Below are 121,896 nucleotides of genomic sequence, written 5' to 3' on the forward strand. Positions count from 1 at the left end.
GGTGAGTTCTTTGGAAGGAACACACAACACTATGTGTGGAGAAAAAAAGGCACAGCACACCAACATCAAAACCTCATCCCAACTGTGAAGTATGGTGGAGGGGGCATCGTGGTTTGGGGCTGCTTTGCTGCATCAGGGCCTGGACAGATTGCTATCATCGACGGAAAAATGAATTCCCAAGTTTATCAAGACATTTTGCAGGAAAACTTAAGGCCATCTGTCCACCAATTGAAGCTCAACAGAAGATGGGTGATGCAACAGGACAACGACCCAAAGCACAGAAGTAAACAACAGAATGGCTTCAACAGAAGAAAATTCGCCTTCTGGAGTGGCCCAGTCAGAGTCCTGACCTCAACCCGATAGAGATGCTGTGGCATGACCTCAAGAGAGCGATTCACACCAGACATCCCAAGAATATTGCTGAAATGAAAAAGTTTTGGAAAGAGGAATGGTCCAAAATTCCTCCTGACCGTTGTGCAGGTCTGATCTGCAACTACAGGAAACGTTTGGTTGAGGTTATTGCTGCCAAATGAGGGCCAACCAGTTATTAAATCCAAGGGTTCACATACTTTTTCCACCCTGTACTGTGACTGTTTACATGTTGTGTTCAACAAAAACATGAAAACATATAATTGTTTGTGTGGTATTAGTTTAAGCGGACTGTGTTTGTCTATTGTTGAGACTTAGATGAAGATCAGAACACATTTTATGACCAATTTAATCAGAAAACTAGGAAATTCCAAAGGGTTCACATACAAAGGGTTATTCCTGCAACTGTATGTTCCTAAGCTAGTGACTGACCGTGTCTAGTGTACTGTCTACTACTGTTTTTAGCAGGACAGATGGTCGCATATATACTGTTTGTTTTTTCGGCCTCTTCACTACAGAAACAGTTGGCTGCTGCTGGAAGCGATGCTTAATCTGGCAACACACTAGACAATTTTAAGCTTGATTTTAGGCCACTTTCAAGGCTTGTCGCAATTGATTATTTGCCCAAATAACCCTCAAGTGTGTGGTATCAATACGATTATTTTATCGTTCCCGATCAAGTCTGAGCCTCCCCAGCCTGGAATCATAAATATTGAACATGTTTGATGTTTATAATTCCAGATCGGGCCGCCTCTGACCAAATACCCGCAATAGCCAATGAGAGTGAGCAGATTGGGAAGCATCATCAACCGGATGCTGTATACTTTTACAGCTCGCAAACAAGCTCACAATGGAATCGAACATAAACACAACTGTGCCCTGTGCCAATGTGGGATATTATATGAAAAAAAACCCACAGCTTGTGGAGTTATGGCAACAACAACAGCTGACGTCCTCCATAACTGTTTTCTTCTGAAGTCACGTGTGATCATGCAAGTTTCTGTGAGCTCTCATGTCTGTGGATACGCTTCTGTGAAATCGTTCTACAAATGTCAGGTGTGTGGTCTCGCATTCTAGTTGAATTGTCTATAGTGTGTGCATTTGGAATATTACGTTAAAAATGTGTTGAAACTGTCCGTATGTCTGGTCTCACGTTTTTAAAAGGGGTTAAAATTTGTAAATGGTCTAGTGTGTGGTCAGCCTTATGCTGAATAGTGTACTTAAAGTGAACCATAAGAGTAAAGCTGCAGTATGTAACACAAAAACAAAAACAAGTGCATAGTATAATACACTTTATTTCCTGTCCAGCTGCTAACAGCTTCTTAAAGGTAAAAATTATTTGTAAGTTTGACACATCAACTTCTTTCACTACATGAAGTCCTTCATTTGGTGCGAAACATTGCAATATTGAATTTTCAGTTCAGTAGTGTAGCAGAACAACAAAAGCATAGATTCTGGGTTATTTACGGCTACAAAGACACATCATATATTCAATTCAAATCCAATATACGAGCTATGTGTAAGCAGACATTTATATTTGTAGTCAACCTTTTTAAGCTCAGAGAAATTACAACTAATCATTCTCAAACAACAGCTTCAAATAAAGCACTATGAGGCTCAGACTTTTTTTCGCCCACACCTCAATGTCCCTTTCCTCAGCCTAAATGCCACACAATTATGAGCGACTCCAGGTCGGGCAGGCCAAGATGGCTGGAGGTTGTTGAGGAGTGAGATTGCATGCGTGAGAGCATAAAGCGTGTGTGTATTTGTGCATGTGTACATTGTGTGAACAGAGAAGTCATCTTATTTACCCACCTTGGTGTTAGGGGTGGCCATCACCCGCCCAGCTAAATGCCATGCAAATGCTGCTGCTGCCGTCAAGCTGCCAATCACGCCAGTGTTGGCATTCACGGCATGCCGCTGGAGCATTTACAGCGTCTGTGATCTTTACTAAATGAGAAATAACCCTAGCCTGTTCAAGCCGGTCGGGACGTTTAAACAACGCTATCCCCAAATTCCCATTGGAAAAATGCTGTGAAGTGAAGACATTGCATTGTGTCAGAGGAATGATAAAGAAAACAAAGCCGGTGGAGGGGAGGAAGATGTGTGGGTGGTAAGGGAGGTGTCTTACTCCCATAGTACAGCCTCATTATGATGATGTGATTTGCTGGAATGGCAGCAGTGGTTCTCGTCACTAATACCAGCTCCCCTGAGCCACGAAACAGCGCTTTATTAAACTTTATGAAAGGCTTAGCTGTCCAATTTATGAGCCTGCCTGCTGAGGACATGAGCGTGCAGAGACAGGGGAAACACTGCAGCACTACATCAGATGAGATTACACAGAGCAAAAAAGTTTTACCCCTGACAGCACTTTTTCTCTCCCAATATGCAGAAATGCAAACACAAGACATTGAGTTAAAATGTTCCTACAAGAAGTAATGGAATTGGATCAGGCCAAAAACAAGAAGGCATTTCAATCATCATACATTCACGAAAACATTCTAAAACAAAGCTTTTAAGTTCTACAAAATATATCCATTTAAATGAAAGGCTAGATTTGCATACTAAAACTGTGCAAATCCCTCAAAAATGTGTGCCATGTAATGCGAAGGTAACAATGCCTTTTTGTCACTTGTCTTCAGGGGAACCGGAAACAGACATTACAGGAAGGATACGAGCAATCTGTTACCATGATTTTATATTGTCTATCTGCTTTCATCAGCATAACAATTAAATTGAAAGGGGCCAAATAAAGAACCTTGAGGAGCCTCATATTTTACTTTGTTAGTGGGAAGGTGAATGGGATTTATGAAATTGACTTTAAATTTAAGGTCTGGTATGATTTTTCAGAATCTATTAGTGAGGTTGGAGATTGCAATTAACATGCCTCCTTCCCTCCCACATGTATTAAAACCTATGAAGGTTACTTAACTCACAAACCAAGTGGAAAACCCTCTTAAGTGCTAGTGTTCGGTGATAAAATGTCTTATTCTAAGGAACAGAAAACACACTTATTTTTGGGTAATTACACAATGAACACATATTAAAATTGCTTCCACTTTCTTCCTGTCCATCGATAAATCTAAGCCATTTGTCCTTTTGGATTCCACCATCCAACCATTTTGTTTCATATTGTCAGTGGCATTGTTTCATCAAATCCCAAAAAATATATAAAACCAATTAACTCATGAAAAAGTCACGCTGCACTCTGAAACAACCATAAAACGTTTTTTTCCCCACTTCACACACCTGACTGCATTCACCCAGAGCTCAGATTATGCACACTTAAAACCAAGGTTCAACCCTCTGTTCTCAGTCAAATGTATATCCATATAGGCTACATTCTCTATAACTCTGCGATAAATAGTAAATACCTCAGCAAAAATAACAACAGAACAACATTTTTAGTTACATAGTGGATTGCTTCTTATGATGTATTTTCCTTTCTGTTCTCATACCATACATCACAGTTTCCCAGATTACTCACAGTCTTACCATATCTGCGTGCACCTTGCTCAATCCACACCTGGTTGCAAAAACAGCCTCATTAACTTTTGTGTCTTTGCTGACATACTGTTATCACACACTGACAGACAAACGCAGATAAACACTTGAAATATTCACAAACGTGTTTATTTGGCAGAACGCAAGACAGACAAACACACACTTGCACATACTCTGATGTGCACACACTCACATACTGTAAGAACACTGATCCCCAGGCAGCAATTAGTGTAGCCCCATAAGAGTTCCCTCCCTCATCTTGCTAAACTGTAGGTGCAAATTAAATATTCTTAATGCACCAACAGGGGTCTCTCACCACACATGAGCCTGTCAAGGCTGCTCAGAGGCTAACACAGGTGCGCTAATAACTCACAGCAGAATTTCTACAATGCAGTGTCACAAGGAAGCTAGTTTTGGAAGGGTTCTGGATAGTCAATGGCATGTTTATGCCATGACTTTGGATGTGCTGATCAACAATGAATAGCATGACTGCAGATATGAGATTCTGATGAAATTAGATTTTTGTCAACTTTAAATATGGAGTCTAAATGCGTAATGAAGTGAACAACACAAGCATTATCAAGTCCATACATATGGACATAATAATGAACAAATTAAATGCAGTCAAAAGGTTTGCAACAATTACAACCAATCATAATCCAGGTCATTTTCACCACAAAAAAGCTGTGGACTGCAGATGTGAGCAAAACCTGTGAAAACTAGCTAGAAGTAGATACTGCTATGATTAACCTATGATCATTATATCACTATAAGCACGTTCATCTCAAGTAACTATGGAAACAGCTGCTCCTGCTAGCTAGTACAAAGAACACAACACCTGACAAAACTAGCTTAACCTCAACACACAACTCTTACATTTTTATGGCTGTAGCCTCATTTTACCGACTGGTTTCTTCACCCTGGTTATCCTCTATGTTTGGCACAAGATGCTCTCCCGAAGTTAGCATTTTCATTGTATTTGATTTGTCACCGTACAGAATGCTGTACATTAAGGTAAGTAGTGAGTGACAATGTTTGTATTGCAAATAAATAAATAATTGTAATACCTCTTTTTGTAGTCGGATAAAGCTCAGCCCTGTTTTCTTCTTTCCTTTTGTTAAACTTTGATCAGGGGAAAGCCTTGTTATTATTTATTTACTAATAGATTAATTAGTTGTATGCATTTTTGCAAAAACAAAATATATAGACTAGCCTATGAGGAGTCTTGGAGATTCAACCCAATCTTGACATCAAATTGTGTTTATTTAATTTACTGGTTACCACAGGTACATTTCTCTACGGGTCAGGGGTGGACCATGTAAAACTCAGGTCAGGTGTTTTCATAAACATATTTTAGCAGGCTACGTCAAACATCAATTTTTTGTGTCCTGGCCCTTACATTGCTTCGGATTACTCAATAGCTGACAATTAAAAACTAAATATAGGTATAGCCTATAGAAATGCATATACAAATAGCCTACACAATACAGACACATTCAATTTTGATAATTCCTCACACTAAAATTGTTTATGTATCCTTTTCCTTAGTGTCTCCCAAATATAACCAAACTCTGAAGCTTTCTCCCTCGCGTAGGCCTAAGTTTTTAATTAATTTTAAGAGCCAAACTTGCTGTTAATTCAACCAATGGCCCGGAGAGGGGTCGAACACATTTTTCCAACAGAATGCAACTGAACCTCACTCATAAACATAGGTCAACAATTACTTTCTCTTGTAATCCTCTCACAAACATACCCAACAAGCAAAGCCTATCTTTATATAATTGAGGATGAGGAGATATGAGAAACGAAACATAACACCGACCTCTACATTTTTGGATACAAACCAGTCTAACAAGTAGGGATACAAAGTGCCACGGTGTAGTCTACTGCACTTAAAACAGAGTTCAAGAATATTAGGATCAAACTTGTCCACTTCACAGAGGTGATACAAGTTGTCATTACCCAAGTTTTCCTTGCTGCTAAAATATTCTGATGTATTTGGGACTTAAATAGTGGGGCTAGAACCATGTATGGATTAGCATTGCAAAAGCTTGGATAGGAAGTGTTCCTAATAGCATGAACAATGGGGCATTGGAAATCATTAAAGCCAGCAATTATAAAATAAATAAATGTGGGATGCCAGATCCTGTCCTGTTAATAAAGGAACAGAAAAAAGCCTGAAAATACATAAATGCAAAACATAGCTTGTTTGCTGCATTTCATCCCATATGCTTTTAATGTATTCAGCAAAACAATATAAAACAGATGTGCAGTGTTTCGATGACACGATTTTACCACATGGATAAGTTAAGCACACTTGTACCACAGTGGTTCTGATTGAATGAAAGAACGAGTGTTAGAGATGGCAAAACTGAACATTTAAATCAATGGCACTCTGCTGCTAATGAATGACAAGGCTAATTGCGGGAACGGCTTGTTGCTCTTTGGTTTAGATAAATACTCCGACAAGTGAAGTGCTTTAATTATCCCCCGTGTGTTTGTGCCTGAGTGGCGTCGCCACCGCTTCACTCGAGAACCCTGCCGAATGAGACAAGCTAATTAAGAGTGATTTCCCCGCTCCCCTCTCATTAATAACACAACAGCAATTAAGAGGACCTAGCGGAACATGGTGCATTTGGTGCTAACAAGATTAGCCTCATGGAGCAATGAGTTTACGAGAGACACAAACAGAAAAGGAGAGCTGGGAAGATTCAATTAAGAGAGAAAGATATTTGAAGGTGCTGGCAGGAAGGAAGGAGATAGGAAGTGAAAAAAAGTAAAGAGAAATTAGTCTAAAGGAGGAGGAAAGGAAACAGAGAAAAGATCTGGTGGTAGGGAAAAGATAGGGAAGTTTAAAGAGGAAGGTGAAGAAAAGACCTGGAAATTGCTGTCTTCGGATTCAAACAGAGCCTTTGTTCATTTTTCTTGTGTAAATCACCAGTGTGGCCTTTAAATGAGCTGTTGCATAAACGACATTGAGTTTATGAGTTCACTGAATAATAACAAAGGAGGGACGAGAGTGTGCACCTCTGAGAAAGAAAGCGTTTCATTACCAATAATACAACAGCCTGTGTGAGAGAGGAATTATACAAAGAGTTAATAACTACATTCAGAAAAAAATGCAGTTTTGTTGTTGATGATTTTTTTTATTCCGGTATCAATTTGTTACATGTACTGTAGATACAACAAGCGTTATGAAATTAAATGACCCCTGCAGTCCATGTGCTGTGGTTTGCTATGAAAGGGAGGTTGACTGGAGCATTTAACTACTAAATGGAACGACAGGACAAACTAAAATAGGGATGTATGTGTGCAGAACACAACCGTCAGTGTTTGGTAGTTGAATTGAGTCCTTGGCTTGCAAAACAGCAGACAGACAAATAACCTTTTTACACATGAACGAAATTCCGACAAGTTTCCTGACATTTTTGGGATGGGCTGCATGAGTAAATGCAGAAAAGACACAATACATTTTTGCACAGCTAATATTCAGGAATGCTTCGCACTCTACTGCTTGCCATTATGTTCTTTTTCACTCTTTTGTTTACATGCAATTACACGTAGTATTGATAGAAAGGCAGAAACTGTCAGCATAGCGTCTGCCTCGTTGCTTTATACGCCATCTTGGATTTGTCGTAAACATTACTGAGGCTTCCGAGGCATCCTTTTTATGACGTGTCTTGTCTCCCGGGACCCCACTCTCCTTTCGTCAGACAGGAAAAATGTTTCGCTGTGAGGGACGGGTTTAAAAAGCAACTCAGGAAGATTTCAGATGCAAGCTTTATAGACATTTTATAGAAATGTTCAGAAGTTCAAGTGTAGAAAGAGGTCAAGTAAGGGACGAGCTGATGCACATTGTAGAGTATTCAAGCCAAATATTTTCCTTGAGAATATGTGAAGTCCAAAACAGAAATAAGACAATAAGAGGACATAGGCAACAGATTGTGTAGTGGCGATTCTAGAGTCTGGTGTGACCCTAGGCAAGACTTCACAAGCGGGCCCTCCAACCAGCATCTATCTCTATCATAAATAATCATATTCAACATTCTCTAAATTTTCCTTCAGTGACTTTCATTGAAAAACTTTTTTTTACAACAATAATGCACACAATGCTTTGTAGTGCTAGAGTGTTGTCAGGTTTCCTACTGTCGATGCAAACTTTGCACATTTCAGCCACTGCTGCAGTTTATAAAGTTTTTTTAGCCCTCAGCAGGCTTTTTACTGGCCTGGGGGTTCCAATCAGTTGCCTGCCTTGCCTGTTGACAAGCAATACCTCTGAGTTTGTGAACACATTCACATCTTAAAATGCAAAGGTTGTCATTTCTGCCACTAAGTTTTTCTCAGTCAAAGCTCTAAACATCCAAAGAGTGATTAAAAGTAGTGCGGGATCATGGGAGTTATTTTCTTACTGTAAGGCAGGAAGCCTTGCAGATGGACATCATGGTCAAAGGCAAGACTCATTGGCATGTATTGAAATGTATTTCTAATGTTCAGTGTAAATTCATATAATGTCTATCATTCTAATGAAATAGCAACAAGAAATGAAAACTAACATAAAACTTTCTACTTCTTTCATTTGGTGTTCACTTGTTTCCTCAGCTTTTGGACAATGTAGAAAAGATTTTGGAAAATGTAGGTACACAACTTTAAAAATATATGTAAATACTGTATGAATAGCCATTGTATACCCAATACAAAATAGGTTTATGAACCAGAGATTAAAAGAAGATCGGGGGTTGTGTGTTGGCCCAAAGTGTCTAACCACCACAACAAGGAGACAGGTATGTGTAAAACATTGTTAGCATTGTTTCATGATAAAAGTTAACAGAAATACAAAAGCACACACAGGCATTTTTATCTGGAATTTGTTGCCCGTCTTTATGTGAAGTTGTTAAATAGTATACTTACTGCATTATTGTACCAGTTAAAAGGCCACACAAGAAACATACAAGAAACTGAAACAGCTTAGCAACATATAAAGGGGCAAAGAAAACACACTTTTTTCTTCAGGGTGGGCGGTACATTTGTTATTTTGTGTCTTTAAATGTTGAATAGTTATGTATCTTTATTTTATTTGTAGGCTATGTGTGGCTGTTTGTTGTTTGTCTGAAAATCTGTTGATTGTGCCGCTGACTGTCTCGGCCAGGACACTCTGGAAGAACAGATTTTTAATCTCAACAATTCTTTTTTCCTAGTTATATAAAGATTACATTAAATAAATAAATAAATACACACTAGGCAATTTCAGGAAAGAGGAGGAAACTAGTTCAAAGATAAATGTGACGTACTCTGAGCAGACAGTGTATACATTATCTATAGAAAACAGATACTGAGGCAATGCATGTGAGTGTGTGTGTGAGTGTGAGTGTGTGTGTGTGTGTGTGTGTGTGTGTGTGTGTGTGTGTGTGTGTGTGTGTGTGTGTGTGTGTGTGTGTGCGTGTGTGTGTGTGTGTGTGTGTGTGTGTGTGTGTGTGTGTGTGTGTGTGTGTGTGTGTGTGTGTAAAATAGACTGTATAAAGGATGTCAGTCACAGTAACTTTTCATGCTGCAAGCATGGAGCTCTTGACAAGAGACTCAATCAGCAGCACTAAAGCCTTCCTCTGCCTCCTCTGCCTCTGCCATCCTACTTTTGTGTCGACTAATCTCCACTGTAGGATGTAGAGGAGCCGTTTGATATTGTCTTCCCCGGTGTTTTTCATTATCACCGTCTTACCGCAGCCTGCCAGTGGCATTACCTCGACATTAGTGGGCTTGACAGGCCGAGAATCACCACACAATCCTGTCACAACCTCCCATCTCTGCTGTATCCCTACTCACATTTCAAAGCCCCTCGCTCTCTTCTTATCTTTCACCCTTTTTTTCTGCTCTGAGGTGGATCCGCAGCACGGTCATGGACAATGTTTTTGGGAAAATTACTGAGCGGTTGGGCAGTTTCCCAAAATCCAATTTGCATTGTATCAAAAATAAAGTATAGAAATAATTACATAAATGAAAACATTAAAAAACACAATGCATAAAGCTGCATTTGTTCCCCCAAACCTCCATTAAAAATATATTTTTCACCTAATTAAATTAAGAATCTTTACTTATTCTAACAAGGGTTCTTTCCCCAAACATTGTCCGTCCTGTAAAGTCTTTTTCCTGCTTGTTATTTCCTGACTGATATTTCTCTGCACGGTCCATTTCACCGCCACAAACACAAACAGCATGGTTTGTTCAACACAGTCAGGCTTTTGAAAACATGCACAAATTGTTGAAAGGCCTATTCTAACTAATTGGATTACTGCTATCAATTGTTGCACCCTCCAGTGGCTGCTATAGACCACAGCAGACAGCAGACTTCTTTTTTTCCTACTGCTTCCTCGTCAGCTCTTCTAATGAGGAATCTGAAATATGTGAATATCAGAGGGGTGGATTATAATTTTCTTCCTTACCCTCTTTGCATATGAACTACTTCCTTCTCTTTATTTTAGCCTTTTAACTTAGACCGTACTATAAGAGCCTCATTCAGTATATCCTTAAACAAAATTAATCTTACTGTATTCATTTCAACCTCTGCTGTCTAACTTACAACTCTTTCTGTCTAGCGGTTTATCGGATTCTATGGGCTGATACAGCTGTCTTCCCTGCAGGAGAAAGCCAACTACTATCCTGGCTTTTACGTTTGAAAAGTGCTGAATGAGCTAACAAGCCAGGTATGGTGAGCAGAGACAATGAGGCCTGCTAATTAGTGCCTGAATATAAATTCAGTAATGCTACAATTCCACATGAACAAAGAATTCTTGAAAGGTCTGTTAGTACATAAAACTGCACAGCAAGCTCTATTTCCAATAATTGTGTGGAACCAACAACACAAGCAATGCCAAAAGTTCAGTGACACCTGTTGGAGGACAGTAAGCATTACACACCTGTCACTCAAAAGTGGCCACGCCCCTAATCCTACACTACTTTCCAACTATATTATCATTTAAATGTTAATGTTAGTTTTTGTATTTTGACAATCGTTTTTTAATTTGTTACTATCTCTACCTTGGTTTCACAGGACATGACCATCAGTTCGTTTCTGAAGAGGCCTAATGAACATTGGTTGCCATATTGGAAATGCTGACTCCAACTTACTTCTGGCCAATCAAGAATCAGGTAGAGAGATGGAATTTAGGCATGTCGAATAAGTATCTTGTTTGCTGAAACACATCCATCTAGCTCGTTTCATCATCCAGAAAGCAAATTAGAAACAATGAAAACCACATGAACAAAGCCGACAGTTTACAGTCAGTAACAGGGTGAGGCCTAGCCTCCTAGCAAACAATGTAGCCACCTTAAAATAATCAAAACAGAGGAATTAAATAAATAATTATACTACAATAAAGAAATGAGCAATGGGTAATAAAGGGCATTTTACTTTATAGGCTCAAATAGGGTTTCCTTCATTTGGAGCCAGCCTCACTGTAGCCTCACTGTAGTTTTTTGCACTATGGCATTGTGTTTCTTTAACAGCAAAGGTTGCCTTTATTTTGAGAAGCATGGGTCATGAAGTTCCATGTTAATCAGACATCATGTCGCTACAAGAGTAGTTGCCCCCTGCTGGCAATCAAGAAAAACGCAGGTTTAAGGCACTCATGCAATCTTCACTTTTGAAATGAAGGGACTGCATCCACCATCTATGGTAAAGACAGCACATACTCAAATGGTTACTTATGCCCCTGTGGCTCGTAATAAGACCTTAAAAAGAAGGGTTAATTGACCAGTAGGCTTCTATTAGCACAATGTCAAAGTTCCGGCAGCTGATTGGTGCATTACGGCTTCCAAAACCACTGTTTAAGATCACCATCAGCTAAGACAAACTGTGCAGACTTCAGCTTCAGACAGCTGCAGATATTAATGTATAGAGTATAATGAGGCTTTGTCTTATCCTACTGACACAAAACTCCTCTGTCCTATAGCAATACCTTGCTCTGGCAGAACATTTTTACCCTTCTGCACACAAACCTTCGCAGCAGGTCCAACGTCTCCAGCTCGGGGGATCCACAGTCAACAGCAGCACTCGCACTCTCTCCCCGGCTCTTGGTATTGATATTTGCTAACAGCCAAAATTACTTTTTGGAAAGAATCATCTGGGATGTTATATAAAATAATAAGTCCTGGATCAACTTTACCTTGTGTTTCATTACATCTCAAAATGAAAGTAAGAAAAATAGCACAGTGTGTTTTTTTTTCTTCCTGGGTTCACCAGCTGAACACAGAAAGAGTTGCACTTTAGTCACACAATATCTAGTTTTTAAGAGGTGTATTAAGAGGAGAAAGTAAGATGATGAGAAATACCACTTAAAGTGTGCTGCAGTGTAATACAAATGCTCAGTCTGAAAACCTGTTGAGAGGCTTCAAGGTCAATAGTTTAATTAGTTTAATTTCCACCCATTCACGCATTGATCGAGATAAAAGCAGCGACAAAACGCTGCATCTTACTCTATTAACATCATGCCCACTTGACAAGTCAGTAATCAATGAAGGAGTTCTTCCTGTTTGTCACATTGAATCTCCAGCTCCTGGTAAGTGAATCGATCGTGTCTCTTACAACAAAAACATGCTTTACAGTGTCTTATGTGGATTTATTTTCAGTGGAATAAGTGTTGTGTGTGTGACAGAGAGTAGCAGTCTATGGTCAAAACATTAGGATGCAGAGATGCGTGTTTCTTGGAAGATTTGGTTCTTTAGTTGAGGACTTACTTCCCTGTGGTGATGAGTTGACCTTATCAGAGGAATCCACGGGAACCAACATTTGTGCTTGGGTTTTTTTTTTAGTTGTGAGCATTCAGGCGTGAATGTGAGGAAACAATACACGAAGTTTGCATCTTTATTTCAGTCAGTAGTTGTTTTAATCCACGTTTATGTTAGGCATCAGTTATGATATCTATGTGTAATTGGAGAATATTTAATCATTATCATTTTTTACCACATGCTTTAAATATAATTCTCTTATTTGCTTTTTGATGTGACTCTCTCAAAGCATGTGCCAATAAAGCTTCTTTGGTTGGTTAAGTCAAGACCTCACTATTAAAGCAGTCAGACCCCGGTGTGATCACCGCTTCATTTTGCAAACATGACTTTCTTGATGAACACTCCCACCTAGAGGTCACTTGCAACTAAACATCTTTTACACAAAGTTGGAATGATAGAGGAGATCATGACTTCCTGCATGGGTTTCTTTATTTCTTCATTCTGAAATAACTAGATATTTTAGTTTTTAATTCTGGTGCGAGTGATATATTGAGGTATTTATGGGTTCTTGATTTGATCTTATTTGATAGAGTTTCATTTTCTAATTGTTGGGTTTTTTTTTGTAAAATTACATCCCTATAATGGAATTATCATCTGTTTTAACATTATCATTTGTAGTTTTTCAGAAGTTAGGCAGTTTAAACTGACTGTGACTGTCAAACACTTTGAATATACACATGAAATCTGCAGTTTGGGTGCTGGAGCCTCACTCTTTAATCTAAGTTACATCATTCCATGTTGTTTGTATCCGTACCAGACAGAAGTTTCAAATATGAATCAGCTTCAAATAATTTAACTTCACTGCAGTGTTTGGCTTGTTCACATCTTCTTTAACAGCATAGTCACTAATAGAGGGAAATAAATGGGCAAATGCTTTTGATTTTTTTCCTAAATAAATGATTATTGTTCACATACACAGTTATACAAAGTACATTGTTAAGTGTAATGGTTTTGGTACCGAAAACTACCAATTTTTCCAATTTCATTCTTTTCAAATTGTTTCTTTTTATTTATGTACTTTTTTTTACGTTCTCCATCAACCTTTCTATCTGTGTTTTGACCCACACTACCACCTCACAGTCTATGAAAACCTCAAGAAATCTTTCAGTGATTGTGAACCAAACTTACACTTTTGTTATGTATTTTGGGCAGCCTGGACGTCTACTGTACACTGATCTCTATATTGATATTCTTACTTTGCCTCTGCCTGTCTGTGCTGCTTCCCCTCGAGGGAGGTTAAAGGTCAGGGTTAGATACTATCAGCCTCAGCGGGGGTGAATGCAGCAGGGAAGCAGCCTCTAGACATCCAGATGGAGGAACGTCTCTCCCACCATGAAGCCGTCCTGCCGCCCTGCTGGTGTTACGCGGACCTGTTCACTCCTACATACTGAGCTGTGTCTGCTGTCAGCGACAGTGAAGAGGTAGGACGTGACTGTTTAAACTCACACTGTTCTTGTGAAGTAGATGTGCTGCATATTATTAAGATGTACCATTTAAGAGAAAAGGCTATGAAGCTTATTTTTCACTGCCCATCCTGATGGAAAGTTTAGTATTACAGACACAGTCAGGTATACAGTAAGACACCCCTGCAGTGAGAATTAAGTTATCAAAAACCAGACTCATTTTAAATACTGGTGGACCTGAAATTAGTATATGTAGCCATCCATAGGTTGATACAGTAGTTCATCTAAAGCCTAATGCATGTTTGTAGTCAACAACTGCATACACACATTAAATAGCTGACGCTCTGTAGTGCAGAGCATCTTGCCAAAATAAATGTAAGAAATACAAATATTTTGGTTCAACAGTTTACTCTCTTCGGGTATTTATGATGTTCAAAGGAATCAAGGTGATGCTGAATTCTCAGTTGGTCTGCAGCACTGGATCGTGTTTAGTTGGAGATAGAACAAGACAAAAGCAGTCTGTACACATAAATACTAAGAAAGAAACCGTTTCAACACGTTGGTCAGGAGGAGCACCTTTAAGGTAGTATTATTAACCAATTAAAACAACAGTCCATCATGAAGACTGAGCTAATCAGACTTATTATAGACGCTCTCACAGAAATATTCTTATTTAATGAAAATCTCAACAGCTCTGGTTTAGTAATGAAGCATTACTCCCGTGTTCCTAAAAGTGAGAATTTTTCACACCAGGATATGAGTCGTTAACGGTTGTGTTACCAAAAACTTTCAAAACAAGAAACCACACTGTAAAATTTAAATATTGGCACGTTAGTTTTATTGGAATATACATGTATTTAGTACACAAATTAAGAAATAACTACAATATATACATATCCTGTTAGTGAACAAATACATTAAAATATTAAGATTTTTAGGAGCAGTGGTTAAGATTATCAGGAACAATGAGAGGTTGTTTAAAAAAAAAAACACACCGCCAACATCAAGCACAGAAGTCAACGAAAGTATTTTTAACTGTATTGTAGTTATGATCTGACACTATGTGACACCAGCTGACTTTAAAGAGTCCATATTCTGCCCTTTTTGGGGTTCGTATATTTAATCTATGTACTTACTTTTGTATGTTCACAATAGCTAAAGTCCGAAAAAACTGTCTGTTTTCATGTACTGCTCCTCCTTGCTCCCTCTACGCTCTGAGTCCATCAGCTACGCTCTGCTGAGCCCACACTGTTAGACTCCACGTGCGCCAAGTCTGCTCTGACTGGTCTGCCGATCCGCTCTGTCGTTATTGGTCAGTTGCTCAGCACAGTTCTCGGAAATGTCCCGCCTCTTTTACCATATTGGGAATGCAGCCACTGGCTCCGTCCGAGGGGAGCATAAACATTAGCACCTTAGCACTACTGTGCTACCGCAGGCTACGGCATATCGTGGGCGTGCGACAGAAGTTAACGGGCGTGCAACATGAGCTGCAGGGCTTGCCACAACGAGCCAATGGGCTTAGATCAGTGATATCACACTGACAATGACGTCGGACTGACACATTTTTATTGAGGGGGGCTAGAACCGAGCGTTACATGCAGCTAATGCTACAGCTAACAGGAGGACGTAGGAGAAGCCGCGTTTCCGCGGACTTTGAATTTTTGCAAATAGATGTGCCTAAACATGCACAGGACACTTGGAAAACACACTAAAGGGCATATAAAACCAGAAAAACCATAATATGGGCTCTTTAAGGAAGGCCTCTTTCATTGGTGTTTTGGGGTTTGACCATTTTTGCCTTTATTGTATCTGACAGCTGAAGAGAGACAGGAAACGTTGAGAGGAGTGAGGGATTATATGCAGCAAAAGGGCCATCGTCGGATTCGAACCCATGGCTGCTGCAAAGAGGACTACAGCCTCTGTACATGGGGCACTTGTCAGAAGCGCTAGGCTCCCCAGCACCCCTTACTGGTGCTCTTTAAGGAATTCTCTCATGTAGGCTACCAGGGCCTCAGTGTCTTCCAAAGTTACAGCGTTGTAAAGAGATGCACGAATTCCTCCGACTGACCTGCAGGGGGAGACAAACCGTTTTAGGTGAAAATAATGGAAGCTCGGCGCTGTAAGGTAAACATGTGTCTCTTTACATATACCAATTTATTACAATATTCTGAATCCAGTACTCATCAAATAACCCATTCGACATGTCAATAAGTATTAAAGTAACAAACAGGAGATGTGTTGGACTTCTCTAACCTGTGTCCTTTCAGTGAAATCATTCCACGTTTGGCTGCACCGTCCAGAAACTGCTTTTCCAAGGCGTCATCTCCTTCTTTCTTCCCCACACGAAATGGGACATTCATCCGACTCTGACAAGCAGCTTCTACAGGACACCTGGACAGGTAGGCACAGATTTAAAGAGACATTTAAAAAAAAAAAGCAAAGAACTCCTCCCTGTTGTTTCTTGATCGTTATTGTCCTAGTTCAGTATAAAATCTGTGCAGATATGGTTCAATTAAAAGATTGATCTTTTAGTTATAAAGGAAAAGAGACATTCAAAGACGAGAAGTGAATGTCAGCACAGTGTAAGTTTTCTTTTCAAACTCGATAAGGGAACAAGTTTTCTCAGTTACCTACATTTTTTTTAAAAAGAGCGCAAGAAAGTTTCCTTGACATTTCATCATAAATGTCCTGCATGTTTATATCCACTGCTGAAGTTTGGAGAAACTTACACATAGAATCCATTAGACGCACTAATGATGTCATAAATCATGGAGGACTTCTGCTTGTTGAGCCTCTCCATGGCGGCGCTGCCACCATTGTTCTTGATCCAATCCAAAACCAGAGCCATGATGTAGATACTGCACAGACAAAACACATGATGTTAAATATCTCCAGCTCCATTCAGCAAGTACTGTTTGATTTCTAACCACAATATTGTGAAAAAAATAAATAAATTAAAAAAAAGTATTGCATCTTGTATCAATCAGTAGTCTGGACTGGCAAAAAAGCGCATTTCACTTCATTAAGAATTGTTAAACATTTAGATTTCCAAAATGTAACCTAGCATGAGATACACTGATAGCTACTGAGGTGAGTCTGTACCTGAAACATGGAGGTGTGTTGTAGAGGGAGTTATTTTCAGCCTGCACCTTGTAGTCCAGGACGATGGGACACTCTTTCAGGGCGTGGCCTATCAAGTCCTCTCTCACGATGACCACGGTAACACCAGCACAGCCAACATTCTTCTGAGCCCCGGCGAAAATCAAACCAAACTACACAAAGCAAGAAGACACATCAAGCGGAGGTTTTGTTTTTAGAACTATGCTCTCGTATTTGTAGGTTAAGAACTGAGCGATTAGATGGTTAACCTCTGCGTGGTGTCTTTGTACTTTGTCAGGTTTAAATGCTGATAAGAGCTTCATGGCAACATAAACACACTAGTATGCTTGTTTGCATGATAAGATCACCATGTTTTCATGCAGGCAGTTTATTCATGATAACATGTAAAAGTTTAGTGTATAAAAACGTATGTCCACTACTTAGCATGCTAACGATGCTTCCAACAGGTCTTCATCAGTTTTGTTCTTTTATTCCGTCATGTTTCTCTAAATATTTTTTCTTAGTTTATATAATAATATTATACCTTTGTTGACTCTAGCTTGTAAACATATTGATTTTTGTTTTGATTTGAATCACACATGGGAGCTAACAAGTTCTGTCGCCTGATACATTGGCTCATTTCAGGGTTTATGAAAAAGATCTCCAGATTGCTTATGTGATGGAAAATTGGAGAAAAGAAGCCCTGAAGGGACACCGCTGAATATTTGATTCTTGCATCATTCCTGTCCTCACCTTGGACACGTCCACAGGTCGAGAGAGGAAGTTGGAGGACATGTCGCTGACGAGGACCAAGCCGTTTGTCTCAGGCGTGAAGTTGTATTCGACACCATGAACCGTCTCGTTGCAGCAGTAGTACACGTACGAGGCTGAGGGGTTCAGGGTCCAGCTGCTGGGGTCGGGGATTTCTAGAACAACAACAGAACTTTTTTTATTTATTTATTTATTTATTTTTTTAAACCAGACACAACAAAGTTAACATCTGAGTTTATTGAGAAAGACTGAGGCCTCTCAGATAACGGCTCCAAATGTAAACAAAACCAGCAGCTTCAAGATATTTCACATACAAATCATTAACTTGCTTAATATATTTGTATCCTAATCTGGTCCAAGAAACTACTTTTTTACATTTACTACATTTAATTTCAATGTGTAAAAAAAAAAAACCTGCCTGAGTATGAAGAAAAGTGTAAACCCCCGATCAGACACAAGCATGTGGAAGAGGCTGCTCGCATACCACAGCTTCTAATTGGTTGTCAGGTCTTTTGTTTTCTTATGCAACAGCCTGGACACACAGGCACATTATTCAGATGGCCAGCTCTAACGCAGCGTGAATGACAACGACCAGCTTCTACGAGATGAAGCTATCTTTAGCATTGAATGCTGTTAAATGATAAAACTCTTACTTCTAAACCTCCTCACAGAGATTGAACATTCTCTGTCTTGTATTAAACATAAAAAATGAACATTAACATCCTGCTTGTTTACACATTTCCTCATCGACACACTTACTTGTGTAACTGTCCAGCTTGGGGTGAACAATGTTGACTTTCCCGTATTTTTCCGCTTCTTTCGCTGCCTTTGCCGACCACGTGCCGGTCACGAGGTAATCAGCACACCTGTCCTCTTTGAGACCAATCAGGTTTAGAGCTACGGCACTGAACTGGCCAGACCCGCCGCCTTGAAGGAACATCACCTTGTAGTTGTCTGGGATGTTCCTATGAAGACAAAAGGCGTCGTGTTAAACACTGCAGACGTAAAAACATGAGCTTTGAACAACCTAACCATCAACAAGAAGTAGCCTGCAGCCACAACCAGTCTGACATCAAGAGAGGCCATGAGAGGCAGGCGAAGGGAACACAGGTCTAAGGACTGGTCATTTGGTAAAGATGAAATATCTATACAGATGTAGCTATAGCACCGTTTCAAATATTTGACTTAAGTCATATTTTAACATGTGTTCCTGTCTCTAAAGGAAAGAGGAGTGAAGAAAGAGAATAATACATCAATGGGTCATGTGTAAAAAAAACAAAAAAACAAAGGCAGGACTTACAACAACTCTCTTAGGAGACTCTCGGTTTTGTTGAGGATTTTGTTGAAGTCTGATGACCTGTGGCTCATCTCTGGTTTGAACAGAATCACAAACATTGGAACATTGGTAATGCAGAAGATCAGCATTCATCAGGACAGTTATTGCACTAATCTAAGAAACATTTCTGTGAACACACCAACATCCAGGTGAAGATATGACACAATGTTACGTGATGATCGTGAGGATGCAGAAGTTTTATCTAATAAAACATCATGGAGGTCTGCTCACCAAGAACACTGATGCCGGTGCCGCTGTAGTTGAGAAGCTCCTTCTGTGCTTGAAGCAGTACCTGCAACATATCACAAATTCTTTCAGAAACTACAAAAACATTCAAGTGTTGACCTCAGCCTTCAGATCCATGGAGAGACATGGAGCAGAAACTGAAGCTCAAAGACTACAGGATCTTGCTTTTCCAGGTATCAATTTAAAAGAAGTGTATGTTAACCCATGGTCCTAGACTTACTTATACAATAGCCAATCTTAGACAAGTGGGGGGGCATTTAAGTTATACCAATGAGTGGGATCTTCACACCCCAATGTGGCACCATTGGTTTCTCTGTATAAATATTGTACCTTAATATTGAATGAATGGTGTCAATAACAACTTGATCACAAAAAAAAACGTCTTTGATTTTTTTTTTTTTTTTGGGGGGGGGGGGGTACTCTGGTCACCAAAGAGTTGATCCTGTATTGATGATACACAAAACCTATACAAAATAATAAAAATATGCTAAAATAAGACACTTTTTGCAAGAGAACAAAACGCACATGGGCGCAGCCGTCTCCTGATCCAACAGCAACGACCTGCAAGTTACTGAATATAGCAAAAGTAGAAAAGCAGACTGGAAACAATAGGGTTTTTTTTAACCATAAAATGTGTATCTTAGTAAGTTTTTTTTTAAGTGATAGCTGTGATTTATTTCTCTGTCATGCATTGAGTAGTTCTGCCCTCTAGAGGCAGGGTGTGTGCTGCTGCCAGTGAGGCACAAAGCAGGTTTCCACATGAATGAATGAGGCTGATGCAACTCAACACTCAGTTTTCAGCCTGTTGGAGCTGCAGACAAATGGCAAGCCGACATCACTACACTCATTAACCCACTTACAACTGCAGGCCTGTCTTTTTCTCTGTGAAGAGAGCATGTGGTCAAAATGTGTAAAAACCGAGGTAGGATGTGGTTGAACTCAAAAGATAAACTATGACTCTCGACATTACATAACACTACTGAAGTGTGAGTTTGCAGCAGGCACGTCTCCATCACGAGAAACGGATTGTATCACTTGTGTGAAATGTATTCGTGCAGCTTGTCTTTTACAACCTTTCCTCATTTTATAAACGCTACATGAGCATATACTTGCATAGGTGTCTAAAAAGGATACTTACGGTTTGGGGGAGTTTTGCAGGTCCAGCACCAAAGTTTAAGGTCTGTTTTTGATCCATTGTGCAAAATAGTTTCCTCTGTTTAGTTATTAGATGTTTTTTTTAAGGTTGAAATAAGCGATGTGGATGATTTTCTTTCGCCTCGACTCTGCTGCTGTTGCTGCTGCTCTCCTCCTGCACTCTTCGGCGTGGATGCTAGTGATCGAGCTAGGTGAACGATGTTGTGTTCACGATCTCCTCGTACATTTTGAAATATCTGCTAAAAAAAACAAAAAACATAAATATAATTGATGGCTTAGCCCATAATATGAACTACTGTGAATTATTGTCCACCAGTTAAAGAAAACACCAGAAACTAAACTTCTGAGTAATTGTCAAAGTGATTCACACATTAAAATCAACATTAAGCATTGCTATATAGACAACAAGCTTTACACAAAACCGTGTGTGCTCTGTAAAATCTTTAACTCATGTTAGAAAAACTTTTTTTTTTTTTTTAAGAAAATAAATATATAGTGACAGTTGACTTTAGGGATCCAATGCCGTGCTGACACTGATTGTGTTGTTAATCTGGAAGATTCCTACATTTTTGGTGTGACTCGAAGGCAGCATATCACTGAAATTCCCAGTCATCCATTTCATTGGCTGATGTCACATGTCTGTTTCGTAAACTGCTGTGATTGGTGGATATGGACTCAGATCTGATCTGATTGGTTCCACGGTCATATTAGTTAAATGGAGCGCACGATCAGACGGAAACTTCTACACAAACTGCCTTTGATTTTGCGTTTACGTTTTAGTAATAAATGTAGTATCATAACGCTGTTCGTGCTGAATGTAACCTTTCTACAAGTCGATGAAAACTATTACCAGTATTGAAGTAAATGGGTGAAACTCTGCAGTAGATTCAGAAGCTACAGTATGAATAACTTGTTATTTAGGCTGTTAGTTTCCCACACCCTTCTGTTGTGTTACATGAATACTTGCGTCCTCTTACAAGCAATTTGAGAAATGAAGCGTTACCTGTTTTCTTTTTACACATTGTCACACACAGTTATTCATCAGTAGGCTATATCAAACGTTGCATGGAGTTGAATTTCATAATCATGCACACAAATTATACAATTAGATTACCTATATATAAAAAAGTACACATTGCATCTTTAAATGACAAAGTTCACAGAAAAAAAAAACCCTTTGTGCATTTAAAGTCAGTTGTGATAAAATTATTTCCTATGTATTTTATTTAAAGCTGCATAACCCAAAGTGACACCTTAAAACTATTTATTTTTGCACATTTATCATCACAATTGATTGGCCTAAAGCATAAAAGTCCATATGTTATGGATTAAAAAGTGCCATTCCTGCCAAATAATTTTCTGTGGATCTTTTAGCTATTAACCATTACAGATCAGTAGACAAATAAGTGAAAAGTGAGTCGTTGAGTGCTACGAAAAGACACAAAGTGGACACCACTGGACCAAAAACATTTAGTGACATTTTTTTTGTTTTTTAGCTGGTCAAAGAGGTTTTCTGTTTTTTTTTACATTAAACAATAAAGGATGCAGTTGCTTATTTGCTTTAACAAGAAAACCAGGAGCTCAAACATTTTTACATTCAGTGAACCGATGCCGGTTAACAGAAAAAATGTGACAAAGATAATTGTGTTTGAGAAGCTTGTGGATGTCACAAGAGGCACCTGGCTGGTTTGTCCTTTTTAAGAGATCACATGATCATCAGTGTGTGTGTGTGTGTGTGTGTGTGTGTGTGTGTGTGTGTGTGTGTGTGTTTATATGTTCCATGCACATACACTGGGTGTGACTCTCTCATCTCCAGAACAAACAGACTATAAATAAATGAACAACGTGCACAGTGTCCAAATGCAGAGCATGACCTTTAGGACTCAGATGAAAGAAAGTGCATCTCTGCTTCTCCTTTGGGTGCCTGGTGATCGATCTCTCCTCCGTCCTCTGTGTCCATGTTTCCCACCCTCACGCGTCCTCTTGAGCGCCACAGAAACACAGCGGGAAAGGCTTGCTTGAAGGCCTTTCTGAAGTTGTTTCCCATGAAGGCATAAACCACAGGGTTGACGGAGGAGTTGGAGTAAGACATGCAGTGACCCCAAATCTTCAACTGTAGAAAAATGAAGACCTAGTCAGTATAAAGCGATGATGTGTATCTAAGTTTATGAGAAATCAAGTTTTGTGTGTTGTTTTTAAATCACAATTCAACTAAACTCTGACCCCCAACACTGATCAAAGAATCAAAGGGTTAGCCATTTCAAAGCTTTTTTGTTGTCGCTGAATTTGTGAGCAAAAAAACGGTGCCATAGTTTCCAAATTCATCCAAACTTAATCTATTTTAAAACAGATCTGACATGATATTTGACCAGCTGTATAAGTTCTGTGATTTGACCTTGACAGACATTTATGGTGAAAATAGAATAATCCGTTTGTTGGCAAATACAAGAGTTGGACCATCATTTATTTAAATAAAAGAACAATCTGAAATATTTCAAGAGCTTGCTTGGACTTTTCGATTCACTTATGAGATGCTCCCTTATTTCCCCTCCTCAGTTTCCACCCTCTGCCATGTTGCCCACAAGAGGACACCTCCAGGACTGGAAAAGACCAAATCCAGAAGTGCCCAAAACTGCAGTTCTATATCTGGCCACTTGAGGGTGTCTCCAAAAGTAAATAAATCTCAACAGATACCATATTAAAACACCCTAGTTTACAGCAGAACTGAATATGTTTTAAAAAAAAAAAGTTTTAATCTGAATTAACTTGATTTTTGTAGCATGTGTTAAGTATATGGTATTGAATCAAGTGGGTGACATTTCTAGGGAGTGTTCAAGGTCCAAATATTTCAGAAAATGTTGAATTATCAGTAAATATCCAATCATGTACTAAAAGTCAGTTACACCCCTCCAACCAGCACAGTGAGTCTCATCTTATTAAACACTGAGAGTAGGTCACCTTGTATAAAACGTAGCTGCGGAGGCCAAAAGCTTGCAGGAGGATGCAGATCTGGATTGGCCCCCAGCAGATGAGGAACAGGGCCACCATCACCACCACCATCCTGGAGACCCTTGCCCTCACTGCTGCTGCTCGCTCTGCCTGAGCCTGCAGCTGGAGTAAGGTTACACTTTGTTATGTTCCATAAATTAAAGCGGTAACGATTTACTGAGTGGAAAAAGAAAGTGACAGCAACTCTTTTTCTTTCTCTTACTTGGTAGCTGCTGTCGATGGGATTGACGCTTGGCTGCCCCATGCGCTTCAACATGAAGGCATAGCAGGCGGTGATGGTGAGCAGGGGCAGCAGGTACACAGCGAGGAAGCTGTAGATGATGAAGGCTCTCTGGAGATGAGCGGAGGGGAAGACCTCACTGCAATAAGTCTGAGGACCGAACCAGTATCCGTCCTCCAGACGCTGGTACACAGCAACAGGGATGGACAGCAGCAAGGCTCCTGGAGAGGACAGGGGACAATACAGTCTGACTCTGAGCATTATGCTCTTATCTCACAGCATGTTGGGGTTTGATATGTAGTTCAACTTAAAACGTTTTAGGGTCAAATTCAGCAGGATAAGGGGGAAACATGGTGGTTGTTGGTCGCTATATGAATGTCCGAGCTAGATCCAGAGTCAATCTGTTCCCAAAATTTAAGTCACATGACTCCAGCTAACTCACAGATGGTGACAATGATTGAAAGCAAATTCAAAACTAAGGCATTACAGTTTCTTCAAACAGTGAGGCAAAAAACACCCCCAAAAAGTTGTTGAGAAAAAGAAGGACACGTAGAAAGAGAGCAGACAATTCTGAAATGTGTTATTTCATTCTCTGTGCCAATGGGCTTGATACAAAAAAAATGAAGAGTATGTTCTGTTGAAATTAAGTAAAAACGATTGCCGTAAAGTGCAGAAAGAAAGGCTAGTTTGAGCATCTTACATAAACAAATAAAGCACATTTTCAAAACCAGCAGCGTCAAGTTTCAAAGAGTTTCAAATAGTGATTCATGAAAGGAGGGATGTTGGAAAGTAAACAAAAGCAATATGTTGTTTTCTCTGCTTTCATTGCCAGTTTGCATGTCAGGTTTCACATGAGTGTGTTGTGTATTTGTGTGTTACCTATCCAGATAGACACAGAGATGGCCAAAGCCATGCGTGGGGTTCTGTGTCGTAGTGACTGCAGGGGATAGAGGGTCACGTAGCAGCGATCCACACTCATGGCTGAAAGAGTGATACACGTTGCCTGAGCTGTCACCTGAAACATACAGACACACACACACACACACACACACACATTTGTTTGTGAGTTACAGTTAGTCACTATTACACCTCTCTGATTTGTTTTATCTGATATATATATTTTTTTTAACTAAAGACCTGTAGTTTTATATGCCTTTACCACTCTGTGATTGTCATTTCTGTTTGAGATAACTTTCTGTTAAATTCAGTTTGATGTGAGAAATCACTGCAGTGCACAATTCTGCTGACTGATTACATTGTAATCCTGCCTCACTGTATTGAATATGCATACGCTACTCTCTGTGTACATATGGCAAACTTGCAGAGGAAGGGTTAGGGTTAGGTTAATACCAGAGGCATTCAATAACTGGTAATTACAAATAATGGGGGGGGGGGGGGGGTAACTTCTGCTCATACTGTGATTATGCTCGTTATGCCAACATTATTGATATCAGATCGGAAACTAAAAGTAGCTGTTTTCAATTTTGATCACTTGGTGTCTGTATTATTTTGCTTATTTATTTTTTTGCATTATTTGGTATTTTGATTATTTTGGTAGCTGATACTTATAGTAGTTATTCTGCTCATAGCATGATACTCATATTGTTACAATTACATGGTGTGTGTGTGTGTCCACTTACTTGCTGAAGGTAGTTCACCAGTCGGCACATAAACTCCCCAAAGATCCAGCTGGGCAGCGGGTACAGGGTGGCAGTGAAGGGCACACAGCAGACCAGGAACAAAATATCAGTCGTTGCCAAATTCACTGAAAGTGAATGTCAGGTGAAGAATCAGGTAAACGGGAAAATAGACCCTGAATGGCTGCATTAGTACCAATTATATTGATTGCTACAATTTACCAACTTGAATTGACTTTGTAAATATTTTCTCATAAAGGAATGCTATCAGCAGCTTTGTTAAACCTCAATGATACATTCAAAGCTTTTTGTTCAGTCCCCTTAAATGTTAAAAAAACATTGTTTTTTTTATTTAAAACTGTCACAGGGTTGCTGTTATTGTTTTTAATATCTGTCTTGCAGATAGAATCCCCTCATCTAAGCTTTACTTTAAAAAGTCACAATATCCTCAATAATCTCTTTTCTGGACCCCTCAAAATCCAGTTTTTAGCATCCCATTTCCAACGCTACTAATCTGTGTGGCTAAAAAAAAAAACAGATTTTCTTGCACACTGAAAAAGATACAACTGAACCTAAGAGATGTAAACGTTACCGATGTAAAAGTTGGTGACGGTCTTCATCTGCTGGTGTTTGGTGACCACATGGATGACCAGAGAGTTCCCGACCAGGCCGACCAGCATGATGAGGCCGAAGAAAGTGGGGACCAGCCAGGCATCGACTAACACCGGTGGCCCCTGGCCCCCGAGAACGGTGGACTTGTTGCACAAAGAGCCACAGTCTGGACCAAGATCAGCTGCTGATTCCATGATCATCACCACAAATCAAAGCTGGAAACATAAGGTAGTAGCAGTAGTACAAAGTAGTTGTAACTCAGCTAATTTCATTGCAGTCTTTTTATAATAAAAGATCTGAAGAAACATTTTAAAATTTTTGAATGCGTGCATAATTTAACATTTTCTATCAAGTATTTGATTGCAGCCTTTGTTCTTTGATACATAAAGGACAAATCAAGACTGAAAAGTAACAGAAAAGCTAATACCTGTATAAAAAGCTTCTCCTACCTGTGTTGTGCTCTTTGCTTTGTAAAGTAGAGTTTAAAAGGTTTAGTCCCTGTTGATCAGTGACCAGCAACTGTTCTGTTCTCTGCAGGTCTGAGATGAAAGCACAGTTATAGACCACCATTACTGGGGATGGTGGGGGCATTGTGAGGTGAGGGGACAGTGGTTGGTTTGCTTTTTGAAATGGAGAGAGAGAGAGAGAGAGAGAGTGAGTGAAAGGGTAGGAGCCTTAAAACAAAATCTTCTTCTTCACATGTAATTACAGAGGGCTGTGTGCCCTGCAAAAATGACTGCAGGTAGTTCTTTATAATGAAACATCTATAAAGACGTTTTAGCCAATTTAAGCCTCAGCTAAAACTGCAGATAAGTGTAAGTACAGCTGAGACCTGTCTGAAAGAATAAAGCTGAGCAGAGTCTGACATTTAGCCAAACAGATGTAAAGAAAAAAAAAGTTTACTATTTCATCAGCCATGGCTTGAACAAAGAAATCATACTAACTGACACCTTACATACACAAAATAAATGAACCGTGCAGACAGCTGGGGGTCGTGGTGACAGTACAGCTTGATCTCTCGTCCCCTTCAGCATGACAGTTTTAAACTGTCATTACGTCCATCATGGCATAGGCTGAGCGGCACAAAGTGACTCATCTTCACAATAGCGCAGTATGTCCAGATGAGGCGTTTAGGGACTAGGTGACGCTAGAAATAAAAAAAAAAGGATGATTGTTTGTGCAACAGACAATTTAATGATATTTTAGCATGACTGGCTGAGATATTTATTTATTTTGGGGCTTTTTTTTTGCCTTTATTTAGGTAGTTCTGTGGATAGGAAATCGGAAGAACGGCATGTGAGAAAGGAGCCACTGATCAGACTTGATTCGGGCCCCAGATTGGAGGACTGTATCTTGAGCCTGAGGGTTATATCGCTGTTATATACATTTGACCAGAATTAAAATAGAAAAGAAGAGATTAAAAACATACTCCTGTGCTCTTACTATTTTGTCGGTGTCCATGTCTCATTTTATTTACATTTATTTGTGTGCTTTAATTTCTTGTGCAGTGAGTTTAAGAGTGTGTTCTGTGATTCAGAAGTACCAGCTTAATCACATGAACTGTCTGCTGTAATGCTCATTTACAGCATTCAAAGCATCTGGCTTAGGCTGAGTGATACACATTGTGAAAAGTCTCTTTAACAGCGCTGACGGAACACCTCTTGTCCAATCAGAATACTCCGTTTGGAACTATGTCGTATAATTTTAGATAACACGGCTCGGTTTAAAAGATAACAAATAAGCATGTTGAAAAAGGAGAGAAATAAGAGATCTGCTTTTTTGAATGTAAGGACTGATTGTTTATTCACTCACTGGACTTGTGTTTGGTCCAAGTCTGCACACCCAATATGTATGGACATATGTAATGTTTCTGAAGCTGATCTTGAATAGAGGAAACAGACTGTGAGGAGGGCAGCATATTGGACTTCTTAACCAGGTGTGCAAGGAAGACAGTATTTGAGGATGGAGAGGATGCAGGATCAGGTGGAGAGGCAGGAACACGTTCTCTCAGGCGATCCAACCTCTGGGACTTGGACAACTGGCTGATGTTAACAGAAAGCATGGCTCGAGATCGAAAAGCCCCACGTTTGTTCTTTAAGGTGGAGAGGGTGGCAGAGATGTTTCGAGGGTCAATTTGTGTAACATCAGAAGGATGTCGTTTCCTCTCAGCCAAAGCCTTCAATAACTCGGAAATCTGAGAGAGGCAGCAGAGACAGAAAGCTGAGGGGGAGATTACTGACAACTAATGCAAGGATGAAACACTGAGACATTGTTCCAAGGATTCATAAATGATGACATAAACAGTTCAAGTCCCAGTTGAGAGGGTTTTCCGGCAAACAAGTGGCCTGAGTCTGCACAGCATAAACAGTAAAATAATATCAAATGGAGCTGCATCTAATTCAGTAAGTACTTGTACAGGGAGAAACATATTAGCTCTGCAGGCAAAACATCAACATTCAAGTCAGCAGCGCTCCTTTTGAAATGCATCCATTTTGGATTACAAAGGTAACTTTAACAACTACAATCCATGTCATGTTGGGCCTATTAACATTTTTAAAATTAGAAAAGGAACAAATAATGTGTGGTGTTAAAGAGCTGCACATATTGGCCAACCCACTGAGAATCACCAGCTAACTAATCAATTATGCCCAACAAAGATTTTCAGCCTCTTAGCTCTTTTCCCCAAATACTTCCTTACTTTGGAAATGTTTCTTCGTTGCTACAATAGGTGGTATTTTTTATTGTGTATTATATATTTTTTTCCCCAAGTCCAAAAGTGCTATAACAAAAATATTTTTCACTTTTCTGCCTTTGCCTCGAGGATTACAGACTGCAACATTCAAAAAAATGGTTTGTCAAATTTAAATGTTTTTCCAAGAACCATGACAATGGGCCTATTGGTTCTAAACAACAAACCATAAGTCAATCTAACAATAACTTTGAATATCTTTCTTTTAGCTACCTTAAGCCCATAAGACTCTCTGCTGTCAGAACCTCCATCCTTGTTGTTTTCATCTTCCATGACCCCAAAGCACCTCAAAGGAATCAAGCAAAACACCCATTGTTACTTCAGTAATGTCAAAATCCTAAAAACAAAACAGATCATTAAAATTAAACTTTCAAGACGGCCGCACCTCCTTCCACCTCTTCCTGAGTGCAAACAAATCAACCAAAAACAGCTGATGACAGGCTATCAGCTTGCCTTTGGCTGATTTAACAGTGGCACATGAAAACATCTTGTGATCACCATGACAACTGAAGTAATTTTCCAAATGACAACAGGTCAAAGTCTGTCATGTCAAACTGCTTATTGTTCAACAACAGCCACCAGGGTGCTGATGGCCTAGTGGTTAGGTTGCACCCCATGTATGGAGGCTATGGTCCTCTTGGCGAGCAGCCAGGGTTCGGGTCCGGCTTGTGGCTTCTTTCCCCGCATGCCATTCCCCACTCTCTCTCCCTGGTTTCCTACTCTACACACTGTCCAACCCAAAACTAAATCTTAAAAAAACAAAACAAAAAAAAAACATCCACACAATGAATATTACTTGTCTATTTATTATCTCATATGTACATGGACATATTGCACAGTAACAGATTTTAAGAGCACGCAGTCTATCATACAAAGATCTGGCTTTGACCAAGCAAAATAGGAGCCAACATAAACTTCTTGTACTCTTATGTGAGTGATACATGTCTGTTGCATTTCGTTTTTTTTTTTTTTTTGTGCGCTTCTGTGGTTCAAGGTAGATTTACATTCTTCATATTTACACACAAAGATAAATATATACTTTACAAACTAAGGAAGCAAGACACTCAAACTCTTCCATTTTAGATACTGCTGAAACGTAACTGGATGATAGTATATACTGTCTAGCAGCTGATCAGTCACTCCCCTCCTGCATTCAAGTCATTGTGAAACCTGACCAAACGTCTGAAAATGATGTTCATAAACACTGTAGGCAGCTAGCATCTACATTGTAAAATCATGGCAATACACTTACTGTAATTAACCTTCCTCTAAGCACATAGATATTTGATTTTAACCAGTGTGTGTATGTATAAACTAGTGGTCCAAGGAAGAGCAGTGGCAGGAAAACAGGCACATCCACATCTCAAAAGATTTCCTCATATCTGCCTTTCTCAGTCTTCATAGATGTGACGGGGTCTGTAGCAGGGCGGGTGCAGGGAGAACACAGGTTCCATGACGCTCAGATGTTGAAGCTTTCTCCACAGCCACATGTGCCCTTAATGTTTGGATTGTTGAAAACAAATTCACTTGACAGCTTCGACTCCACAAAGTCCATCTCTGTTCCCAGAAGGGTGAGCTGAGCCTTTTTCGCGATAAAAACCCTCACACCTGCAACAGAGTCAAGGTAGAGCTGTCACTACTTAATAGTTCCAACAGGCATCAATAGGCAACTTAGGTTTCGATAAATGTTGTTCACAGCACAACAGACCTATGAACTACTTTGACTATACAGAAGAATGTTTCATTAGTCATAATGAAGAACATTTAAGAGTTTAAAAGTCAACTAGGGTAAAGAAGAATACAACATTGAGCCATAGTTTACCATCCTGCAGTACTTCCTCATCAGATTTCTCTCTGTCCTTGGTGTAGTCCAGTGTGTAAGTCAGTCCATTACAGCCACGTGTTCTCACTCCCACTTTCAGGCCAATCTGGAAAAATGCCACACAGTCATGATCATACAGGGAAATCTCAGTCAAATTTGACTGAAATCGTGGCTCCAATTATTCAGGGAGCAGGGACTGATCTACTACATGATTGGCTGGTTGCAAAGAGTGCAGCTGACAACTTTTCAACTCAAAGTGCTCAAAATTGGAGTGCTTAGGGGAAAAAAAGACACTGGGTGCTGTGCTTTTTTTCCAGGCGACCTCCTGCTGCGTTCATTTGGAACATAATTTAAAAAAAAAAGCTGGCACTCAGAAAAAACACCAGGTGGACACAGGCACCAAGAGGTTGAAATAGTTAACTTCTTTTTAACAACCAAAAGCGGATGATACATTCAACCAAGACAGAACACGTTATTGAAATTTCAGAATGTAAACAAAACAGCACTCTGATGTAAATACAAAAGCTGTATAAAAGGAAGCCTGTGCTTCATAAGATCATGTTATAGTAAATGTTTTTTCATCCATCACTTACATACTCCGGCTTGTCCTGCAACAAGATTCGGATCTTATTCACAGCTGACGGAGTCTGAATAAAAAGAACGGAAGAAAAAAAGGTTACTAAATAGATACATTACATTATATTATACACACAGACTGCAAGTGGAAGCAACAACAAGTACCTACAGTACAATCATGAAGTAACCATCCCTCCTGTCACTCCAGCTGTTAGCACATTCAAGTGGAGACCTTAAGGAAACTGAGGTTCACTAAATCAGCTACATTCCGCTAATCTCTTAAAGCTGATGTGTATCTGTGTGTGCAACTTTGCTGTTGATGCCAAGTGAATTAGACATCGTAGCTGTGTCACAGCCTAGATTCATTTCCCAAAAAAAACTGTCGAATAAGTGTGACGGTAACTCACACAACTCAACTCAAGTGCTAACCCCTTTAGTTAACAGTAATACACTTGTTTTTAGCTGGACTAAAAATTATATTTCTCGATTTAACTTAACTTATAAAAGGGAAGAGGCTAAGTGCACTAATTATACATCCTAATATAAGTTATTTTATTGAGTTATTTTATGTGTAATGCACAACTTTGGTAGCATTGACATTCAGTCTCTTCTTAAAACACACTTTTATAGTCTAGCCTTCCTGTGAGCCGTCTTGTTTTTATTATTATGTTTTATGTTTTATTGTTGTTTTATTGATGGAGATGTCTGTCCTATGATTAACACTTCAGATTCTGTAGTTTTATCCTGTAAAGCACTAAAACTTGTTTTGGAAAGGTGCTATATAAATAAAGTGTATTATTATTATTATTATTATTATTTTATGCTCTTGACAGGTAAAGAAAATAACTTAATAAGAAAACCTCTCATGACACACTATCTCCAGCTGCCTCTGTGTTGAGGGACATCTCATTACTTAACGAATAATTTAGCAAGTTACCTTTATCAGCTCTGAACACCATACGCCCACATTATCTTGTAACAGCACTGTAAACAAACTGCAACAGGCTGATATCCACCATCAGACGTTCAACCTCACAAGGTTTTTAATCACACCCTTAATTTAAAAAAAAAGAAAAGAAAAACATGGCCCTGCAGTGACAGCTGGCCACAATGATGAGAGTCAAAGTAAATCACATTGAGTAGTTTTCAAATTATATTTCATCATTTTCTTCCTAGTATGCTTATGCTATGGGACAGCTACAGTAATGACTGAACGCTGAATTAATTGAGGAACTGAAAGGGTGGAATGAAAAAAAATGTTGGAGGTCAACAAAATAAATGATGTCATAGCAACGTATGGGATTTAACTGAAAGGAAAAATCAACTTAAGAGTAATTTAGCGAGGTGTTTGGATACTAGAAGCCTTCATAATAGTCAGCTGGTCTTAAACTGGGATGAGATCAAGAACTATACTGATCCATCGCATCTTTGTTCGTCTATGTTTTTCTACTCATGTAATTAATTTGTCATAGGATGATACTGTATGGACCAGGGGATGGGCAACTTTGTGTCACAGCAAGGGCCACATTAATTTAATTCTCACCGCCAGAGGGGCCAAATTGTAGGATACAAAAAGACGATTACAGTCAATGTTGTCTCCAATTTAACTCAACATACACCAGTGATCAAACATTATCATGGACATATTTCTGGTTTTCATGATTTCATGGCACATTTTGTCATGTTTTCTTCATGTTTCCTATTAATTGACATGTAAAAGTTGACCTGAGGGCCACCTTGAGGGGTTGATTGGGGCCGTCAATATCAATGACGTCACAGCGATGCACTGTGTAATGTCAGTCAGGTGGTGACAAATGACTACTTTCTTCACTTTAACACAAATAATTGGAATAAGGGAAATGTGCACGTCAATGTCTGACGTGGAGAAGAGACCTAAATGATTTTAGTGTTTTCTTGTTGTCGTGCAGCTTGATCAATGCGCCGTGTTGTGCTCAGGTTATGAAACGCTTAAGCAGGATCATTACGTTCCTACGACCGAGCATTACACTTACATAACCAATCGTGTGTTGTTGTGTCATCTAAAAAGGGTGTGTGTGTGTCTTTACAACGGGATGGCAAAGTATAAAAGCAGAAGTCGTCGTGCTGCGTTGAAGTCGCAGATGGTTAGCTGGCGAAGCTAACTGTGGATCACGTAACGTTTGGGCTACAGAACGGAAGTCGCGGTAAACGTAATAAACTCTCGGTAACTGCACACGTAACGATCAAGGGGGTTATTTTTTTTTACACGAGTTTACAACCAAAGGTTAACACTTACCAGGGTCAGTGCGGCTCTTGTGGGCAATATCTTTCTTTTGCTGACCGCTCGGACGGTCGCTCGCACCATGGAGGCAGACATGTTTCTAACTGTTAAAAATCACAACATTGAACTGCGCAAGCGCCTAAAAAAAAAAAAAAAAAAAAAAAAAAAAAAAATGGTAACCGCCCTAAATAAAAAGACCAGTCAATGATTGGCTAATATCATGACGGATAGGGGCAGGAGCCAATGGGCTTACAGATAAAGGTCTGCGCAGATGAAAACAAGCTTCTTTTGCGTAACCTACATGCAATATTAGAGGTTCTGGAAAGTTTTCAGTAACGTAATGAGTATATAAAAATATATATTTTTTCTTAATTTATTACTACAACTGTATTAAAAGATGTTAACTCACTATCAACTTACAACAAGCCTTTTCCAGATATGATAAACTCATTCTTTTATATTTTCTGTGGCATAAAGGTTTGATGGAAACACACTGAACTTACTATTATATCCGTAACACAATAAACTCATGAAGTTGCACACTTAGGTCTAGTTTCTTGTAAAAATACGTTACTTTAAAAAAAATAATGGAACAGTAACAATTCTCAAGTAATTAAATACAGCAAAAAATGTGTTAATAAAACAAAGAGAACCTCAAAGTTTACTCTCAGTTCATTATTTAGCTTAATCAGTGTTATTTCTGAGGATGCCCAGTTTTTGAGCTTCTCTTGTCGTGTGTAATGTACCACGGTCAAAATTAAACAATTTGAGAGATTGCAACCTTTTCATGTTCTATGAACGCGCACAGAATATATTATATACTAATGATGCTTTAAAATAAATCGAACACACTGGGATTTGGTTTCAGTTTAATGGATTCTTTGAGACACAAAATGGATTGCAAGCCAACCTTTTCTGGCAGGATGGGGGGTTCAATATTAACAAATTAAACCTTCAATTTGAGTCCAACAAAAGAAATGCAAATAATTGGCATAAAAACAAAGCTACATTAAAATGAGAAGTTTGATTATAATATCAACATTTCCTTTTTTTTTTAAATTTTATAAAAGTCAGCCATATTAGGACAACAATAAAGCCAGACAGTCCATATTCAAAGTTAATGATAAGCAGGTCTTAGAGACATAAACTAGCAGCAACATAAATTAAGGGCATGGACCCTCACAGTGCAGCTACCAATCTGTGGCACCATTACAACAAATGAAGCCTTTGTGGCAAATAAATACATTTATCTCTCCACTGAACATTAAACTAGCTCTAGTTTAAGATTATTGGAACAGTGTTTGTAGCAGTGTAAGCAATCAGCTTGACCAGTTCATTGGATTTAGATTTTTTTTTTTTTACTGTTGGAAAAATGTTTCTTCTTTATGTCCAAACTGTCTTATGTGCACAAAAGTTACACTTGCTAGTATTTGTATGGGAACAGACACATGGCAGGATTAACAGAGTAAGAACAGTCCTACCATTAAAACTTAAAGGCGGATGAGGGGCAGCATGTGTCATTTCCATGAATTAAGCAGTGGATTAGCAGTTTGAAAAACAGAAAACATTGACCCTGAAAAAAAAGAGAAAATCCACAGGGATATTCCTGGAACTCAGAGACACACGAACACAGAGATATATTGTAAGTAGAGCTGCTTTATAGGCTGAAGGTGAGATGGTCTGATGGACATCAGTGCAGAGGACAAATCAAACTGAATTTTAAAGAAGATCCAGGTCATTGTGAAAGGTACACCGTCATTCAAAACTTCCAATGGTTATATAAGAAATGTATCTCATTAAGTAAAATCTCTACACACATAAGATGACATTTGTCGTAAAACCATGTAACTCTAAAATAAGAACTTAGTGAGCTGAAAAGTGACTGTATTTAAAATGGGTGATGAATTGAATGGACTTTGAACTATAAATAGCAGACAGCATGCCGTGGATATTGCAACGTCTATTTGTCTTATGTATAGCTGAGTTTAAAACACAAGAGTGAGTCTATCAAAGAGTTGTAGACTCAGGTTTAAGACGAATATGGCTTTTGTTGTCTGCTGAAACAAAAAAAACTCATCATTGGATCTAAGATGATTTACTATCAGTCACTTAACAGACACTTCTCAATTACTTACAAGTTAAGAGATTTCAAACTGAATCTGCAAAGAGATTGCTTGAAAAAGAAATGAGTTTAAAAAAAAAAAAAAACCTGACTGGCAGTGTAGGAAAACAAAGGTGTGAGGTGCATGCACAATGGCTCATAGTGTTAAAAAGAAAGCTTTAAAAAGCTCCTCTGAAGAGGAGAGCTTTGGGGGGGAGAAAAGAAAAACACATAAAAAAGGCCCTATTTGGCTTCAAGTCAAGGCGTCCTGGCTTTGGCTTTTTTTTTTTTTTTTTTTTTTTTTTGACGGGCTCACACTGGCCCCGACAGTCCCGTTCAGATTCAAGGATCTCTGGATTTTTGGTTGCTCTCTGCCTGGACAGGAGTGGAACCTCATGGTCAATGTAGCCACAGCTGCTGCTCATTCCACTGGGCTCTTCCTGTGAGCAGAGCGACCCAAATTTCGGCAGGCTAAACTTCCTGAAACAAACCAGGGTGTAATTGTCAAAACATATTTTAAAACCTGCACCAAACCTCACTTTTTGTCCTGCAATATCTACTGCTCCTCTTAGCCGGCTAAATAAAAAAAAAGGACAGACTGCCCTGATAAACTGACTGCTGTATTGGTTTTATTTGCTGCTTTATTAAGAAAAGAACAACAGAACTCACAGAAACTGTCCTTGGAGGGTAAAGTAAAGGACAGAAACAAAAGCAAAATGCTAAACTTAAGCCAAAATAGCAGCAATTGTGATCTCCAGAGAACGATGGATCAATCTGAACCTGCTGCAAACATTTCTCGCTCTCATTGTCTGTCCTCACCAACCCTAAAACAAGACAGTCGAGCCAAAGTACAACAAACTGTCAGCTGAGACTAAAGACCGTTAACTAGATACAAACTTAATAGAGCCACTTCACTTTGTAAATTATACAAGTTGTTTTTTTGTACAAACAAGGAATGCTTCAGGGAAAGCAAGTCCTTTTTAAAATTGTCTGACTCATATTCCAGCAATCATTTCTCACTTAAAATAAACACAGTTTAGACCCATAAGCTATACAATGACTGACACTCAGGTGATACACCTGACAGTACTAAGGGATTTTAACGTTAGGCAAATATACATACCTGCTTGTGGACTTAATATCACATTTTGTTGCTTTCTCTTCTTGTCTTCTTGTATCGGTGAACCCTTTAAAAAAACAAAGAAAAGATAATAGAGGTATATGTGAAGAAGTGTACACAGCTCATTACATTGAATAGACGTTTTTAATCAACCTTCACAAACTTGAGCTCATACCTGCTTCTCTTTTTCTCTTAAATTCCTCAAGTGGGCTGACGAGGGTGAGGAAAAGCTTTCTGTCCTCATGTTACCTGCAAAATTAAAAATTAGAGTTTAAAAGGAGGCAACTTACCTTTTACTTCAGGTCAAAAAAAACAAAAACAAAAAAAAAACACCCCCTCATAATAACTCCCCGAACTTTGCATCCTATTGCGTAAAAACTAAGGACAAAGAATACTTCCAGTTCTATTTAAGGGTTAATAACCTTTGGAAACAATGCATTAGGATAGACAAATCACATAGGAAACTTTGTTTGAACCTGCAGGGCTTCTGTACAGCTGACAGTCCTTCTTGATGTGGGCACTTGATCCACACAGGAAGCAGCAGCGCATCTCCAGTGCATCTCTTTTCCTCCAGTGATCACTCTTGTGTCGGATCTGATCTTTGCCGTCTTCTCCATCGATTCTGTCTCGAAGATGTTCTGGCCTTTTGTCAGAGTCCCTTCTATGCCTTGCTCTACTGTATATTACAAAACACAGTTTCAGACATGGTGCAGATGGGGTTTTTGTATCTTTAAGTTAACGCTGTGGCATATTCAGACAGGTTTTGGAGTTCACCTACTTCTTACGCATAGGGCAGTCCTTCATGAAGTGACCAATCTTGCCACAGATGCGGCAGCAGCGGTCATTCGGAGCCACTTCTCCCTCAGTTAGGACTTCAGGATCAAAGAAATACTCCTGGGACAAATTAAGTCAAACCACAAGTCTTAGATTATACCACCACAACATGCAAATGTGAAGTTGAGAGAGCAAATACTGACCATGTGACTGGGGTACACAGGAGGAAAGGCTCTGACTGGTGTTCCAAACACCGTTCGGCCATTGATGAAAGCCTTCATAATGAAGTTTGTCACTGTTTGGATGGTAAAAAAAATAAAATAATTTAGATGTGAAAGACAAAAGACAAGACAATGTGAAAAGGAAAACAAGACAGATGAAAACTGACAGAACAGACAGAAAAGTCTTACTTTTCCTGGACAGACCAGCACCGAGATTATGATTCAGGTCAAATGGATCTGTAATAGAATAGAGAAGAGAAGGCAATGCAATTTAGCGGTTTCCTATTTTTCTAAGCTGCCACACAAAGTTTAAGTTATTGTTACTCATAGTTGTGTGCATTTCTAAAGCAGCAAGTAATGATTCCAAAAGTAACAAAAACAATCCATCAACCAGCCTGCTATTTGGAGAATCTTAAAACAAGTTTAAAATTACTTTCCAAATCCAGATTCTAAAAAACAATGAATCCAACATTCGGTTACCTCTTTAACGCTTCTACACGAGGCAGGACTGAGTGTGTTGTGCACGACTGACCTTCGATGACAATGTATTTGGACGTCCATTGTTTGTTGAAGGTGGTGAGGCGGCCGTGCTGACGGATGCAGACTACATGCTCTCTGAAGTCGAAGTCCTCGGTATAAAAGCGCAGCAGGCCGAGCCACAGCTCCCCCACCGTCTCTGTGTTCGTCTTGTGCTGAGGCCAGCGAGTGGGCTGCAGCGGGAAGGAGGAAACAATTGAGGTATTGGCGAGACACTCAGTGATACCCATTACTATTTACTAAGAGGTATACATGAGCACACCCGAAATATTTAAATCAAATTCTTACTAGTGTTTTCAAATCATCAAAGAAGTACACGTTCCAGCCATCAACTAGATTCTCCGGCTTCTGTTTTCCATCATAAATCTGAAAAATAGAGAAGTCGTTTATGTTCATTTTGACACATTAATGGCTCATATTTGTGTTTGTAGGCTCCAGGCTGTTTGTAGTTTTTCCAGATTCTTCAATTGTGGACTTTCACTTTGATTGAATGCTGCACAACGGCAGCATATGAAAATAATGAGTAAAGTTTCGATCTAGTCTAAAAGTTCATTTATTAATAAATAGGAACGGGAAGGGTTATTTGTGCAGCACATTTCATACAGAGGCAAGTCAAAGTGCTTTTTGTGCATTTGGAAGCAATAAAATGGTGACATAACTTTCCCCTCTCTGTGCCTCATTCGATCATTCTTTTAAATGAGCAATTCATTCGGGCTTCTTATAAACCCCAGGTGCGTGCACAAAGCGAGGCCATGCAGACTTTCTTGAGTCAGCCTTGAGTAGATAAGGCTTGCGTTGAACAACTCCAGGCTTAATTGGGAGATGGCGCTAGTTTCAGCCTTGTTTTTTTTTTTTTTTTAAAGGTGAGCTTGGCTTTCTTGATGGAACATTGATTGAACACCCCCAGGACCCGTTTGTCAAATTTCAAGTCAATCCAATTTGCGGAATGAGGGGCATGGTCTTTCCAAAAGTTTACTTGTTTAGAACCCTTAATTACAACACCATCATCTGGCCGATTGGGTTCATATTTCTTGGGAAGCTAATCATTTACAAGTTTCTTGGTCGGAGCTAGAACCCGTATTACATGAAATATTAAGCTGAACCTTTTTCACCCAACATGCCCTAAGTACCTCTTGCAGCACGGGGATAACTGGTGGGTTTCTCTGCTGGAGAAAGAACAGCACCATCAGGGTGTAAGCGTAGGACGAGAGGCTGCCACGTGAAGCATCACCGATGTCACACATCTGTGATGAGATTAAAAAAAACAAAAAAACTGATGGTGATACAGCTGAGTGATATAATCTGCAGTGTAATTATGATACATTACATTTGGCTTTAAGTATTCAGAGCACACTCACCTTGGCAAAAACCTTCATAACGTAACAGAGGACTTTCACTCTCCAGTCGATAGCAGCATAAGAAGCCAGCAGGTGTGTGTTGTGCAGAGCCTAAAAAAAAACAAGTTTCAATTAAAGCTTGGCTGATTTGAGACAATATGATGTTTGAAGACAAAACAAAGAAAGAGCTTTACCAGAGTGTTGTAGAGGCTGATGTCTCCCTCCAGGCCCGTGCGAACATGGTAGAACTTCACGATGGGAACTTTGGCTGTGGTGATGGGCAGGATGTTCTTCAGACCTGGAGACAGGGTGCAGATTTAGAAGCGGAAGACACACAGGCACTGATGTAATCATTTGATCAATAAAGAGTTCATTAATGCCAAATTTCCTGTTTAGCCGTCCACTTAAATTTTTTTTTTTAACAACAGAAGTTGAAAGATTTTTTTATCCCCCGAGGGAATGTAAGGGAGGTGGTGTCATGTACCGCTAAGGTTGCTCAGTCCTTTAAGGGCCGCTGATTCAGATTGTTAGAACATTGGTCAGTAAGATACAAGAGATCCAAATAAATCAAGATAAATCATATTTGTTGTTTCGGGCTACATGAATGGAATTGCCACAACTCACCTGGGTGTTTCTTCAACATTCTTGCCAAGCCCTCAATTATGTGAATGCAATCAACATCCTGTGGGAGAAACACATTAGATAGATTGAGGCTGGAATGAAACACAAATAATTACAAAGGACCAATGAAAGACTTTATACCATTGTTCTATCCAATCATTTGTTTTATTGTGCAGTTTCTGAACTAGAAATCCGGTCAAGTAGCAACGTGCATCGCTTATGAAAACTAAATCTCCAATAAACGCAAATTTGGAATTTCTTGTACAAAGAAAGCTAGGTTTGAACAAGAGCTTACATGACAACATAAACAGATGAAAGTCTGCTCAGGTGACTGCATACTAAAGATAAACAGATAACAGCAAAAACTAACCCCTATGGTTTGCTGCCCCTCCAGCACCATACAGATGTCTAGATCACTCTGTCTGAAGCCAAAGCCATTTTTGGAGGATCCAAAAAGTTTTAGCCGAGCTCCTGTTCATAAAAAAAAAAAAAAACAGAAGTTCCATCAGTTTTGTCATCAAAGCACTCTGTTCTCAGCACAACGGTTAATGTGCAAGTCAATCAAAATGAAAGTATGCAGAATCCTGTTTGAAACTTAAGATGGGGGGGGGGGGGGTTCCTTTACCAGCAAACTGTCTTCTGACGAAGGTCTCCAGGTCCTGAAGGATGTGCTCTCTTACATCAACTTCCAGTTCATCTGGGGCAAAGTCAGCTGGAAAGAAGAAAAAAAAAAAAAACAGACCCGATTCTTTAGTTTGATAAATTACAATGAACGGCATGACTTTAAACAAATAAAACAAAGAAGAATTGCAGTTTTGTTAAAGAGTTAACTCAACAAGAGATTCACAGGAAGGATTTCATAGGTTAAAAAAGTGGACCAATTTGAATACAGTATTCATATTTGGGCCCAATTCAAATACAACTCCCACTGCGTCCCCTTAGCTTCCTTCAAAATAACATAACTAAAGTTTATTTCCATCTTATTAATCATTCGTCACAGGATTGCTCTGCACTAACACATCTTTTAAATATTCAATAAAATATTTTTTCAGACATCCCAACATCTTTCTGACAGCGAGACTTGAAGCTTTCCTCTATGCTCATTTTTTCTGCCTTATAGAGACATACGTGGACGTTGCTTATGGTAATGATTGCTGCTTCATGAACAGGTGACATTCATCAGGTTAACACAAGCAGTTTACAACAAAGTGATGAAAGCTTTACTGAAGCCAACATGACGCACTACATCAAGTAAACCTCAAACAACAGTTGTTATTGTAGCCAATATCATCATCGACCCAAAATATTTAATGTAGTCACATAATACTCACTGAAGCACTGCTCGCAAACTTTGTTTAGGACATTGAGAAACTCAGGAGTGATGAGTGGCAAAGGGTCCAGTTGTACTTTCTTGAAATCTTCCGGACAGTCTTTCTTCAGGTGTCCGTCACGCTTGCACAAGCTGCACACGACCATGTGGGACTACGAGAGATTAAACTCCATTAAGTTTGTTTGCAATCATTTCTTGCAAAGGCTAACTTCCAGTTGAGGAAGAGATTTCCACGTCACTTTGAAATATTCATTTAGGATTAAGACTGTTTTTTTTTTTTTTTTTAATAGAGGAGGGTTTCATTCACACAGCATGTCAAGTGAAAACAATCATGAGGCTTTACTTACCTTTCCTTTAGTGAAAGCTTGCCTTTTGAATTCATAAGATTTTTTCTTCTGTTTTGGGGTTTTACTCCCAGTGCTCTCATCTTTACTTGTACTCTCTGAAGGTGGAGGTGAGACACTGTCAAGTGCCAGTTCTGCCTCCTCTTCCTCCTCCCCCTCTTCCTCATCCATTGAACCAGGTGTGTCCAAATCTGGACCCTCCTCATCAGACAAAAGCTCCTCCCCTGAGATCTCATCCACTGGGAAAATCTCCTCATCCTCTGTTGTGAGGCTGTCCAAGTGATGTCTGTTATGTGCGTCTACATCCTCGTCATCGTCATCCTCGGACAAACTGCTTTTACCCAGGTCCGCTTTTTCCTTCTCTCTCTCCTCGTCCGAGTCACTGTATTCTTCCACTTCCTCCTCTTCCTCAATAATGCAATCAGAGTCGTCAGGACCATTTCCTACTGCTTTAGGTTCATGTTGGGACTGAACACTGAGCTGACTGAAATCTGAGGAGAGGACGTCTTCATTTGAAACCTGGGCGTTGGCCCCTTTAACGGCTCCATGCTGTGCCTGTGTCTTCTGACCGGCAGCTTGTGCGTTGAGCGGCAGTGCAAAGTATTTGTACGTAGTTTTGAGGCAGTGGACCATGTACTCGAACATTTGCTGGCTGTTCACTGTGCGGGCCACATTTCTCTTCACAGCAAAGGGATCTGGATAAAGGAACAGTGACAACAGTTAGTGTTTAACAAGGTAACAGGAATCAGCTAATTATTTAATACAACAAACAAACATGATGTTCTGAAGCTAATGAATGACTACAAATGGTAACCATACTCAAAAGCAGAAAACTGGTTTACAAGCCTGACAACTACATTAAAAGCTAGTACTGAGCCCTGTCAGAACACTGAAGCTTTTGAATGTTTTTTTTCCCAGTTCCCTTAATTAAAAAGTTTTTAAATCGTAAAAAAAGAAAAAAAAAAAAAAAAAAAAAAAAAGGGAGATTTTCTGACCCTCCACAGCGATGCGTTTCTTCGGCCAGTCTTTCAGTTCTCTGGAGAGGATGGCGTTGGTCCGCACGCTGATCACATTGTCAGCAATGATGAACTCCAGAGAGTAGAAGCGAAGCATTTCAACCCACAGAAGCCCAACTTCCACAGGCGGGTGAGGACTCGGAAACACCAGTGGAACCTGTGAGGAAACAAAAAGATACTGCTCATACTTTTTCAAAACGTTTTTTTTTTTTTTCTTAACCACACTCACACTGCACTTAAGTCTGGCTCACACTGTAGGATAATCGGGCCGATAATCTTGAAATTTAAATTTTTTATTTGTTTTAACGTGGCCCTAATCCTCCGTCATAGAAAACACATCAGTCTATGGCAAAATAAAATCTAGTTGTATATTATGTACAAAAATGAGCCTTCACACTCGTCTTCTATCAAAACACAATTATTGTCTGCATTTTACCTTTCCCTTTATACAGGAGCCCTCTGCAGGCTGTAAGGAGTCTTTTGAGCAAGGAGAGTAGGACCAGTGTAAATGTCCGTCCTCTACATGTGTGAGATTGAAGTCCTTCAGTCTGCTGAGTGAAAACACCTTGATCTAAAATAAGAAATGAGATGACTAATTAGCTTCAGCAGAACACAACTGCCAGAGCAACACAATGAACTTAGTACTGCAGATCTTGTTTTTCAAGAAGAACATGAAACGCAACACACCTCTTGTTTCAGGTAGCAGGGCAAGAGAGGCTCTCTGCGCTGCTGTAAGAAGAAGATCACCATGAGGGCAAAGACGTAGGGTGGCAGGCCACCTTCCTCTGCACAGTCCAGCTCACAGATCTGAGCCAAAAAGGAGGAACAACAGTGTGACAAACTTAATGAGATGACTGAAATAAATGTACCCACCAAGCCCCTTGTGCTTGTAAGCTGGCTAATGTGGAGGGGGGAGAAAAAGATCTCAACTCTGAACATACCCGAGCCCAGCGCCTCAGTGCCAAAACCAGAGGGAGGATGAGATGCTCCTGACTGGACAGAGCAGCCAGATAGGAGGTGGTTTGGAAGGCGTTGTCATTACCTGCGCTGACTTTGCAGATCAGTCCGCTGGTGAAAATCAACAGTTATAGTTTTCATTAGAGGCTTGTTCATCAGGCTAAGTAACCCTGAAACGAGCACTTAATCTTTTGGTATTTTCAGAATGTTTTAATCAACGATTAACTGTTTTAAGATCACTTCTGTAAATAATACAGTTTGAGTCAGAAATCTAACCTACAAATATGTTAATAACACTGATCAACTGGGGTAGAAACTAACCTCTTTTTGTCTTTGCAGATGACCACAGGCACCCTGGCATGAAAATCAGCTTCCAGATCAACAAACAGAGCTGAGGACACAACAAAACAAAACACGTGAACTGGTCAGACTTCCATGACAATCAAGCACATGACTGAGTTTCCCTGAGTGGAACAGGGAAAAATCTTGCTGTTAGATGAAAAAGAGGTGACTCACGGCTCACAGAGAGAGTCTCCTTGACCGACATCAAGACGTCTGGCTGATGCATCTGTGGATACAATCAATGTGAAAGATTTAGAAGATTACTACAGTATAACATGGCGTTTACCTCTGGAATGTAAATGTAATGCAATAAAAAGATATTAGCTTTGGCAAACTATTACAGCATGACTGTATCCCTCTCCATCACAAAAGATGCTGTTCAGTCATATCAGATGTGGATTCATTATCTTTAACCTGAAAGTCATTTGACATGATTTCTTATCAACTTGAACTGCATCCTGTGGTATGAAACTTGAAAGTTACACCTTGTAACAGTACCCCTTGTCAGTCTTCTTTGATATAATATTTGTATGTTGAATGTTTGTTTTCTTAAGAGGCGTGCAAGGGTTTTCGTAGAAGTGACAAAAAAAGAAAGAAAGAAACAGTATCATACCATCACACTCACACTGGGCTACTCACGTGAGGTGGATACTGAATGTCAATGTTGACATCCGAATCCTTAAATCCAAACTTAGTGCAAGATGATCCATAAAGCCGGAGTTTGATCTCTACAGTCGAGAGAGAGAGAGCGAGAAACAGAGAGAGGAAATAATACTGTTAAAATTAAATCATGACTCTCAGAATAATTAACTGATAAAAAGCAGAAGCGACCTGTTTGCTGGAAAAGCAACATCACCATCGGAATGAATTCAGGGGCACACACTACGAAGTGAACTCAAAATGTGACCCCAATATGTGGCGTGTCTGACAGTTTAGGACACAATGTTTTATCTGCAGCCCTGATGTACACAGAGTAGTATGGGCATCATAAAAATGATTATAAAAACTCAATTTAAAGTGGTAGGTATGCTTAATTGTAGCCAAAAGTAGCGACTTCAGTACTTTGGTTTGGACTGTTGTATGATGATAACTGTTAAGTATTAAACATCACACAGGAAAGGCAAAGTGTTCACCGGTCTATCTCTCCTCCTTCCCCTAACACGATTCTCACAGAGCTGTGTAAAAGAGATCCGTTTGGTCAGTAAGCAGGTTGATCTCTTGTTATGGCTAACTACTCAGGAGTTTTGTATTCAGCATGAATAATTATTGTGATCTACTCTGGTAAGAAGTGAACTATCTAAGTAGTCCTAAAAAAACAAACAAAACAAAAAACAGCGTTAACCCCAAAGTCACCCCAATGAACGCAATTAATGCTTTGCCGTGCACTCCCCTGGTCATGCCCCCTCGAGGTACCAACTTACCAGGCAGGACGGACAGAAGGAGGTCTTGCATGTAGGAGACAACACACTGTCTGTCTTCAACATCCTGGTCGTTCAGCCCATGATCTCGGACCACAGCCTCAAGTGCAGCATTCACGGCACTGATCTGCTCCAGACCAGGAGGAAGAATCTCCGTCAGCATTACCTGCTCCTGCCGCTCCTAGAAACACGCACCCAAGATAATTCGTTTTTTTTAATGCATAAAGACTTTTACTGCAAAATGACAAGACAGTAGCAAGTATCTGAATAAAAATTAACTGGGATCATTCAAAAACAGATTTTCATGATTAACACCAGTTCTCACCTTGGCCCTCTTCTTGTGCCGTTTGTCTCGAATATGCCTGTAAGCATCAGACACAGATTCCAGGAGAATGTCGCACAGAGCGCAGGTGTACAATGCAGCAGGGTTGCTGTGGGATCTCTGAATCAATTTTTTTTTTTTTTTTTTTTTTTTTTTTTAAAAAGGATGAGAGTACAGAAATCAGACAACAGCTCCATTTCTAACACTTCACACGTGTTCTAAGAAAGCTGTACGTTAACTTAAATATTGTATTGCTGACTTACTCTCAGAGAAAGTACAACTTATGAGGTTAAGCAGTTATAAAATGATCTTATCACAGCAAATAGATATTTATATCAAAAGTCTGTCAATTTTTTTTTCTGTGTACCAAAAACATTGTCCCACATCCTGAGATGTCCTGTTTTTCTATCCAACAGTCCAAAGATTCAATAATAAACATTTACTGTAAACTTTTATCGAGAAAAATGACTTTTAAAAAGTGAGTTATTTGTTTCCATCAACTAATGAGTGTTTATAGCATCTCTGAAGTTACACAAAACTGATGTATTTGGGGTATGATGCTGCCCTCAGTGTGCTGTACCTTCTTTAGAGGGTAGATCTCTTCTTTGTTGAGACGCCTCTCTGCTTGCTGAAGGCTGCGCAGTTCTGTGGCTGAGAGTGTGGACTCTTCAAGGCCCCTATTCTCTTCAGCGAATGTTTTCTTCTTGTTTCTGTTTCTCCGTCTCCTCCCTTCGAAACGAAGACATACATGTGTCAGAAATATGCTCACAGTGTCTCACTGAAGAAACCGTTCGTCAATATTGTGTAAATGTCCTGGATGGTGGAGTATAGCTAGTTGTTACTGTCAGACTCAAGCTCGATTTGAAAATGCAGCATCACACATCCCTGTGATCAAGATCCAATTTGTCACTGTAGACAGACTGCTTCTCAATAGTCCTAAAGGTTGGGACAGTCTTAGAAGCGTAGAATCCTTACCTGATTTATTAGGTCCACCATCATTGTCCTCTCTCCTCCCCTGCTCCCTGTCCTCCCTTGGACCTTCCCCCTGGGTACTCCTTCCCCAGTGCTGCTGTGAACGCTCCCTCCAGTTATCCTCTCGACCTCCACCACTGCTCTCAGGACCAGAGTACCACCGCGGGTCATCTTTCTGCGAGGGGCTGTGACCTCCCCTGAATCCACCAGGGGAGAAACTCATGGGCCCCAGCCCTCCCTTCTTGGGACTGGCCCGGTACGGCCCGCCATGATTCCTGCCCTGCTGACCTCCATCTGATCTGAAGCCTTGTCCTCTACCTTGGTCCTGGATCCTCCAGCTTTCTGCTTTCTCTGCACCGGCTCCCCTCTCCCAGCCGCCTTGCCTGGCCCGGTAAGGCCTGCCCGAGTTTTCCATAATTCACTTATGCTAAAACTGAAAAAAAACAAAAAAAAACATCCCTTAATATGAAACTTGCAGAATGTATGATATAGCTCAGTATTTTAAGCAGTGTGCAAACTTGATTAGCTGCAGATATACTGTCTTTGGAGGAGGAAACTACAGAAAGTTGCCTCTGAATATTTTTTTTACTGAACTTTTAAAAGAGTCAACTTCAGCTCAAAGCATTTACAACTTACAGCTGCAGAACTTTTGCAGCTTAATAAAAAGACAGCCATGATCTAAATCTGTCTGCTTAAGTTAGGCCTGCTGTACAGTTCAAATAAAGCACATAATAGTGTTTTATAGTGATTATGGCTTCAGCAAACACTGGTCTTTTATTAGTTATGAACCTTGACAGCTCAACATCTGACCACTTGGATTAAACACCATTAACCCTGGCTTCATGTTACCACACCTATCACTAAAACAACATCACAGCCAAGACACACACGGGGACTGTTTGCGTTGAAATGACTGAAGTTATCTCTCTTACTCCCAAACATATTAGCAAAACAACTTGGCAGACTTCTGGGAGCTTGTGATGGCATGGTATTAGCATCAGTTAGCAGGCTAGCTTCTGCAGAATGATTTGCCTCTTAACATCAGAGCTTCTTCTTCCTCTTCCTCGGTATTGAAACTCTACCTAACATGTAGCTAACACGCCTTCAAGACGTGCAAGTTCCTCACCGAAGTTTACCATTCGTCAACAAGTCAGATACAGATACGTTTCTGTTAGCTACTGCTATGTAGCCTGCCGTCTGTGACAGCTAACAGCGAGCTAACTGATTAGCTAACAACGACCAGCGTTACTGTTTATTTTACATGTTTATCTTAAATCTGCAGCTGTGGTGAAGCCTGCAATCCGTCTTATCGGCTATTATATCCCGTATCGGTTCTAAAAACAAAAACAAAATACCTTTTAGTATGTTTACAGAGGGCATACTTGAAGCCTTGCTCAGGTCTGACTTGGCATGATCGCTGGTCTCGTACTGGAGTTTGAAAGGTTACGTACAGGCTGCTGTTTTGTAGCCGCCAGCGTTTTTAGTCCCGCCCACTGCAAAAACACAGCACAGAGAAAAACACAGGTCTGGTGTTTTTTTTTTTTTTTGTTGTTGTTGTTTTTTTTACCAAAACATTTTCTTCTTTAAATTTGTAAAATGAAAACTGCATTAAGAGGGTTTTTGGACAGTTGTTAGTTATTAAAAAATAAAAATAAAAAAAGACAAAGACCAGTTGGAGCTATGAGTAAACTATGACATAACCTTCAGTCTCCACCCATCTGTTTACTAAGGGTTACTATTTTTAGTGCTTTAATTGTGCGTGATCAAAACAGCATAGGGCCAACTTCATATAAAAAAAAATTCTAGTTTCAAAGAATGACACATTTTAACTCATGATATGCATATTATGTGTGATTTTCATGGTGTCACATAGGGACATCTCATGTGAAGACATTGGCTACAGATTTCTATTCTGCTAAATTAATCCCCAGTTTTTCTGGTAGGATTAACATGTTTATTAAAAATTAAGAACAAAAATAGGCCTAACTATGAGATTTCAGCTGGTAAAAAATAATGACGCTTGGACCCTATACCCTAGTCTCTTCCTTTTGGACTTCTTTAGCAATTTTTTTTTTTTTTTTTACCAAAACATTTTCTAGGGCCAACTTCATATAAAAACATTCTATTTTCAACACATTTTAACTCATAATATGCATATTATGTGTGATTTTCATGGAGGACATTTGAACATTTGACTGTTGAACATTATGGACAATAACATGCATCCCTTACACAATCTCGTGTGTGAACAAAAGAGCGTTTTTAGTGGGAGGTTACAGCAGCTAATCTGCAAAAAGGACAGATTTAAAAATACTTTTTTACCTACTGCAATTGCACTTTACAACGACTCCCCTTTAAGTAAGGACAGAAGACATTTAACCTTTTAAACTTTAGCCTGAGTTGCACATATCATATATCAAACTGTATTGTGGGCTCATGTTTTTTGTATGGGTGGGATATGTATGCATATATGTGTTGTGTTGTGTGTTTGTATGTATGCTGGCTGCTGGAACACCCAAATTTCCCTGCTGGGATGAATAAAGTATATCTTATCTTATCTTATTTCGTGTCACATAGGGACATCTCATGTGAAGACATTGGCTACAGATTTCCATTCTGCTAAATGAATCCCCAATTTTTCTGGTAGGATTAACATGTTTATTAAAAATTAAGAACAAAAGGTCATAGGCCTAACTATGAGATTTCAGCTGGTAAAAAATAATGATGCTCGGACCCTATACCCCAGTCTCTTCCTTTTGGACTTCTTTAGCAATTTTTTCTTTTTTTTACCAAAACATTTTCTTCTTTAAATTTGTAAAATGAAAACTGCATTAAGAGGGGTTTTGAACAGTTGTTAGTTATATAAAAAAAAGACAAAGACTTGCAGTTGGCGCTATGAGTAAACTATGACATAACCTCAGTCTCCACCCATCTGTTTTCCAAGGGTTACTATTTTTAGTGTCTTAATTGTGTGTGATCAAAACAGCATAGGGCCATCTTCATATAAAAACATTCTATTTTCAACACATTTTAACTCATAATATGCATATTATGTGTGATTTTCATGGAGGACATTTGAACATTTGACTGTTGAACATTATGGACAATAACATGCATCCCTTACACAATCTTGCACAAAAGAGTGTTTTTAGTGGGAGGTTACAGCAGCTAAGCTGCAAAAAGGACAGATTTAAAAATACTTTTTTACCTACTGCAATTGCACTTTACAACGACTCCCCTTTAAGTAAGGACAGAAGACATTTAACCTTTTAAACTTTAGCCTGAGTTGCATATATCATATATCAAACTGTATTGTGGGCTCATGTTTTTTGTATGGGTGGGATATGTATGCATATATGTGTTGTGTTGTGTGTTTGTATGAATGCTGGCTGCTGGAACACCTAAATTTCCCTGCTGGGATGAATAAAGTATATCTTATCTTATCTTATTTCGTGTCACATAGGGACATCTCATGTGAAGACATTGGCTACAGATTTCTATTCTGCTAAATTAATCCCCAATTTTTCTGGTAGGATTAACATGTTTATTAAAAATTAAGAACAAAAAGTCACAGGCCTAACTATGAGATTTCAGCTGGTAAAAAATAATGATGCTCGGACCCTATACCCCAGTCTCTTCCTTTTGGACTTCTTTAGCAATGTTTGACACTTAATTGTTTTTAAATATATAGAAGGTCATTCAGGAAAATGTAAATTAAATGACTTCACTTATGTGTTTTTCGCACGTTTAACACATTAATTCAGCACAATTAAATATTATCATCATCTTCTAGGTAAACATTTCCCTGTGTGAACATTTTTTTTTCACTATCTTAAGGAAACGATAATTTGGTGCTATTAGATCAAGCACTCAAACAGCACATAGTGTGGCATATGGTTCAAGGTTTGGGGTAATCAATTCCTACATGGGACAAATTGTGTTTCGCCTCGGTTGCCGGGGCGACGGGAGAAAGGTGCGCTGCACGAGCGGGGTAGACCCCGGGAAACTGACGTAAGCATATGGAACTCCCCTCACCAGCTCTCTCAACCAACATCCAGTATAGACAAGAGTTCAGTAGACTAATGAATAGGTGTGCGAACAGGCTCCAGTGAAAGATACCGGAGATGGTGTCATTTGAGGACGGTGAGAATGTTTACAAAAGGAGAAGAACGACCCCAGCAGTAGTGCTCACACCGGTCCAGCGGCGCCACACTAGCCGGCACAGAAAGCAGAAACTAATGGCAAAGATGAGTGACTCCGGTTTCGAGGAAGAATTGGAATCCTCGCCGACTTCTTCCCCCGTTCGGATAGACGTGTCGCCGCTCCGTTCAGACGAGCCTCCTGCAGGAGAGCTGTCCACCTGGTACCTGCAGTATGGAGACATCGGTTACATGATCCAGAGGGCCAGGGAGGAGAAGTTTCATCCATGCAAGAGCCTTGCACGCCAACCACAAGTAGGCTATACGATTCTTTAAATACAGTGCTAGGTCAGAGATATTAGTCAATTAATGTTGAATGTTTCCAGTTATTCAATGAGATACAGTCATGATGTGTTAAAATATTTAATTGTTGATCTTCTAAATCTTCTTGTTTTTTTTTTTAATGAATAAGGACACTTTTTAACTGTCAACACCACCATGTGCTTATTATTCCCATTTTGCTTACCTAAACCCTCTTTTTTTAAATACTTACGGTTGTTCTGTTTCACTTGCAGCTGACTGCAGAGGCTCGGTGTAAACTGGTCAGCTGGCTCATCCCTGTACACAAACATTTCCGTCTATCTTTTGAATGCTGCTGCCTGTCAGTGAACATCATGGATCGGTTCCTGGCATCCACACCGGTGGCTGCTGACTGCTTCCAGCTACTTGGGGTCACTGCACTACTCCTGGCCAGTAAACAGGTTTGTAAATGTTTAAGGATCAAATACTTTGCCTCTTTGGATTAGCCTACATTAATAATACTTACTATCTTGATGTATGTTCTCAGGTGGAGATGGGCTCACCACGGATCTGCCATCTCTTGTCTTTCTGCTGTGACGCTTTCACTAAAGAGCAGCTCTGCAACCTGGAGTGTCTCATCCTCCTGCGTCTTAACTTCTGTCTCTCTGCACCCACCCTGGCCTTTTTCCTGGACTATTTTACCAACTGCATTGATGCTGCCCAGCTTTCATCTGCAGGCGGTGACAAGTTTGCAAGAACGACTCAGGACACTAAAATACTCAGGCAGTGCAGCAACCTTGCACAAAAAGTGTGTGAGTTGAGTCTTGCAGACTACGCTTTCAACAACTATCCCCCATCTCTGACTGCTTGCTGCGCACTGAGTCTAGCCAGTGAGTTACTGAAAACTGAACAAGGGCATGTTGTGCATGCAAACATGCAGTCACAGGAAGACCAGTGGGGAAGTATTATGGATGAACTATGTACCCAATCTACGACAGCAAAACACAATCTGGTCCAGGAATGCAAAGACAATCTAAGGCTGTTGGTGTCATTAAACCAAGAGGCATTAGATGTGATGTAGCACAATTGTGCCCCAATTCAAAATGCCAAATCTCCCTCTTTTCTATGTGTTACATTCTATGGGTTGAGTTAATAAATTCATCCTGGTGTTCATGCAATTTTAACCTGATGTATACCTCATAAACAATCACTGGATTGCGATCACTGAATGTTTTACATTAAGGTATAGATGCTATATATTTATTAGTAGTTTACTGTTTACTATACTTTATTTATTTATTCTGTTTATTTTTATCATTTTGTCTGTTTATTTTTGTCTCAAAGTCATTATTTACTTCATATGTTCTGACTTGCTGCAGGTTTATGTCACTTTTTTTACTTTTAATGAAGGACCCTGAAAATGTGCTATATTGAATTGATTTTTGTATTGTGAAATAAATGATCATAAAATATTTTTGTGTTGGTGTTTGAATGGGTGATTAAATGCGAAGACAAAATTTGAACATTTGTGATGCTTTTTTGATTAAATAAAACCTCTCATGTAAAATAAATCTGTCAAAATGTTATTATTATTATTATTATTATTATTATTATTATCACATATTAACATTTAATAGAAACCATGTCTGCATTATCTTCCAGAATCAGAATCAACTTTATTAGCCATGTATGCTTACACACACAAGGGATTTGTCTTTGGGGAACTGTGCTCTCAATGTACAAAAGTATAACATTAAATATAAACATAAATAAACAAAAACAAAAAAACAAGGCTAAATAAGACAAAAGTCCAATGATGAGTAGTGCAAAAAAAAAAGTTTGATTGTATAATATTGCATAACAGAGATTTTTACTTTCACTGCAGTATTTATGATTCTATTTAACTATATGACTACACTGTTAGATTGCTAAAAAAAAAGAAAGAAGCTGGATCCAATGTCAAAGAAAGCATTATAAGACTGGCATGCATTTATTCTGTGACGTTATAAGGACCTCTTAGAGTTGATAGCATGAATACATCTACTTTTTAGACTAAGTATGTGATTTTTGAGGCTTATAAGCTATTGTAGCTGTTTGCCTGGAGGTCAGTACCCACACCATCTATCTGTTACTTTGTGCAACTCAACTGTGCCAACACAGCCTGGTCGAATTAGGGGCTTTCTCTGATAATCCATTACGCGTGGCATCTCGACCTTCTGACACGGTGTCGACCACACAGGTGCATTCAGCCATTCAGCGTTAAGGGCCAACAAGGCTTAGTCATGTTTGTTTACTAATCGAGGCATTTGTCACCAGTGTTTACTGAGCTGTCTGCTCTAATTACCCTTTTCCTTTTCCATTCGATAAATGTGGCAACAGGCCTTGGCCTAATATGGGGAGATATTTTACGCACAGTTGGGAAGAAATTACGCACTGGGTAATATAGCTGTATTAAGCATTACTGGTAGTAATAAAGACCTCGATAATCCGTCATGATTGTGCTCATGTCTCTGTCAAAAAACAAACTAAGGTGATACATTTTGTAAAAGAGACACGGTGCGGAATAACCATGCCAGGTTTCGCATGTGTCTCTGACAATGTGCAGGAAATATTTGGCTGCAGGCGGAGGGAGGGCACCTGCTGTACTGGCGCCGTTATTGCGCGGTAGCACTTTACACTTCAGACCAGGAAAACCGTTAAGTCTGCACCAATTTAATCTCCGAGGACGCTGTCACTCCCTGGAGACTAAGGAAGTGCATTTGATTGGGCCAAAACTATGAAGCCGCGGCACAGAGAAACACAAACCGGGAGAATTTGGGCTATATCAGCTCTAAATCAAAACAAGATAGTTCAGTTCTGCAGCCAGAGCTCAGCTGATGAAGATGCAAAGAGACAGAAAGATGTTTGGTGCTGTTGGCCCCAATCAAAGAGCTGCCGGAAACAAAAAGGTTTGACATTTTTTGTTCTTTATATTCACACAATGCCGGTCTGTATAGAAGACGTTTATTTACTTTCTACCTTCAGGATAAAGTGCTGGTTCCGAGAAGCAGCAGCCCTGTCACTGTGTACGTGGAGCTCCCCTGCATCATTGAGCAAGGTATGCATCTCTGGCATCATTGTTGGCGAACTGCCATCACGTGTGTAAATATGAATCCAGCACACAAATGGCTACATGTCGACGGTTTAATCATGCAGACGCCTTCTTCTTGTTTTGCAGCTTTTTCAACAATTGCGTGGGACGATTTGGAAGACTGTGCGTCTATGGTGAGACCGAAGAGCAATTCCCTCGACTCTCAGGTGAGAAAAAAACTCCAAATGTATTATCCTTATAAAGACATTTTAAGTTTAAATCCATCCATTCATTTACAATAACTTAAATCCATCTCAGAGGGATAAGCAGCTCCCTATCACTACCACAGGCTGTTAATGTTTGACACGCTGTGCTGGAATTCTGCACAAATGAGACTGTTGTTTACTCATGACACGCAGGTTACCGCTAATTGGCTAGAACTCACAAGTTTTTGTCCACAAGCTGCCTCTTTGGCACAGCTCACCGTGCGCAATAACGCATTACGAGACGGCACACTTGCAGAAATGACCACCTCGACATGTTCTGCCATAAATCCACATTACCCTGCGTGTTCTTTGTGGGGTTTCCAGGTCTGGAGCAGCTATACATTGTTTTTTTCGTTTAATGATTTTGTTATGGATTTATTTATTTATGCATTTTTTTAACCATTCCATTTTATGCACACAGGTAATTGAATCTGAAGCAGATGATCAAGACTTTGGAGATTATGCGCTGGATTTCATGGCAGGTGAGTGAAGCAAACCAAATCTTCCACTGTGGAAATGCATAATATTATACACAAGCATGAAAGGTTGGTGATTGGATGATAATCATCAGGAAAAAAAATAATCTGAATGTTTATATAATCTTCTTTGCATCACAGAAATGTAGTCTCAGACCTGTAAACTGACCTGGGTGTTTGTCTCCGCTGTCAGATTCTCCTTCCACTCTGGAGAGCAGTCTGTCTCCAGCTGAACTGGTACCATTTCAGGGATGTGTTATACCTCCACTCACCCCTCAGAGGTACCTCTCCACAGAGGAAAGTCTGGTGCACTCCTCCACAGAAGGAGGAATCCAGGATGGAGCTCTCTGGAAGGGAATAGCACAGTGGCAAGAGAGGGCTTGTGGAGAGTCCATGGAGGTTAACAATCAGGTAAATCCTTACTGTGAGATTTAAGAGCAAAGTACAGTTTGCTTTTTAACTTTATATGATGCACAGGATTAGGCAACATCTATTTGTGGTATAATTGATCCAAATCATGCATTAATATAACTGATATATTGGAAGAAAAAAAACAAAGCACTTAATTAAATTAAATTAAAGTGAGGGTTGAATACTTCGTTTAAAAGCATTTATATATTATTATATATATATTAGAAAGATTGAAAACCTTATTTGAACACGGTTATTCAGAAAGCGATGCACTTTGCCCCTCTAGGAACACTCTTTCTTAACGTATCCTGCACCTTAAGCAAGGCATGATAGATAAATTTTTTGGAGGTGTAGCTTTGACCGTTTTTAGTAGGATACTTATAAAGTTTTGTTTGCCCATGTTTTTCTCTGAAGTCTCCTACACCAGCTGTAACTCCCACCTATGGGTGCGCACTGATTATGTTTTTTTTTTTTTTTTTAAAGCTATTGTGTGATTTTATGTTTTCAAAAATATGCTTAGAAAAATGATCTGGAGTTTTCTTTTCTTTGATCCAGTTTGTTTTTAAAAAGAATGTGTCCTGCAAGATTTGTTTAAACAAATACAATTATTCAATTCTTGTGCTTAAAACATACAGCTAGAAGGCTGCTTAGACAGCGAGAGATGGTACACTATTCGTAGTTGAATTCAAAAATAAAGTTTTTTAGGTCACCCTGCAAATGAACAGACAAACAAAAGAGGTAGAAAATGGTAAAAGCAAATGAAAGGGAAGTTTGTGGTTGTCATGAGTTGGGTTTAATGGTTCTACATTTGAAGTATGCATATTCTAACAGTATCTAAACACACTGTTTTACATAAATTGGTCATGCCAAGGTAAATGAAAGTGCAATCTGTCCTCTGTTAGAGTAACAGAACATATTTCTCTTTGTGTGTCTGCAGCTCCAGGAGACTCTGCATAGAAAACAGGAAGAGATCGACTCACTTCAGAACAGAAATCTTCACCTCAGACAGCTGGCCAGTCGTGCAAAGCACCTTGCCTCAGTGCTCGAAGTGAGTGAATGCAAACATGGTTTCATCCTGGATACAATATATAACTGTATGAGCCTGCAATGTCATAATCCACATCTAACCCTTTATTTCTGTTTGTTTTTCTACCTTTTTTTTATTCCAGAAACTGTTGACAGTCAGGGACAACAATATAATTGAGTCAGTGATGCCTCGTGGGGACAGTACTTCCCTCAGTCCCTGTAAGAGGCAGCGTCTCGACGAGGGATACGAAACTGAGTCCACTGGCTCAGTTGAGGACATGCTGAGAGACATTAGCACACGTTGCAACGCTGTGCTGCACAGCTCTGCCAAAGGAACAGAACCACATGAGGAATCAAAGACCATTCGCATGTACGGTGCATTCTCAGGTCTACAGACTTTTTTTTCCAAAGAATGCAGTCTGAAGGAGGACGGAGCAGAGCATGAAGAGAGCGTCTCATCTTTCAGGACTTCTATCAGAGAACACAGCACCATCAGGACTCAGGTGCTTCCTCATGGACGAGCCTTCACCTCGACGACACAGCAAGGGGGATATCGCTTCCGCTGGGTTCCCAACCTCAGCTGAAACCAGGAGTAACACATGAAGAACTGGTTCTCTAATTAGGGATATAAAAGTGCCATACGTTTTTTTTTTACAGACTGAAAGTGTGGGTGGCCCCTGTGACTGTTAATGCTTAACTGATAATCTATAGTGATATCTGTGAATGATTAAATGATGTCTTCCTCAGGTAGCATGTAAGCTAATCAGTCAATGGTGGTGCCTAACAAAGGAAATAACACTGCCTGAGCTTTTGTTTTCTTTGTGTTTCTGTTTACATGCCTCTATATGTAATGATCCAGCCATGATAAAAAGAAATGTCATGCCTGTTTTTACACTTCTTTGTTTTGTCTCAGAGAAGTGAAAAATTATTTAAATTTTGTGAATAAACGTTTTAAAAACAAAAGCTGTCTCTGATCGATTTCTATTATGAGAAGAGGACATAAGTCAGAGTTAAACAAATGGAAAGAAACTGTTTTCAACGTGAACTTTCCTTGTTTGAGTAGTGAAACAGATTTGACCTCACGACCTCTTAAAGAGGCAGGGACTTCCTTCCCTTTTGTCTCCTGCCTGAGTGACTGTGTGGCCTGAAAAAGTGCCTATCGATCATGATGCTTTGCAGCCAACATCCTAGTTTATATCCTTGTTTTTGACATTGAAATTTAGATTTTTTTTTTCCTCACAAATAGTGATTTATTGGTAGAAAAAAACCTGCTGGTTTTCTGCAGCCACAACAATCCAGGTGTTTAAAACATCTGTCTCAAAAAGCTTTGTAACACTCATAATATGGTGTAATTTTGCAGTATAAATCAATGACTATAATGGAATTAAAAAAATAGTCCTAAAAGGTAGGTGAATCTCACATAGATAGGCTACTGTATATTATTTTATTATGACGCTAGTAATAATTTTAAATCTCTTTACACAGTTAGAATAAAGTATTAGGCAGAAAGTAATTTAAAAAATCTTGATTATTCAGCTTTTAGATACGCATGGACATTTTTTTTTACGTGAGCTTCATATAAACTGTTGACGGCTCTAATATTTGAACTCTTTTTCCAATGTGTCAGTTTCATCTTCCAGTAACATATTCTATATAAATAAATGTAGAAAATACTTCTATTTTATAATCATTACTTATTCTTGCTTCTTGCTTCTGCATTGTACCTTTATTTCAATGTGTGAACTGCCATCCTGTAATGTATGCAACAAATTACAACACGAATAGAGTTTCATTTTTTTTTAAACTTTCATTTAAAAAAAAAAAAGTGGAGGAAACATGAGAAGAAGAAGAACTTATCGCAAGAGGATATGGCCTCTTATCTTTGTGTATCTATGATGTACTCTTTCTACAGCCTCTCTGTATGATGCTTCAGCTGTGGGTTTGTGTGAGGCAGACTGGTGCAGAGGACATTGTCTCAGGTCAAACACCTGTTTACACTTCCCAAACCTGGCCCTTTTTGCTTTAGAACAGTGGAGGCATCAGGGGAGACAGTTTACAGGACTGCTGCTGCTGCCATCAGCAACACAGAGGAAGATAAGAAGATCCTGATTGATGGATGGAGGACTGTTAAAGTTTTTAGTTGTTATATGAATTCATTAAACAGCATTAATATCAACTCATTTGTTGTTTAACCACCAATGTCTAGTGGGCCGCTATACCTTGAGTATAACCTTTATTGCAATTTCAAACCTGAACTCCTCGACATCCAAGAGTGAGGAGCTACATGTTCACTGTAGCCTACATTTGGTGATTCTGAATTTGTTTTGTTTTTGTTTTGTTTTTTCCTCCCAAGATATGCGAGTGTTCTTATAGGCTCTTGAGAATAGTAGGCTATATATCTCAGAAAAGTGGGACAGGAACAAGTTCTTACAGTATGAACACTTTAGAGGCATGGTATTTATAATAGGCTATTAACATACATTTCCTCTCAATGCAGAACTTTAAAATAGCTGAGTATTAGTTATGCAATCTATCTATGTTATCTATCTATCTATCTAGACTAATATGCATCATTTCATGTGAAATTATCCTACTGATAATCAGGGACAAAAAAGTGTCCTGTATCTGCAGAAATGTTACACATTCACACTGAATCTGCTACCTGAATGGTCCTGACCCCTCAGGTTGACCACAGCCCAGATCACCGTTAACCCTTTAAATTCCTGCTGACAACGTAAATCAAACAGGACGCTTGTCTTCAGCCTCTTGTGGACTGCAGCGAGCACACACGTTCACGTCAGCTTAGCTCGACACCAGACTCGGCTTTATCCACTTTAACTGAAAACAAACACTCCGTTTGTCATTGAGCAGCAGCAGCAGCAGCAGCAGCGCCGTGGAGAGACGCACGGAGGGTCGAGCTGTGTTTAAGCTGCTTGTGACACATTTGACCGGTTAAGCTACCGCCAAACTGCGAGGGGCGATGCGGGAGGGGAAAGTATAATACAGACACAATGAGTTTCTAAGGTGACAGAAGCCAAACCTGCAGGGGAGGCTGCAAACCAGAACACAGTCCCGCGGGAAAGAGGTGGTGAACAAAAAAAAAAAATATATATATATATATTAAGAAACAAACAAAAAAAACATTAACAGGCAATACTCTGGAGGGATGCTGGTGTAGCATGTTGTGGTTATTTTCATGAAGCTATAAAAGCAAGCTACAAGCCTACATGTATTTAAGTCGGGAAAAACACAAGACTTGGGAACAATGTCCAACAAAACACATGTAGGCCTAGTTCCTATATCTGCATATAAACTATAGGGCTAAATATATAGACTATCGCTATAGTTTTACAACATCTTACAACGAAAAGCCTACTTGAATAGAATCTCAACATAACATAAACAATTTTTAAATAGTATATATTGGAGTGAGCAGAATTGAACCTTAATATTTTTAGAACCATGTATTCATAAAGTGAAATATAGACTCTCAGGATGTATCGGATTCGGGATATGACCTAGTTTATTTAGATTTTATTTGGATGTGGATAAGAGTATTCGTCTTCGTGGCTTCCTGTTGCTCCATCAGGCTGCTGCGTGTGTTAGACTAAAGCACCTGTCTGTTGTTCCAGGCTGGAGCTCGCGGACGGAGCACATATGGAGGTGGCAGGTGGCGAGAACGTGCGCCGCTCTCGCGCCGTTCAGCCCACTTAGCGCCACAGCAGCTCGTCATAAGACCCGCTCGTGAGGCCCGCGGAGACACGGCCTCTTCCCGCAAAACTGCGTGACTGTTGAACACAGGAACTGTTAGACCACCAATGCGTCTGTTGCTATAAAATACATGAGTGCTGACGCATTTGTTGACTGTTACTGTGACACTTCGGTTTAAAGTAGCCTATTATCTAAAGATGAAGACCAGCCTATAACTCAGTGACTACAGTGAAATACAAATATTTGCAAATGCTTCATTGTCATTCCATTCATTATTTGTTGTAGCTGTTAATATGCCTATTGTTGTCTTTACTTAAACCAAAATATATATATTTTTTTGCCCAGCTGTTGAATTTCTTACTGCTATAAGGGTCGAGACAATATGTTGAAATATTTTATTTAATAAGTAGACTTACTTTGAAGCACATCCACCTTTTATCATTTCTGATCAATCAATCAATCAATCAATCAATTTTTATTTGTATAGCGTCAACTCATAACAAGTGTTATCTCGAGACACTTTACAAAAAGCAGGTAAAATACCTTACTCTTTGTCTGTTAACATTACAAAAGAGCAGGTAAAAAGACCTTACTCATTGGTGACCTAGTTTTTTTTTGTAAATTTTAATACCAACTAGCCTATTAAAACATAGGCTAATCTTTCTTTAAAGTGTAGCCTATACATAAAGGCTGTTAATTGTTTTCCTTTACATTATTTTACAAGCCTAAATCACTTTTTTTTTTCCATTCGCAATAACGATCATGAAAATGTTTAAACCAGCCTACTTTTCTTCACCTATAGTCTATAGGTGACAAAGGTCGGAGAAAAGGCTGATAGACACATGATAAACTTGGTAAATTGACACCTCAAAGACATTAAAGTCTGTCCTTGTCTGGGGTTTATTAGCCTACCTGATTACAGCGTTGTTCTTTTGACTGTTTCTATTTGTCTCCCGTAGAAACAGGGACGCGCAGGGAATCCCTGGACACGAGGACTCAATTGAAAAAACAAACAAACAAAAAAAAAAACCCTCCTCTTCCGCCAATAGCAGATGAGAGGACAGTGCTTCCCGCTCCTCCGTCCGCCCGGGGAGACTATTTAGTGGAGCAGCTCGTGCAGGAGAGCAGACGACAGGTGCACAAGGCATGGCATGCTCCTCAACCCGACTGAGAGAAAAGAGACGTCATGGAGAGCAAAGATGCGCCTATATGATGACTGGGTGAGTAGTCTACATTTTTAAAATAATATAGAAACAGTAGACTAGCAGGTGTATTAGGTCTATTACTTTAATATCACTTAATGGCATGTTGCTGTTGGTAGGCTACCAGGCAACCACTTCAACCTCTAAACACGTGGATGTTACACTAATGCAACTCTTTCACTATAAAATGCTGATAAAATTAAATCTACTGATACTGCAGCCTATATCATTTAAATAAACTAACACCAACCTTTCTGAATGATTCATTTAAAATAAGTTTGCAGCTTTATTTTGTATTTTTGTGAGTGTCTTAGTTACCTGGCTTTTGTTTTTCATAATCAGGAAAGCGTGAAGAGAATGCAGAGACATTTTGCAGGGAAGAGAAGACGCTTTCACTATAAGGTAAAAGGAAAATTAAAAAAAAAAAAAAAAAAAAAAAAGACAAATTAAACTTGTTCTTGGCTGGCAGCATCCTCCCCTGCAGCTTCTGGTCCAGGCTGTGACAGTATGGCAGTGCACTGCTGCTGGCTGTGTGCTATTGATTGACAGCTGTCAGCTGCACTGTTTACTGCAACCGACCTCAAACATCCTGCACACTAACACATTCACCCCTGACAATAGAAAGTAGAATGAGGTCAGGAGGGGAATGTGTGAAAGATAATAAACTTTACATTTAGTAGATTAACATTCGGCTAAGCTTATAGTCAAATCAGTGTATTTGCATACAAAGGCTGAGGAGTTGTGTCTGGTTGGGAGGCAGTGTAATGTTAGCTGACGTTTCTGTGGCCAGCTCACACTGCTCTGCTACCTTAACAGTCACGTTTGCATATGCTTATAATTTACTCATTTATTGGATGCATTGAGATATGGTGAAAAAGTTGGTTCATCAGAAAACATGGGCATCCTCTAGACTCAAATAAATGGGGTATATTTTGAAAAGCAGGTGCACATATAACAGTTCAAAAAGATAACGCTGACGTTTCTCAGTCCATGGCTGGCTGGTAGGCAGTGTCTTGTTAGCTGGTTGATTTTGTGTGTGCCAGCTTACCTGCTTCTGCCCTCCAACTGACCATTTAAATCAACACCACAGGCTTTTGCAGTTAACATCTACCGGTTCAGAAAGGATGATTGGGTTTCAGGAGTCTTCATTTCTGCAGCAGTTTGTACATATTCAAAGAAGATTTACTTAATTGATCCCTGCAAGGGGAAATTTCCATTTTTAAACATTCAGACTTAAAGCTGAAACAGCTTATTGAGTAGTTGTCAGCTGTTTAATTGCTCCCGACAGGTTTTGATAATCAATTAATTCATTTAAGTAATTTATTACAGAAAAGAAAACAGTATAAATCAACAAACTTGTTTTAATGTAGGATGGAAAGTTTCCTGGGCTCAAATCAGTGAAAACAGGACAAAATCTAATACTACTCCTTAAGAAATATTTGTGATGTAAACATTATAAAGAGTTGGTATGAAGGAGAGACTCAATTCTAACTGAACATTTATAAAAATCCACTTCGATGGCTTAACAATCCTTCAGCTGCAGCAGTGGTCTTTGTCAGGAATGTTCATCAATGATTGTCAACCTCAGGATGATCCCCTTTCACATGCAAACACAGACTCACACATGGTGACTAGCTGTGAGTGACTGTTCATTGACTTGAAGGCTAAAACTACTGGATCTTTTTTTTATTTTTTTTTAATCCTGCCTGTTCCTGGAGCGAGACATCTCCTGACCACACTCACTGTAACAGTTCAGAGTTCAGTCAGTCCTCTGCTGGAAACACGGACACCACATAGATTTGTGTTCAGTATGTGTTGATGTAAGCTTTCCATCAAAGCTCCTGCCGCTTCTTCAGGATGATTTCTCGCACCAACGTCGCCACCTCTTGCCTGACGCTCTCCATGGACTCATCTGTTCGCCAGAAGTGGACCACTTTCCCTTCTGGGTTCACCAGAAACTTCCAGAAGTTCCACTTGGGGAGTTTCTGCACAGAATCTGAAACACAGGACATCAGATACTAATTAATTACTCTGCTTACAAACTGATTGTAGCAATGCAGAAACTTTGGCAGAGGTATCATAAGTAACATTGTAAACACAGATATAAACAATCTTTTATGTCTAACTTTCTGATATATTCAATAAAAGCAAACCTGAACATTGTAGCAGGGGATGTCAATTTATGATCAGGGCAGACAAAACCCCTCATTAAGTTGATACAGGGTATCAATATAGGCTATCATTACATAACTCCAATGGAGTTGCCAGAGTTTAAAACAATATCCGGCTGCTTCTTCTTCATTCAATGCTTCATTTTTTAACACTCATGTTCTGAAGTATCAAACACAAAATCTGGACAACTCATTTAGTGAATCACAAACATAACAACATGTTTACAGATGCATTTTGAGGGGATTATTTGGGACATGGGATGTTTCTTTTTTAGAGAGGGAAGGTTATAGAACAAACTCTAGGCCTAAATAGTTTTATCAAACAAAAACTGTAAAAAGAAGAAAAGAAAAAGAAAAAAAGGCTGTCACAGTAGGACTTGCTAATTATATCCCAAATGATAGAAAAAAAAAAAGTAGGCGACAACTGGGCATCTGTGTTTAATACACAAAATGAATAATTTAATCATATAACTAAATCAACATTTACTGGCCTAAAGGAAATTCAAAGTTTGTTGAGGAAAGTACCAACGGTGCTGTTCTGTCATTGTAAAAATATACATTTCTTAAAGTCATCCTTTTAAATAAATTGAACCACATACAGATCCCAATCACAATGAGACGATGTAGCTACTTGTCATTTCTACAACAGTGTTTATGAAATAGAGCGCACAGCAGACGGATAGAGTTCTTTTGCCCACCTGTGAGGAACCTGAAGGCAGGGTCTGCCTCTGAGCCCATTATTTTGATCCTGCTGAAGAAAGGGAAAGTAACGCCGTAGGTGGACTTGGCGAAAGCCTCGATGTCTCGGCTGGTCCCGGTCTCCGTGTCCCCGAACTGACCGCAGGGAAAGGCCAGAACGTTAAAGTGAGAGGTGCCCAGTTCCCTGTGGAGCTCCTGCAGAGACCTGTAGTTCGTCTCCGTGTGCTCGCAGTGACTCGCCACGTTTACAACCAAAGACGCCTGGACAAGAGGGGGGGGAAACAGAGCTTAAATGAGTTCACATGAATGCTGGAAGAAAAAAAACTTCTGCAGGCTACGAAACGTGCCCTCAGATGACACTTGGATAATTTGCGCAAGGTTTTGCGCAGATATCTTCACAAACTTAGCAGGCTGGTGATGATGTGTACGTACTTTTCCTCGGTACTTCCCCAAAGGAACCGTTCTCCCCTTCGCGTCTTTGACCTCGAACGAATAAAAATCCTGAGGTTTTCTGGGCTTCACCAGCTGCGTCTGCAGGAGGAACAAACAACCCACGCCGACTGTCATGCTGAGCAGGACCGTCAACTTCTTCGCTTTTGGGTTAGAGGACTTGGCCGGGTAGCCCCCTAAGGCCTCCATCTTGGAGGGGGAAGAACGAAGAACGGAGGCTCCAGCCAAGACGTTTTTCGGGGCGGATCAGAAGAAATGAGTCAAGTTAGATACAAAACACAGCGAGAATGCCGGTATCAACGTACTAATGGTTCTGACACAATAAAAGCAATGCTGCTCCTCAATATCACATGAGAAAATAGTAACCTACACATAGCCTATAATAAAAAAAAAATAGAAAAAAACAAAGGGCTATTGACCGTGCAGAATGGACCCTTTAAGAAAAACAAAATTAGACTTTTAAGATTCTGATTAATCTATACTGCCTGAGAGCTTCATCTCTAAAACAATGTCGTAGTTGAGTTTAAATGCACAACATAGGTATAGTAACTATTCGAGTGTATTATTTAGTCTGTCTGTCCATCATAAAAGATAACTTGCACATTATTAGTATAACATTTTACTGCTTATGCAAGGCTGACATTAATCAAGCAAACATTTGAACACTACATAGATCAATTGCTTTGGGAAATCCTTCAAATAGGTTATGTACTGAAAGTGGTCAGTAGAGCCACATCTTTTTTCAGCCTTTCTTTGAAAGTGAACACAGGAAGTTTTACATCTTCATTTGCTTGCTTGACACTGTGAAGTTACGTTTGAAGTTTGAAGATGTATTATGTAGAGCATTATGGGATAAACCAGAATTATGTTTATATTTTTTTTTGCTGAAACTATTCAATATATGATATATTATAATCAGTATTCCGTCCTCGCAGGAACAAAACAACAGCCATCGTGTTTCATACCAGCGTTTCAGGAGGAGGATTACCCGAAGGAGCAGCAGTGAGTGTCCCGCTGCCAGTACACCACTGACCACTGGGGGGCAGTGTGAGCCCAGCTTTGAGTTTGATACAGTCTGTCAGAGGCTGGTGTTGGACTCTCCTCAACCACAACACAAAGTCCTCCGGGGAAACCTTCAAGGTATTTAAACCAAACACACCACAGAGAATGTAAAGGAGGCCGTGTCTGTGATAGTGAGCTCACCGACATAAAAGAAACATCATTGTAATCTCATCCAAACATGGGCGGTTCTAGGCAGGGGCCAACAGGGGCCAGTGCCCCTGTAACACTGAGCTTGGTTCCCCCTTTGGCCACCACGGACACCACGCTTTTAAAGCGATCGTCTTTGTCTATTTTTCACCTTGGTTTAATGTTCCCCTCTGACAAAACAACTGGCCCCAGTTTGGCCCCCTCAGTAAAAGTGGTCTAGAACCACCACTGCATCCAAACTTTGCTGATTAAGGAATTACCCAAACTCTGCTAAATGCAGGACACTAAATTTCACGACAAAACTGTGAATCTTACCAAGTCTAACGATCTTATTTTTTAGACTAAAACCTCCAAATTTTGTATTAAGTTTATATGGATTAACAAGTGTTGTAATTTAGGTTATTTTGTTCTATTTTTTATTATTAGTTGTTTTTACCTAGCTATAATACGTGTCTGTAAAACCTGTTCTAACAATGCACTGTAACAACACACTTTATAAACACAGTGTAACAACTCACTGTTACAACGCATTGCAGCAACAGTGTGACAACACACATGTTCTTCAGTATTTTCATTATAGATGACTGATGCTCCCACTTCCCTAGAATTCAAGGTGAAATATTTTAATTTAAATATATGCACGTTCTTCAACATTTTACTGAATTTCAGGTTAAAATGTGACACATGATAAAATAATAGATTACAATAAATGTGTTGCATTTACGATTAAACATTTAAACTGCCCATGCAAAAAAAACAAAAACAGATTAACCCCATATAATGGTCGTAACATTTATTCGTGCATGTTTGAGAAGTGATTGGTATAAGGTATAAATGAACATGTCATACATTACCAGAGGAATGAGTCTAATCTCCATAAGGGTACCAGCAACATCCCACATTTTTGTTGTATAGTAGACAGAACTATTATCTTACTCCGTTACTAAACAGCTGTATGAAAGATTCCCTTATCCTCAGATCTTCATGTCTATATTCCCTTATGTTACCTATACTATATCGGTCTGTCACTAAGTCACTGATTTGTAAACGTGATGTCATATGTGATATTATCCTGTCCCTATCAGAGACAGCAAAAACAGATGTGTCCACCTGCATCGCTGCTGCACCCACAGTACGCACTGTCACTTCTCATCTTGCCAAGGAAAATGCCCCACAACAGGTTTGTTTAAGGGACTTACCTTAAATTATGGTGCAAAGATTTTTTTGTGGGTATGTCATCTTCCATTCAAGACAATAAAGAAAGAGGCTCTGCAAAGAGATTAGAAAAATTATTCAGGCCACTTTTTTGATAACACACAGTGTGAAAGAATGAATGTCCAAAAGAATGATTATTATCTGCAGGGTTGGGTGTGGAGAGATGCAGTTAAAGAACATGGGATCTCTCAACAGGCTGGTAAAGGTAAAGAATGACTTTGTTTCTTTCTATAGAAGCACTCCTAATGCTTCAAGACACACACACACACACATACACACACACACACACACACACACATACACACACACACACACACACACACACACACACACACACACACACACACACACACACACACACACACACATATGTAGAGCTGTACTGCATGATGTCATTCCAGGAAGTGAGAGTGTGACATATCATCAGAATGAAAAAAAATGTATGGCTTGATTGTGAGACTTTGTGTTTGTAATTTGTTTGAGTGTGTTTGAAATATATGTTTCATTTTTAGCCTCTGATGACAAACTACATGACTTGCAGCCGTTTGCTGTTCTGGAGAAAGCTTCTGTGACTCTGCAAGTAAAGGCTGTGATAAAGATGGCAGCACCAACGCTGATGAATGACTATTGTAAGAATGGATTCAAATCTGCATTATTCTCGTCCAAAAAGTTATTTTTATCCTTCAGCGTTTTAAGGATGTTGCTTAATTTGATGCAAAGACAAACACAACAGAAGGGCCGGACAGTTTCTTTAGCCTTTGTGTTAAATTATGTTGTCTGTGACACTGTCTCATTTACAAAATATAGTTGTATGTAATAAAACAGATGGACTCTGCAGCTTTCAGTTACTGCTAGTTAAACAGAAAGAGATCATGTATTTTAATGGGGGACTATTTGATGCAGATTGAGACGTGTTATGTGCTCTGGTGAGTTTTAAATAGCAGCAGAGCATCCATTGAAGGACAAAGTGTGTATCGGTTTAAAGCAAGTATCAATGAAAGTTACATTTTTGACTCATCAATTCCAACCAAGTGGTCATGCTGCACGATAGAGAATGACTCATGGCTACTCTAAAGATCTACCACTGAAGTCATGTTCTCAGTTTTGGGGGAAAGTATAAATTCTCTATTGTGGGTGTTTATGAACTAATTTTCTATGTTTAAACGTCAATCTATTACGTTCACAACTTTAAGGCCAATACAATAATACAAAATAAATTCACCAGTATTTAAATGCTCTGAGGAGAGTGCTTCAAATGGGATTGAAAGTTTCATGCTGGAAACATACGTTTGATTAAATGGTAATCTGATTTTACTTGTTGGCTTTGTAAAATCTTTGTAGATGGTTTTATGTTTTTAATACATTCTCAGTTTCTTGATGTTGCCTGATGAAGTCAAGTATTAATGTATTTATTATTCATGGTGTTTGTTGTTTCTATTGTCTGACTCTATGTGTCTGTGTGTCTTTTTGTTTCCTGTTTTCACCTGGCTACAAAACACATTTCCACTAGGGGACAATAAAGTTGAAGTTGAATCAGTCAGAAACCCCCTCCAACGATCCTGTTGTTTAAAAAAAATGAATGGAAACAGCTCATACTTCGGTTTTGAAGAGCGACCACAGCTTTGCTCTCAGTTCAGACTCATCCTGATTGACGCTGCTTGACTCATCAGGCACAGTATGGCTTGTAGTCCTTCTCTCTCTCTTCTATCTCTTCTCTTCAGACTCAAATGTACTCGACTGCAGTTGTAATGGTGTGATTGCATTAGCACTGGGCTCTTCTGTTTACCTTTGGAACTCAGAAACTCAGGCTCTGTTGGGATGTTTGTGCCCGAGTCCACAACCAGGACCTCTGCACCTTCAGACTCAGTCTGTCTCGTCTCTGTGCTGGAGCAGAGACGGCAAATCTCTGTGCATCGGGACCAGGCGAGGGGAGATACAGGTAAACACTGTGGAGATTAAATGAGCAAAAAGAGAATGGAAACTGATTCATGGAAACTGAAGTTGGGGGGGGGGGGGGGGGGTTGTTCTAAGGAAGTGTATCACCTGTGGTTGAATCAGCAGGCTGATAGTTTGCGGTCTCTCTCTTTGACTCTTTAGTTGTGGGATGTTGAACAGAACCGAAGGGTGAGGTGTCTTCCTTCACACCTGTCTGTGGTCAGAGCTCTTTCCTGGAAGCAGCAGTTACTCAGCAGGTATGTGCTCTCACAAGAAAAAAAGCTTGTGCAGATTTTAGGTATAATTCATAGACCTATATTTAGCCATAGGGGTGTATCTCAGCCTCAGTGGGAAATGAAAATGCTGAAATTCAAAAGATGTACACAATTTAGACAACATAGTTTCAAGCTAATGGGGTAAACACAGGGCCAAACACTTGATGATTGAGGAACAATGCTAGATATGTTGTCGAAATCCTTTGAAATATACGCAAAACCACATTACTGGCTTCTTGAATGAATTGAAATAAGTATTTCATCCCTGGAAGAGACTACGGACAATCTGCAGACAAAGGTCAGATATTTGGAAGCAAGATTAAATCTCCATAGAGAAACTTTCCAAAAGGGGTCGGGCGCTTTAAAGTTCATTTTAATCTGTTAACTCAAGTCTCAAGACAATAGAGATCTTGCAGCTTATATAGACCGCCAATAGGGAAGATGTGATTGTCCGGTGATTGTGGAGAATGATACATGTCAAGTTGCCTTCCTGAACAAACTGGCAGGCGTTGCAACATTTGTGTCCTAAAGCGTTGTCCTACAGTGCAGGAACAGACGTAGTGACTTCAGAATCTAGACGGGTTAAATTCTTTAGCAAAAGGAAATATAACAGGTATGATAAAGGGAATGACTGTATCAATATGTAGTGTGCAGTGTTTATACTGGTTGCTGACAGTTTACGAATTCTTCTAGCGGCTCTATTCTTGGACGTATCCATCACTTTGACCCTCGGGTTCCTGCACCTCTGGTTGGTGCAGCTGTGCAGCAGGACGGGATCTGCAGCCTGCAGTGGTCACCAGGAGACAACATGCTGGCCAGTGGCTCCACAGAGGGCCTTCTCTGTATATGGGATAGTGACGTCGCAGGGTTCACAAGGTCACGTCGGCCAATAACTACAATGAAACATCCCTGCGCTGTAAAGGTCAGTGATTGATTCCAGATGAGTCCTTTAGGGATATAAACTGCAGCTACTTGAATTTGCACTCTATATCTATGGGTACTTTGGAAAGTTTGGAGAAAGTGAGTTAAGGGTCACTGACATAATTGTAGTGTATAGTGTACCTATGGTCATTCAGTGGGATAAGTTCTACCAAAAAAAAAGGGAGGGACAAGGGGCACTGAAGTGAACTCACAACTCTGCTTGTCAAATGCATTTTACTCTGTTGTTGACAAAGGGTGTTGACCTTTGACATGCTTAAAACTGCTTTTTTTGGTGAGGAAACAATTGGCAGCATACAGTATCATCCATTTTTCTGTTAAAATGAGCTGGCTCGTGTGTATTTGAATGACCTGTTACTGGTTGGTATGTCTAAGGGTTTTAGCTATATTTACACAGAGGTTTAAAATATAGTAAGTTGGGGCTCCAGTGGCCTCGAGGTTACTGTAGTTTACGCATCCCATGTTTAGAGGCTATAGTCCTCAATTTGAATATGAGCTGTAGCTCCTTGCCGCATGTCATTCCCACTCTCTCTCTCTCTCTCTCTGGTTTTTGACTCTATTCACTTTCCTGTCTCTCAAAGGTATAAAAAAGCCCAACAATATATCTTTAAAAAGAGTAAGTTAAGTTGATTCTGACACTGTTCACGATGAGTTTTACTTTAATAATCAGCCATCTTATAGTTCATTGTGTTTGTGTGTGTAGGCGATGGGATGGTGTCCATGGCAGAGGAAGATGATTGCTACAGGAGGAGGATGGAAAGATGGAGAGTTAAGGATCTGGGACGCAGATTCTGCATCTTGTATTAGTTCTGTAAACACTAACTCACAGGTGCTAAAGGCTCACAAAGTTATAGTGTTGTTGTTTTTTTTTTTACTGTTAATAAATATCTAATGTTTTTCTTTATGATTACAACTGCAGATCTGTTCTCTTAAATGGGCTGAGAAGAAGAGATCTCTGGTCACAGGTCACGGCCTTCCTCATCACCAAGTCACCTGCTGGACCTGGGAGTTTCCCTCCCTCAGACCGACCTTCCAGCTCACAGGTTAGAGAACCTGGAACACATTTATGTGCCACTACAGGCCTTAATCATCTCTGTGAATCACCTTCACTACAGCCTAGGGTTGTCCCGAAACCAGCATTTTTTACTTCAATAAAATATTTGTAAAGATCTAAATAATAAAAATATTGACTAAAGTTTCAGTAGCACCCAATATGGGGTAATTCTTTTTAATTTTTTTTCAACCAAAACTGTCAAGCAAACTTTTTCACATGTTTAAGTTTCAAAAATGTATTGGCCAATTTTCTGATCCAGAACACATTTGCCATTGAGACAGTTCTTGCTCTCTTTCATTTAAGGGACAAAAATATGAAACTTAAAATTGTGACAACCTCACTACAGCCTCATGGCACAAAATGGATTGCATCATTGTTCATATAGCAGAATAAGTGTGTCAGTTGGACCACAGCTACAGCTCTGCCTTCGTTTATGACAAGGGTGTAAACCATGACTGTGTGATTACTCATTTATGTCCAGGCTTCAAAGTAAATGTGAAACTATGAGTTGAAACAAAACACAAGTCAAACATTTGAAATCAGACTTCTCAGTTTCCTGGTGTATTGGGAATTGCTGTAGGCATAAATAACCAATATGTAAAAATAAATGTGTTCTGAAACCCTTTTAAGATTATTTACAAAAATGTTTGAGTTCATAAATCTTTGTCATTTCTTATGTATTCAGTTATATATTGCAGTTACTGTTATGTTGATTTGAGCTGAAAGATCAGGATGACTTAGTATTTAGATTCACTTCATCACATTTTGTATATTTATATTTGTAAATGTTGTTGATATTCAATGCTTCTACATAGCTTATTATTTCTTTAGATACTCTGCCCTTTGGTACTTATCACTTATATGTATTCTATATTTCCTACTTCTATCCTATTGTTTTTAAGAGCAACTAACGACCAACCAATAATTTCAAATGTATAAACTCCTAAAACCTTTCTTTACAGTTGAGTGAATGAGCAATATTGCATTCAAATTGAAATTTAACAGTAAAAACAAAGAAAAACACCTTATAGTCAGCTAAAGCAAGTCTTTCAAGGTAAGCACTAATGTAATAATGAATTGAAGTTGGTAAAACATTAATGCACTGAAAAATATCAAAAAGGTATTGTTCAAACTTGATTTTGTTTTTCTGTTTAGGGCATTCTCAGCGGGTCCTGCACTTGGCCTCAAATCCCGATAGTTCTCAGATTTTCTCTGCAGGAGCAGACCAACGCTTTCACATCTGGGACCTTTAATGATCAACATCACTCATTATCATGCTCTGTCAATGTTTAGTAGCTCAGTCTCTCAGTAATGTTGTTTTCAGAGGTTGCACATTTCCTGTCCCATTTTCTGAACTAACCACGGTGTGTCCTCGTCAAACAGAGTCAGAAACACACTTTTAGTTCCTTATTCATTCATTCAGTCCATATCATATGCGTGTTTGTTTTATTCTAGCTACTTTACAGAATTACTTTTTTATCAAACACGGCATGTCCTCTTGTCGAGGGGCCCTACAGATGACGAACGGATGAAGGGGCTACTTCAGGCTATAATAGAATTAGCCTACATTTACATCAGGAGAAGAGTTTAGACCCCCTAGATTAACATTTTCACATGACATTTGAGCATTAACAGTTTTTCTTCACACTGAATAATCTTACAAAGCCTCACATCACCAACACCACCCAGAGCAGTCAAATTATTATTTGATTTACATCCTACAAAGATAAAAGCAATCATTATTTTTTTTTCATATTGTTCCAATAAGTAGAATAGAATAGAATTACTTTATTGATCCCAAACTGGGAAATTGTGGCGTTACAGCAGCAGGTTATCCAACACACAATATGAGTAAAAAACACAATGTTAGCAAATCTAAACATAATATAATATTAAATACAAAGTAAATAAGTACTAAAAATATCAAAACTAAGAATGTGAATATATACAACCAGGGTTTAATTTAGCATTACTAGTCTTAAATAGGAAGATTAAATATGGAAGATTAAATGTAAATGTGCTAAAACAGAGTAGTAAATGGACAGTATTGACATAAGTTAAAGTGCATGAGTGTAGACATATAATAAGCAGAAACTATACAATATAACGGCGAGTAGACAGCCAAATGAAGTGAACATGAGTGCAGGGATAATTTGTAAATTTAACATGTGCAGAACAGATTACAGTATGGAGAGACGGATATTATCATGAAGACAGTTCTCTGCTCGCATGAGGTGAGCTGTTGTACAGAGTTATGGCCTTCAATAAGAAAGATTTCTTGTATCTGTCCTTGTGACAGCAGAGTTGTATCAGTCTGTTGAAGAAGCTGCTCCGCTGTTTGTCCAGTAGGGTGTGCAGAGGGTGCTCAGGATTATCCATAATAGAGAGTCCTCCTCTCTGTCACCGCTACAAAAGAGTCCAGCTTGCAGCCTGTCACAGAGCAGGCCTTCTCAATGAGTTTGTCCAGTCTCTTAGTGTCACCAGCTCCAATGCTGCTCCCCCAGCAGACCACAGCAGAGAACAGTGCACTGGCCACAACAGACTGATAGAAGATCTCCAACATCTTGCTGCACACGTTGAAGGATCTCAGCTTCCTCAGAAAGTACAGTCGGCTCATAACCTTCTTGTACACAGCCTGAGTGCTGGCCTTCCAGTTCAGTTTGTTGTCTATGTTGGCACCCAAGTATTACATTTCACCCAAATAAAGCTAATGGACATTGAAATAGCCTCTGAATTATATTTACTTTATAAAATATGTCAAATTTGATTTAAGTAAGGTACCAGTGAGTCCAGTTTGAACTCTGTTCTTATATATTTCCTCTTCAGCTGCTTCCGAGTCGCTTTTCTCCCACTGGATTGCACCTTGAATTAAAATACATTTTTGGTTCAATACCATTCCAGTTTTTCACCTGCAATCTGATAAGTGTGTTCAAATATTGAATGAAAAGATAAATATAAAAACCTATGCTTTGTGTCAAGCAGCAATTTTCTCCCACACCACTTATTTTTTCATACTCGTCAAATGTCAGCATGAGGATTTCCAGTTCGAGAGGGGTAAAGCACGAGGACCTTTTTTTGTCCTGTTGCAATGATGAATTGTAGTAGAGGGGCTCCATTTATTTAGCTTTTCATAGTCTTTAACACGCTGAACTCTGAGTCATCCTACTCCTAGTTGATTGAAATACCGGAAGTCAAAAAATCAGCTGTTCTGTAACCAGAAACTCAGAGTTTCACATCTGAAGGTAAATCAACTCAGAGTTCAGGGTCAGACTCAGAATTTGTTGAACCTCCTTTCTGGTTGTTTTATATTCCTGGAATGTGCCCAGACTTTATTTTCAAAAGCTAAACACTGAATGTAGGACTATCACGAGTTTATCTTTGGGGAATTTAGTGAAAGCTCACATCAATGTACCACATCGATAGACAGAAGAGTAAAGTCCTTCTGATCTACAATTGTATCTACTTTTCTATATCCTACAACAACTTTCACTTCCTTCTCTTTCACCAACCGCCGTCCGTTGGAGTTTTCAAATGAAACTTTGTTAACAATTGTCTACGCTCCGTCCCGATTTCACTCTTACAGTGTGAGCTCATAAAGCTCAAGGTCTGGTTACAGGCCTTAAACCAGACTACAGGTTAAGCACACATGCAACTGAAGACAACAACAAAACAGGTTACCATAACTACGCCGGTGACACACAGATCTTCATTACCGTGTCACCAGGGGACTGTGACTTTTATTCCTGCTCTGAGTAGATGCATTGAATAAATTAATGAGTGGCCTTGCCATCATTTTCTTCAGAGACAAAACTAAGGTAGGTCTAGATGTTTTTGGAGCCAAGGAGCAATTAAAAGTCAGCACACAGCTTCAAAGCATTAACATTAAAAACAGCTGACTAAGCCAGAAATCTGGGTGTACTCACTGATTCAGACATAGCCGACTAGATGACTATAACGTGTCTTTACAGGTCTCCCTAAAAATCTGTCAGACAACTGCAGATGATTCAGAATGATGCTAGTCACTCCAGTTCTGATGTCCTTACACTGCTACCTGTCAGAGAATAGATTTTAAAATACTTATTGGCTAAAATAAATGTGTGCCCTTCTAATAAAGAAAATGCACCATCCAGACAACTAAGGTCCTCTAGGACGCAGGTCTGCGGTTTGTCCCCAGAGACAGAACAAAACATGGAGAAGCAGCATTTACGTATATCTAGAACAACTTTCCAGAAAACTTTAGGTACGGTGAAACTCTGCGTTCCTTTATATCAAGGTTAAAGACTCACCTGTAAACAGTTGCCTTTTATTGAATGATTTGACTTTTAATAAATTATCTTTAGGCTATACATATTTTAACTAGCCTATATGACACGGCACTTTAACTATCATACTTGTATTTTAAAACTGTCTTACTAGATTTTAGTTTCTATTTCTGTTCTTATTTTATCTTCTCTTTGGGTTGTAATAGTTCGCTTTAATGATTTTTAAATATCCTGTTTCTTCTGCCCTTTCGTTTCGTTAAGCACTTTGAATTACATTGTTGCTGAAATTAGCTCTATAAATAAACTTGACTTGCCTTTTCTTGTGTTACGAGCTAGCACCTACTACACATAAAAGTAAGACCTAACCTGAAGTATGAAAGAAGAGAGACGGACATTGAGAGAAAGGACTGCTTCTCATGACTGGAAAACAAGGCTGCAATCGGCCTTGCTTGTACTGGACTGCGCTTTGGGGAGTGACGGACGAGTCCTGGCTTCATCTATCTTAAGTTTTTATTTAGTAGGACCTCGAAGAATAGAACAAGGCTGGTTTCATTCAGGTTCATGTGTGGGTCGGCTGTCGAGTGATGGTAGCTCCTTCAAGTCTGCGTCCACACAGGTCTCAGCTGCAAGCGTCACCTGAGTCTTATTGCGTCATTTAAAGGAGACACAGCACCTGCTCTGTGCTCACCTTAGGAATGGTGACAAACCAGTTCAACTCAGCTTAAACCTCGACTGTATGTCCCCCCAGAAAACCAGTCCAAAGTGGTGAAAACAGATTGACAACTCACACAAATGACTTAAACTATTAACAGCTGTTGGGCCACGCAGGCTTAGGACAGTCAAACAATGGACTTGGGCCTGCACCCTTGTGGGAAGTCTCATTTGAGTGATTCACTGAAATCACAAGGAAGCCTAAAAGGACTCCTTCTCCCAGAATTCCCTGCGGTACTTCACACCTACGTGTGACGTAAAGGGGGGACCGGAACCTGAGGGAGACCCCACAGGAAGGCGGCCAGGTGACAAAACTCCAAGACTTCCCTTGTTAGACCTCTTTCCACGCGCTGACTTCTGGTGCTCGGAGACCCAAGCTTATCTCCTGTTTCCTGCAACAATCTTCCTTTGTTTTAAGTTTTGGCGCGCAGGTAATCCGCGGCCGGCAGTGTTCTAAATTCCGAGCTCGGATTGTCCAGTGAACGCATCTCAGTTTCTCGGAGAGCGTCAGACTATAACAGATTATCAGAAAGATAACGGTCTTATTCCGTCCTGCAACGAAAGGACATCAACGGACATCTTTCCACTCGACGGAGAACCAATGAAGCCGCTCTCGCCGTAAGGGACCCTCGCCGCCATCAGACACCTCTGCACCAGGACGGACAGAAGATCTGCTCCATCGCCGGACTCTTTTCCTTTCACCAATCGCGGACAAAGCGATTCACAAGTGAGGCTTAATTAGGTCTGGGCAGAATTAGCTGCGTCCTGAGTTTTAACTGTTTAAAACTCTTGTTGTTTCGGACGGCTGCGTCCTATATGTGTTTAGCGTAACAGCGTTATAACCGGGTATTACTCTTCTGATCAGAAAGGCCAGTGTAAGCCGTATTAACTTGAATTCGGCTGTTGGTTTGTTTCTGTGAATGAAGGGAATTACTCCGAGTTGTGGTGCGGGAGTCGGACTGTGATCCGGCCTCTTCAGGCACGCATTTCTATTTTATTCTCTTTTATTTCCCCTTCTACGAACATACACATACACACATATTCCTGTGTAAACGTACATCTGTAGACCAACTCCACCACCGCACAGAGATCTATACACTCGCGGCTATCCAGACGCCTCAGAGACACAGATCATGTAGGGCCGAACTCAGTCCCTTTTAGACCTTAAGGCCACATTTAGGCCTTTGTTAGGTGTATGCCATCGGAAGGGTGACCACGTGGGACGAAGTAATCTTCCCCCCCCTTTTCTCTCCCTTTCATCCACACACACACGCACGCACCCCGGGTCTTTGTTAGGTTTGCACCATCGTGAACGACCACGTGGGTACGAAGCCATCTCCCCCCCTTTCTTCTTCCCCCTCTCTCTCTCTCTCTCTCTCTCACACACACACACACACACACACACACACCTACACCTACATTCACACCCCTTCCACAAGCCTTTGCTTGATAATGTTTGTTGCTTAGATTAGTTTATAATAGTTATTTGTTTAATTAAGTTCATTGATTTTGGATTGATGTTGCTTTGTTTAAATAAATTCTGTTATAATTTAAGAGAGCAGTTGTTTGTGATTACTGGTGTATTTGCATTGTGATATAAAGCTGGGTGCGAAGGCTTTGTGTACGGATTTCACGCCTTCAATTTATTAAATATAGTTATTCATTATTAATAATATGAGTAATTAAAAAAACTAATTTGAGACTGATTTGAGTGATATTTTGGTTATATTTACCTGATTACAGGTTGGTGCCCCAAAACGAGATTAAACATAGTTTAATGATATTTTATTTATATTATTAATAATAAAGTATAGTTATTAAAGAATATAACCAAAGTTGACTTGATACAACCCCAACAAATGGTGCCCCGTGTGAGGCCTTCAATAAACCAGCTTTATTGCACTGTAAATGCACAGTAATTCGAACTTAAATCCTAAAAAGGATCCTTCTGAAGAAAATTATATTTTCTTTAATTTTTGTGGTTTAAGCAAAGCAGACATCAAGCTGTGGCTTAGTTGTGTTGTATGTTGTTGGTTAATGGTTAAAGCCATAACTGTTGTCCCCTTTGGGTCCATACAACAATTGGACATAATGATGCAGCTAGTGTGACTTTATCAAGGAACTTGATTTGTTGCATTAATCTAGATTTTGATCCTGAAGCATTCTACTAAAAGATTGTGGTGCTCTTTGTTTGAGAGCCATTTGGCCAGATGAGAGTGTAACCTCATCATTGAGGTCTGAGAGGTGTGAGTCCCTCCCTTCCTTTGAGGACTTGAGGTGTGAATCTACTCTCCTATCTTCCAGAATAGACTGCAGTGATCAGTTGGGAAACTTAGATAAGATTTGCTCTTGTGTACACAAAAGTCCCGTTCCTAACAAAAGACAGAATGGGCGAGGAAAGCCCACATTACTCAGGAGCTGAGGCTCTCTGCGGATTAGACGATCGTTCCATTCAAGATGTAGTTGCTAATCTGATCCATCTCCCTATAGAGCAGCTCAACAGTCTGAACTCCTACTCCCTCAGTACATGTGAAGAGAAACTAAAGGGCTTGGTTGAATATGCAAATCAACCAACTGGGAAGCCAGTACGCACAATTTCAGATGTTGTAGGCGAAATTCTCCTCCTTTACCAGCGCAAATCAAATGTGCAGAATAAGATACTCCGGGAACAACTAGCCCGGGTACAAGAAGAAGGACAGATCCTGCGGGAAGACTTCAAAGGGATGCAGGATAAACTAAAGACCCTGCAGGAGGAGAATAAAACACTGCACGAAAGCAGCAAACTGGCCGAACAGAGGAAACGAAGTGATATGGTACCCAGAGTTCAGGACAGGCAGAGAAGGAGAAGGACTTCAGCCCCCAGATCAGATGAGGAAACCTCAGATGAAGGATGGGAGACCGAACCAAGCCCATGGAGGAGGGAGACAGATACGTTGAAGGATCTGGAGGAGAGGGGAAGGCACCGCCGGGTCGACCCAGGCACAAAAGCGTCCATGTCCTTAGACTACCCGGTAAAGAGTGGGATGAGTAAAGAGGAAGGGCCCCCGCGTTCCGCAATACGCTTTGAGCAAAGAGAACCCTCACCCCGCAGGAGGAGGGACTTCACACCCCCTAGAGACAGGGAGGAGACGTGGGCCCAATCGGGTACCGAACGCTACCAGCCCCACGGGAGACGACCACGTTTGAGCCGAACACAAACCCCGCCACGGTTACAACCCTACTACCGTGACAACCACAGGGCTTACGATTCGTCAGATGAATCGGACGACCACCGCCAGCCTTCAAGTCAGGGCCTGCGTACCAGGCAGATAGAATCTCTGGCCAAAGATGTGGAGCGTTTTGATCCAAATAGCCCAGACGCAAATGTCGATGACTACGTCACAGAAATCGACCAGTTTCTCCTTGACCTGCCCTACGCATCATCGCGTGAAGAACTAAAACTGATTTGGAAAACGTCAACCAGGACGGTTCGTGCGTTCATGGGGACACTCCCATATGAGGTCCGTCAGTACTACCCTGCACTCTGCAGAGCTCTGCGGGAAGAATATTCAGTCTACACAGACTCAGCAGCAGCTACCCTTGGAGCTTTCAGTGTTATGCATAAGAAGCACGAGGCCCCCAGGGAGTACTATAGGCGCCTAAGGGCTGCCTACTTCCAAGGAAGAAAAGCACCAGGATTAGAGGAAGACGAAGCCTTCAAAGCGTTGTTCACACACAACCTGCATGACAGCGTGCGATACGATGTCGCCATGCATTGTAGAGACCGTGGCCTAACTATGCAGGAAATGAAGAAATACGCGCAAGTAGCGTGGGAAACACGTCTGCGCCCGGAGTCCAGGAAGCCAGAGAGCAGCCACAGTGTCCTGGAAATCACAACACCAGAAGTCAACTCGTTAGCACCATAACCAAACCACAATACTCGGGACCGCCTCGCCCACCGGGTGGGCAGCAGAGTCAAAGGGACGAAGGGTGGAACAAATCGCAGTCTAAGTATCGACAGCCGCAACGAGATCACACCAGAGCAAGAGGGAATTTCAGAAATGATCAACACTCCAGACCGAAGGATAGGTTTGGCGGCAGGCCCTACGAGTCCGCTGAGGGCAGAAATACAAACACGGAGATGGTGGATATGATTTGCCAGTGCATGACAGATGTGATGACACAGATGGGAACCTCCCATCAACCGTCTGCACCCCTTGACCATCAGAGGAAACCTGGTTCAGACCCGAGGACAGCATGACTAACCCAAGGTCCTTCCCCTATCACCGCTAAAGTCTACTTCGTGGGATGGGGAAGGGAGCCAAAGGAGTCCAGGGGGCCCCCTGGAGTTTCCCCGCCTGACATTTCCCCCACCTTCTTGACCTTCCTGGGAGACCTTGTCCGGAAGGGCAAGGCCAGACGGATCTACACTTCAGTAGTGCTAGGGGGTTGTGTCAACACACTAGCCCTACTCGACTCAGGTACCGAAATAAGTTTAATGTGTCGAGAGACCTTTGCTAAACTTGCCCGAACAATGCTCTCCCTAGGTAAACCTCTGCAGGTGGAGAACTCCAATGTCAGCATCACCACTTACACCCAAGACATCTCACCAATCACCAAGCGCGCTTGGGTCGATCTCTCTTTTCGGGAAATGACATTGGTCCACCCAGTTTACATCTGCCTCCTGGATACAGAACCACTTCTCATCGGTCAAGACCTCTTAGATCGGGCGGCACCTCTAATCGACTGTCAACGGGGACATATTTGGGCTCAGGTAAATGTACCCAAGCTATTCTCGCCCGATAGCGGTCAAAACCCCGGAGGGGGACAGGTGGCCGTCGTCAGAAGGTCGGGCGCTACCATACCCATGCTTATGCCCCCTTTTGAACCAGGCCCCAGGACTGACCTCCCTCAGCCGGCTCCATCCCCAGTGGTTGTGTCAATTCCATTCCAGGCACATCAGTCATTTCTTTGCTCACTAAGGAGCACCGACTCGTCATTGTACTGCCCCCTTTTGGTCGAAAAAGTCTGGTTGCATGGTCGCGAAATTTCAGAAGCTATGCTGACACTCTGGTCCGAAAAATCAGCAATAAGTTATGACCTGTACCAGGATCTGTGCAACCACCCTGTTCCCCCAGTGTTGGTACCTTGGAGTCACCGCATCTTGTCCGCGGACTCCCCGCAAACTCTTCTTAAATCCCTTGGGGTATGCACGCTTTCCATCCAACTCGGGGGGGAAGAGAGTCACTCACGTTGTCAGCGTGACCCCGCATCTCCAAGCCCCATTCTTCATGGGGGCGGATCTGCTTGTCAGACTTGGTGCCCAGCTGGATATAGTCAACCAGATTCTGTGGGCCCAGGCGGGGGCTGACCTTGGTCTCCCGAACACTGAGCCTGAGCACCTGAAGTCAGGCCAGACCATTCCGAAGGCATGTCAAGTAGCTAGTGAGATGCAGGTAATCATACCTGCAAGGACAGCAGGTGCCCCCATCCGTCTCATGATCCCTAAGGGGCAGAAGATACCCGGCTGCCAGGCCTTCTTCCAGCCTCTGCCTTACTTTGGAAAACTCAACCTAACGATGTGTGGAACCCCCCTTCTTGAATTGGACAACCGATCGACCTATCTGCTTGTCCAAAATCTCACCCATACCGCTGTTCAGGTGGAAGCTCGGCAACCACTCGGGATGCTGATCGACATTTCGTTTCACGATTTTGAACTGACTATACCTGTCATCGGGGAGCTTCCCCCGTCCTTGAGCAGGATTGACCCCTCCAGCCAAGTCAGTTTCACCTTCCCGACTAACATGATCAAAATCACTCGCCATGAGATGTTGCAGGATGAAGCCATCTGTAGCGCCTCCTTGAGCGATGAAGGCGACATGGTTGTATATGCCTTGGCCGCACAGCCGGCAGGCACAACATCAAATGACTCCAGCCCCGAACCATATCTCGGCTTCGACTCAGAGATCGAACAGCAAATAGGAAAGGCAGATGCACTAACCACAGAAGACCAGAAGGACGCACTTCAGAGTTTATTCCGCGACTTCCAGTCTATCTTTTCACATGACTCCCAGGACTGTGGAGTCACCAACCTTCACACAGTGCGTATTCCAACGGACCCAAAGGCCCCACCAACATTTGTACAACAGTACAAAATCCCATTGGCGGCATACGAGTCTATCCAGGAAATCTTGGATAAGCTGCTTGAGAAGCAGATCATAAGGGAGTGTAACTCAACGTACAACTCCCCCATCTGGCCGGTGCTGAAACCTACTGGAAAGTGGCACTTGACCATCGACTACCGTCCACTAAACAAACAAGTCCCGCTTTCTCGCTGGCCTATGATCCATTTGGATCAAGAACTGTCCAAGGTAAAGGGGGCTCGCTTCTTCTCAACCGTGGACATGGCCAATGGTTTCTGGACCATGAGGGTGGATCCAGCCGACCAGTACAAGTTGGCTTTCTCCTTCGGCAACCGTCAGTACACCTGGAACCGTTGCCCCTTCGGGTACTCAAACTCCCCAGCCGAGTTCAACATCTTCCTCCACAAGGCAATGAGCGATGCCGCAGCACGTGGTAATCTCATTTATGTGGATGACATCCTGATGAGAAGCTGTTCATTCGATGAACACCTGACTGAGATCCGCCATGTACTCAACCAACTCTCTAACGCAGGCGCTAAACTGCCGATTGCCAAGGGCCAATGGTGCCGCACCAAGGTTGAGTACGTTGGTCTGACAGTAGGGGCTGAGGGCATCGAACCCCAAGCAGGGAGGATCCGAGCCATCCAAGACATCAAGGCCCCCACCAACGTGTCAGAGCTGAGGAGCTTCCTTGGAGTCTGCAATTACTCTCGGCAGTTCATTGAAGACTACGCAGAAATACCAAGGCCAATGACGGAACTCCTGCGCAAAGACAAGGCGTTCGAGTGGAGCAAAGGGCAGGAGCAATCGTTCATTCAAATGAAAGACAAACTGTGTTCGGCTCAATGCTTAGCCTACCCAGATAAAGACAAAGAGTTCTACCTGGAGGCAAGCTTCTCCCCCAATGCGTCAGTGCGGCTCTAGCCCAAATGCATGACACCGACAAGAGGGTGGTGGCCTATGCAAGCCGACCTCTAAGCGGCGTGGAAATTAAGTTTTCGGACTGTGAGAAGGCCCTCCTGGCCACTGTCTGGGCGGTGGAACACTTCCGCAGTTACATCGGAGGACAAAGGGTGATCATTGAAACATGCCATCAACCCGTTGCCTTCCTCAACAGCCAACGACTGCGGGAAGGACGGGTCACAAACAGCCGTATTGCCTCCTGGATGATGGCATTACAGGGCTAAGACATCGAGGTCAAATATGCACAGAACCTGAAAATGGCTCTGGGCCAGGGCCTGGCTGAATGTCAACACTGTGACTGCGAAGAATCTCCAAACTCCCAGCCTGTTCCAGTCACTTCCCCCACAATACCCTCAAATCACCATTACTACGATGAGAACATCTGCCAAGATCTCCCCAAGGTCTTCGTGGATGGGTGCTCATTTCAACACGAATGCCAACCCCGGGCAGGGGTTGGAATTGCATGGATTGGTCACCAGTCCGAACAACCGGACCACTACCAACTCGGGCCCAAGACCAGTCAGTATGCTGAGATTGCAGCAGCGCTCATCGCACTGCAACAAGCCGCTAAGGCAGTTATTTCGCAACTAGTGGTCTGCTCTGACTCCAACTACGCTCGTCATAGTTTCATCTCCCATTTCCTGGTCTGGAAAGGAAATGACATGAAAAATGCGAGGAACAAGGAGGTCAAGCACTCTGAGCTGTTTCTGGCATGTGACCAGCTTGTATCGGAGCGAGGCATGACTGTATATTGGAAGAAGGTCAAGGGCCACTCCCAGATTTCAGGCCCGGACAAGGACGGCAACGATGAAGCCGACCGCTTAGCCAAGTTGGGTGCGATACAGGGTACACCCTGGTGTTTCAAGACCACGTGGCTCCCAGAACCGGAAGCAAAGCAGGTTAACGCTATCACTAGGCGACAGTCACGAGAGAAGAAGGAAGTCCCTCAAACCTGCAACCAGATTGTGCAACTGGGTCGAGGACCTGGGGATACAGACTTAGTCTCTATGCAGGAACGAGATCCTGCCATTCAAGACATCCGGCAGCTGCTGAAAGACCCACACTCACCTCGGGCTTCGACCACCCTGCCAGGGGGTTCCGATGACGTGAGGGCTCTCCACGCTGACCTGTCACACTTCAAACTAGAAAAGGACTTGTTGGTCTACACCTGCGGGAAACAAGGGCCACCCCGTTGGGTCGTACCAACCGACCATAGGGGTGCTAGCCCACGCCCATGATTCTCCGATTGGAGGACACCGGGGATACAAAGCGACCCTCGCCACCCTGAGACAAGTGGCATACTGGCCAACAATGGCCCGAGATGTTAAGGCTTATGCACAAGGATGCCTGGTCTGCTGCCAGTTCCAGCCCTCTCAACCCCTGGGTCGAGCCCCACTCCAACGCAAGGGAATCACATTCCCCTGGTCAAACCTTCAGGTCGACTGGATCGGCCCAGTCACGAAATCAGCACGAGGTAATAAATACCTCCTTACAATGCGCCTTCACTAAGTGGGTTGAGTGTCTCCCGGCACCCAATGACACAGCCATGACAACGGCAGTATTACTGTTGAATCATGTGTTCAGCCGGTGGGGACTCCCCCTCTCCGTCGACTCGGACCGGGGCACGCATTTCACGTCCAGTGTAATGACATCTCTGTTTGACATCCTGGGGGCGGAGGTCAAGTTCCACATCTCTCACCACCCCCAGTCATCAGGCCAAGTTGAACGTGCTAACCGCACCATTGTCAACATGCTCAAGAAATACGTGAGTAGCAATGGTAAAGATTGGGACATTAAGCTCCCTCTCGTACTAATGGCCATCAGGGCGACCCCGCATCGGTCCACTGGGGTAACACCATTCGAAATGATGACGGGGAGGGAAATGACTCTTCCTCTGCATGTTCTCTACCAGCCAGAGGACATCAGCGTGGCTACTGCATACACAGCACACCAATACATCTCAGACCTGCGCGACCACCTCAAGGTGACATTCGCATGGGCCCAGGGGAACCTGGAAGCCTCAGCTAAAGGAGCCAAAGCCTACTATGACAGGAAGTCATCTGATCGAGAGTACCAAGTAGGCGACAGGGTTTTCTACTTCAAGTATGCACAACCTGTAGGAATCTCAAAGAAATTCCTCCCGAGCTGGTTAGGTCCTTTCGAGATTGTAGGGAAGCTGTCACCAGTAGCTTACCGTATCAGGGTCTCAAGGCCAAAGCAACAACCCACATACAAATGGGTCCACGCAAACCAGATCAAACCATTTAAGCCGTATCCACATGTAGAAAAGGAAGTGGATGACACACCTGACGGGGGGACGCAAACCCCACCTCAGGATCAATAGCACCCCTCTGTAAAACCTTGGAGCTAGTAGCATGACTTAACCAACTGACTAACTGGCACTAACTCCAACCGCTATCCATCCATAATTGTACTTTGGTTTATTTCAGGATGGAACTCCCCCTGAGCCTCGGCCTCCTACTGACCCTACATGGGGCCATCTCCGCAGAAGTTGTAGAACCAGGGCCACCGACGGGTACAGTTCTTCAAGAGATACCTGGGCTTCTGATCACCCACTGCGGCATCTACACCCAAAGAATCTATGTACACCTTGATCCCTGGGATGTATACCGCAAACACATCCGTCTACCCCCACAACTAACTGAAGGGAGATTAAGTGGAACCCAAGCGCACGACACAGTCGAAAGAGCGAAACAAACCACTATCCATATTCTCGAACAACTGCAGAAGTTCTTAGTTACTGAGGAAGACCTCAGCGGGAAACAGCAGCCAAAACGATTCCTTGGCGGCCTGCTGGCCGCTGCCTCTGCCATCGGGTCATTATTCTCTGTGGGCCTCTCCGCTGCTAACACAGTTAGCCTCAGCACCCTCCAGAGACATATGAGCGAACTTAATGATGAAATGCCAGAGATCAGACAGAGACTCTTTTCACAACAAGAACAGCTACAAGACCTTGGAAAGACCATCCAGGGTACCATAGTGACCGTTAATTTACACTCGACCCTCCTTAACAACACCTTGCATGCTCTAGACACCCTGTCAGTGGTGGTAAAGGAAGATATCACCTATGGAAGGGTAACACACATGTATATCTCAAAACACCATCCACCATCGCATACCATGATGAAGATCCTTCACTCTACCTCATTCCCAACCTAAACATGTGCACTAAAACTAAGGACATCCACTGGGTTTGCCCAAGCAACCCCTTTATTAGGGATGTCACCACCTACCTCTGTGGTTTGAGGACTGACTCCCCTGAGCAGAAATGTCAGGGAGACGAGGAAGCCGAAACCAAAGTAGAAAGAGCAGGATATCGGTGGCTCGTCAGCACGCCTGTCACCGAAGCTTTGATGTCTTATGACCGCCATGATACAGTCACTAAATTAACTTTACCAAACTAGACAGTCTTCATGACTGTCCCCCAAGGAGCCACTGTGCACATTAATGACATTGTCCTCCATCACCTCGACCCATCCCGACATGATACGGAGATCGAGATCATGGACGCATTTAAGGGTTACAATCTCACACTCGACACAACCCTGCAACAGCAACTCAGAGCTGGGGGAACTAAATTGATTCAGTTCAGCCTTAAACCGACTGGACTCACCACCAAATTTAGTCAAATGATTAGGCCGGCACCTAGACAAAGCCAGCCTATTAGTGAGATTGCACTAGGGCTCCTGCTTAGTGGCTGGATCATCACGGCCGTGGTGGCATACGTAATGTATAAATACATTAGGAAACTGAAGGCCAAACTAGACTCAATCATGCTCATCCAGCCGCGTTTCACACAGACTAAGACCACTCCACTGGTAGACTCCGGCCTACTCTTGGAGTAAGTCCCAACAACCTCCACTGTTCTTTCTTACCCTGTCCTCCCCTCTACTTTACCTTCACGCTACCTTATTGTTTTACCTTTTCCATGTCAAAGAATGTGCCCTGAGTAGCAAAGTTTGCTAATGCCTGGTTATGTTTTATGCCTAGTTTTAAACATGGTTAGACAGTCTGCCCAGACTTTGCCTCAGTGTCTGCCCAGACCAAATACCTCTCCAAATGTATGGGCTGTTTGCTCACTAACTAGGTGAAAGTTTGTCTCCTAACACACGGACTGTTGGCCCTCATTGCCCTAAAGACTGTGATCCGCATTCCCATTCTTCAGGACAAAGGGGGGATGTTGGGCCACGCAGGCTTAGGACAGTCAAACAATGGACTTGGGCCTGCACCCTTGTGGGAAGTCTCATTTGAGTATTTGATTATACCTGATCATTGAAAGAAATCCTGCACCATGAAGTGCAATACTGCAGCATTTAACTAATTTTAGAATCAATATCAATTGTGAGTTGTTTCTTAAGTTGTATTCTATACTATGTTAGTATAGTATCTTATTTTAGTGTCTTACTTTTCCTTGACATAGTGATGTTCCATGGATTATCAATGGGGAAGATAATGTCACATTACGTCCTGGTCCAGAGACAGATGTCCTGGTACAAAGCCAGGGACTTCTGTCAGAGGCATTACATCGACCTCGCTGTCCTGAGCACAGAAGAGCAATACTTCTCTCTCATTAATGCCACTGCTGCAAACACTGTCAGCTTTTGAGTCGGTCTGCACCATCAGAACATCTCCAGTGCCTGGACATGGATGGATGGGGAAGAGCTGACCTATCAGAAGTGGTACAGGAGAAACTATCAAGACTGTGTCAGTTTGGAGGCCATGCTGGAAAAAGACAAGAAGCTGCTGGCTCGCTACTGTGATGAGTGGCACATGTTTGTATGTCAGGGTGAGTAATAAGCTACTTTCAGAAACTGGTAAAAGCAGTTATATGGTTTGAAAAAAATAGAAACATATATAGAAAACAATACATAGAACATATGTTGATGGTTGTGATTGGCTTGACTTGACTTGACTTGACTTGTACTTGCCCAAGTAGCCTACCATAGACTGTAAATATTAATAACCCACTTCAACCGGCGTCACTCACAAACACACACACACACACACACACACACACACACACACACACACACACACAGACACACACACACACACACAGAGAACCGCTCTTGAGCATTTTAAACAATATGGCGTGAACTCACCGCTGACCCACATCAGGAAGTGGGGACATTTTTGTGTATTGTGTGTTCTTTGAGTTGTGTTTTGAAATGTTGTCTCTTCAACCCATAGCGCTGAATTTACTAAGATTTATTTTTGGGCTTTATGTGCCTCTAATGGAGAGATATGACAGTGGACAGAGTCGGAAATAAGGGCGAGAGAGAGTAGGGAACGACATGCAGGAAAGGAGCCACAGGCAGGACCGGAACCTGGGCCGCCCGTCTGGAGGACCATAGCCTCCACACATGGGGCACCATCTACTGCGCCACCAGCACCCCTTGAATTTACAAATTTGACTAAAGTGGTGCTGGATAACCTCCCAGTTATTACCCGTGCCCCATGTACAGAGGCTGCAGTCTTCATCCCAGCGGCCATGGGTTCGAATCTGGCCTCAGCCCTTTGCTGCATGTCACCCCCTATTTCCTGTTTCCCATCTCCCTTCAGCCGCAGGCCTACTATCCAATGAAGGCAAAATCGCAGAAGAGACACTTTTTTGATTTTTGAATTTTTCACTTATTCTCTCAGGTCCAGTTTCTCCACAGCCAGTGAAGGACTCAGTGGGCTCAGATCACGTGATTCTGAGTTGGAACATTTCTGCTTTTATGCAGATGACACCACACAGTTACAATGTGACGCTGTGCACCAACACATGTAACACGCTCGTCTTCCACTACACTACTGGCTCTACCTTCATGACCATCAAAATCTCCAACCTAACTTCAGCCACGTCATTGAGATTTCTGCTTTTGTTGGACGACCCGAATGGGCTGGGGAAAAAATTATCCTTCAAAGTAACCCTACAGCTTTACAAGTCAAAACAGGTAAGGACTGACATGCACCTCACATGCTTTGATTTTATGGGGAAAAAAACTGACTCCATATGTGTAACTTTCTCTTTCCAGTGGACTCTCATAGGCAGTCCAGAGCAATCTTTGTCATATTTAAGTTGCTCAAGCTTGTGTCTCTGGCTCCTCCACTGTGGATTCTTTGTCAGATCCTGAAAAATTGTAAGAACTTTCCTGAGCAACAAAGAAAACATACACTTAATTATCCCCTTCATGCCTCCCATGGTTAACTCTTACTTCTTCTGCAGATGACTTCAAGGAATCAGCAACTAATTTCTCAAGAGTTCAGGAGCTCTCAACCATAGAGACCCTTGTTGAGCTGGTCCCAGACAGAACCAGAGGAATTGGTTAAAAATGAAAATCCTAGACCTTAGCTAGAGATCCATGTGAAAGGAAAGTGTATTTAATTGTAATTACAACTGAAGTAAAGCAAAAGAGGTGAAGGCAGTTTGCAGCAAGCTGTGGTTGGTCAAACTAAACTGACAGGTCAAACTAATAATACTTCTCATTACAAGCAGAGTCAAATCATGATGCTGTCTGGCATCAATTAAACTATGTCAAAGGTCATTGACTGATACTAGTAAGAGTGTACGGTTGTTTGGAATGTATTACTTACTTACTTATGACTCATTTTAACTGCTCCATTTCATTTATAAATCTCGTAGTTTGAGGCCTTGTTTTGTAGTATTTAGAATTACTGAGCTTTGATGCCCTGAGACAGCCCCATAAGTGGGTTTTAATGTAGGCTATATGGACATTATATGAACTTTTGGCTTTGAACCTAAAAAGCAGGGAATTACCTTTCCAGCATTCATGAACCAAAAGTAAAAACAGCTGAATAAAACTATATAATATTAAGATTTACATGGTTAGACATTCAGAAAAGAAAACATGGCCATTGTAATATGTGTTATTAAATCAAATTCTGTTTATCCTGGTTCTGTTCAGAACACAACTTGCACAGATTTTGGTCACAGTTTGTTGTGAACTGTGTTGACCCCAAATAAAACAAGTAGTAAGAGTGAACTTTAACTTTAAAATTGCACAAATTATAAGGTGTAGAGAGGTGCTTCCGTTTTTTGGAGCTCGTTCTGATGCAACCCTAAGATGGTGAACTTCAGCGGGTGAAAGCCGGGTCGGGGGACTAGCCTAGCGGGTATGCCACGTATGCCATGTACAGAGGCTATAGTCCTCAGATTTTTGCTAAATGTCATCCCCCATTCTCTCCTCCCAACAATTCCTGTCTCTCCTTAGCTGTCCAATCTAATGAAGACAAAAGGCCCCAAAAGATGACTTAAAACAAGCCCACCATGTTTGTTTCTATCCACAGGAAAAGTAGTCAAAGTAAGTATGGGGTTATTACTGTGTCATTTTGTAGCTTATTCAGATCTTAGTGAAAAATAACTTAACTGTCTCATTTCTGAAACAATGGCATATATTCCCAATGATGGTGTAAGAAAGTGACAGTATGGAGAGAATTATTTTCAGTGGGCAAGAGGGATTGTGGTGTATATGGTTTATTATAATCTGGGGTGAGCTGAATTTTTCAGGCTATCTTGAACAAAAATTCAGATGTACTGTGTAGTCCACCAACGTGTTGTTTTCTAGATGTTGTTTCATTGTTAAATGTGAGGTGATAGAGTTTGAACCAGCCTTTCTGACTTAATGTGACCAAAGCTGAAATTTGTGGCATATAAGCTATAGATGTTTTCTTATTTATTTATTTTTTTGCTGTGTATCATAAAACCTTTGGAAAAGATTATCCAGTTAGTTATTTTCTTTCAAAGGCACAACATCCATAAATGTGAAGTGGTCCAGCATTGACTTAAAACACTATTTATTAAAAAAGTTGTGATTTTTTGTTTTTTAAATTTCAATTCAAGGCTTAAAAACATCTTAAATTTGAATCGCACAAATTCTTATAGTAATTTGGCATTTATTTTATTTTTTTACTTTTATGCTGCTATTTTTTTATACATATATTTTGTATTTATATCTAGTATTTTTTATGTAAGGCCTATCAGTGCATGCTGAATAAATCAAATGTAAATTGAAGTGTCAATTTCTTTCAAAGACTGATTGATAACATGTTGGTAGCCTTTGGTAGATTTACATTTATTTGAATGTTTTGGACACAAATAAATCTCCACAACAGTTAAAATAAATTTACAATATTCTGGCTCCTGATGAATTTTCTCTCAGATTTAAAAAACTTAGCTAAAACCTCAAAATGAGGATTGAGGTAGTGAAAACGTTCAGAACTAAAAAAATATTTTAGACCATAAAGCTCACTGTTCTCTTTTTTTCTGTGCCTTTGAAGTGTTTAAGACTTGTGGTTCCTTATATCAACATTGTGTTTCATGTTTTGAACAAACTATTCTACAGCAGAAATGTACTGTAAGCAGCCTATAGCTTTCTTTGCTGGCTGCTCGTGTCACAAAGAGTCGAATAAAATAAATCTGACAAACTATTGTTACTGAAAATCTTTTTTGGCTCTTTTTTGTTTGGAAAACCGAAGCAGTGTATCTACATTTTGGGAATTATGTTTATTAAATGTATGACAGTCTTTATGATAGATTTGAAGCTGCTAAAGCTAGTAAATAGTAGCTTTAGCTCTGCATAAAGACTAGCTTTCGTAGTCTTTAAAATAAGCTAGGCTTAGCTCTTACCTGATCTCTTGAGATTTACTAATGCTAGATGCCTTTGCAAGAGTTAAGAGCATCTAAACAGCAAAATCAACATCACACCATCAGTCTAACCCATCTCTAGGGTCCTTGCAGTAGATTTGTTGGATATTTCTTAGAATTCAAATACTACTGTGAATGATGCAAAGCCATCTTTACAATTCATGCAAAGACATAAATAAAGAGTCCTTTCCCTCATCCTAATTCCACTTATCTTATGTCTATAAATCTCCTCAGAGAAGAAAGTATAACAAAGGCTTCAGGTTACATCGACTCTAATGTGTCCGTCCATCGATCCATTCCCCCCCCCCCCTTCTTCATTTGTCTTCTGTTTGGGGGCCCAAGCACAGACTTTCCTCTCCAAAGCAATATGTTCTATCTTAAGGGCACACACTCAAATTTAAGTGTTACGGTTAGTACAAATTCTGGACCCAAAAGCACAACTCAGATAGGTAGGATCAAGTTGATAACAAAAAGGTTTATTCCAAAAAGTGACTCAAAAGGTGCAAGGGGGAGGGGTAGTGCGAGGTTCCCAGTGGCAGTGTCCATGATCCCAGAGTGGTGTCCAAAAAAGCACAGGTGAGGTGAAGCAAAAAAACCCGAACAGCGATCTGGCGCAAGGCAGAGAAGAAAAACAGGGTTAGGTACACACGCTATCACAATGAGCACTAGAATCCAGAGAAGCCAAGAGAGTACAATACCACGTGAGCAGGTGAAACAATCTGGCGCTGAGGTGAAGCAGAAGGAAGTCTTTGTAGTCGAGATCCTGATGACCAACTAGCTGCACCTGGCGCAGCCTGAGAACATGAACCCCGCCCACCAAACTCACACAGACAGGGGAGAGACGTATGAGGATTAAACAGACAGGAAATGACAAACAACACAACAAAGGGGGAAGGAAGGGCTGCCATGATGTGAACTAGCATGATGTTAACTTAATTAAAAAAAGCATACAAGAGGATTAAAAAAAGATAGAGATAGATCAAGGTATCCCATTCTTCCAACTTTCCTTCAATCTTTTTATTTCTTGATTATGCAACCTGATGTCACATCAGCCAATATGTTTCACTTTCACAGGATTTCCTGAATCACGACATGACATTATAAACAGTCATAAGTGTAGCTGACATTGAGTAGTTTTCATGGCCCACCCATGCTGAGAAATCTGTACGCTGACGATGTGAGCTGCTTCACGTAAAAGCCTCCGAAGCACAGCCTGTGAAAAATATGGTTCATGACAAAAACTGTTACCACACTGTTGAGGTTTTTGTGTCTTGCGTCCATTTTGCTGACTCTCGCATTTCCATGGTCAGACCACATCCTTTGAGCTTAACATATAAAGACAAGCGTGTGAACAGAGATGGGTTTTCAGTGCATCCACCAACATTTCAAGATGCTCTACCTCAGGGGATTCATTGTTTGTATCTGTTGTATCGTTCTCCTCATTGTCCAGTCAGGTGAGTTTTTAGAGTTATTAACGTCATCATAGCGTAGTCATTCTTGTAAACATGCAAAATGTAAAGTATTCAATATTATGTCGATATTACCATGCAGCCGGATTGGTGCTATGCTTGATTTTATTGATGCAATTACTGACTGATTCTGTGTTCTGTTTAAGGTCATGGCTCTGAGATTATTGATGGGAAAGAAGTGACGCCTCACTCACTGCCCTTCATGGCTCTGCTGAAGGACAAAACTCCCATCTGTGGAGGCATTCTGATCAGTCCAGTCTGGGTCCTGACTGCTGCCCACTGTGGAGAGTGAGAACAAGATGCTTTCATTTCAAAAATTGCTGAATCTCTGAATATTATTTTATATCATTTGTAATTAGTTATTTCAGACATTTTCCCCATTCAAACATTCTGTTGCGTGTGCTCTTAAAAATGAAAACCTTATCAGGGTTATAAACATGACGGGATAATGCTTAATTGTTGTGTCTGCTTTGTTTAATAACCTGTAAGCCGTTATATTCAGTGAACAGAAGCAGCTACTTGCAGGGCATTGAACATTTTGTGAGGGTTGCATTTAGAGAATCGGACTGACAGGCATAGTAATAACAGATATTTCTTTATTTACATTTGAACCTTTTTTTTTAGAGATGAACTTGGATATAATGTTGTTGTTTTTTTTGTTTTTTTGCAGCATCAAGGAAGTGTTGCTGGGGGTGCACTCCATCAATCAAGAGGAAAAGGACTCCAGGCAGGTGCAAGAGGTCAAGACGTTTCCTCACCCCTGCTACGATGCGGATGATAACGTCAACGACCTCATGTTGCTCAAGGTAAGATGACACTGCAGTAACCGGTGGTTAATTTATAGCCTTGATTAAGAAAATATTCAACATTCTGCACTGGAAAGATATTCAACGGGACTCAAGGGAACAAGATGTCAGGCAACTGCTGACTAAAAATATTGGTAATGGAAAGTCATACAGCGACTTTCGTGTCTGTGTTTTTAAGCCTATTGATTCTCACCAGTGATAAGCTGATCCTTTATCAGGCGGGTTTGTAGAGTGGTATATTATAACAATAACATTGCATGCATATGCTAAAATTGTGGTTATATTCTTATCGTACTTCTTGTTATACATTCTCACAAAGATTACTTTATCTTTTCTTTTTCTCTTGTTTTACTTTTAAGCACCTTTGTCATATTCTTACTGGGTTTTTTTTGTTTGTTTTTTATTTAACCTTTATTTAACCAGCAAAGAAACTCATTGAGATTAAAAATATATTTTTCAAGAGTGTCCTGGCCAAGACAGGCAGCAACACATTAACAGAGTTTCACACAGACAACGAGCAGCCAAGCATTACAAAATACATTCGACATTAAAAGACACAAATAACAAATCCTCCTTTTTAATGTGCTTTACAAAAAAGCAACTTCTAATTAATAATCTTAACACTCAATGACATTTCTACTCTTACTGTACAGTAAAAAAAAAAAAACCTGACATTAAGGTCAGCATGGAGGAAAGTAAAGCACATTTAGTGTTGGTGAAAACCTTTTTTCAAACAGTAAAAAGCTACCATAAGTACAGACTTAAGCAAGACTGGAGCAAGATGCAATATAATGAATACTTTCTCATTTCAGCTGAAGAAACCAGTGAAGAAAACCAAAACAGTGCAATGGCGTGAGTTGCGTAACAACATTAAAGCCCCAACTGCCGGCACCAAATGCCTCGTGGCTGGATGGGGGAAAACAAAGAACAATGCCAGGGGGATGTCCAATGTTCTGAAGGCCGTCAATGTGACCGTGATCGACAGAGAGAAGTGCAACTCGCCCAAATATTACAACCTCAAACCTTTTATCACCAGCAGCATGATATGTGCCGGCACAGACGGTAACAACAGCGCAGATACCTGTGAGGTAAGGATAGTAACAGCCTGTCAACACTATCTATAACTGCCATGCATGTGTCTTAAAACGACTTGTTTATTTCCTCTATAGGGGGATTCAGGAGGGCCAATATTGTGCAATGGACAGCTAATCGGAGTGACTTCTTTTGGAGAACAATGTGGCCTAAAGGAAAAGCCTGGAGTGTACGCCTTTCTCTCTGAAAAACATCTCAAATGGATCAAAAAGACCATGAAGAAGTCTGACATATAATCAGTTTATCTTGTTTTTCTCACCAAAGTTAACCACTGCCACTTGCCTGTCTGTCAACCTCCATTTCATTCTTATAGATCTTCTATTTTACTTCTGCTTAATAGTTTTTTCTCTTAAGAGGAATTATAAGTGAATGTTTATCACAAATGGTTAAGACGTTTTTATTGCCTGTTTGCCAAAAATCAGCCCTAGCTCTAGCTAGCTAGTTACAGCTAAACAAAAAAAAAACATCCCGACAACAGTTGGCACTTTGGGCAGTGAAGGACCTGTTTATATCGTTAATGCAAGTCCAATTAGTAAATCTGCTGTCCTTACAGTATAAATGTAACTATCTATTTGGAGATGAAAGAGAGCACCAAAGTGGCACCAAACAAGTCAACAAAAGAGGCTCACTTTCTGATTAAAAAGACGTGGGTTTTTGTCATAAAGGTTCACTCTTTGGCATGTCTCATTATCTCTTAATTATTGATGCATGTATATGGATGCAAGAAATCCCTATCAATGGCATTAAAGCAGCACCTTAAAGATCTGTGTTTCAATTTTCTTGTTTCAGTTTGTGTAAAAGCAATGTTCAAATAAAAAACTTTTGATGCTAATGGTTGTTGTTCTGGTGGATTATGCCATAAATGTTTCCTGCCTTACAGAATTGCAGCTATATCAACACGAGAGAAAGATCACGTAATGACTCTGACCGGACCACAATAGATAAATTCTCACGGCGTATCTGAAGACCCCACACAGGAAATGTGCAAAATGTCACAGTGTTGCACTATAGCCTTTGTGTATTATACACACACACACGCACACATACCTGCTTCCAGTAAAGGAAATGCTGACACAGCTACGATGATGCAGGTTATTCTTCAGTTTCTATGTCTCTTTTAATTCTATCAAAGTTTTTCAATATGTGAGCTCAAGGGACCCACTTGTGTTTCTGTAATATTTACTCTCTACCTAAGACTTTTGTGTGTAACTTCTATTCAAAAACCTGTGATGTAGGACATACCATTTGCACTCTTACTCAAACTACACCACCAGGTGGTGCTCTTTGCTCTTCTTGTTGCTGCAGTCATTCACACAGAGGAGATTAAACGCAACCTGAGATTCCATTATTTCATTCATTTAAAAATGACCAAAATTGACATTATTAGAAAAATGTAATTGATTGAATGTTGGGTTGTTTGTTTTAATCCAGCAGTTATACTTGCAATTCTCTACATGGGCTCCAAATTTAGAGTTATTCAATGAAATGGCACCAATTCTTCCTCACAATAAGACCTGACAGTACTACATACAAACACTGAGACCAAAACTGAAATGTTTACCACTTAAAAAAACATGTAACCATGCACAAGTGGTGTCCGTTCTCTTGGCTTGTGACCCATTTTTACTTGTTTTTCTTTTGTTGTTAAGATGCCCTAAGAGGTCAAATATTGAATCTTTTCAAATGAAGAATAAATGTGTGTACCAGAAACATGTGTCCTAATCACCTAATCACCTTGTAGCATTGTGGGGTTAAAAATTGCCTTTGTGTGTTCCTTTATTATCATCTGACGAACATTTTATGACTGGATGAAGCCAATTTTTCTACAACCTAAAGATGCATTTGGAGAATTGGCCAAAAATGAATATCCTACATATATGTAACATCTCTTTGTTTGCAACTTAGGCTTGAAACTTTTTCTCCTTTGTTTTAAAGGAATTCAAAACAAGTTATAGGCTAAATCTTTTCAAACTACTAGCTACTTTCTATCTTCCTTAATATGTTGTTCAAATTGGAGCTACAAAACAACACAGCCATGCTCAGTGAGACATTTGTACAGTAGTGCTTTAAGCTAGAGGCAAACATATAGCAATTAAAAGTCAAATGCATTGATCTACTAAATTTCATCAAGCACATACTACAGCTCTACAGAATGATAGAAATGTCATTACTTCTGTGAGTTGTGGGTTGGACAAATTAAGGTTTGAAATAATGAAACCACCAGGGGGAAAGGCCCTGATCCATTTAAAACATGTTGAGATATTACACTCAAACCCCAAAGTGTCAACAGCACGGCACTGGAAGATAAGTCATGTGATCACCTAAGTAGGGACAGGGATTGCCTTTTGATAATTTCACTGCAATGCATCCATTATTTGTTTTTTAATGCATAAAGACTTTTACTGCAAAATGACAAGACAGTAGCAAGTATCTGAATAAAAATTAACTGGGATCATTTCAAAAACAGATTTTCATGATTAACACCAGTTCTCACCTTGGCCCTCTTCTTGTGCTGTTTGTCTCGAATATGCCTGTAAGCATCAGACACAGATTCCAGGAGAACGTCGCACAGAGCGCAGGTGTACAATGCAGCAGGGTTGCTGTGGGATCTCTGAATCAATTTTTTTTTTTTTTTGAAGGATGAGAGTACAGAAATCACACAACAGCTCCATTTCTAACACTTCACACGTGTTCTTAAGAAAGCTGTACGTTAACTTAAATATTGTATTGCTGACTTACTCTCAGAGAAAGTACAACTTATGAGGTTAAGCAGTTATAAAATGATCTTATCACAGCAAATAGATAGATATTTATATCAAAAGTCTGTCAATTTTTTTCTGTGTACCAAAAACATTGTCCCACATCCTGAGATGTCCTGTTTTTCTATCCAACAGTCCAAAGATTCAATAATAAACATTTACTGTAAACTTTTATCGAGAAAAATGACTTTTAAAAAGTGAGTTATTTGTTTTTCTTTCCATCAACTAATGAGTGTTTATAGCATCTCTGAAGTTACACAAAACTGATGTATTTAGGGTATGATGCTGTCCTCAGTGTGCTGTACCTTCTTTAGAGGGTAGATCTCTTCTTTGTTGAGACGCCTCTCTGCTTGCTGAAGGCTGCGCAGTTCTGTGGCTGAGAGTGTGGACTCTTCAAGGCCCCTATTCTCTTCATCGAATGTTTTCTTCTTGTTTCTGTTTCTCCGTCTCCTCCCTTCGAAACGAAGACATACATGTGTCAGAAATATGCTCACAGTGTCTCACTGAAGAAACCGTTAGTCAGTATTGTGTAAATGTCCTGGATGGTGGAGTATAGCTAGTTGTTATTGTCAGACTCAAGCTCGATTTGAAAATGCAGCATCACACATCCCTGTGATCAAGATCCAATTTGTCACTGTAGACAGACTGCTTCTCAATAGTCCTAAAGGTTGGGACAGTCTTAGAAGCGTAGAATCCTTACCTGATTTATTAGGTCCACCATCATTGTCCTCTCTCCTCCCCTGCTCCCTGTCCTCACTTGGACCTTCCCCCTGGGTACTCCTTCCCCAGTGCTGCTGTGAACGCTCCCTCCAGTTATCCTCTCGACCTCCACCACTGCTCTCAGGACCAGAGTACCACCGCGGGTCATCTTTCTGCGAGGGGCTGTGACCTCCCCTGAATCCACCAGGGGAGAAACTCAGCCCTCCCTTCTTGGGACTGGCCCGCCATGATTCCTGCCCTGCTGACCTCCATCTGATCTGAAGCCTTGTCCTCTACCTTGGTCCTGGATCCTCCAGCTTTCTGCTTTCTCTGCACCGGCTCCCCTCTCCCAGCCGCCTTGCCTGGCCCGGTAAGGCCTGCCCGAGTTTTCCATAATTCACTTATGCTAAAACTGAAAAAAGAAAAAAAAAAAAAACATCCCTTAATATGAAACTTGCAGAATGTATGATATAGCTCAGTCTTTTAAGCAGTGTGCAAACTTGATTAGCTGCAGATATACTGTCTTTGGAGGAGGAAACTACAGAAAGTTGCCTCTGAATATTTTTTTAACTTATCATAAGTAACATTGTAAACACAGATATAAACAATCTTTTATGTCTAACTTTCTGATATATTCAATAAAAGCAAACCTGAACATTGTAGCAGGGGATGTTAATTTATGATCAGGGCAGACAAAACCCCTCATTAAGTTGATACAGGGTATCAATATAGGCTATCATTACATAACTCCAATGGAGTTGCCAGAGTTTAAAGCAATGTCCGGCTGCTTCTTCTTCATTCAATGCTTCATTTTTTAACACTCATGTTCTGAAGTATCCCACACAAAATCTGGACAACTCATTTAGTGAATCACAAACATAACAACATGTTTACAGATGCATTTTGTGGGTATTATTTGGGACATGGGATGTTTCTTTTTTAGAGAGGGAAGGTTATAGAACAAACTCTAGGCCTAAATAGTTTTATCAAACAAAAACTGTAAAAAGAAGAAAAGAAAAAGGAAAAAAGGCTGTCACAGTAGGACTTGCTAATTATATCCCAAATATAAGTAGGCGACAACTGGGCATCTGTGTTTAATACACAAAATAAATAACTTAGTCATATAACTTGACTTTAAAAAAAAATCAACATTTACTGGCCTAAAGGAAATTCAAAGTTTGTTGAGGAAAGTACCAACGGTGCTGTTCTGTCACTAAAAATATACATTTCTTAAAGTCATCCTTTTAAATAAATTGAACCACATACAGATCCCAATCACAATGAGATGAAGTGAAGTTACGTTTGAAGTTTGAAGATGTATTATGTAGAGCATTATGGGATAAACCAGAATTATGTTTATATTTTTTTTTGCTGAAACTATTCAATATATGATATATTATAATCAGTATTCCGTCCTCGCAGGAACAAAACAACAGCCATCGTGTTTCATACCAGCGTTTCAGGAGGAGGATTACCCGAAGGAGCAGCAGTGAGTGTCCCGCTGCCAGTACACCACTGACCACTGGGGGGCAGTGTGAGCCCAGCTTTGAGTTTGATACAGTCTGTCAGAGGCTGGTGTTGGACTCTCCTCAACCACAACACAAAGTCCTCCGGGGAAACCTTCAAGGTATTTAACCCAAACACACCACAGAGAAATGTAAAGGAGGCCGTGTCTGTGATAGTGAGCTCACCGACATAAAAGAAACATCATTGTAATCTCATCCAAACATGGGCGGTTCTAGGCAGGGGCCAACAGGGGCCAGTGTCAGTGGTCCCCCCTTTGGCCACCCCTCCAAAAGGAAGAGCCCCCCCCCCAACAATCGGACTCACAATCTAATATTAAAAACTGAGTATAAATCATATATAAATCATGGTATTTTACGCTGTGGTGTTTAATGATGTGCGCTTTTATATGGCATAATATATATATATATTTTAAAGCGATCGTCTTTGTCTATTTTTCACCTTGGTTTAATGTTGCCCTCTGACAAAACAACTGGCCCCAGTTTGGCCCCCTCAGTAAAAGTGGTCTAGAACCACCACTGCATCCAAACTTTGCTGATTAAGGAATTACCCAAACTCTGCTAAATGCAGGACACTAAATTTCACGACAAAACAGTGAATCTTACCAAGTCTAACGATCTTCTTTTTTAGACTAAAACCTCCAAATTTTTAATTAAGTTTATATGGATTAACAAGTGTTGTAATTTAGGTTATTTTGTTCTATTTTTTATTATTAGTTGTTTTTACCTAGCTATAAGACGTGTCTGTAAAACCTGTTCTAACAATGCACTGTAACAACACACTTTATAAACACAGTGTAACAACTCACTGTTACAACGCATTGCAGCAACAGTGTGACAACACACATGTTCTTCAGTATTTTCATTATAGATGACTGATGCTCCCACTTCCCTAGAATTCAAGGTGAAATATTTTAATTTAAATATATGCACGTTCTTCAACATTTTACTGAATTTCAGGTTAAAATGTGACACATGATAAAATAATAGATTACAATAAATGTGTTGCGTTTACAATTAAACATTTAAACTGCCCATGCAAAAAAACAAAACAGATTAACCCCATATAATGGTCGTAACATTTATTCGTGCATGTTTGAGAAGTGATTGGAAAATGAAGGTATAAATGAACATATCATACATTAGCAGAGGAATGAGTCTAATCTCCAGAAGGGTACCAGCAACATCCCACATTTTTGTTGTATAGTAGACAGAACTATTATCTTACTCCGTTACTAAACAGCTGTATGAAAGATTCCCTTATCCTCAGATCTTCATGTCTATATTCCCTTATGTTACCTATACTATATCGGTCTGTCACTAAGTCACTGATTTGTAAACGTGATGTCATATGTGATAGCATCCTGTCCCTATCAGAGACAGCAAAAACAGATGTGTCCACCTGCATCGCTGCTGCACCCACAGTACGCACTGTCACTTCTCATCTTGCCAAGGAAAATGCCCCACAACAGGTTTGTTTAAGGGACTTACCTTAAATTATGGTGCAAAGATTTTTTTGTGTGTATGTCATCTTCCATTCAAGACAATAAAGAAAGAGGCTCTACAAAGAGATTAGAAAAATTATTCAGGCCACTTTTTTGATAACACACAGTGTGAAAGAATGAATGTCCAAAAGAGCGATTATTATCTGCAGGGTTGGGTGTGGAGAGATGCAGTTAAAGAACATGGGATCTTTCAACAGGCTGGTAAAGGTAAAGAATGACTTTGTTTCTTTCTATAGAAGCACTCCTAATGCTTCAAGACACACACACACACACATAGACATATGTAGAGCTGTACTGCATGATGTCATTCCAGGAAGTGAGAGTGTGACATATCATCAGAATGAAAAAAAATGTATGGCTTGATTGTGAGACTTTGTGTTTGTAATTTGTTTGAGTGTGTTTGAAATATATGTTTCATTTTCAGCCTCTGATGACAAACTACATGACTTGCAGACGTTTGCTGTTCTGGTGAAAGCGTCTGTGAATCTGCAAGTAAAGGCTGTGATAAAGATGGCAGCACCAACGCTGATGAATGACTATTGTAAGAATGGATTCAAATCTGCATTATTCTCGTCCAAAAAGTTATTTTTATCCTTCAGCGTTTTAAGGATGTTGCTTAATTTGATGCAAAGACAAACACAACAGAAGGGCCGGACAGTTTCTTTAGCCTTTGTGTTAAACTATGTTGTCTGTGACACTGTCTCATTTACAAAATACAGTTGTATGTAATAAAACAGATGGACTCTGCAGCTTTCAGTTACTGCTAGTTAAACAGAAAGAGATCATGTATTTTAATGGGGGACTATTTGATGCAGATTGAGACGTGTTATGTGCTCTGGTGAGTTTTAAATAGCAGCAGAGCATCCATTGAAGGACAAAGTGTGTATAGGTTTAAAGCAAGTATCAATGAAAGTTACATTTTTGACTCATCAATTCCAACCAAGTGGTCATGCTGCACGATAGAGAATGACTCATGGCTACTCTAAAGATCTACCACTGAAGTCATGTTCTCAGTTTTGGGGGAAAGTATAAATTCTCTATTGTGGGTGTTTATGAACTAATTTTCTATGTTTAAACGTCAACAACTTTAAGGCCAATAAAATAATACAAAATAAATTCACCAGTATTTAAATGCTCTGAGGAGAGTGCTTCAAATGGGATTGAAAGTTTCATGCTGGAAACATACGTTTGATTAAATGGTAATCTGATTTTACTTGTTGGCTTTGTAAAATCTTTGTAGATGGTTTTATGTTTTTAATACATTCTCAGTTTCTTGATGTTGCCTGATGAAGTCAAGTATTAATGTATTTATTATTCATGGTGTTTGTTGTTTCTATTGTCTGACTCTATGTGTCTGTGTGTCTTTTTGTTTCCTGTTTTCACCTGGCTACAAAACACATTTCCACTAGGGGACAATAAAGTTGAAGTTGAATCAGTCAGAAACCCCCTCCAACGATCCTGTTGTTTAAAAAAAATGAATGGAAACAGCTCATACTTCGGTTTTGAAGAGCGACCACAGCTTTGCTCTCAGTTCAGACTCATCCTGATTGACGCTGCTTGACTCATCAGGCACAGTATGGCTTGTAGTCCTTCTCTCTCTCTTCTATCTCTTCTCTTCAGACTCAAATGTACTTGACTGCAGTTGTAATGGTGTGATTGCATTAGCACTGGGCTCTTCTGTTTACCTTTGGAACTCAGAAACTCAGGCTCTGTTGGGATGTTTGTGCCCGAGTCCACAACCAGGACCTCTGCACCTTCAGACTCAGTCTGTCTCGTCTCTGTGCTGGAGCAGAGACGGCAGATCTCTGTGCATCGGGACCAGGCGAGGGGAGATACAGGTAAACACTGTGGAGATTAAATGAGCAAAAAGAGAATGGAAACTGATTCATGGAAACTGAAGTTGGTGGGGGGGGGGGGGGGGGGTTGTTCTAAGGAAGTGTTTCACTTGTGGTTGAATCAGCAGGCTGACGTTTTGCGGTCTCTCTCTCTTTGACTCTTTAGTTGTGGGATGTTGAACAGAACCGAAGGGTGAGGTGTCTCCCTTCACACCTGTCTGTGGTCAGAGCTCTTTCCTGGAAGCAGCAGTTACTCAGCAGGTATGTGCTCTCACAAGAAAAAAAGCTTGTGCAGATTTTAGGTATAATTCATAGACCTATATTTAGCCATAGGGGTGTATCTCAGCCTCAGTGGGAAATGAAAATGCTGAAATTCAAAAGATGTACACAATTTAGACAACATAGTTTCAAGCTAATGGGGTAAACACAGGGCCAAACACTTGATGATTGAGGAACAATGCTAGATTTGTTGTCGAAATCCTTTGAAATATACGCAAAACCACATTACTGGCTTCTTGAATGAGTTGAAATAAGTATTTCATCCCTGGAAGAGACTACGGACAATCTGCAGACAAAGGTCAGATATTTGGAAGCAAGAGTAAATCTCCATAGAGAAACTTTCCAAAAGGGGTCGGGCGCTTTAAAGTTCATTTTAATCTGTTAACTCAAGTCTCAAGACAATAGAGATCTTGCAGCTTATATAGACCGCCAATAGGGAAGATGTGTTTGTCCGGTGATTGTGGAGAATGATACATGTCAAGTTGCCTTCCTGAACAAACTGGCAGGCGTTGCAACATTTGTGTCCTAAAGCGTTGTCCTACAGTGCAGGAACAGACGTAGTGACTTCAGAATCTAGACGGGTTAAATTCTTTAGCAAAAGGAAATATAACAGGTATGATAAAGGGAATGACTGTATCAATATGTAGTGTGCAGTGTTTATACTGGTTGCTGACAGTTTACGAATTCTTCTAGCGGCTCTATTCTTGGACGTATCCATCACTTTGACCCTCGGGTTCCTGCACCTCTGGTTGGTGCAGCTGTGCAGCAGGACGGGATCTGCAGCCTGCAGTGGTCACCAGGAGACAACTTGCTGGCCAGTGGCTCCACAGAGGGCCTTCTCTGTATATGGGATAGTGACGTCGCAGGGTTCACAAGGTCACGTCGGCCAATAACTACAATGAAACATCCCTGCGCTGTAAAGGTCAGTGATTGATTCCAGATGAGTCCTTTAGGGATATAAACTGCAGCTACTTGAATTTGCACTCTATATCTATGGGTACTTTGGAAAGTTTGGAGAAAGTGAGTTAAGGGTCACTGACATAGTTGTAGTGTATAGTGTACCTATGGTCATTCAGTGGGATAAGTTCTACCAAAAAAAAGGAGGGACAAGGGGCACTGAAGTGAACTCACAACTCTGCTTGTCAAATGCATTTTACTCTGTTGTTGACAAAGGGTGTTGACCTTTGACATGCTTAAAACTGCTTTTTTTGGTGAGGAAACAATTGTGCAGCATACAGTATCATCCATTTTTCTGTTAAAATGAGCTGGCTCGTGTGTATTTGAATGACCTGTTACTGGTTGGTATGTCTAAGGGTTTTAGCTATATTTACACAGAGGTTTAAAATATAGTAAGTTGGGGCTCCAGTGGCCTCGAGGTTACTGTAGTTTACGCACCCCATGTTTAGAGGCTATAGTCCTCAATTTGAATATGATCTGTAGCTCCTTTGCCGCATGTCATTCCCACTCTCTCTCTCTCTCTCTCTCTGGTTTTTGACTCTATTCACTTTCCTGTCTCTCAAAGGTATAAAAAAGCCCAACAATATATCTTTAAAAAGAGTAAGTTAAGTTGATTCTGACACTGTTCACGATGAGTTTTACTTTAATAATCAGCCATCTTATAGTTCATTGTGTTTGTGTGTGTAGGCGATGGGATGGTGTCCATGGCAGAGGAAGACGATTGCTACAGGAGGAGGATGGAAAGATGGAGAGTTAAGGATCTGGGACGCAGATTCTGCATCTTGTATTAGTTCTGTAAACACTAACTCACAGGTGCTAAAGACTCACAAAGTTATAGTGTTGTTGTTTTTTTTTTTACTGTTAATAAATATCTAATGTTTTTCTTTATGATTACAACTGCAGATCTGTTCTCTTCAATGGGCTGAGAAGAAGAGATGTCTGATCACAGGTCACGGTCTTCCTCATCACCAAGTCACCTGCTGGACCTGGGAGTTTCCCTCCCTCAGACCGACCTTCCAGCTCACAGGTTAGAGAACCTGGAACACATTTATGTGCCACTACAGGCCTTAATCATCTCTGTGAATCACCTTCACTACAGCCTAGGGTTGTCCCGATACCAGAATTTTTAACTTCAATAAAATATTTGTAAAGATCTAAATAATAAAAATATTGACTAAAGTTTCAGTAGCACCTAATATGGGGTAATTCTTTTTAATTTTTTTTCAACCAAAACTGTCAAGCAAACTTTTTCACACGTCTAAGTTTCAAAAATGTATTGGCCAATTTTCTGATCTAGAACATATTTGCCATTGAGACAGTTCTCGCTCTCTTTCATTTAAGGGATACAAATATGAAACTTAAAATTGTGACAACCTCACTACAGCCTCATGGCACAAAATGGATTGCGTCATTGTTCATATAGCAGAATAAGTGTGTCAGTTGGACTACAGCTACAGCTCTGCCTTCGTTTATGACAAGGGTGTAAACCATGACTGTGTGATTACTCATTTATGTCCAGGCTTCAAAGTAAATGTGAAACTATGAGTTGAAACAAAACACAAGTCAAACATTTGAAATCAGACTTCTCAGTTTCCTGATGTATTGGGAATTGCTGTAGGCATAAATAACCAATATGTAAAAATAAATGTGTTCTGAAATCCTTTTAAGATTATTTACAAAAATGTTTGAGTTCATAAATCTTTGTCATTTCTTATGTATTCAGTTATATATTGCAGTTGCTGTTATGTTGATTTGAGCTGAAAGATCAGGATGACTTAGTATTTAGATTCACTTCATCACACTGTTCAACAACATTTTGTATATTTATATTTGTAAATGTTGTTGATATTCAATGCTTCTACATAGCTTATTATTTCTTTAGATACTCGGCCCTTTGGTACTTATCACTTATATGTATTCTATATTTCCTACTTCTATCCTATTGTTTTTAAGAGCAACTAACGACCAACCAATAATTTCAAATGTATAAACTCCTAAAACCTTTCTTTACAGTTGAGTGAATGAGCAATATTGCATTCAAATTGAAATTTAACAGTAAAAACAAAGAAAAACACCTTATAGTCAGCTAAAGCAAGTCTTTCAAGGTAAGCACTAATGTAATAATGAATTGAAGTTGGTAAAACATTAATGCACTGAAAAATATCAAAAAGGTATTGTTCAAACTTGATTTTGTTTTTCTGTTTAGGGCATTCTCAGCGGGTCCTGCACTTGGCCTCAAACCCCGATAGTTCTCAGATTTTCTCTGCAGGAGCAGACCAACGCTTTCACATCTGGGACCTTTAATGATCAACATCACTCATTATCATGCTCTGTCAATGTTTAGTAGCTCAGTCTCTCAGTAATGTTGTTTTCAGAGGTTGCACATTTCCTGTCCCATTTTCTGAACTAACCACGGTGTGTCCTCGTCAAACAGAGTCAGAAACACACTTTTAGTTCCTTATTCATTCATTCAGTCCATATCATATGCGTGTTAGTGGAGATTCAACATTTGTCTGAGTTAAAAAAAACTGTTTGTTTTATTCTAGCTACTTTACAGAATTACTTTTTTATCAAACACGGCATGTCCTCTTGTCGAGGGGCCCTACAGATGACGAACGGATGAAGGGGCTACTTCAGGCTATAATAGAATTAGCCTACATTTACATCAGGAGAAGAGTTTAGACCCCCTAGATTAACATTTTCACATGACATTTGAGTGTTAACAGTTTTTCTTCACACTGAATAATCTTACAAAGCCTCACATCACCAACACCACCCAGAGCAGTCAAATTATTATTTGATTTACATCCTACAAAGATAAAAGCAATCTTTTTTTTTTTTTTCATATTGTTCCAATAAGTAGAATAGAATAGAATTACTTTATTGATCCCAAACTGGGAAATTGTGGCGTTACAGCAGCAGGTTATCCAACACACAATATGAGTAAAAAACACAATGTTAGCAAATCTAAACATAATATAATATTAAATACAAAGTAAATAAGTACTAAAAATCTCAAAACTAAGAATGTGAATATATACAACCAGGGTTTAACTTAGCATTACTAGTCTTAAATAGGAAGATTAAATATGGAAGATTAAATGTAAATGTACAAAAACAGAGTAGTAAATGGACAGTATTGACATAAGTTAAAGTGCATGAGTGCAGACATATAATAAGCAGAAACTATACAATATAACGGCGAGTAGACAGCCAAATGAAGTGAACATGAGTGCAGGGATAATTTGTAAATTTAACATGTGCAGAACAGATTACAGTATGGAGAGACGGATATTATCATGAAGACAGTTCTCTGCTTGCATGAGGTGAGCTGTTGTACAGAGTTATGGCCTTCAATAAGAAAGATTTCTTGTATCTGTCCTTGTGACAGCAGAGTTGTATCAGTCTGTTGGAGAAGCTGCTCCGCTGTTTGTCCAGTAGGGTGTGCAGAGGGTGCTCAGGATTATCCATAATGGATAACAGTTTGTTAAGAGTCCTCCTCTCTGTCACCACTACAAAAGAGTCCAGCTTGCAGCCTGTCACAGAGCAGGCCTTCTTAATCAGTTTGTCCAGTCTCTTAGTGTCACCAGCTCCAATGCTGCTCCCCCAGCAGACCACAGCAGAGAACAGTGCACTGGCCACAACAGACTGATAGAAGATCTCCAACATCTTGCTGCACACGTTGAAGGATCTCAGCTTCCTCAGAAAGTACAGTGGGCTCATAACCTTCTTGTACACAGCCTGAGTGCTGGCCTTCCAGTTCAGTTTGTTGTCTATGTTGGCACCCAAGTATTACATTTCACCCAAATAAAGCTAATGGACATTGAAATAGCCTCTGAATTATATTTACTTTATAAAATATGTCAAATTTGATTTAAGTAAGGTACCAGTGAGTCCAGTTTGAACTCTGTTCTTATATATTTCCTCTTCAGCTGCTTCTGAGTCGCTTTTCTCCCACTGGATTGCACCTTAAATTAAAATACATTTTTGGTTCAATACCATTCCAGTTTTTCACCTGTAATCTGATAAGTGTGTTCAAATATTGAATGAAAAGATAAATATAAAAACCTATGCTTTGTGTCAAGCAGCAATTTTCTCCCACACCACTTATTTTTTCATACTCGTCAAATGTCAGCATGAGGATTTCCAGTTCGACTCAGAGTTCAGGGTCAGACTCAGAATTTGTTGAACCTCCTTTCTGGTTGTTTTATATTCCTGGAATGTGCCCAGACTTTATTTTCAAAAGCTAAACACTGAATGTAGGACTATCACGAGTTTATCTTTGGGGAATTTAGTGAAAGCTCACATCAATGTAACACATCGATAGACAGAAGAGTAAAGTCCTTCTGATCTACAATTGTATCTACTTTTCTATATCCTACAACAACTTTCACTTCCTTCTCTTTCACCAATCGGCGTCCGTTGGAGTTTTCAAATGAAACTTTATTAACAATTGTCTACGTTCCGTCCCGATTTCACTCTTACAGTGTGAGCTCATAAATCTCAAGGTCTGGTTACAGGCCTTAAACCAGACTACAGGTTAAGCACACATGCAACTGAAAACAACAACAAAACAGGTTACCATAACTACGCCGGTGACACACAGATCTTCATTACCGTGTCACCAGAGGACTGTGACTTTTATTCCTGCTCTGAGTAGATGCACTGAATAAATTAATGAGTGGCCTTGCCATCATTTTCTTCAGAGACAAAACTAAGGTAGGTCTAGATGTTTTTGGAGCCAAGGAGCAATTAAAAGTCAGCACACAGCTTCAAAGCATTAACATTAAAAACAGCTGACTAAGCCAGAAATCTGGGTGTACTCACTGATTCAGACATAGCCGACTAGATGACTGTAACGTGTCTTTACAGGTCTCCCTAAAAATCTGTCAGACAACTGCAGATGATTCAGAATGATGCTAGTCACTCCAGTTCTGATGTCCTTACACTGCTACCTGTCAGAGAATAGATTTTAAAATACTTATTGGCCAAAATAAATGTGTGCCCTTCTAATAAAGAAAATGCACCATCCAGACAACTAAGGTCCTCTAGGACGCAGGTCTGCGGTTTGTCCCCAGAGACAGAACAAAACATGGAGAAGCAGCATTTACTCCGTATATCTAGAACAACTTTCCAGAAAACTTTAGGTACGGTGAAACTCTGCGTTCCTTTATATCAAGGTTAAAGACTCACCTGTAAACAGTTGCCTTTTATTGAATGATTTGACTTTTAATAAATTATCTTTAGGCTATACATATTTTAACTAGCCTATATGACACTGCACTTTAACTATCATACTTGTATTTTAAAACTGTCTTACTAGATTTTAGTTTCTATTTCTGTTCTTATTTTATCTTCTCTTTGGGTTGTAATAGTTCGCTTTAATGATTTTTAAATATCCTGTTTCTTCTGCCCTTTCGTTTCGTTAAGCACTTTGAATTACATTGTTGCTGAAATTAGCTCTATAAATAAACTTGACTTGCCTTTTCTTGTGTTACGAGCTAGCACCTACTACACATAAAAGTAAGACCTAACCTGAAGTATGAAAGAAGAGAGACGGACATTGAGAGAATGGACTGCTTCTCATGACTGGAAAACAAGGCTGCAATCGGCCTTGCTTGTACTGGACTGCGCTGTGGGGAGTGACGGACGAGTCCTGGCTTCATCTATCTTAAGTTTTTATTTAGTAGGACCTCGAAGAATAGAACAAGGCTGGTTTCATTCAGGTTCATGTGTGGGTCAGCTGTCGAGTGATGGTAGCTCCTTCAAGTCTGCGTCCACACAGGTCTCAGCTGCAAGCGTCACCTGAGTCTTGTTGCGTCATTTAAAGGAGACACAGCACCTGCTCTGTGCTCACCTTAGGAATGGTGACAAACCAGTTCAACTCAGCTTAAACCTCGACTGTATGTCCCCCCCAGAAAACCAGTCCAAAGTGGTGAAAACAGATTGACAACTCACACAAATGACTTAAACTATTAACAGCAAAGAACCTCATGAAAATCCCTTGAAGGTGCCTCTTTAGCCCCCGTGTGACTATGATTGTTTATATGCAATAATGCAAAATCAGGTCAGCAGGCTTTCTTTTCAGGCTGATGATTATAACTGTTCATACCAACAGAGATGTATTTGTCACAAATGAATTGATACTTAGTGACACAAAAGCCCAGAAAACACTGTAAACACGTACTCTAAAACATGACTATGTCCCTTTCTGCTCCTTTTAAGTTTTGATCTTATTTACACTTGTAACTTATAACACTTCCCTCTCACCTCCAAACCACCTTTCAATCATTCATCTTGGGTAACACAGAAGATGAGGTCACCCATGCATTTCATTCATTTACTGAAGCTGTGGATTGTTCTAGAAACTTATTGTCAGATTCAAATTTCAAAGTACACCGAAGCTTTAGTTTATCCAGACTCTAAAAATAGATTCCAGGGCAGAGTTACACATCAGTATTTTGGATCCTCCTATAAAAGCTGTTACCACGGTTCACCTGGTGTTCAGTTTCACTGTTCAGCCTGTTCTGACACTTGGCTTTGCTCACCAACACAACAGTTGTTTGAGATCAAGAAGCGCAGATTAATCTATTAATACCGAAAGAAGTTCAACGATAACAACAAGAAAAAATTGCTCAAGAGTGTGAGTTGACGCATCTTTAGGATTACCTTACATTTTTGCTCGAAAAATAAATCACAATCACAAAATATAAATCTTTAAAAAAAAAAACAGTAAGAAATCAACATGTCCCCTCCCATTTTCTCCTCCCTCTTGCATCACCCCATAATGTGAGGCATTTCTATAAACTTCAAGAGCTGAAGGAGTTTTAACCAGAGAAAGAGGAGAGTCGAGAGAAAAGCGGACTGCAGAGGAATGAAGAGTAATATCAGAAACAACACTGACTCTACTGCATGATTGCCTGTGAGATGCAAATTCTGCAGCGACTGGCTGTCCTGGGTAAAAGCTGCATTTTTTTCTTCATCTTTTAAAGCACATTTTCTAAAAAAAAAAAAAAATGTTGTCAATCAAATTTTTTTTTTTTTTTTTTTGATTATACCTGATCATTGAAAGAAATCCTGCACCATGAAGTGCAATACTGCAGCATTTAACTAATTATAGAATCAATATCAATTGTGAGTATTTTCTTAAGTTGTATTCTATACTATGTTAGTATAGTATCTTATTTTAGTGTCTTACTTTTCCTTGACATAGTGATGTTCCATGGATTATCAATGGGGAAGATAATGTCACATTACGTCCTGGTCCAGAGACAGATGTCCTGGTACAAAGCCAGGGACTTCTGTCAGAGGCATTACATCGACCTCGCTGTCCTGAGCACAGAAGAGCAATACTTCTCTCTCATCAATGCCACTGCTGCAAACACTGTCAGCTTTTGGGTCGGTCTGCACCGTCAGAACATCTCCAGTGCCTGGACGTGGATGGATGGGGAAGAGCTGACCTATCAGAAGTGGTACAGGAGAAACTATCAAGACTGTGTCAGTTTGGAGGCCATGCTGGAAAAAGACAAGAAGCTGCTGGCTCGCTACTGTGATGAGTGGCACATGTTTGTATGTCAGGGTGAGTAATAGGCTACTTCTTAGCTTTCAGAAACTGGTAAAAGCAGTTATATGGTTTGAAAAAAATAGAAACATATATAGAAAACAATACATAGAACATATGTTGATGGTTGTGATTGGCTTGACTTGACTTGACTTGACTTGTACTTGCCCAAGTAGCCTACCATAGACTGTAAATATTAATAACCCACTTCAACCGGCGTCACTCACAAACACTCACACACACACACACACACACACACAGAGAACTGCTCTTGAGCATTTTAAACAATATGGCGTGAACTCACCACTGACCCACATCAGGAAGTGGGGACATTTTTGTGTATTGTGTGTTCTTTGAGTTGTGTTTTGAATTCTTGTCTCTTCAACCCATAGCGCTGAATTTACTAAGATTTATTTTTGTGCTTTTTGTGCCTCTAATGGAGAGATATGACAGTGGACAGAGTCGGAAATAAGGGCGAGAGAGTAGGGAACGACATGTGGGAAAGGAGCCACAGGCAGGACCGGAACCTGGGCCGCCCGTCTGGAGGACCATAGCCTCCACACATGGGGCACCATCTACTGCGCCACCAGCACCCCTTGAATTTACAAATTTGACTAAAGTGGTGCTGGATAACCTCCCAGTTATTACCCGTGCCCCATGTACAGAGGCTGCAGTCTTCATCCCAGCGGCCATGGGTTCGAATCTGGCCTCAGCCCTTTTCTGCATGTCACCCCCTATTTCCTGTTTCCCATCTCCCTTCAGCCGCAGGCCTACTATCCAATGAAGGCAAAATCGCAGAAGAGACACTTTTTTGATTTTTGAATTTTTCACTTATTCTCTCAGGTCCAGTTTCTCCACAGCCAGTGAAGGACTCAGTGGGCTCAGATCACGTGATTCTGAGTTGGAACATTTCTGCTTTTATGCAGATGACACCACACAGTTACAATGTGACGCTGTGCACCAACACATGTAACACGCTCGTCTTCCACTACACTACTGGCTCTACCTTCATGACCATCAAAATCTCCAACCTAACTTCAGCCACAGAGTTCGTCATTGAGATTTCTGCTTTTGTTGGACGACCCGAATGGGCTGGGGAAAAAATTATCCTTCAAAGTAACCCTACAGCTTTACAAGTCAAAACAGGTAAGGACTGACATGCACCTCACATGCTTTGATTTTATGGGGAAAAAAATGTAATCCATATGTCTATCTTTCTCTTTCCAGTGGACTCTCATAGGCAGTCCAGAGCAATCTTTGTCATATTTAAGTTGCTCAAGCTTGTGTCTCTGGCTCCTCCACTGTGGATTCTTTGTCAGATCCTGAAAAATTGTAAGAACTTTCCTGAGCAACAAAGAAAACATACACTTAATTATCCCCTTCATGCCTCCCATGGTTAACTCTTACTTCTTCTGCAGATGACTTCAAGGAATCAGCAACTAATTTCTCAAGAGTTCAGGAGCTCTCAACCATAGAGACCCTTGTTGAGCTGGTCCCAGACAGAACCAGAGGAATTGGTTAAAAATGAAAATCCTAGACCTTAGCTAGAGGTCCATGTGAAAGGAAAGTGTATTTAATTGTAATTACAACTGAAGTAAAGCAAAAGAGGTGAAGGCAGTTTGCAGCAAGCTGTGGTTGGTCAAACTAAACTGACAGGTCAAACTAATAATACTTCTCATTACAAGCAGAGTCAAATCATGATGCTGTCTGGCATCAATTAAACTATGTCAAAGGTCATTGACTGATACTAGTAAGAGTGTACGGTTGTTTGGAATGTATTACTTACTTACTTATGACTAATTTTAACTGCTCCATTTCATTTATAAATCTCGTAGTTTGAGGCCTTGTTTTGTAGTATTTAGAATTACTGAGCTTTGATGCCCTGAGACAGCCCCATAAGTGGGTTTTAATGTAGGCTATATGGACATTATATGAACTTTTGGCTTTGAACCTAAAAAGCAGGGAATTACCTTTCCAGCATTCATGAACCAAAAGTAAAAACAGCTGAATAAAACTATATAATATTAAGATTTACATGGTTAGACATTCAGAAAAGAAAACATGGCCATTGTAATATGTGTTATTAAATCAAATTCTGTTTATCCTGGTTCTGTTCAGAACACAACTTGCACAGATTTTGGTCACAGTTTGTAACTGTAGACATCATGATTAAAGTCAACAGAGTTGTGAACTGTGTTGACCCCAAATAAAACAAGTAGTAAGAGTGAACTTTAACTTTAAAATTGCACAAATTATAAGGTGTAGAGAGGTGCTTCCGTTTTTTGGAGCTCGTTCTGATGCAACCCTAAGATGGTGAACTTCAGCGGGTAAAAGCCGGGTCGGGGGACTAGCCTAGCGGGTATGCAACGTATGCCATGTACAGAGGCTATAGTCCTCAGATTTTTGCTGCATGTCATCCCCCATTCTCTCCTCCCAACAATTCCTGTCTCTCCTTAGCTGTCCAATCTAATGAAGACAAAAGGCCCCAAAAGATGACTTAAAACAAGCCCACCATGTTTGTTTCTATCCACTGGAAAAGTAGTCAAAGTAAGTATGGGGTTATTACTGTGTCATTTTGTAGCTTATTCAGATCTTAATGAAAAATAACTTAATTGCCTCATTTCTGAAACAATGGCATATCTTCCCAATGATGGTGTAAGAAAGTGACAGTATGGAGAGAATTATTTTCAGTGGGCAAGAGAGATTGTGGTGTATATGGTTTATTATAATCTGGGGTGAGCTGAATTTTTCAGGCTATCTTGAACAAAAATTCAGATGTACTGTGTAGTCCACCAACGTGTTGTTTTCTAGATGTTGTTTTATTGTTAAATGTGAGGTGATAGAGTTTGAACCAGCCTTTCTGACTTTATGTGGCCAAAGCTGAAATTTGTGGCATATAAGCTATAGATGTTTTCTTATTTATTTATTTTCATAAAACCTTTGGAAAAGATTATCCAGTTAGTTATTTTCTTTCAAAGGCACAACATCCATAAATGTGAAGTGGTCCAGCATTGACTTAAAACACTATTTATTAAAAAAGTTGTGATTTTGTTTTGTTTTTTAAATTTCAATTCAAGGCTTAAAAACATCTTAAATTTGAATCGCACAAATTCTTATAGTAATTTGGCATTTATTTTATTTTTTTACTTTTATGCTGCTATTTTTTTATACATATATTTTGTATTTATATCTAGTATTTTTTATGTAAGGCCTATCAGTGCATGCTGAATAAATCAAATGTAAATTGAAGTGTCAATTTCTTTCAAAGACTGATTGATAACATGTTGGTAGCCTTTGGTAGATTTACATTTATTTGAATGTTTTGGACACAAATAAATCTCCACAACAGTTAAAATAAATTTACAATATTCTGGCTCCTGATGAATTTTCTCTCAGATTTAAAAAATTTAGCTAAATCCAAAACCTCAAAATGAGGATTGAGGTAGTGAAAACGTTCAGAACTAAGAAAATATTTTAGACCATAAAGCTCACTATTCTCTTTTTTTCTGTGCCTTTAAAGTGTTTAAGACTTGTGGTTCTTTATATCAACATTGTGTTTCATGTTTTGAACAAACTATTCTACAGCAGAAATGTACTGTAAGCAGCCTATAGCTTTCTTTGCTGGCTGCTCGTGTCACAAAGAGTCGAATAAAATAAATCTGACAAACTATTGTTACTGAAAATCTTTTTTGGCTCTTTTTTGTTTGGCAAACAGAAACAGTGTATCTACATTTTGGGAATTATGTTTATTAAATGTATGACAGTCTTTATGATAGATTTGAAACTGCTAAAGCTAGTAAATAGTAGCTTTAGCTCTGCATAAAGACTAGCTTTCCTAGTCTTTAAAATAAGCTAGGCTTAGCTCTTACCTGATCTCTTGAGATTTACTAATGCTAGATGCCTTTGCAAGAGTTAAGAGTGTCTAAACAGCAAAATCAACATCACACCATCAGTCTAACCCATCTCTAGGGTCCTTGCAGTAGATTTGTTGGATATTTCTTAGAATTCAAATACTACTGTGAATGATGCAAAGCCATCTTTACAATTCATGCAAAGACATAAATAAAGAGTCCTTTCCCTCATCCTAATTCCACTTATCTTATGTCTATAAATCTCCTCAGAGAAGAAAGTATAACAAAGGCTTCAGGCTACATCGACTCTAATGTGTCCGTCCATCGATCCATTCCCCCCCCTTTCTTCATTTGTCTTCTGTTTGGGGGCCCTAGCACAGACTTCCCTCTCCAAAGCAATATGTTCTATCTTAAAGGGCACACACTCAAATTTAAGTGTTACAGTTAGTACAAATTCTGGACCCAAAAGCACAACTCAGATAGGCAGGATCAAGTTGATAACAAAAAGGTTTATTCCAAAAAGTGACTCAAAAGGTGAAAGGGGGAGGGGTAGTGCGAGGTTCTCAGTGGCAGTGTCCGTGATCCCAGAGTGGTGTCCAAAAAAAGCACAGGTGAGGTGAAGCAAAAAAACCCGAACAGCGATCTGGTGCAAGGCAGAGAAGAAAAACAGGGTTAGGTACACACGCTATCACAATGAGCACTAGAATCCAGAGAAGCCAAGAGAGTACAATACCACGCGAGCAGGTGAAACAATCTGGCGCCGAGGTGAAGCAGAAAGAAGTCTTTGTAGTCGAGATCCTGATGACAAACTAGCTGCAGCTGGCGCCGCCTGAGAACATGAACCCCGCCCACCAAACTCACACAGACAGGAGAGAGAGACACATGAGGATTAAACAGACAGGAAATGACAAACAACACAACAAAGGGGGAAGGAAGGGCTGCCATGATGTGAATCATGACATTAAGCCTCTTTTATCAGTGGTATAATTCCTCTGGTAACTACCCAAAGCTTGAAACATTGGGTGAGAGAAAGTAAAATGATTCACCCAACTGTCAGTTACAAAGCCCACCTAACTGCTGTTGGTAACTAATCATCTCATGCTCCATACCCACTCATAAAAAGATCCTGACATAGTTGAACTTCTTATGAAATATGTATTATGTGCTATTGTGGAGGGAGCCTTACCCAGTGATTGTCCAACATATTTGATAGTGGCATTAACTTAATTAAAAAAAGCATACAAGAGGTTTAAAAAAAGATAAAGATAGATCAAGGTATCCCATTCTTCCAACTGTCCTTCAATCTTTTTATTTCTTGATTATGCGACCTGATGTCACATCAGCCAATATGTTTCACTTTCACAGGATTTTCTGAATCATGACATGACATTATAAACAGTCATAAGTGTAGCTGACATTGAGTAGTTTTCATGGCCCACCCATGCTGAGAAATCTGTACGCTGACGATGTGAGCTGCTTCACGTAAAAGCCTCCGAAGCACAGCCTGTGAAAAATATGGTTCATGACAAAAACTGTTACCACACTGTTGAGGTTTTTGTGTCTTGCGTCCATTTTGCTGACTCTCGCATTTCCATGGTCAGACCACATCCTTTGAGCTTAACATATAAAGACAAGCATGTGAACAGAGATGGGTTTTCAGTGCATCCACCAACATTTCAAGATGCTCTACCTCAGGGGATTCATTGTTTGTATCTGTTGTATCATTCTCCTCATTGTCCAGTCAGGTGAGTTTTTAGAGTTATTAACGTCATCATAGTGTAGTCATTCTTGTAAACATGCAAAATGTAAAGTATTCAATATTATGTCGATATTACCATGCAGCCGGATTGGTGCTATGCTTGATTTTATTGATGCAATTACTGACTGATTCTGTGTTCTGTTTAAGGTCATGGCTCTGAGATTATTGATGGGGAAGAAGTGACGCCTCACTCACTGCCCTTCATGGCTCTGCTGAAGGACAAAACTCCCATCTGTGGAGGCATTCTGATCAGTCCAGTCTGGGTCCTGACTGCTGCCCACTGTGGAGAGTGAGAACAAGATGCTTTCATTTCAAAAATTGTTGAATCTCTGAATATTATTTTATATCATTTGTAATTGGTTATTTCAGACATTTTCCCCATTCAAACATTCTGTTGCGTGTGCTCTTAAAAATGAAAACCTTATCAGGGTTATAAACATGACGGGATAATGCTTAATTGATGTGTCTGCTTTGTTTAATAACCTGTAAGCCGTTATATTCAGTGAACAGAAGCAGCTACTTGCAGGGCATTGAACATTTTGTGAGGGTTGCATTTAGAGAATCGGACTGACAGGCATAGTAATAACAGATATTTCTTTTTTTAGAGATGAGCTTGGATATAATGTTGTTGTTTTTTGTTTTTTTTTGCAGCATCAAGGAAGTGTTGCTGGGGGTGCACTCCCTCGATCAAAAGGAAAAGGACTCCAGACAGGTGCAAAAGGTCAAGAGGTTTCCTCACCCCTGCTACGATGCGGATGATAAAGTCAACGACCTCATGTTGCTCAAGGTAAGATGACACTGCAGTAACCGGTGGTTAATTTATAGCCTTGATTAAGAAAATATTCAACATTCTGCACTGGAAAGATATTCAAGGGGACTCAAGGGAACAAGATGTCAAGCAACTGCTGACTAAAAATATTGGTAATGGAAAGTCATACAGCGACTTTCATGTCTGTGTTTTTAAGCCTATTGATTCTCACCAGTGATAAGCTGATCCTTTATCAGGCGGGTTTGTAGAGTGGTATATTATAACAATAACATTGCATGCATATGCTAAAATTGTGGCTATATTCTTATCGTACTTCTTGTTATACATTCTCACAAAGATTACTTTATCTTTTCTTTTTCTCTTGTTTTACTTTTACACCTTTGTCATATTCTTACTGGTTTTTTTTTTTTTTAATTTTATTTAACCTTTATTTAACCAGCAAAGAAACTCACTGAGATTAAAAATATATTTTTCAAGAGTGTCCTGGCCAAGACAGGCAGCAACACATTAACAGAGTTTCACACAGACAACGAGCAGCCAAGCATTACAAAATACATTCGACATTAAAAGACACAAATAACAAATCCTCCTTTTTAATGTGCTTTACAAAAAAGCAACTTCTAATTAATAATTTTAACACTCAATGACATTTCTACTCTTACTGTCCAGTAAAAAAAAAAGAACTGACATTAAGGTCAGCATGGAGGAAAGTAAAGCACATTTAGTGTTGGTGAAAACCTTTTTTCAAACAGTAAAAAGCTACCATAAGTACAGACTTAAGCAAGACTGGAGCAAGATGCAATATAATGAATACTTTCTCATTTCAGCTGAAGAAACCAGTGAAGAAAACCAAAACGGTGCAATGGCATGAGTTGCGTAACAACATTAAAGCCCCAACTGCCGGCACCAAATGCCTCGTGGCTGGATGGGGGAAAACAAAGAACAATGCCAAGAGGATGTCCAATGTTCTGATGGCCGTCAATGTGACCGTGATCGACAGAGAGAAGTGCAACTCGCCCAAATATTACAACCTCAAACCTTTTATCACCAGCAGCATGATATGTGCCGGCACAGACGGTAACAACAGCGCAGATACCTGTCAGGTAAGGATAGTAACAGCCTGTCAACACTATCTATAACTGCCATGCATGTGTCTTAAAATGACTTGTTTATTTCCTCTATAGGGGGATTCAGGAGGGCCAATATTGTGCAATGGACAGCTAATCGGAGTAACTTCTTTTGGAACAAAATGTGGCCTAAAGGAAAAGCCTGGAGTGTACTCCTTTCTCTCTGAAAAACATCTCAAATGGATCAACAAGACCATGAAGAAGTCTGACATATAATCAATTTATCTTGTTTTTCTCACCAAAGTTAACCAGTTAAGTTTCAGTTTGTGTAAAAGCAATGTTCAAGTAAAAAACTTTTGATGTCCCAGCTAATGGTTGTTGTTCTGGTGGATTATGCCGTAAATGTTTCCTGCCTTACAGAATTGCAGCTATATCAACACGAGAGAAAGATCACGCAATGACTCTGACCGGACCACAATAGACAAATTCTCACGGTGTATCTGAAGACCCCACACAGGAAATGTGCAAAATGTCACAGTGTTGCACTATAGCCTTTGTGTATTATACACACACACACGCACACACACCTGCTTCCAGTAAAGGAAATGCTGACACAGCTACGATGATGCAGGTTATTCTTCAGTTTCTATGTCTCTTTTAATTCTATCAAAGTTTTTCAATATGTGAGCTCAAGGAACCCATTTGTGTTTCTGTAATATTTACTCCCTACCTAAGACTTTTGTGTGTAACTTCTATTCAAAAACCTGTGATGTAGGACATACCATTTGCACTCTTACTCAAACTACACCACCAGGTGGTGCTCTTTGCTCTTCTTGTTGCTGCAGTCATTTACACAGAGATTAAACTCAACCTGAGATTCCATTATTTCATTCATTTAAAAATGACCAAAATTGACATTATTAGAAAAATGTAATTGATTGAATGTTGGGTTGTTTGTTTTAATCCAGCAGTTATACTTGCAATTCTCTACATGGGCTCCAAATTTAGAGTTATTCAATGAAATGGCACCAATTCTTCCTCACAATAAGACCTGACAGTACTACATACAAACACTGAGACCAAAACTGAAATGTTTACCACTTAAAAAAACATGTAACCATGCACAAGTGGTGTCCGTTCTCTTGGCTTGTGACCCATTTTTACTTGTTTTTCTTTTGTTGTAAAAATAATGTTAAGATGCCCTAAGAGGTCAAATATTGAATCTTTTCAAATGAAGAATAAATGTGTGTACCAGAAACATGTGTCCTAATCACCTAATCACCTTGTAGCATTGTGGGGTTAAAAATTGCCTTTGTGTGTTCCTTTATTATCATCTGACGAACATTTTATGACTGGATGAAGCCAATTTTTCTACAACCTAAAGATGCATTTGGAGAATTGGCCAAAAATGAATATCCTACATATATGTAACATCTCTTTGTTTGCAACTTAGGCTTGAAACTTTTTCTCCTTTGTTTTAAAGGAATTCAAAACAAGTTATAGGCTAAATCTTTTCAAACTACTAGCTACGTTCTGTCTTCCTTAATATGTTGTTCAAATTGGAGCTACAAAACAACACAGCCATGCTCAGTGAGACATTTGTACAGTAGTGCTTTAAGCTAGAGGCAAACATATAGCAATTAAAAGTCAAATGCATTGATTTGACTAAATTTCATCAAGCACATACTACAGCTCTACAGAATGATAGAAATGTCATTACTTCTGTGAGT

General features: G+C 40.2%; 12 protein-coding genes and 2 long non-coding RNA genes across 14 annotated transcripts; 7 read left to right on the forward strand and 7 right to left on the reverse strand.

Moving 5' to 3' along the window:
* Positions 1-14,869: 14,869 nt before the first annotated feature.
* On the reverse strand, positions 14,870-20,831 carry psat1 (phosphoserine aminotransferase 1). Its single transcript, XM_020652263.3, has 9 exons — positions 20,645-20,831; positions 19,492-19,552; positions 19,225-19,294; positions 18,684-18,889; positions 17,907-18,079; positions 17,157-17,326; positions 16,784-16,912; positions 16,308-16,445; positions 14,870-16,122 (listed from the first exon to the last, which is right to left on the reverse strand). The coding sequence occupies exons 1-9, from the start codon at positions 20,699-20,701 to the stop codon at positions 16,020-16,022; spliced, it is 1,107 nt and encodes a 368-aa protein (XP_020507919.1). The 5' UTR covers positions 20,702-20,831; the 3' UTR covers positions 14,870-16,019.
* A 113-nt stretch (positions 20,832-20,944) lies between these two features.
* Positions 20,945-29,542, reverse strand: kiss1rb (KISS1 receptor b). The gene is made up of 8 exons (XM_020652261.3): positions 29,102-29,542; positions 26,589-28,333; positions 26,120-26,354; positions 25,531-25,655; positions 24,770-24,905; positions 23,873-24,111; positions 23,620-23,772; positions 20,945-22,774 (listed from the first exon to the last, which is right to left on the reverse strand). The coding sequence occupies exons 3-8, from the start codon at positions 26,337-26,339 to the stop codon at positions 22,538-22,540; spliced, it is 1,110 nt and encodes a 369-aa protein (XP_020507917.1). The 5' UTR covers positions 26,340-26,354; positions 26,589-28,333; positions 29,102-29,542; the 3' UTR covers positions 20,945-22,537.
* A 132-nt stretch (positions 29,543-29,674) lies between these two features.
* On the reverse strand, positions 29,675-33,680 carry isca1 (iron-sulfur cluster assembly 1). Its single transcript, XM_020652238.3, has 4 exons — positions 33,562-33,680; positions 31,304-31,357; positions 30,711-30,816; positions 29,675-30,496 (listed from the first exon to the last, which is right to left on the reverse strand). Exons 1-4 carry the CDS (start codon positions 33,640-33,642, stop codon positions 30,348-30,350), a joined length of 390 nt encoding a protein of 129 aa, XP_020507894.1. The 5' UTR covers positions 33,643-33,680; the 3' UTR covers positions 29,675-30,347.
* A 718-nt stretch (positions 33,681-34,398) lies between these two features.
* Positions 34,399-48,458, reverse strand: tut7 (terminal uridylyl transferase 7). Its single transcript, XM_065948805.1, has 29 exons — positions 48,314-48,458; positions 46,962-47,391; positions 46,567-46,715; positions 45,990-46,106; positions 45,668-45,845; positions 44,886-44,974; positions 44,421-44,472; positions 44,226-44,295; positions 43,889-44,015; positions 43,635-43,754; positions 43,384-43,518; positions 42,927-43,104; positions 41,935-42,626; positions 41,589-41,739; positions 40,883-40,969; positions 40,628-40,728; positions 40,261-40,318; positions 39,831-39,934; positions 39,658-39,747; positions 39,430-39,543; positions 38,588-38,665; positions 38,295-38,472; positions 37,952-37,999; positions 37,745-37,836; positions 37,546-37,661; positions 37,244-37,443; positions 36,943-37,016; positions 36,771-36,834; positions 34,399-36,127 (listed from the first exon to the last, which is right to left on the reverse strand). Exons 2-29 carry the CDS (start codon positions 47,371-47,373, stop codon positions 36,069-36,071), a joined length of 3,933 nt encoding a protein of 1,310 aa, XP_065804877.1. The 5' UTR covers positions 47,374-47,391; positions 48,314-48,458; the 3' UTR covers positions 34,399-36,068.
* A 2,004-nt stretch (positions 48,459-50,462) lies between these two features.
* On the forward strand, positions 50,463-52,945 carry LOC109997674 (cyclin-O protein B). Its single transcript, XM_020652242.3, has 3 exons — positions 50,463-51,412; positions 51,673-51,858; positions 51,945-52,945. The coding sequence occupies exons 1-3, from the start codon at positions 51,083-51,085 to the stop codon at positions 52,476-52,478; spliced, it is 1,050 nt and encodes a 349-aa protein (XP_020507898.1). The 5' UTR covers positions 50,463-51,082; the 3' UTR covers positions 52,479-52,945.
* A 1,042-nt stretch (positions 52,946-53,987) lies between these two features.
* On the forward strand, positions 53,988-57,624 carry mcidas (multiciliate differentiation and DNA synthesis associated cell cycle protein). The gene is given in 7 exon segments (XM_065962336.1): positions 53,988-54,347; positions 54,349-54,494; positions 54,615-54,694; positions 55,155-55,215; positions 55,403-55,620; positions 56,558-56,668; positions 56,790-57,624. Coding segments are annotated over 7 exon segments (1,131 nt in total). The 5' UTR covers positions 53,988-54,273; the 3' UTR covers positions 57,231-57,624.
* A 3,748-nt stretch (positions 57,625-61,372) lies between these two features.
* LOC109987394 (cell division cycle protein 20 homolog B-like) lies at positions 61,373-74,435 on the forward strand. The gene is made up of 12 exons (XM_065948818.1): positions 61,373-61,577; positions 61,902-61,961; positions 65,815-66,019; positions 67,174-67,268; positions 67,451-67,508; positions 67,816-67,932; positions 69,025-69,242; positions 69,401-69,495; positions 70,207-70,435; positions 71,156-71,281; positions 71,372-71,495; positions 72,662-74,435. The coding sequence occupies exons 1-12, from the start codon at positions 61,509-61,511 to the stop codon at positions 72,757-72,759; spliced, it is 1,494 nt and encodes a 497-aa protein (XP_065804890.1). The 5' UTR covers positions 61,373-61,508; the 3' UTR covers positions 72,760-74,435.
* On the reverse strand, positions 62,903-65,124 carry gpx8 (glutathione peroxidase 8 (putative)). The gene is made up of 3 exons (XM_020652241.3): positions 64,862-65,124; positions 64,429-64,690; positions 62,903-63,555 (listed from the first exon to the last, which is right to left on the reverse strand). The coding sequence occupies exons 1-3, from the start codon at positions 65,066-65,068 to the stop codon at positions 63,392-63,394; spliced, it is 633 nt and encodes a 210-aa protein (XP_020507897.2). The 5' UTR covers positions 65,069-65,124; the 3' UTR covers positions 62,903-63,391.
* A 19,133-nt stretch (positions 74,436-93,568) lies between the features above and the next one.
* Positions 93,569-96,434, forward strand: LOC109997685 (granzyme A). The gene is made up of 5 exons (XM_020652258.3): positions 93,569-93,689; positions 93,851-93,992; positions 94,375-94,510; positions 95,323-95,598; positions 95,680-96,434. The coding sequence occupies exons 1-5, from the start codon at positions 93,593-93,595 to the stop codon at positions 95,836-95,838; spliced, it is 810 nt and encodes a 269-aa protein (XP_020507914.2). The 5' UTR covers positions 93,569-93,592; the 3' UTR covers positions 95,839-96,434.
* Positions 96,435-98,090: 1,656 nt separating this feature from the next.
* On the reverse strand, positions 98,091-99,486 carry LOC114920464 (uncharacterized). Its single transcript, XR_010667648.1, has 3 exons — positions 99,062-99,486; positions 98,667-98,815; positions 98,091-98,213 (listed from the first exon to the last, which is right to left on the reverse strand). It is a non-coding gene; the product is annotated as an uncharacterized lncRNA (long non-coding RNA).
* A 966-nt stretch (positions 99,487-100,452) lies between these two features.
* LOC109991552 (cell division cycle protein 20 homolog B-like) lies at positions 100,453-109,450 on the forward strand (the record flags this gene model as incomplete). The annotated part of the gene is made up of 10 exons (XM_065962053.1): positions 100,453-100,687; positions 101,961-102,055; positions 102,238-102,295; positions 102,513-102,629; positions 103,709-103,935; positions 104,090-104,184; positions 104,896-105,124; positions 105,847-105,972; positions 106,063-106,186; positions 107,366-109,450. Coding segments are annotated over 10 exons (1,404 nt in total), but the record flags the coding sequence as incomplete, so codon positions are not given.
* Positions 109,451-111,689: 2,239 nt separating this feature from the next.
* On the forward strand, positions 111,690-116,397 carry LOC136177192 (uncharacterized). Its single transcript, XM_065948832.1, has 5 exons — positions 111,690-112,117; positions 112,373-112,738; positions 113,564-113,866; positions 113,948-114,052; positions 114,139-116,397. The coding sequence occupies exons 1-5, from the start codon at positions 112,072-112,074 to the stop codon at positions 114,240-114,242; spliced, it is 924 nt and encodes a 307-aa protein (XP_065804904.1). The 5' UTR covers positions 111,690-112,071; the 3' UTR covers positions 114,243-116,397.
* A 663-nt stretch (positions 116,398-117,060) lies between these two features.
* Positions 117,061-117,599, reverse strand: LOC136177194 (uncharacterized). The gene is made up of 2 exons (XR_010664832.1): positions 117,305-117,599; positions 117,061-117,214 (listed from the first exon to the last, which is right to left on the reverse strand). It is a non-coding gene; the product is annotated as an uncharacterized lncRNA (long non-coding RNA).
* A 588-nt stretch (positions 117,600-118,187) lies between these two features.
* Positions 118,188-121,046, forward strand: LOC109991586 (granzyme A). The gene is made up of 5 exons (XM_020643913.3): positions 118,188-118,316; positions 118,478-118,619; positions 118,982-119,117; positions 119,927-120,202; positions 120,284-121,046. The coding sequence occupies exons 1-5, from the start codon at positions 118,220-118,222 to the stop codon at positions 120,440-120,442; spliced, it is 810 nt and encodes a 269-aa protein (XP_020499569.3). The 5' UTR covers positions 118,188-118,219; the 3' UTR covers positions 120,443-121,046.
* The last annotated feature ends 850 nt before the right edge of the window (positions 121,047-121,896 follow it).

This window comes from Labrus bergylta, chromosome 2 (assembly GCF_963930695.1).
Source record: "Labrus bergylta chromosome 2, fLabBer1.1, whole genome shotgun sequence".
NCBI classification, from domain to species: Eukaryota; Metazoa; Chordata; class Actinopteri; order Labriformes; family Labridae; genus Labrus; species Labrus bergylta.

What these genes read in the sequence shown, in the direction of transcription:
- kiss1rb (XM_020652261.3), bottom strand. Translation starts at nt 26,339, where the DNA reads ATGATCATGGAATCAGCAGCTGATCTTGGTCCAGACTGTGGCTCTTTG. An exon ending in CGTCACCAACTTTTACATCG is followed by an intron (nt 25,656 to 26,119) that starts GTAACGTTTACA and finishes ATTCACTTTCAG; the next exon opens with TGAATTTGGCAACGACTGAT. An exon ending in GCAGCTACGTTTTATACAAG is followed by an intron (nt 22,775 to 23,619) that starts GTGACCTACTCT and finishes ATTTTTCTACAG; the next exon opens with TTGAAGATTTGGGGTCACTG.
- isca1 (XM_020652238.3), bottom strand. Translation starts at nt 33,642, where the DNA reads ATGTCTGCCTCCATGGTGCGAGCGACCGTCCGAGCGGTCAGCAAAAGA. An exon ending in CAAGAGCCGCACTGACCCTG is followed by an intron (nt 31,358 to 33,561) that starts GTAAGTGTTAAC and finishes CTTTTTATTCAG; the next exon opens with ACTCCGTCAGCTGTGAATAA. An exon ending in TGAGGAAGTACTGCAGGATG is followed by an intron (nt 30,497 to 30,710) that starts GTAAACTATGGC and finishes ACTCTGTTGCAG; the next exon opens with GTGTGAGGGTTTTTATCGCG.
- tut7 (XM_065948805.1), bottom strand. Translation starts at nt 47,373, where the DNA reads ATGGAAAACTCGGGCAGGCCTTACCGGGCCAGGCAAGGCGGCTGGGAG. An exon ending in GGAGACTCTCTCTGTGAGCC is followed by an intron (nt 44,296 to 44,420) that starts GTGAGTCACCTC and finishes TTGTGTCCTCAG; the next exon opens with CTCTGTTTGTTGATCTGGAA. An exon ending in AATGTTGAAGAAACACCCAG is followed by an intron (nt 39,935 to 40,260) that starts GTGAGTTGTGGC and finishes CCCTGTCTCCAG; the next exon opens with GTCTGAAGAACATCCTGCCC.
- LOC136177192 (XM_065948832.1), top strand. Translation starts at nt 112,072, where the DNA reads ATGATTGCCTGTGAGATGCAAATTCTGCAGCGACTGGCTGTCCTGG. An exon ending in GCACATGTTTGTATGTCAGG is followed by an intron (nt 112,739 to 113,563) that starts GTGAGTAATAGG and finishes TTATTCTCTCAG; the next exon opens with GTCCAGTTTCTCCACAGCCA. An exon ending in AGCTTTACAAGTCAAAACAG is followed by an intron (nt 113,867 to 113,947) that starts GTAAGGACTGAC and finishes TTCTCTTTCCAG; the next exon opens with TGGACTCTCATAGGCAGTCC.
- LOC109987394 (XM_065948818.1), top strand. Translation starts at nt 61,509, where the DNA reads ATGCTCCTCAACCCGACTGAGAGAAAAGAGACGTCATGGAGAGCAAAG. An exon ending in CCTCCGGGGAAACCTTCAAG is followed by an intron (nt 66,020 to 67,173) that starts GTATTTAAACCA and finishes TGTCCCTATCAG; the next exon opens with AGACAGCAAAAACAGATGTG. An exon ending in AACGCTGATGAATGACTATT is followed by an intron (nt 67,933 to 69,024) that starts GTAAGAATGGAT and finishes TCTTCTCTTCAG; the next exon opens with ACTCAAATGTACTCGACTGC.
- gpx8 (XM_020652241.3), bottom strand. Translation starts at nt 65,068, where the DNA reads ATGGAGGCCTTAGGGGGCTACCCGGCCAAGTCCTCTAACCCAAAAGCG. An exon ending in TGGGGAAGTACCGAGGAAAA is followed by an intron (nt 64,691 to 64,861) that starts GTACGTACACAT and finishes CCTCTTGTCCAG; the next exon opens with GCGTCTTTGGTTGTAAACGT. An exon ending in TGCCTTCAGGTTCCTCACAG is followed by an intron (nt 63,556 to 64,428) that starts GTGGGCAAAAGA and finishes CCTGTGTTTCAG; the next exon opens with ATTCTGTGCAGAAACTCCCC.
- LOC109997685 (XM_020652258.3), top strand. Translation starts at nt 93,593, where the DNA reads ATGGGTTTTCAGTGCATCCACCAACATTTCAAGATGCTCTACCTCAGG. An exon ending in ACTGCTGCCCACTGTGGAGA is followed by an intron (nt 93,993 to 94,374) that starts GTGAGAACAAGA and finishes GTTTTTTTGCAG; the next exon opens with CATCAAGGAAGTGTTGCTGG. An exon ending in ACAGCGCAGATACCTGTGAG is followed by an intron (nt 95,599 to 95,679) that starts GTAAGGATAGTA and finishes TTTCCTCTATAG; the next exon opens with GGGGATTCAGGAGGGCCAAT.
- psat1 (XM_020652263.3), bottom strand. Translation starts at nt 20,701, where the DNA reads ATGGATCAAAAACAGACCTTAAACTTTGGTGCTGGACCTGCAAAACTC. An exon ending in CACCGGCATCAGTGTTCTTG is followed by an intron (nt 19,295 to 19,491) that starts GTGAGCAGACCT and finishes TGTTCAAACCAG; the next exon opens with AGATGAGCCACAGGTCATCA. An exon ending in CAAGCTGGACAGTTACACAA is followed by an intron (nt 18,080 to 18,683) that starts GTAAGTGTGTCG and finishes TTGTTGTTCTAG; the next exon opens with AAATCCCCGACCCCAGCAGC.
- LOC109991586 (XM_020643913.3), top strand. Translation starts at nt 118,220, where the DNA reads ATGGGTTTTCAGTGCATCCACCAACATTTCAAGATGCTCTACCTCAGG. An exon ending in ACTGCTGCCCACTGTGGAGA is followed by an intron (nt 118,620 to 118,981) that starts GTGAGAACAAGA and finishes TTTTTTTTGCAG; the next exon opens with CATCAAGGAAGTGTTGCTGG. An exon ending in ACGACCTCATGTTGCTCAAG is followed by an intron (nt 119,118 to 119,926) that starts GTAAGATGACAC and finishes TTCTCATTTCAG; the next exon opens with CTGAAGAAACCAGTGAAGAA.
- LOC109997674 (XM_020652242.3), top strand. Translation starts at nt 51,083, where the DNA reads ATGGTGTCATTTGAGGACGGTGAGAATGTTTACAAAAGGAGAAGAACG. An exon ending in GCCTTGCACGCCAACCACAA is followed by an intron (nt 51,413 to 51,672) that starts GTAGGCTATACG and finishes TTTCACTTGCAG; the next exon opens with CTGACTGCAGAGGCTCGGTG. An exon ending in TACTCCTGGCCAGTAAACAG is followed by an intron (nt 51,859 to 51,944) that starts GTTTGTAAATGT and finishes GTATGTTCTCAG; the next exon opens with GTGGAGATGGGCTCACCACG.